This window comes from Thamnophis elegans, chromosome 11, assembly GCF_009769535.1.
Source record: "Thamnophis elegans isolate rThaEle1 chromosome 11, rThaEle1.pri, whole genome shotgun sequence".
Lineage (NCBI taxonomy): Eukaryota > Metazoa > Chordata > Lepidosauria > Squamata > Colubridae > Thamnophis > Thamnophis elegans.
The window spans coordinates 13,374,681-13,518,859 of record NC_045551.1 but is presented as its reverse complement, the minus strand read 5'-3'; the positions used below and the strand labels follow the sequence as shown (position 1 = coordinate 13,518,859).

General features: G+C 38.6%; 5 protein-coding genes across 9 annotated transcripts; 2 read left to right on the top strand and 3 right to left on the bottom strand.

Annotated features, from left to right (window-relative positions):
- Window positions 1-31,792: 31,792 nt before the first annotated feature.
- On the bottom strand, window positions 31,793-38,383 carry SELE (selectin E). The gene is made up of 8 exons (XM_032226821.1): window positions 38,007-38,383; window positions 37,231-37,338; window positions 36,933-37,118; window positions 35,861-36,046; window positions 35,575-35,760; window positions 34,473-34,658; window positions 32,510-32,695; window positions 31,793-31,932 (listed from the first exon to the last, which is right to left on the bottom strand). The coding sequence occupies exons 1-8, from the start codon at window positions 38,335-38,337 to the stop codon at window positions 31,793-31,795; spliced, it is 1,509 nt and encodes a 502-aa protein (XP_032082712.1). The 5' UTR covers window positions 38,338-38,383.
- Window positions 38,384-61,430: 23,047 nt separating this feature from the next.
- Window positions 61,431-63,510, top strand: LOC116514534 (14 kDa phosphohistidine phosphatase-like). Its single transcript, XM_032226113.1, has 3 exons — window positions 61,431-61,679; window positions 62,596-62,720; window positions 63,116-63,510. Exons 1-3 carry the CDS (start codon window positions 61,475-61,477, stop codon window positions 63,206-63,208), a joined length of 423 nt encoding a protein of 140 aa, XP_032082004.1. The 5' UTR covers window positions 61,431-61,474; the 3' UTR covers window positions 63,209-63,510.
- A 1,915-nt stretch (window positions 63,511-65,425) lies between these two features.
- On the bottom strand, window positions 65,426-67,813 carry METTL18 (methyltransferase like 18). The gene is made up of 2 exons (XM_032227027.1): window positions 67,626-67,813; window positions 65,426-66,582 (listed from the first exon to the last, which is right to left on the bottom strand). The coding sequence occupies exon 2, from the start codon at window positions 66,577-66,579 to the stop codon at window positions 65,524-65,526; it is 1,056 nt and encodes a 351-aa protein (XP_032082918.1). The 5' UTR covers window positions 66,580-66,582; window positions 67,626-67,813; the 3' UTR covers window positions 65,426-65,523.
- An 80-nt stretch (window positions 67,814-67,893) lies between these two features.
- On the top strand, window positions 67,894-105,141 carry C11H1orf112 (chromosome 11 C1orf112 homolog). 3 transcript variants are annotated; one of them, XM_032226122.1, is made up of 22 exons: window positions 67,894-68,022; window positions 70,695-70,734; window positions 72,585-72,673; window positions 74,127-74,231; window positions 77,726-77,866; window positions 78,591-78,753; window positions 78,963-79,047; window positions 80,517-80,655; window positions 81,223-81,303; window positions 84,661-84,725; window positions 87,047-87,195; window positions 88,165-88,294; window positions 89,751-89,937; window positions 90,508-90,590; window positions 90,843-90,894; window positions 91,818-91,907; window positions 92,795-92,980; window positions 94,001-94,123; window positions 94,690-94,785; window positions 96,264-96,376; window positions 103,498-103,602; window positions 105,061-105,141. In XM_032226122.1, exons 1-21 carry the CDS (start codon window positions 67,909-67,911, stop codon window positions 103,559-103,561), a joined length of 2,295 nt encoding a protein of 764 aa, XP_032082013.1. In that variant the 5' UTR covers window positions 67,894-67,908; the 3' UTR covers window positions 103,562-103,602; window positions 105,061-105,141. The 3 variants fall into 3 exon arrangements, with proteins under 3 accessions (XP_032082013.1, XP_032082014.1, XP_032082015.1); XM_032226123.1 differs by lacking the exons at window positions 94,001-94,123; window positions 94,690-94,785; window positions 96,264-96,376; window positions 103,498-103,602; window positions 105,061-105,141 and having other exon boundaries at window positions 91,818-91,927; window positions 92,795-92,872; XM_032226124.1 differs by lacking the exons at window positions 87,047-87,195; window positions 88,165-88,294; window positions 89,751-89,937; ... (7 more) ...; window positions 103,498-103,602; window positions 105,061-105,141 and having other exon boundaries at window positions 84,661-84,729.
- Window positions 105,142-108,926: 3,785 nt separating this feature from the next.
- On the bottom strand, window positions 108,927-138,123 carry SCYL3 (SCY1 like pseudokinase 3). 3 transcript variants are annotated; one of them, XM_032226127.1, is made up of 14 exons: window positions 137,997-138,122; window positions 130,560-130,766; window positions 128,056-128,241; window positions 126,923-127,036; window positions 125,323-125,379; window positions 122,877-122,979; window positions 121,139-121,244; window positions 120,249-120,326; window positions 116,452-116,591; window positions 115,664-115,851; window positions 113,378-113,549; window positions 111,820-111,978; window positions 110,357-111,039; window positions 108,927-109,274 (listed from the first exon to the last, which is right to left on the bottom strand). In XM_032226127.1, exons 2-14 carry the CDS (start codon window positions 130,722-130,724, stop codon window positions 109,215-109,217), a joined length of 2,211 nt encoding a protein of 736 aa, XP_032082018.1. In that variant the 5' UTR covers window positions 130,725-130,766; window positions 137,997-138,122; the 3' UTR covers window positions 108,927-109,214. The 3 variants fall into 3 exon arrangements, with proteins under 3 accessions (XP_032082018.1, XP_032082017.1, XP_032082019.1); XM_032226126.1 differs by having other exon boundaries at window positions 121,139-121,250; window positions 137,997-138,120; XM_032226128.1 differs by lacking the exon at window positions 111,820-111,978 and having other exon boundaries at window positions 121,139-121,250; window positions 137,997-138,123.
- Window positions 138,124-144,179: the final 6,056 nt, after the last annotated feature.

The window sequence follows — 144,179 nt, the reverse complement described above, 5'->3', positions numbered from 1 at the left end:
GATAGAACCAGGGGTGGGTTTCTCGCCCCGTTCCAACCGGTTCGGTTGGAACGGGACCGACAGCGTCCTCGTGCACGCGCGCAGTGCACGCATGCGTACTAGCGTCTGTGCGATGCTCCAGCTGCTCCTGGAGGATTGCGCAGGCGCTGTATGCGTCCTGCGCATGCGTGGAAGCGCAGAACTCATCAAAACCGGGTAAGAAACGCGGGCGGGTGGGTGGACCCTTCGGCGTTCCCGGAAGTTACTTACTTCTGGGTTCACCGACCAACCGGTTCGCGGGGACTGCCGTGAACCGCCTGAAACCCACCCCTGGATAGAACATAGTCTTTCCATGAGCAGAATTAAACCTGCCCAGACTCTGACAAATATTTTTAATGTGATTTAGCAAACTGAGCTTTTCTTATCTTTTCTTATACATATTCTCTTTAAATCAGATTTGACTCTTATCTCAGGTAAGAACATGATCAAGGGAACAATTCCTACAGTAAATTAATAGGTGGATAGGGCAGAAAGAGAGATGAATGTGCCCAATTTGACTTGTGTCTATTTACCAGGAAAAGAAGCAGGCCAACTGTAACCTTTCGGTAAGCAACCTTTGGGGGATAAATTTGATGAAACAATTGTGCACTGTTTCATGTTAAGATACAGTGAATTAATCCTTTCTATGTTCTTTAGGATATCAATAAAAAAAACCCTCCAAATAATTTCTTAGTTGATGTAGTGTGGTTTTTACTAAAGAAGAGAGTGTACCCTAATATTAACACATTTCAACAGTCATGCTTGACCTCTACATAAAACTGTTCCATGTAAGCAACAACAACTAAGAATTATGGGAGGAGGAGCCAACCTCGTGAAGATATGGCCATACAGTCTCGAAGCTCCGAGACCGCAGCCGACACTTTTGCCACTGGGTGGTCCAATCGGACCTAAACCGTCCTGCAGAGATGGTGAACAGGAAGAATATGTCTTGCTGATCTCAGGGACATCGCAAAGTCCCTGATAGATTCAAGAGAAGTTCTTCAAGCCGGCAACAAAAAATCCAGCCATTAGGGTGATGAAATCAGGGCGGCTCCAAAATGGAAGGATACGGAAAGAGAAAGTGTTTCCAGCTGGTGAGGATTTTTTACCGTTTTAAAAGGGACTGCCTATAAAAAACTTAAAGTTAATTTAAATTTGAGAACAGAAGAAATAAGTGGCGGAATTAAGCTTTGAATGGTTTTGGACAGTGGGTTATCTTACTTTTTAAATGCTATGTCTATGGACGGAATTTATGCAAGCCTTTTAAAATGAATGGATTAAGTTTTCTTCTTTTATTTTTTTTCTTTTATTATTATTCTTTGCAACCTATGGACTAAAATTCTCCTTCTTCATTACTGTGGGTGTTTTTCCCCTCTTCTCTAACTCACTCAAGAATTTGACTTTTTTTAACTTGGAATATAAAAAAGATACAAAAGGAAACAAAGAAAATTGTAACAACAGAGGGAAAGAAAAACACTGCTATTCGGAGGCTGGAAGTTTGTGTATTGGAAACAAAACACTTTTACTTTCCTAACTGATTATTCTGGCTTGACACTTCAAGGCTTCACTGTTTGTTTATAGAGAGTGATAAGAAGAAAAGCATACAGATGTTCCTTTGAAGTATATCTTTAATAAAACAAAATTGAAAATAAGACCTTATTGTGAATTTATGCTTAATCTTGTAAAAACCTTCCAAGCCAGTGCAGCAGTGTTTGTCAGCTGGAGATAATGGTACAATTTCAACAGCAGAAAGAAACTCTAAGCCTGCAAAAGATATTGTTAGAAATTCAGAAATTATCAAATACATTTGAGAGAACGGAGAAGAAGTTGGAAAACCTAGAGCAACTAACAGTTAAATATGATGAAGAAATTGGAGATGTTGATCAAGTGGAAAAAGTGGAGGTTAGAGTCCTAAAAACTGAAGAGGAAAATGACAATAAAGAATCTAAATCTGCTGATATCTATGGTGATTGGTTTGTGTCTGGAAATGGAAAGAGTGGAATATGGAAAGAGGAATTAAATGGAGGGGAACTCTACCCCAGATGGCAAGATAAAGAAGAAGAAAAAACAAAAGAGTTTATGGATTTAAAGAGAGAAATTTTATTAGCAACATCATTGATAACATTACTGACAATTAAAGATAAGCTGATTAAGAAAACAGAAGAACGGCATCGAAATTACATGAGAGACTCAATAAGCAATGAGTTGCTAAGAGGAGTCCATACAAATTTGATCAAGGAGATGATTAGAGGACTGATACCACAAATGGCAGAAGACATGGGACTGTTTTGCTACTGGAAAGATACAGTTTGATAGATGGAAGTGTACAATTTAAAACTAGTTAAACTTAGGGAAATTTAGTGACAATAGATATAATCAAATAAATAATTGATAATGATAATAATGTATACATATGTATTGTTATGATAAGTAATAATTGGATATGACTACCGAATGGTACCCATGAAAGGAAGATTAGAAATCTTTTTGGTTATATATAAAGGCTAATAAAAAAGAACTAAGTTAAATTTAGTTAAGTTTTGATTATTAGGGGGGGGGGAATGTTATGATACAGGATACAGTCAAATAAATGAGGGATAATGATAACAACGTATATATGTGTATGGGTACAACATAAGGAAACTGGATGTAAATTGTAAACAGTGATTTGGAAAGGAGGATTAGAATTTTTTGTTACTAAATATTATGGATGTTTAGCTAGAATAGGCCATAAGGATTCAGTGTTATTGGAGGATTTTAGAAATAGCAAATGAAATGTCAGTATGTGGTTTTGTTTTAAATCTTGGTATATTTTATGATGAAGGACGTTTAAACAATTATAGTCAAATGAAAATGGAAGTGTGATGATGGTAATATGTATAAATATCTGAGGTAAAATACTTGAGTTAATATGAATTATGGTTGATGACTATGGAAAAGATGCACGAAAGTCTTTTGTAACCAACTGATACCCTTTCTACAGTATGTAAAGAAGGAGGATTCTTTGTGTTGTGTTTGTTTTGAAAATTAAAAATAAATAAAAAATTATTAAAAAAAACAACAACTAAGAATTATGTAAAGGAGACTTGCACACATGCACAAATGCACAAACATACAAACATATCCACATGCACAGACTTGCACCCATGTATGCCTACTTCTCACAAGCACTGATATACAAACACTGAAGGCATGGTCAGCCACTGTCCCTATGTTTCTTTTGTTATATTTCATGTAAATATCTTCCGAAACATGCTGTATCTAAGACTTCGAATTATGGGAATTGCAAATTGATTTTTATTCTTTGAAGTTGATCAAACTTTGTACGGCCCTTGTACAGTTTTCAAATGTCTAAGGGCGAAGATTACCATTCTGATTAACTCTATAAGGAAGAAGAGAGACTTCACAGCTGTCTGCCATTGCCAGAATGTGGCGTTTAGCACAAGTGGTTTATACTGTGGCTCAGGGATAGTAGCACCTCTTCAGCCTTTCCCTTTCCCCATAAAGATGCCGATGGGGCAGCAATGCTTGCTTGGTTTTGGCAGCTGTCAGGACACTCTGCAGAGGTGGCCCAAACCAAGGAAGCAAGCTGAGAACCTACTCAGTTTGGCACTGCAATATTCCTTCCTTCCTTCCTTCCTTCCTTCCTTCCTTCCTTCCTTCCTCACTCAACTTACTTACTTACTTAATTTCTATAACCACCCAGCACATCCAAGCTTACAATTATACAATTAAACTGCAGCCATGATGACAGCAAACTGTTTTCAGGGAAGGTGCCAGATGATGAAGTTGGTTTTGGAAAAAGCCAAGGAACAGAGGGGCATCATTGCTGATGCAAGCAGAATAATTGAAAAAGCCAAAATTTGCCCCAAATAAATCAATATATATACTTCATTGATTTCAGAAAGGTTTAGCTGTGTAAAGCTGTGGAATATCCATAGTAAAATAAGAACCCCATAACCTCTCACTCTCCTTATGTGACACCTAAGCACAAAAGTCACGGGGAAGAATGTTCACAAAACAGACTAACTCCAGGTGGGCATATGAGTGACATAAAGCTTTGTAATCTGTCCCTGGTTATTAAATATATATGGTATGCTGAATAGTTACTGAAAAAAGCTGATTTGGAAGAAGATAATATGGTTTTAAAACTGGAGGGAAAAATATCAATAAGCTGCACTATGCTGATGACATTGCTCTCTTAACTAAAAATAGAAAAATGAACTCCAAATTCTAACAATGAAGGTCAATGGAAAAATTGGAACTATGTCTAAATATTTAGACCAAAACTAATTGCGACAACTGAAGTAACCAACATTAGAAAGATTGAGGAAGACCCTGAAACGGTAGATAGTTTCTGCCTTTTAGGCTCGTACATCAACAGTAATCCTTTTTAAATACACCACTATCTAATTAGATTATCTATTGTGATTAGCATCATATCCATCCGAGTCAATTTCTTTCAGAAGTTATCAGGTGAAACTGTTTCTCCTAGCTGCTCATTACAATATTTAGTACAACCGTTTCAAAAACCATGCTTTGTTTCACAAAGCTCCCAATGTTCACCACTGAAAAATACCCCAGTACTGGTATAATTTTATGTAACTTTTGTAATGCGGAAAATAGTCATTTGGAATGGCAATTAGCAGTCCCTTGTAACATTTCAAGTTGATAGTCTGAAGATGAATAAGACAAAGTCAAGATAGCTACTTAAGAATCAGTTATACGTTGTGAAATATGCAGATCTGCCACCGATCTAGCTATCTCCATACTTGACCCTCATAAAACTAAGAAATGACAATGTCATTTTATTTTTGTTGTCCCTGTTAACTGCATGTTGTCAATGCGTCTTCCATTTTTGAGGAAGAAGGGAAGAGTGACGTAGTGGAGAACACAGTCCAAGCCCCACAATAATTAAGCTAACATTTTAGATTCAACTTTGGATTTAAATATAAAGATATATAAATGCAGATCTTTGATATCTCAGTCCAATAGTACATGTGTTAATTCCCATCTCTCACAACTATAAAATGGTTAAACTTGTTTTTTGAGGCAAGCAAGTTGCATACTTATACAGCCTATTATCCTATCTTGTTAAGTTTACTGAGGAGTTATACCACTATGTGGCTACCCTACTTCAAGCTCATAAGATTGTGTTCTGATCTATAAAAATGAATGAAACCCTTGCAGATGTAATTAAGATCTTTTCTTCTGGTGTGTGTGCATCTGAGATAGAGAAACAGAGAAGGGTGCATCCTATAAAATATGAGGCACCAATTTATCAGTGATCAACTATATATACACTAAAAATGCTGAAAAGAGTCTTACAAGCGTTTGGATGAGATAAAATATAATCAAGCAATGACTTTTATTTTTATTTCTGGCAACTATTTGACAGACTGCATGTGAGATTTTAAACTCATGAATCATAATTCAACTGAAATTTGAAAAACTAAGCACACAATGAGCTACGTAAAAGAAGGGTTATGCATTAACTTTTTTTTTAAAGGCCATCTCCTGAGTTTCAGTAATATCGTGATGAAGAAGCATCTTCCCAATGAGAAAGTAGCTTGCTAGATGTAGGAACATCATTTTCTTTTCCTTAACATGAACACAAATCCAGTGCCTGTTCCATCCTCCCACCTAGTGTTCATCTGCACACAAGCACCTAACTTACTATCTGTGTTGAAAACCTGAAATCCAGAAATGTGCATGAAGTACTTACTCACAAAGTCTGTGTGAAACTTCAAGAAATGTGGATGATCCCCGTACATCTTTAATCTTCAATCCATCACCTCACTGGAACAGTAACAGTACTTTCAGCTTCAAAAATCCTTAAAAATGTTTTCTTCTCATGAGCAAACGTGACCCAAAGACAGCCGTTTCCAGCAATTCCAGGGTAGAGCAACCTCCTTAAGTGGAGAAGAAATTATGTGCAAGCAAATCCTGCTTAACCACAAGACAGCGACAGCAGCTGCTGGCTAGAAACAGTTGAAGCTGCTTTTCCCTCCCTCCCTCCTTTTCTTTGCTTGCAGCAGACTTAAAATCTCCATCAAAGGGAGCTGGATTCTTGCTTTATGGTACCCTGGAAGCTGAATTCATTAGTGAGAAGACCAATCAGTTTATCACTTTACTGGTACAGCTCTCAAGTCAAAAGCTGGGGGGAATAAGAGTAGGTTGGATATTATTCAGTGTGTTCGTTTTCGGAAATGTCCAGTGCTTTGTGGAATAAGCAATAATGACATATAGCTAAAGTTATAAATAGCTATTTCTGTGCTGATCTCTATGAGATACAAATTAGATAATATTATCAATTATCCAATAAGGAGATTTTTGGATATAAGATTGAGACTTCATTTTGACATTGCCATAATTTGATGGATGGACTTCTCTGCCTAATAACAAAACAGAACTGCAATTAACAAGTACAGTAACCCCTTTCCATTGCAATTTGCATCTCCATGCTTAGAAGTGGTAGACCTGTTGATTTTTTTTGATTAATTAGGTACGCTCAAGTTGGTGTTGATTCTTAGCAATCACTTAGACCTTCTTCAGATTGATTTGTCCCCAACCTTGTCTCTCCACAGTGCACACATTGCCACTAAAATCAGGTTAGGACTTCCAAGTGATTCCTGGTGTTTTCCTTGAAAATGGTGAATATATGTTCAAGACCAAACTGGTTAATCTCTTCTTCCACTTTACCTTAACCTAGAACAGTGTTTCTCAACCTTGGCAACTTGAAGATGTCTGGAATTCTGGGAGTTGAAGTCCAGTCATCTTCAAGTTGCCAAGGTTGAGAAACACTGACCTAGAACTTGCAAAACATGTTGAGTGCCATCCAACCTGAGAAACCTAGCATATGTCATTTATCATCAATCACTTTACCTTGTTTATCCATGCGGTTTCTTTGGTGAAATACAAGAGTTTACAATTTGCTCCTACCACACAATATGAATTGATGCCTTTGCTATTGTCATATTTCTGTTGCCCAATATAGGTGTCTTCTTGCTTTAGTTGAGTAGCTGGGGTCAGATATTTATTTATTTATTTTATTAGTTTATAATATAAAATACAAAAATACAAAAGCAAATAATAGGATAAGTAGGAAAGGGAAAGGGGAAGAAAAAAGTGTAGAAAAGAAGTGGGGAAGAAAAGACATTGACTTCTGACTCCCTTTGGTGCAGTAGAATAAGATAATAATATCAAACCTCATTTTTTCCTATTACATAATAGTATAAACTAGCCATTTCTATAACAACAAGCCTATCTAATCAGTAAAACCTAAAATCAAAGTTTCAATTTTTTCCACCTCAAGCACAAAGTTCGGAAGCAGTTTACAAGTAGAAAAAAAAAGTAGTTGTGTTTTTTTCTTTAATCCTAGCAGTCAATTTAGCCATCTTTGCTAACTTCATCAATGTTTGCAGCCATTCGTCCATCACCTTTATATTCACTTTAAGAATCTTCTATATTAGGATATGAATCCTACTTCAAAATTTCTTTGCTTTGGGGGGCGGTTTTTGATGTCGCAAGAACACGACATGCAATCTTGGGGCTCCAGGATTGCTGCCGATATCTCTGTTCCTGGATGATCCTTTTGGACCTAAACTGTTCTGAAGGAACAGTGATAGAGAAGAGCATGTCCTACTGATCTCAGGGGCATCGCAAAGCCCCTGATTGATCCAGGAGAAAGCTCTTTTTGCCAGCTACAAGAGAAGCAGCCAAAATGGCTGCAGAAGGTTGGGACAAGCCTCTGAAACAGAAGCTGTACAGGAGTGTGCCAAAATGATAAGAAAAAATTTTATTATTAGAGAAGGGAAAACCCCAAAGAATTTGAATTTAAAATAAAATTGAAGATAGAAGAAAATAAGTGGCGAATTAACCCTGGTTTAAGACTATCGTGTTATCTTTTCTACCTTAACTTTGTTTGTTTTTTATGGATGGACTTTTTAAAAATGCCTCTTACTTTTAAACTGGACTGGTCTCTTTTTATCCTTCTTCCTCTATACTTTTTCCATTTTTTTGTACTCATGGATTAAAAGCTTCTCTCGTAAGGCTTGGACGGAGTGTAATCTTTAAACATTTTTTTACCTCTCTTGGAACTTGGTGTTTACAGAGAGGCAAAAACAAATGGAAAAGAGGTAACACTGCCATCTAGTGGCTAGAGGCTTGGCAATATCTGATAAAGCTATAAGCTTTGTTTACTGAAAGGCTCAGTGGAAAACCTTTTATTGATACAGATGTTCCTTTGAAGGAAAGAGTAAGCAACCCCACTGAATTTGTTTGAAATCGAAAAAGCCTCGGATGTTTTGGCAGTGTTTATAACCTGGAAAATGGCACAACATGAAGAAGAAAAGGCACTAACTTTACAAAGAATTTTCTTATAAATTCAAAAAGTTTTAATAATTACAGAGAGAATTGAAAAGATACTTGAAATTACACCGGTCTGCAAAAAAAATTTTTTTTCGAGAGCTGTTTTGGTCATTCCACGTAATCTTTATGTTTTTTGGTGCGCTGAACCCGAAAATGACCTCCCTTTTGTCATAGGACATCACGTTTCCTGACAATTTAGGTAACTATGTTAAATAAGGCAATACCTCAAAATAAATGGAAATAGACTTATAAAATTAAAGTTTTATTACAATATTTTCATGAAAATCCTTTTTTGAACTGAAATGAGCTTACCTAGGTAATCTAGGCAGAAGCACTAATGATAACAAAATTTAGGTTGATAAAAGGAGCAGATAGAGGGTTTCGAATTCTTATAAGACAGGCAATGAACAACAAGTTCATACGAGAGGTCCATGTAAGACTTATCAAGAAAACACTTAGAATACAGACTTTACAAATGGCAAGAGATATTGGACTACACTATGTCTGGAAGGATACAGGATGATGAAATGAAATGTCACAATAAAGTTTAGTTAAATGTGGCTAAATTTTGAGTGTTATGTACAACGTAATAATAGCTATCATCAAATAAATGATTAATAATGATAACAAAGCATTTATATATACTAGATTGATAATATGAAATTTTATACAATACTGTAAGTATGTTGAATGTTGTTGAATGTTTATTTTATTTATATGCCGCCCTTTTCCCCCGAAGGGGACTCAGGGTGGCTCACAACTCAACCAAGGGAGGGGGATGCAGACAAAAATTAAAACGACACGCAACAATACATAATTTAAAACACACAACAGTCATACCATTCGAGAAGGGGGTAGAAGCTTTTTAGCCCCAGGCCTGTCGGAATAGCCAGGTTTTAAGGGCTTTGCAGAAGGTCTGGAGGGTGGTGAGGGTTCGAATCTCCACGGGGAGTTCGTTCCAGAGGGTCGGAGCGGCCACAGAGAAGGCTCTCCTCCGGGTAGTCGCCAGTCGACACTGGCCGGCGGATGGAATTCAGAGGAGGCCTAATCTGTGGGATCTAATCGGTCTAGAGGAGGTAATTGGCAGCAGGCGGTCTCTCAAGTACCCAGGTCCAATACCATGAAGGGCTTTATAAGTGACGACTAGCGCCTTGAAGCGTATCCGGAGACCAATAGGCAGCCAGTGCAGCTCGCGGAGGATAGGTGTTACGTGGGTGAACCGAGGTGCACCCACGATCGCTCGCGCAGCTGCATTCTGGACAAGCTGGAGTCGCCGAATGCTCTTCAAGGGCTGCCCCATGTAGAGCACGTTGCAGTAGTCCAAGTAAGGATTATGGAGATGAGGTTGAAAAGCCTTTTTTTATAAAAGATAAACAATTTTATATAGAATAGAATATAAAGATGTAATAATTATTGGATGATTTCAGGATGATGTAATAAAATGTCATAATATAAATTTACTTTAAATTTAATATGCCTTATGTTGAAAGGATGTAATAATAGCTAGGCTTAATGGATTTAAAAATTATAACAATTTGTATACATGTATATTAGATTGATGATACTAATAATGGGAAAAAACATGGAATTGAAAATGATTAGAGAATGTTATCAATGCTAAAATAATAGAATGACTTAGAATAGGAGGAAGCATAACAACAATGTATACAAAGATATCTTGATTGTCAATATGTGAATTTTGATAAAATTCAAGTGATACTATGGAAAGGACACAGAAAGACCTTGTAACCAATCAACACACCGTGTGTAGTTGAAGAGGCTTTCATGTTATATGTGTTGTGTATTTGTGTTTGTCTGAAAATAAAAATTTTATTTAAAAAAATTCTTTGCTTTATCACTTCCATCATAAATGATAAAAAGTCTCTTCTTTACATTTGCATTTCCAAGATTCATTTGAAATACCTTTATACATTCTTGACAACTTGTCTGGTGTTAAATACTTGACAACTTGTCAGGTTTTCTATGGAGATGCCTCTTTGGGTCTCGCCCGAGGAAGCTTTTTGTAGCAAATAAATGGTGTCGAAGTCAGACTGGTAGACTTATGGTCAAATAATATCTTTTAATTTTAGTGATCCTATCCTCAAGTCTAAGGAGGAGTTAGAATCAAAAGGATGGCTGATGTTGGTTTACATATTTACAAAAAGTTTTAAATTAGATTTAAAAGAGTCACGGGTTTGACTCTGTTAAAAAAAAGAATTGGAAATCCTACTGTGTGGTAGTAATGAACATATTATTTATATAAATTGTTATTGAATTTGAATTTGGAAAATGAATATGTAAAGCACTGCATGATTCAGTGGATAAGGAACTTTGGATATAAGTTATAACACAATGCCTTGAACAAGGAGTTGGACTGGAAAACTTCCAAAATCCCTTTTAACCCTATGATTCAAATAGCATTACTTTTGAAGAAATAGATAACCAAGTCAAGCAAGGAATGTCTGTTCTATCTAGGTTAGGTGCTAGGTTAAATCTGATTCTGTCTATTGGTATATACAAATAGAAAATTGGGTTTTAAGTCAGCCTTGTAGCAAATCTCAGCTATGTTAAAGAAGATTTACTATCTTCTCCACAAAGCTCTTAAGATCTGTAATTATGTTTTGAAGCTTCTCCAACTCTCTTTTGTAGAAAGACTCTGTCTGGAATTTAGATATTTGTAGCAAACCAGCACCGTCTTGTGATTTCCCTGAAGTACTGCATTTTATTTTATGATTTTTTGAAAAGCTGCTGACCCTGATTGGAACATCTTTATCATTATAAAATTAAATATTAAACCTGAAATAACAAAAGTTAAAAAGGAGTTAAATATTTTTATCATGTCTTTCTTCCCACATCCTTCTTTTCTATAAGTGACTCTTTAAGATTTTGCTTTTAAGTACTCTAAACTACTCTTTAAGATTTTGTAAGATTTCTTTCAGGATATTTTTGATTTCCCTGTCAGCCCTGCCAGCCCACTATTTCCTGATAGTCCTTCCCCCCCATTCAATTGCCCACAGGCCCGTAGCTGACACTTTCTGGTAAAAGGATATATTAAATACTTATTTTGAAATAATATGTCCTTGATTATTTAGAAGAGCAACACTTAAAGGGAAGTGCTGGTGTGCTACTTGCTTGTGCCACTGAATTTGTTGCAAAAGCAGAGAAACACAATATAAGTAGGATAGTAGATGCAGCCTAGGATTTATATGTCTGCTTTCACACAGTTTGATTTCAGAGGAGACTACTTTTTCCTTCCACTTAACACACTTAGAATGTGGGTATTAAAGATGTACCTGCTGGGAACATTAATGAAATTAACCCCAGAAACCTAAGCAACTAATTCAATTACCAAGAATGATATGTTAAACCATGGCATCCTAAGAACACATGCAGAATACACTTCTCTCTGAGTACTCATCTGATAAAACACATCTTTACTAATAGAGCTCTTCCTATTTTACTCATCCTACTTTAGAATAAAACTCTCAGGTATAAGTTCGTGAATAAAATAACATGCTAGAGATATGTTAAACATTTCCTACCTTAGAAAATGCACTTCCAGAGCAATCTGTCTCCAGAAAGCAAGCCAATTTACAGGGTATTTAAACCTCAAGAGATCTTTAGTTATAATGCTAAGACCTTAATGAGACTGAACATTAATGAGTAGCGTCATTGAGTCATCTTAGACCTACTTAAGAGTCTTCAACAGATGTACTTTATTGTAGGTACAGCTGCCTTTTATCCTTGAAAATTATCAGTCACTTCTGACACAGAGCGGGCAAAAAAGAGGCAGCTTAATTGTTTTGTTTACTTGTGTTAGCAAAGTTTTCACTGCCTAGGACTGCTGAAGCTCTACAGTGAGTCATAACAACGTTAGGATTCATTTTAGGGCTCATTATTATCTTAATATATTGCAAGCACATAAAGATGAGGGTGAAAGAATGCAAAAGTTGGCTTGAAATTTAACATTAAAAAACTTAAGATTATGGCATCCGTTCCTGTCACTTCCTGGTGAATAGAAGGGTGGGTGGGAAATAGAAGCAGCGACAGATTTTATTTTACAGAATACAGAATAACAGAGTTGGAGGTCTTCCAGTGGTGGCTTTCAAAAATTGTTCGAACCTACTCTGTGGGTGTGGCCTCCTTTGTGGGAGTGGCTTGCCACCCCATGTGACCAGATGGGAGTGGCTTGCCACCCATGTGACCGGATATGAAGATACCGACGACACTTGTCAGAGCCACCTTAAATTACCTCACACACAGCACCGGCATGCATAAGAATATGATGTAAACTTCTTTTTTAAAAGGCATCTTTGGTTTGCGTTAAAACAACTTCAACACACACAATGTTCTGATTGCACCACAAATGCAGTAGTCATCCTTACCTTTCACAGAGGCACTGAGTTTTATAAATAGGAGCATGATGGTGTAGAATAATCATATCCAAGGACCAGTGGTGGGTTTCAAAAAATTTTGGAACCTCTTCTGTAGGTGTGGCTTGCTTTCCGGGTCCACTGGTGGAACCTCTTCTAACCGGTTCGGTAGATTTGACGAACCAGTTCATACCGAATAGGTGTGAACTGGTAGGAACCCACCTCTGAGGTCTTCTATCTAGTCCAGCCTGCTGTTCAAGCAAGAGAAACTATATAATCTCTGACAAATGTATATCCAATCTCTTCTTAAAGATCTCCAGTGATGTAACATACACAACTTCTGAAGGCAAGCCATTTCACTCGTTAATTGTTCTCACCATTAGGCAATTTCTCCTTAGGCTGGTTCTCTCCTTGATTAGTTTCCATCCATTGCTCCTTGTCCTGCCTTTAGGTGCTTTGGAGAATTGGCTGACCCCCTCTTCTTTGTGGTAGCCCCTCAAATATTGGAACACTGCTATCCTGTCACCCCTAGTACTTATTTTCACTACATTAGATATACCCAATTCCTATCACCGTTTTTCATATGTTTTAGTCTTCAATCCCCTAATCATCTTTGTTGCTTTCCCTACACTCTTTCTAGAGGCTTTTCTTGGGCTCCGAGATCACTCTAGATAGTGACTGCAGCCATGAAATAAAAGACACTTGCTCCTTGGGAGGAAAGCCATGGCAGATCTAGACACATATTAAAAATATCCACATCATAAAAGGAACCAAATTATGCATGGAAATTTATTTCATTTCTTCTCATCATGTACACAGAACAATCCTCCAGACACAAGGGTTATTCCACAGAATCATCCTCAATGTTGGCACAAGCCAGGGGTGGGTTTCAACCAGTTCACGGCGGTCCCTGCGAACCGGTTAGTCGGCGAACCCGGAAGTAAGTAACTTCTGGGAACGGCAAAGGGCCCACCCCTGTGCCCGCGCGCCCGCGCGCGCTCCTTACCCGGTTTTGATGAGTTCTGCGCTTCCACGCATGCGCAGGATGCATACAGCGCCTGCGTGATCCTCCAGGAGCAGCTGGAGCATCGCACAGACGCTAGTACGCACACGCGCACCGCACGCGTGCGCAAGGACGCCGCCGGCCCCGTTCCAACCGAATCGGTTGGAACGGGGCGAGAAACCCACCCCTGGCACAAACAATGTGAGTCCAGCAAGTGATAGATTGGACAGAGGTCGACATATCATATTCACCACTTTCTCTGCTGATTACTCAGGAAGTGACAAACTGAGCATCAACATAATTTAATCGCCTTTTATGCAAGAAATATGCAAAATGAAAAGGATAGCAACCTCAGAGTAAAAAACCTTTCCTTGAGTTGTTTTCAGTTGGAGCTTTTGGAAACTTTGAAATTTTGGATGCAAAACATAGGCACCAACGTTTCAACTATAATATACTATAATGCTGCTTCCTTTTTTTGATTTTTTTTTATTGTTTTAATTAAACAAAAACACAAAAAAAGAATCATCTTTCGTTTCACCTTGTAGAAAGCGTATTGGTTGGTTACAAATAAATTCCGTGCGTTTCTTCCACAATCCTTACATATACTTCATTCAAATCGAATTGTACATTTTAAGTCAAGAAAGATAAAATAATGTATTTTACTATCCCTGTACCACAATTCTCATTTAATTACCATTATTTAAACATATTTTTTTATCTAGAATCATTTATATTTAAAGACACAACCACCTACTGGCATTCATTTGCAGTTTCAATACATCTCCAGTAACAATACACCTTTATGAAATATTCTGAAACAGATTCAGTTAAGTAAGATATCTAAGCATTCCCCCGCCCCCGCCCATAACACCCCTGTATGTATCATTAAATATTATCCATTAACATTTCTTTATGCTGGCTCCATTTTTATCACTCATTTGCAAGCAATGATAGGAGAGTATTTTTGTAATTTCTTTGTGTGTGGCAATATCAAAGAACATGACTTATCTCATGTACTGCTAATATTGGTAATGCCCTCAGGCTCCAAAAGATCTGAATGATGACACTATTTCATTTAATTAATTTATTGAAAAATATTTGAATGCCTTATTATAGTTGATTATTATGCTTCTAAGGGAAAGAATGAAGGTTGCCCAGCTGCTGCTGCTGAAAAACAGCTAAGTGAGATTCAAGGAATCGATCCGGCCTAAGCGTAGTACATAAAATTATCTACTACAATGTCCTACCTGTCAATGAATACTTCAGCTTCAACAACAACAATACACAAACACACAATAGATACAAACTTATGGTAAACTACTCCAAACTTGATTGCTGAAAATACAACTTCAGTAACAGAGTTGTCAATGCCTGGAATGCACTACCCGACACCGTGGTTTCTTCCCCAAACCCCCAAAATTTTAACCTTAGACTGCCTACTGTCAACCTCACCCGATTCCTAAGAGGTCTTTAAGGGGTGTACATAAGCAGACCAGTGTGCCTACCGTCCAGGGGTGGGTTGCTAATCCCGTTCCAACCGGTTTGGTTGGAACGGGGCCGGCGGCGTCCTCATGTACGCGTGCAGTTCACGCATACGTCTTAGCGCCTGCGTGATGCTCCAGCTGCTCGCGGAGACTCGCGCAGGCACTGTATGTGCCATCCAGCTGCTCACGGAGAATCGTGCAGGCGCTGTATGTGCCATGCGCCTGCGTGGAAGCGCAGAAGCCTTCAAAGACCGGTAAGGAGCGCGGGCGGGTGGGTGGGCCCTTCGCCGTTCCCGGAAGTTACTTACTTCCGGGTTCGTCAACCAACCTGTTCGCGGGGACCGCTGCGAACCGGTTGAAACCCACCCCTGCTACCATCCCTGTCCTAATATTCCCTTGTATTCGTATTAATTTCATGTATTCATAATCATGTTTATACTTTTATCTATCTAATTCCTGCTTGACGAAATAAAATAAAATAAAATAAAGGAATCATTTAAGACCATCTACCTGTTCCCCATCATCCCACTTTGATTTTTGCCTCAAAAAAATATTTGTACTGTTTTGTTTGTAGCTGCATTCTGTGCCAACTTCTTGACATTCATACAGTGGAGCAGAAGGAAAAATAACGGACTTTGTGGGACTCTCTATTTCATCCATATTCTTCATTCAGTGTTTTTGGCTCAGAATCCTTTGCTTTCCAGCATGACTGTGTGAGAGATTTGTTCCGAATATGATCGGAGTTATTCAAGAGGCTGCCGGCACATTCATTTGGACTCAGCCTCTGGTTGAACAATACACTTTCTCCCCTAAATAGAGTGAAAGTGGGGGGAGGTGGGAAAAAGAGAACCACTGTAATGCTGAGATGTATCCTGAGGATGAAAACACATTCAGAGTTCAAGCAAGGAAAGTTGAGTCAATTCGATGCTCTCGGAGCCACAGACTGCCAACAATTCCATCTTTTGTGTGAGCAGAAGAATCAGAGTCTATGTGCTCTGCCCTCTTTTCCTTGCCAGAGAGGGAAGGTCATGAAGAGGCACGTAATGGAAAAGCATGAGGCAAACTTTCCTGAGAAAGAGGAGAAGTAGCCCAGTGAGATCTCTGAAAAGGAGCCTCCACTTCTTGATTTGATTTGATTTGATTTATTGCATTTCTATGCCGACCTATTCCCAGAGGGACTCAGGGCGGCTCACAAACCAAAGTAAGGGGAGGGGGGATACAAACAGGAGGAAAACAACGGACAAACAACTACAACAATTTAAAAACAATCAACAACCACACAATTCGAGTGGGGACGGGGAACTCGTCAGCCCCAGGCCTGTCGGAACAGCCAGGTTTTAAGGGCTTTGCGGAAAGCCTGAAGGGTGGTGAGGGTCCGAATCTCCACGGGGAGCTCATTCCAGAGCAGCCACAGAGAAGGCCCTCCTCCGGGTGGTAGCCAATCGGCATTGGCCGGTAGATGGAATTCGGAGGAGGCCTAGTCTGTGGGATCTAATAGGTCTGTTGGAGGTAATTGGCAGCAGGCGGTCTCTCAAGTACCCAGGTCCAATACCATGAAGGGCTTTATAAGTGACGGCTAGCACTTCTTGGTTTTCAGAACAGGACACAGGCTGGGTGAGACTCCTCTGGGCATGAGAAAGAGAAATTGCACAGTCCAGGCCACCAAGAGATATTAGGGCACAGCAAGACTGAGAGGAAGTCACAGACAGCACCCTACAGTAACATCTTCTAGTCAACAAGCACATTTTAATTAGTCATTTAATTTCTGCTGTTGGGAGAATATGCTAGTCTTTTTCAGTGATAATTTGGAGAGCCATATGGTCAACATTTCATAAATAAATTGCATAGTTGTTCACATTTAATAGCAATAGCAATAGCAGTAGACTTATATACCGCTTCATAGGGCTTTCAGGCCTCTCTAAGCGGTTTACAGAGAGTCAGCATATTGCCCCCAACAATCTGGGTCCTCATTTTACCCACCTCGGAAGGATGGAAGGCTGAGTCAACCCTGAGCCGGTGAGATTTGAACCGCTGACCTGCTGATCTAGCAGTAGCCTGCAGTGCTGCATTTAACCACTGCGCCACCTTGGCTCTTATATTTATATTAATAATATTGTATGATGTTATTATTCATAATTAGAGACCACCTACTGCCACATACCTCCCAGCGGCCAGTAAGAGCCCACAGATTGGGCCTCCTTCAGATGCCGTCAGCCAGACAGTGTCGGCTGGCAGGCCCCCGGAGAAGAGCCTTCTCTGTGGCTGCTCTGACTCTCTGGAATCAGCTACTCCCAGAGATCCGGACCATACCCACTCTCATGGCCTTCAGGAAAGCTGTAAAAACCTGGCTGTTCCAGCAGGCCTGGGGCTGTTGACCTCATTGTTGAGGTCCAGCCCCAGTTAGAATGAATGCATGTGGCTTTGTGTTTTTAAACTGTCTTGTTTCTTTTCTTTTTTTTTCCTTTCTCTTTTTCTTCTTTTGTAAGCCGCCCGGAGTCCTTCGGGATTGAGCGGCATATAAATTGTAATAATAAATAAATAAGTAAATAAATAGGAGAGGAAGGAATATTAGGTATGTTTGTGGCCTTGAAATATTTATAAAAATAATAAAGGTGCCTCAAGAGGCACTTTTGGCAGCGTACAAATAAAAATGGTGAATATACATTCATCTCTTTAATTGTTTTCTAAATTTTTAATTAATTTCTTAAAAAATTAATTTCATTTTAGATTTGGAGAATGTTAAAAAGACCTGGTGAATAGATGGGGAAGAAATGGAGGTAGTGACAGATTTTATTTTCCTGGCCTCCAAGCAGTGGTGGGTTTCAAAACTTGTTCGAACCTACTCTGTGGGTGTGGCCTCCTTTGTGGGAGTGGCTTGCCACCCATGTGATCTGATGGGAGTGGCTTGCCGCCCATGTGACCGGATATGAAGATGCCGACGACACTTGTCAGAACCACCTTAAATTACCTCACACACAGCACTGGCATTCATAAGAATATGATGTAAACTTGTTTTTTAAAAGGCATCTTTGGTTTGCGTTAAAACAACTTCAACACACGCAATGTTCTGATTGCACCACAAACGCAGTAGTCATCCTTACCTTTCACAGAGGCACTGAGTTTGATAAATATGAGCATGATAGTGTAGAATAATCATATCCAAGGACCAGTGGTGGGTTTCAAACATTTTTGGAACCTCTTCTGTAGGTGTGGCCTGCTTTCCGGGTCCACTGGTGGAACCTCTTCTAACCGGTTCGGTAGATTTGACGAACCGGTTCTACCGAATAGATGCGAACTGGTAGGAACCCACCTCTGCCTCCAAGATAACCACAGGTGGGGACTGCAGCCAAGAAGTTAAAGATGCTTGTTCCTAGGGAGGAAAGCTATGGCAAACTAAAAAGCAGAGACATCACCCTGCCAACAAAAGTGTGTATAGTCAAGGCTATGGTTTTCCCAGTTGCAATGTATGGCTGTGAAAGTTGGACCATAAGAAAGGCTGAGCGCCAAAGAATTGAGGCCTTTGAACTATGGCGCTGTAAGAGACTCCTGCGAGTCCCCTGGATTGCAAGACAATCAAACCACTCAGTCCTAGAGGAGAAGTTAACTTCTTGCAGGATTCTTGCCTGGACTTTCTGTTGGTGAATGCAGTTAATTCCCAGTGTGTAAATAAAAAAAAGTTTTTTCTTCGCAGGGAATCTGTGAATCTTGCTTCTGTGAAGGCCGGATCAGAACAAGACTGTAGAAAGAATGTAGAAAAGAGCAACAAAGTTTATTAGGGGGCTAGAAGCTAAAGCAAATGAAGAACAGCTGCAGGAATTGGATATGTCTAGTTAGTGAAACGAAGGACCAGGGGTGGTTATCTCTGTTTCCTGTTTGTGTTGATCTCCTACCCTTTCCCCCCTTTACAACAAGCACTCTTACCCCCCATCCCAGGATTGTGGCAGGTGCAGCACAAGTGATGGGGAGGATAGCCTGACAGTATCTTCATGAGGAGGACGAAGAAAAAAAAAGCACAAAAACAAACCTAAGATTGATGACTTCATTTCAGCTATGGACCATTCTCCTTATTTGTGGCTCGTCTATCTTAAATAATCAACCGACACCTCTAAATTTTACAGCAACTGAAGAAAGAAGTAGAGCTTTAACTGCCCTGCCAATTTCCCCTGTCACAAGAACAAGAGGGGAAAATAGATGACATCAACCGTCTTACACATTTCCCTCTCGTCACAAATTTATCCTTCAGGCACGTTTTTGGCTGTGGTTTGAAACTAGTCTTGTCTTTTCAAGTTGCTTCCAGTGGTCTTGTCCATTATAGCTTATTACTTGCAACAGTTCACTGACTACTTTGCAGAAGAAGAAAAGAGGAAGCAATGATGGTCCTAAAGATGATCTTCTTCTTCTTCTTCTTCTTCTTCTTCTTCTTCTTCTTCTTCTTCTTCTTCTTCTTCTTCTTCTTCTTCTTCTTCTTCTCCCTCTCCCTCTCCCTCTCCCTCTCCCTCTCCCTCTCCCTCTTCTCCTTCTCCCTCTCCCTCTCCTTCTCCTTCTCCTTCTCCTTCTCCTTCTCCTTCTTCTTCTTCTTCTTCTTCTTCTTCTTCTTCTGCTTCTTCTTCTTCTTCTTCTTTTTCCTCCTCCTCCTCCCCCCCTCCCCCTCCTCCCTAATAGAGGTCATGTGTTCAAAACTTAGCAGAAGTATGAAACTTTTTACTTCAAGTGATTGAAAAGATAATGAAACGTTGGAAGCCTGTACTTACCGTATTTTTTTCGGAGTATAAGACGCACCTTTTTTCCTCAAAAAAGAGGCTGAAAATCTGGGTGCATCTTATACACTGAATACAGCATTTTTTGCCTCCCGAAGCCCCGCCCCTTTCACCAAAATGGCCGTGCATACCCTTATGGAGGCTTTCAGAGAGCTCCTGGGGGCTGGGGAGGGCAGAAATGAGCAAAAAATGGGTCATTTTATGCCACCAGCCACCAGCAGCACTCTGTAAGCCTCCATAAGGGTATGCATGCAATTTTTTTTGACAAAAAAGGGCCTGTTTTAGCAAAAAAAATGGGCCTTTTTTGCTCATTTTTGGCACCCCCCAAGCCCCCAGGAGCACTCTGCAACCCCCCCCCCCAGGCTATTCATGCCTTTTTTTAAAAATGGGCCCATTTTTGCGAAAAATGATCCCTTTTGGGGAGGTTTGCAGAGTGCAAACACTTTTTTTTCTTTTGGAAAGCTCTTTAACTAATTGACAAGAATTACATTGATCAAGTGCTGTGCCAGCAAAAACAAACTACCTACTCTCTCTCTCTCCCCCCCCACCTATCTACAGTATTTCTCTCTCTCTCTCTCTCTCTCTCTCTCTCACCCTCTACCGACCTACCTACCAGTGGTGGGTTGCAGGCACTACACCTCAGTACGGGCGTACCGGATCCTGCCCGGAGCACTGGGTACTGTTCTGGTACAGTGCTCCAGAGGGCCCACCCACCCGCCTGCGCTCCTTACCTGTGCTTTATGCTTTTTACATTTCTGTGCATGCACATAGTGCTTATTGTGCCTACGTGACGCTCTCTGGAGCAGCTGGAGCATCGTGGAGGCTTGCAGAAGCATCATTTGACGCTAGAATGCATGCGCACAATGTCCATGTGTGCACACGCCCCATGCGCTTGCATGTGGGTAACTCCAGGGCCGTTCCAACTGTACCGGTTGGAATGGAATCCAGAACCTACCACTGCTACCTACCTACACACTCTCTCTCTCTACCTACCTACCTACTGTATTTCTCTATCTCTCTATCTCTCTCTTTTTCTCTCTCCCCCCTCTCTCCATTTAGCTAACTAACTAACTAACTAACTAACTAACTAACTAACTACTCTCTCTTTCTCCCTACCTACCTACTGTATTTCTCTCTTTCTCTCCCTCTCTATCCCTCTATCTACCTACCTAATTTTTTAAAAAAATGTGCCTCTTCAAAACCTTAGTGCGTCTTATACTCCAGTGCATCTTATAGTCCGAAAAATATGGTAATCATTCAAAAAACAGGCCTCTGTCAGCTAGAGAAAGCTAGGTATATGAAAAAGAAAAAAAAATAGCAGTGCAAAAAACATTGAGGTGGGGGGGTTTGAACCAGCAATCTCTTATGTACTAAACAAAATTCTTTACTACTATATTGTTTTAACTTCTGAGTAAAGGTCTAGACATTCTTGAAGAGCAAATAAGCTATAAAAAGGATTTTTATATTAAAGTGATTGTTATGTATGTACATGCATATGCATTTGAAGGTTTATTTTGTGTGTTGCATGGTTTGCGTGTGTATATATATTTGTTCAGATGTATATCTATATTTATACATGTATACATGTATACATGTATACATGTATACATGTATATACATATATACATATATACATATATACATATATACATATATACATATATACATATATACATATATACATATATACATATATACATATATACATATATACATATATACATATATACATATATACATATATACATATATACATATACATACATACATACATACACATACATACATATATATGTTCGCGGGTGTTAGTATGTAGGTCTTTGGTTATTCGGGTTTTGTCCTGCGTAAAATTAGAAGTGTCTTGGCGACGTTTCGACGAAGTCTCATTCGTCATCTTCAGGCTTCGTGCTTCTAGGAGCAAGGAAGCACGAAGCACGAAGTTGACGAATGAGACTTCATCGAAACGTCGCCAAGACACTTCTAATTTTACGTGGGACAAAACCCGAATAACCAAAGACAGACAGACAGACAGACAGACAGACATATTTTCAGAAGATCCACCCTCAGGAATATTTCATGGAACAGAGAGGTGAAAGAGTACATCAGCAGATGAATTGTCCACTGAGAAGACATACTGGTAGTAACTGGCAGTTCAGAATGTTTTGCAGGTTATTGCCAGAGTGTCTAAATTCAGACAGGATTTTCTTAATCTATTTTAGAGTCAAGCTGGTATGAGCACAGAACAGGGGCAGCTTAAACTCTAAGCCCAAGGTTGCTGCCAACCCTCTCCCCCAAGGAACTGTAATAAACGTGAGGGAAATAAGAACTTTCCATGAGTGCACCCATTCATTTTGTTGGGAAATCTGGAGGCAGCACCCAGTTTTAATCCTGGAGTTCTGAGATTTATCATGCAGGTTAAGTGAATAAGTCAAAAGGCATTGTGAACTCGACTGTCATCAATTTATACATCATACACCAGTTAATATTGCATATTCTATATACCTATATTTCTTCAAATATCTTTCCTAATATAAAATATTGTTCTTTAATAAATAATCTACACACACACACACGATTAATACAGAATCAAAAATGTTTTCTAATATACATTTTGTGCATATTTCTTTGATTATGCACATTGATAATATATATATATTTGGTCAAATTTTTATCAGTGAATTGCCTTGCAAAACTTGGAAAAGTAAATCCTGAAATATAAAAATATTTTGATAGATTTTGTAATTTTTTTTTTATCTTCCATTCCTTCTGATCTTTGGAATAAAGATGAAGTATTCATATGTAGAAAATTTTGCAAATAATGTTGGATGGTGTACAACAAATTTTGGATTGCTTTCCCTTTTTAAGGAATAAAAATCCACTTTCTAGATTATTTATGTGGGCCATCATTTACCCCCTCCCCATCCAGTGCCTTAGAAAAATGCCAGGGAAGAAGGCGGGGCTTAGCAGTGAGAAGATGGAGTTTCAGGCTACTCCTGAAATTCCTCTATACCGAAGGATTTTTGGACGGGTTCTTTGAACTCTAGCTGTCCCGTAGACGACAGTGAAGGTGAGGAGAGACCCAGGACCTCAGAGACACCCGCAAGTCTCTGGGGGGGGGGGTATTAACTCCTCGTGCCAATTCCTTTTTGGATTAGCTGCGTGCTAACTGAAACTGCAGGTTGCCCCTAAGAATGGTAGAAGTGATGTCATCTGGTAAGCTGATTTTATTATCCAAGAGAGACTGTTCGCGTTAAAAACTTAAGATAACTGAAACCAAAGAACAGGAAAATTTAGCGGCGAATTGGCTTTTTTTAATGGATTTATGGCTGGTGGTTACTTTACTTCTTAAATGCTTCAAGAAACTCCTCGACATCCTCCCCCCTCTGAATCTCCCTAAGTGGATCGTAAAATTTATTTTCTACTAATTAGTCCGTCACGACTCGACACTTTTATTACTTTATTACTTCGCTCTGTTTACGATCAGATAAGATTGTACAGCCTGTAAGAAACTAAGAAGTCTGTGGGGAAAAAAAGAGCTTGCAATTTTTAACTGCGACACACATCATGGCGTCCCAAAATACCTCTAAGATTTCATTTCAGATACTTTTTTCCGCATGTAGAGGACTCTTTGATTCTTATCAAAGACTGGAAAGAAAATTGGATCATCTGATTTTAAAATATGAAGCAAAAACTGAGATTGTTGAATGTTTAAATGCTCCTGAAATACAAACGGAAAATGTGAGAAATGGTGTCTGGTCTATCTCAGAGGAAGAAAGGAGGGGGGGAGTTATAAAGAAGACTCATTTAAAAAGACAGAGTGCAGGAGGAATGGAAAATCCACCCTTGAGAATTAAAGTTAATTTGGAAAATTTTGCAAGCCTAGGACAACATTATTATTTCATCACTGACATTCAGAGTCCAAAGGTGCCAAAATATCTTTGTCTGGATTTGCTTATGAAAACATTTGGTAAATTTATCCAACGCGTGGCAATTGGCTGGAGAAGATCTTGCTATTGGAGAGACACTGGCTGATAGATGGAAGAACGTAATTTAAAATCTAGCTAAATCTGATTACCTTAATGTGTAATAGATATAGCTGAATAATGACTGATATGGATAGTAATATATATAATTTGGAACTGGCTGATAGATTGAAGAATACAATTGAAAACTAGTTAAACCTAATTGCTTTTTCTTGTAACAGATATAGTTGAATAATAATTGATATTGATAGTAATGTATATAATGTGGAGTTGATATGACAACTAACAATTGGAAGATTATACATAAAGAGTATTAACTACAATAATTATCACTATTAAAAAACTAAATAAAATACATACAATCAAATGTTAATCAACACTGGGAAAATGTTATGATATATGATATAATTAAATATTATGGATGTCCAGCTAAAATAGGATATGAGGATTTGATGATAATAGAGGATTTTACAAATAAGTAAATGAATTGTCAGCATGTGTTATGGATTAATTATGTAATGCATAGCTAAGGATGAAGGATGTTTAAATAACCATAGGTAATTAAAACTGGAGGTATAATGATGTTGATATGGTAAATATTCGAGTTAAGATATTTGAATTAATATGAGTTAATGGAAGAGAAACACCAAAGCATGTTGTAACCAGTTGATATACTTCTTTTTTTTTCTCATGATAGACACCTGTGTTTTGTTTTGTTTTCCTGCCTTGTCTCTTGTCGTTTTTGTCTTTTTTTGTATTATTTTTATTTTTTATTTTTTATTTTAATTTTTATTTTTTATCTGTCCTTTCTTTTTTTTTTTTTCCCTCTCCCACTGGTGTGGGCAGGGATTGTTCAAGATTATTTCTTTCATCAATATTTCTAAATAATAATTACAGTTAAATGAAAATGGATATATAATAATGTTTTAGTTAATATGAGTTATTGGTTGACTGTGGAGGAGATGTACTAAAACTTATCTGTAATTGATTGATACATTTTCTACAGATGTAAAGAAAGATGTGTACCTGTTTTAAACTAAAATTAAAAAACATTTATTTAAAAAAAATGCCAGGTTCAAAGCATTACTGAAAATGAAGAATATTGGCTAAGTTCTGGCATGGTAGTGAAAGAAACAAACAAGCAAAAATGAAACTTAATGGGGGAAAGTTGGTGTACATTTTCTTCTTCCCCAATTTTTCCACCCACCGACAGGATAGAAAAGTTCAAGAGGCAATTTACTCATAATTCAAATTCTTTTGAGACTGAAGAGATGCCACACTTGATGCCAGCATTATTTGTATTTTGCAAATGAATGGTCCGTACTTAAATAAGAAATAAGACGCTTGCTTGATTTGTAAGTTTGTTCAACAATCCCACCCCCACTCCCAATCCTGACTTGTTTCATAAAACTCATTTTCTAACTTGATTCAGAGACTCTACTTTTATTTCTTCAGCAACAGCCTCTGGTTTCCAATTATGGAAATGCAGTTGTTAAAAGCATTCATACGCCCAACAACATTGGTTTCAAAAATGACGCTTTTAATGGAGATAGGGAAGGTAGCACATTTCAAAGGTATATTCTACAATGCGAGAAAAAGTCTTTTATGAGAACTTCAACTGCTTCGAGACTTTACAAAGGTCTAATAGTTTCCCCTTAATCTACAATGGGGATGTAATGAGCAACAATTTAACATATAAGAAATTATAGTTCTTTCTTCTCTCCTTCCTTCCCTCCTTCCTTCCGTCCTTGCTTCCCTCCCTCTTTCGTTCCCTCCTTCCTTTCCCCCTTCCTTTCCTTCCTTTCTTCTGTCCTTCTAAGAAGAAAGGAGAGAAGGAAGGAGGGAATGAAGGAGAGAAGGAGAGAAGAAAGGAGGGAAGGAAGGAGGGAATGAAGGAGAGAAGAAAGGAGGGAAGGAAGGAGGAAAGGAAGGAGAGAAGGAGAGAAGAAAGTAGGGAAGGAAGGAGGGAAGGAAGGAGGGAAGGAAGGAAGGAAGGAAGGAGAGAAGGAAGGAGGGAAGGAAGGGGGAAGGAAGGAGGGAAGGAAGGAGAGAAGGAGGGAAGGAAGGAGGGAAGGAAGGAGGGAAGGAAGGAAGAAGAAGTAGGATTGTTGTAAAATAAGATGGGTGTATGGGATGGTAAGAAAGCAATCTCAATTATATTGTCAATTGTAGGGGAGAAAAATTGTTGTAAGTACATATTATTAACAACAGTTATGAGATTATATAATTGTGAATGTATATATGAGAAATTTAAAAAAAAGAAATTATAGTTATTCCATCCAAAAATAGGGTTGTCACTGCAGGGACCTTCTGCAGAGGTGGTATAGTTAAATATAAGTTAAATATAAGTAGGAATCAAGTTGCAAGACTACAGTCAGCCACTGCACTGCTCCTTCCACCGCTCCATCCAAGAATGTAGCAGAAGACTGTTATTAAAGCCATGGAGATCTATCAGATAAATGGTATCAAGTCAATTTGTTGAAAACTAAATTGTAATTTATGTTTCAGCTAAAGTGGTCCTCCCTGTTTTGTCCTGGTCCTGCCCATAAGCAGGAGTGTCTACCCCCACTGATCTCAATAAATAAATAAATAAATAAATAAATGCAGAGACAGAAGAAGTTGGTGGAGGACCTTCTAGGAAAACCCAGTACTACCTGTCAGGAGAGTTGAAAGAACTTCTCAGGAGAAAGTAGCAGTGAACCATGACCATGTTGTTTCTAAGAAAATAGCATGAGCATATCTATATAGTCCCTAGAACTATGCATTCTATTTGATGACATTGACTTTCCGTATTTCTGGCTAGCTGAGTGAGGATATTGACATTTTTTAAAACCTCAAATTCCCGTAGCAAGGATTATAGGATAATTTGTTTTCCATAGGCTGAATTCAGCTTGTGATCTGTCCTCCCTTTTGTATTCTTTTCAACTTGATGTCCAACTTCTGGTAAAGATTTGTGTCCCCCTTTATCCTTTCTTTTAGCTTTAGGAAAACATCTTAAAAGAAGCTCAGTTCACTAACAGCTATGTAGATATGGTTGCAAACAGAGATGTATGCATATATTCCCTCCCACGGATTTATTTTTGAATTGCAAGCTAAGCAGCCAATTTTAGCAAGTATGGTTACTTTATGAAGTACTGTATCATTTGAAGCTAGAAAATCAGAAAATAAAATAAGATTTTGTCTGATTTTTTTATGTCAAAGTATAAAGCAAAATTAGAAAACACTTCTAATTAAAAAGGAGCAGCATAAAAAGGAGTTTTAGTGAACAAACAAAGTAAAGTCGAATTTAGTAATCCTGATTTTTCTTCTGGAGAAAAATCCCCCAAATTAATAAGAGGGATGGGGGGGGGGGGGAGATCACTTCCTTCTTTTCACTTTGTCTTTCAGTGAAGGAAAAAAATGAGGCAACACATGGATTTTCAGTTGAGTTGCTGAGTGAGTGCAAAAACTACCTAAATACCTCATTAGAAGTTTCTTTAAAGAGCAACTTGAAAGACTGTCTACTCTATAGCCTGGCATCTTACTGATCTGTTTTCAAATCTTGAGATGTCCTATGCTTATGCCTCTCCTAAATACCATATCCTCAAAGTATAGTGTAATATGCTGTGCTTAACAATCAGTAGTTATGTCTAAATGGTGCCATCTACTGGTCACTGTCTTTTTTCTTAATAAATCAAGTACATAATCTACCAAAGAGCCTTCAATATCTCTTACCCCAATCAGAGGGAAGCACTCTTTTTGAGTTTATAGCATATTAGCAAAATGATATAAACTAAGTCTCTATTGGTTATAACAGTGTAATACATCCAGATTCAATGATGCAAAATTTTGTTCTTTAATGATTTTATTATCAAAACATTTACAATTTAAAATAAAACACCATTGGAATTAATTTTAAATAAATTAAATACATATATGTATACGTATACATACACACAAACATAATATTACATAAATTATTATGTTTCATATTTAATATCCTTTAAATAAACTTTTATTTAAAAAATAAGGAACTGTGGGCTTAGACATTTCATGTTAAGACAAAGAAAGCATATGATGATTTAAGAGCAATGTATGAATACATTCCTACAAATGAAACAATCAAATTATGGAACTGTAGAATGAACAGAAATTCTAGATTACAACTAGATTCTAGATTACAACTATAGATGTACAGGGTTTTTTCAGGAGTGTTGATCCCTCAGGAGTAATTCAAATTACTAAATAACTAAAAAATGTCTCTGTGTTACTTATTAAGCTATTCCATAATATAACATATAAATACTTTCAAACAAATTACCATTAAATATATAGTTCTGGGTTTATTTTGGAGGATGATTTTTAGAATTGATTCACTTATACTTTGCTTCCAAAACAGATTTAGCCATCTTTGATTCACACAAAATTGCATACAATTATCCAAGAAATAAATACTATTCATAATTTAGATAATACAGTACTAAATCCCATAGGGATGAAACATTTTAAAAATCTTGATTCATTTCAAGACACACTATTGACATTAGAGGAATGCATGTAGGTTCATTTAGGCTTTGGCAGATGTAATGAATTATCCCATTCTGAATTTTTTTAAAGTATTACTTTGATAACTTCAAAAACTATAGAAAATTACACCCTAAAAATTAACATCTCCCTTTTCTATGTCCAAACTGAGCTGTTCCCTAGAGGTATTGTAGATAAATGTACCACAATAGTTAAATATTCCCTGATGGCTAACAGTTGTGAGGTCTCTTCTTGAAACATGGCCACAAAAGACAATATGTATAATTCTACATGAAAACGTCTACATCCACCTTGAACCGTTTTCAATATGACAAAAGTATCATTTATAAAAAAAAGAATTAATTGCCAATACCTTTGTTCTAGATTTACAGAAATTGAAGGGAGTTATCTCAAAATATCAAGGACAGAAGATACCCTCAGGTGGATTGTGCACAAGGCTGGAACATATTCCATGCTGCTTGGATGCCTTCTATTCTTCATTGATACGTTGCCAGCACTGGAACAGGATTGTTGTGGTGGGACAGGATGCTTCTTCTCAAGTCTTTATCCTCAAGGAACCTCCACTTATCCATGTTGGAAAGGCTTCTCAAAGGCAACTTATTTCAGTCCATGAGTGGCTGGATATCATTTCACAGATGTCTACGTTTACTGGCTGAAAATAACAAAACGTAATAGTTTAGATGTGCCTCTTTTCTTAGGTTTCCAAATATTGGTGAGGATAGATCAAAATCCTATGGCTATAACAATATTTTATTTACTGCTTTTAAAAGTTGAACTCAGAGAAACTTTGTATGTTTTTTAATCCAAATATTTCTGTGGCTATATGACACAATATTATTTGACGTAATAATGTCAAGCTATTCTTAGCAGCAGACTATTTTTGACCTCACTTTAGCTCAATTTCCAACCTCATTATTTAAAGCAGCTGCTTCTGGACATTTCTTTCTAAAAATGTTTTTAAAAACCTTCTATATGATTAATAAGCACATATGCATTTATACCACGTTATTATGATGTTATTTTAACACTCAAGACAATTTTATTAATTGACAAGGGATTCTGGTAATATTATTATAGTATCTTTTCCTGCACTACATTAAAGTATTTTATTATTTTATCTCTTCCACTGCTTTTAATATTTTTGCTCAGTTTGAAATCTGTCTAAGAACTCTGTAATATTAGGCAGATTATTGGAATGATTAATAAATTAGCTATTATTTATCCTTTCCTCCAGAGCAGGAATTCCTAAGCTTTTTGCCATCACATCTCACTTTTGTGTAATTTTAATGTGTACACTTCCCCTAAAAATACAAACATCAAAAGGAACACAAAGGAACAATGAAAATATTATAATGAAACTTTGGAAAAATTGGATGTACTGCAAGGAAAATTTGGCAGTAAAATCAGAAGCCGTAGTCATGTGATATCTGCTTAATGACCTGTGGTGACTCACTTAACAACCAAATGGGAAGTGGTGTTGTAAGTCTATCATGTTCACTTGATGTTTTGCTTAGTGATTTCATCACTTAAGCAACAAAGTTGCTGTCCCAATTGTGCTCACTAAGAAAGGACCACCTGCCTTCCTGGAAAAGTTGGTGTAAGAATTAAATTGAATCTAAAATTGTACAAATCCATTTAAAAAAACATCTTATATGGAATAGATCAGCCAATTGTTTCCCACTTTAATATAGTCCTTCCTGGATGAAGATGGAAAAAAATATCCCATGGAACATTGAAAGCTGCAGATCATTTTCTAAGGATTCAAGATTTAAATCTTAAATGTGACTTAAATACTGTAATATTTTCTTAGTCAACTTTGTCACTTGATGGGAAAATATATATACATTTTCATAAATCAATGTCCAGCCATGAAGTAAAAAGTTCAAGCATTAAAAAAAAAAGATGTTTAGCTTTTTATGGAAACATGTGATTTAACATAAAATACATATGGTCTAATTTGGAAACCAGTATTTCTCCAGGCCCCAGGGAAAGTCCCTTTTTCACTCCTACTACCTAATATTCCTTATTAGAAATTTTAGCATGTGCTTGTGGCTATTTTCATATTATAGAGAAACACACTACTGTTGAGCTGTGCTCTTGGCCTCCACCCACTCACCATTCTATGTCCCATTAAAATCAATAAACAATAGCTTTCTTCATAACTTACTTGATTAAACAATTTGAGCTTGGGAACTACGTTCTGAGTCAAGGCTTGAGACACTGCTAAAAAGCACAGGTAAAATAATGTAAGTTACTGCATCCCAAAACAATATAGTAGCCAAAAATTGCATTGGATTCTTCAAGAATCTGGAAAAGGAACATACCTTGTAAGAGTGAATGATTTTTCTGCAAGAGAGAGAGGGCAACGGAGAGAAACAGAAGGAAAGAAAAAGAGAAAATTAGTAAAGTAAGTAAGATATCCCACTGTTTAGCAATTGCTAATATAAATATATCTGAATTATTTTCTTCATTCTGCAAAGAATCATCTTATATACATACGAAGAAAATCATTCTATGATTCTATGACTATATAAGTATCAAAAGCATTCTCATAAGTTGTTTTTTAAGTTAATCTTGCTCTCATCTATTATCAAAGTGAAAGTCCATTCCCATAACACTTGTTCATAAAGTTACATGTACTTCAGTTACTAATTTAATTTATATTTAATACAGAGATTTCTTTAAAAACAGATAATATCAGCCCGGGAAAAATTACTGTGACTACAACTGTCATGAAGGTGAATTCAAACCTTCTAATTTGAAGAAATCTCCCATTGGTTCCAGTAGAAATGTTGTCTGAATGTACCATTTCAATTTCAGAGGAATGCAGCAGGAGTGAAAAAAAGTTCATTTTTTTCTTTCATGCCTGCTGTAACAATTTATATTATTTAAATCTGTTTAAAACAGACACATTACATTTCAATATACTTTTTTGCTATTTAAGTGCATTCAGACAAATGTTTTGTCTCTTTTATTCACATATACATAAATACTTAAGATGATGAACCTAATAGCCCTGCTTCCTATTTTTTCTACAACTTTGTGAGGTAGATTAGACTAAGACAGTGTTTCTCAACCTTGTCAACTTGAAGATGTCTGGACTTCAACTCCCAGAATTCCCCAGCCAGCGAATTCGCTGGCTGGGGAATTCTGGGAGTTGAAGTCCAGACATCTTCAAGTTGACAAGGTTGAGAAACACTGGACTAAGAGATTTACCTTGTAAATTGGCTATTTCTATGCAGTATTGCCGTTACTGTATATAAACAATTGGGTATTACATTTAAACAATTGATTGTGAAAATGTCTTACTTTTCCTTTGAAGACGTTTTTGGAGCCAGATAATGAATGATACTATTGATAGGACAGAAAACCCGGAGACTGATGTACCAATTGCTACGAATTTCCCAAGTGTTGAAGAACCTAAAATTTGGAAATTGGAATAAATTAGAAGAGTATAAAACCTAATGTATTGTTCTAGACAGCAATGGTAACTTCTGAAAAACCTTGCCAAGAAAATTACTATTATTCTAGTAATTAGCTCCTATTTATTGTATGAGGATGATTTTTCAAAATTCATATATCTTCCCTTTGAGAATAAGTGGTCCATCAGCAACCCTGCTACATTCTTGGAAGCCAGACCAGAATAACTGTTACAAAAAACTTGAGCTTTGGAGTGTTATAAGCATTTTGGTTAGGATTTACAAAGCAACATGGCCACCTTAGAATTTTTAGAAGCTTAAGCCCCCAAATTCATGCATTTAAACTCCTGAATTCTCCCCCAACTATTCCTATGATTTTATGACTTTGAGGCAGCCCAGCCCTGCCTCAAAATATTAGAAATTACAAATATAATATTTCCACCTCATAACGATGCTCATTTCATAAAATTCTAGTAAAATCCCTGTCACTACAATAAGTATGAAAAATGAATCCTGGCATGCATGTAGCACCTAATAACCAAAATATATTACTGGATATTCTGATCTCTGTATCTTACCTTCACAAACAGGAATTGGCTGACTCCAGTGTCCATCTGATAAGCACTGAATCTGGGGTGATCCTCTTAAAGTGTAACCCTTTGCACAAGCAAAATCACAGGTTGACTTATACATCAGTTCTGTACCATGATGGGAACAATTCAGAAGGCTTCCTTCCGATTGACGAACTGCTGGACATTTCACCGCTGAAATAGAGGAAGATCATGCCATAAGTCATCTCACATACGGTCAAAGAGGAGAACACAGAAAAACAGCAACAGTAAGGTAATAAGATAAGACCTTCACCTTCACATGTGGGCTCCTGTCCATCCCATTCCCCTGATGCACCACACCAGAGCATATCAAAAAATATTTGCCACTTATCCACACAGAAAGTTCTCTGCTATTACATAAAAGCCCAGTGTTATACTTCTATAAGGTTTATGGAGTTGGCTCTATTCTGAATCTATATTTCTTCCTAGCCAGGATATACTGTAGCTGGGAAATCACAATTCTTTTCAATGTTTTCCACTAACTGTGTTATTTCTGTGTCTATATTTCTTCTCAACAAATCTGCTACTTTGAGAACAAGTTCTTTTTGTAGGTTTAAAGTATTCAATGTCTGTTTTTTTTTAAATGTTTTTTCCAGACTTTATAAATTCATCCAACCTTTTAGAAAAAAAATTAGTTAAAGACTGCATATTGCTTGGCTGTCTTCCCCCTTGTGGGTGTCAACCTCCTCCTTCTTTCTATAATCCAATATGTTGTTGCTCAAAGCAGGGAGGAAGGAAAGAAGACAGAGAAGATTTTTTCTGACTATTTTGATCTGTTGAAAGAAATGTCCTTCTGGGTTCAGCTCCAAGTGGGGAAGAAGACACTGGAGACATGGAGGCTGCTTGGAAAGATGGTTTATTGTTGGACAGGGCCACATGGCTTGAGCCCTGACCAGAAAAGGTGATCACATGCTTCAATGTTGGTGGAGAAGAAGAGAAGGGCTGAGGAAGGGGCTTGCTAGGCTTTTTATACCCTATTTAGTCCCACGTCTCTGTTTCCTATTCCTGTGTAAGAAATGTATTCTGATTGGTTGTCAGACTCCCATGGTGCCATGCAGGGGGCTATTCTCTAGGCTGTGATGAGTTCTCAGATACCTTGTGGTCAGTTGAGTATATTATCATGCCTTTCTGTAGCTGCTGGTGAAGTCTTTATTATGTAAAGTAGGCTAGCTTGGCCATCTCAATGGGCCTATTGACAAAGTGGGGGTGGGCAAGAAGCTACGGGCAACTATTCTGTCTTTTAAAACATGCTTCTTTTCACATCCAGAGAAATATTCTGCCTTTTCAATATTTCCTAGGATATTTCATTTTTCTGGGAGAGGGCTGGATGATAACTTCCCACCGATCCAAAAAGATATGCAGGTTAATTAAATACAAATATAAAGTCATGGAAAGAATTTTTTTAATAAAATCAATAAATTAAAGAAATTAAAGAAAAAGGAAACAAAAAAGAAAAGAAAAAAAATCCAGCCGGGTTTGATATAAAATCAGCATTCAGCCAACAAATTTACCTTAAAGATAATAACAAAAACAAAAGTTCAAAAAGTGAACTTAAAAATTATAGGGATGCTTATGATCATATTCTACTGATAGGAAGAGATGTAAGTGCCCATTGATTTTGCAGCTGCTCCCACAAGGAGCTGCAATCTTCAAGATTCCCCACCTTGGGTGGGTCCACAGCCATCCAAAAGCCACCTTGGGTCATTCCTAAATGCTCCCTTTCAAATCCAGGGGACAAGACTGCCAAAGAACCAGCTCTGGCAGCAAACACAGCAGATCATGAGTAAAAAAAGGCCCTTACTCCTCAGCAGCCATCTTGTTTTGCAGTCTCATACAGCAATTTACTTTGGTGATAAATGGACCAATTCACTACATTAAAAAATATGTCCCGTAGGAAAACAATATTGTAGGAACTAAGATAAGAAAGTACCTTCACATTCTGGCTGTGACGCATCCCAGTTTCCAGAAGCATCACATTGGAGTTCCCTGGATCCATTCAGTTTAAATCCTTCTTCACAAGCAAACTTGCAGGTTGAATTCCAGGCAGAGTTTCCATAAGGACCAGAGCAGCTCAAGGAGCCATTAGCTGGAGGCTGTAGTTCACTGCAATGCACAGCTGTAAATGGCAGAATTTAAATTTAATTTAATCACTTGGACTGAAAAAATATGGTGTGTTATATTTTCATATGGTATACATATTTTCATATAAAATAACTTTTTATTGTCATTTTTAATTATATTGCAATTATATATTAGTGGGTGTGCCGAGGTACACCCACGTTACACCTATCCTCCGTGAGCTGCACTGGCTGCCTATTGGTCTCCGGACTCAATTCAAGGTGTTGATTATCACCTTTAAAGCCCTACATGGTTTAGGGCCAGGATACCTTCGAGACCGCCTGCTGACACATACCTCCCAGCGACCAGTAAGATCCCATAGATTGGGCTTCCTTCGGGTGCCGTCGGCCATACAATGTCGGCTGGCGGGCCCTCGGAGGAGAGCCTTCTTGGTGGCTGCTCCGACTCTTTGGAACCAGCTCCCCCCGGAAATCCGGACCATACCCACTCTGATGGCCTTCAGGAAAGCCGTAAAAACTTGGCTGTTCCGGCAGGCCTGGGGCTGTTGACCTCACTATTGAGGTCCGGCCCCGACTAGAATGAATTTGATGGATGATTGTTGTTTTAAATTGTATTGTTTTTTATGTTTTTTATATTTTGTTTGTAAGCCTCCTGGAGTCCTTTGGGATTGGGCGGAATATACAAGTTTGAAATAAATAAATAAATAAATAGTATAATGAGTTTGGAGGTTAATATTATTTAAATGGGAAAGGAAGTTAATTGACTTTGATGCAATTATGCCTCAAAGTATTAGAAATTACAAATATAGTATTTCCACATCATAAAGATGCTCGTTTCATAAAATTCTAGTAAAATCCCTGTCACTACAATAAGTATGAAAAATGAATCCTGGCATGCATGTAGCACCTAATAACCAAAATATATTACTGGATATTCTGATCTCTGTCTCTTACCTTCACAAACAGGAATTGGCTGACTCCAGTGTCCATCTGATAAGCACTGAATCTGGGGTGATCCTCTTAAAGTGTAACCCTTTGCACAAGCAAAATCACAGGTTGACTTATACATCAGTTCTGTACCATGATGGGAACAATTCAGAAGGCTTCCTTCCGATTGACGAACTGCTGGACATTTCACTGCTGAAACAAAGGAAGATCATGCCGTAAGTCATCTCATATACGGTCAAAGAGCAGAACACAGAAAAACAGCAACAGTAAGGTAATAAGATAAGACCTTCACCTTCACATGTGGGCTCCTGTCCATCCCATTCCCCTGATGCACCACACCGGAGCATATCAGAGCCTTTCAAAACGAAACCTTCTTTGCAAGAAAAATTGCAAGATGAATTCCAGGCATAATTTCCAAAAGGGTTGGAGCAGTTGAACACACCGTGTGCAGGCTTCTGTAGTGCGTGGCATTCCACAACTAAAGAGAGAATTGCACTCTGTTAGAATAGGCATCTTCCTCAGTCAACCAGATGCCTATTAGCTGAAGACACACTAAAGCTATGAATTCTTCATCAGAATACTTACAAAATTTGTGTTCCGCAATAACTATACAGTCCTCGGCTTAAAATCATTTATTCATTGATTGTTCAAAGTTACAGCACTGAAAAAAAGTGACTTATGACTGCTTTTCACACTTACAATCTTTGCAGCTTCCCCATGGGTATATGATCAAAATTTGGATGCTTGGCAAATGGCATGCATTTATGATGATTGCAATGTCTTGGGGTATTGTGGTGACCTTTTTCCAGCTTCTGATAAGCAAAGCCAATAGGGAAGGCAGGTTCACTTAACAGCTGTGTTACTAACTTAATAACTGCAGTGATTCATTTAACAACTGTGGCCACAAATGTTGTAAAATGGGACAAAACTCACTTAACATCTGTCTTTCTCAGCCACAGAAATTTTAGGGTCAATTGTAGTCGTAGGCCGGGGACTGTAATAAGTGACATAATAGAATGTAGAATAGAATGTAATTTATATTATTCGATTCCTGTGACAATTTAATGTGATGATCTTTCCAATCTGACTAAAAGAAATAATTAACTGAAATAATTAACTAAAAAACAAAGTTTCAGTGTAGAATGCTTTTGTATGCATAAAACCTCAGTGTATTGGCAAAATAAAATCCACTTTTGGTGACTTAGAGAATTGTTCAGAGTGTCTTGAGAAATCACACTCATGATTTCAGCAGAAGGTAGTAAAAAATATTTTGACAACTGAATAAAATGTTTCTAATTCAATAACACAGACTTAGACAATTTCTCTTTGGTTTTCATTTGGTTTCAGCAGTCAAATGTACATACCTTTACAGGAGGGAGATGGTGCAGACCATTTTCCAGAATCTGTACATGTTATTGATTCCATCTCAGTCGGTTTGTAACCTTCCTTGCATTGAACATCACAAGAAGAATTAAAGCCAAAATCCTGTATTGGATGTTTGCATGTAAAGATACCATGATCTGGGTCTTCCAGTTGATTGCAAGTGATTACTACAAGAGAACATAAGAGTTTCGATAAGGCATTTGTTCCAAAGTGGAATAAATGGACAGAATGGAAAATCCACAATGAGTTTGAACTAACTAAATGACTAATTAATCATACCATGTTCACAGTCACGTCCATAGAACCCTTTGTTGCACTGGCAGGTGTAATTGTTAATTGTCTCTATACATTCTCCACAACCACTGCAGGAATTTGGGGTACAAGAGGCTGCAAGACAATTAATCAGATTATATTGTGAAACAGTAATGATATTATGGCTATTATAACACAATAGTAGAATAAGGCATTTCCCTTTAAGAAGGAAAGAGGGGGGAAATTATTTTTCTATCTTGAAGATTCATTTCCCCCTTTTTGGCTTTTTGGCTCATTCTTTTTTTCTTTTTAAAAGCCGTCTACCATATTGTACAAATTTCCATGGGAACATTTCCCACAATTAAAAAAAAAAATAGAACAGAAACAGCCATTTACATAAATTACAGAGATTTTTCCAATTTCTTGCTTTCATGCAAAACTGTTTCCAGTTTCTTTCATATGACTTCCCCATAGTAACCCCATATCTTTGCAGTTCACAAGATACAACCAAATGTTAATTTGATTGGACTTCCATTTATAGCCACCAACAATTATTACATCTGACATTTTAAAAAGAATTAACATAGCTCTTTGGAATATTAGAAGCAGAATCTATACAATGAAATAATTCCGAATGTATTCTTACAGAATTCCCATTGAGAATTATCATTGATTTACAATTTTACATCAAGAATGAATCTAACCCTTTATTTTTCAATATTTACAACAAGTCCTAAAAATAGATACATAGTTTTCCGACTATAAACAGTATAAACAGGAATTAGAGTGATATCAATCCATACCAGTATAGCACAAAGCTCTTTTAGTTTTATAACATGGTTCATCATTCCACTTTCCTGAATCTTTTGTTCGTTTTATATAGATCTCGACACAGTCCTCATTGTTTTTTCCATTGTTTGGTTCACCTTCAGCCCAGTTTTTAGCTTCTTCGGTCAGTTGCTTATTTGTTCCCACCCATCTCCATTCATTCTCAATTTTTCGGATACCAATCCAGTAATAATTTGAATTTCTAGGAAATGTTGCATTTAAGTAGTGAATTTCCTCTTTATTCTGAATAGCAACCAGATTTGTAAAATGGGTTTTACACCATTTCTCTGCTTCGATGTAATTCATATTTTTCTCTGAGGCATGGTATGTCCAGCCGCTGCTAAAGTTAAATAATAAAAGTCCTAAAACAAGAGATAACAACAAATTGTTGTATTAGAATTTAGCTATTTGAGCTAACATAAGCCCTAGAGACCAGAAATGTAGTTCATGATAAAATAAGACAGGAATAAAAGTAGAGAGGATAGCTATGGGAAGAGGAATGGTTCTGGCTTAAAAAACAGGTGAGAGTAACTATGCTTTCCTATGAATTGGATGGAAAAGGAACAGAGCACAAAACTACCAGCCATATGCCTAGAATGGGCTTCTAATATGGAAAGGAACCTAAAGCATATTTTTAGTGGAAACAAAGGACTTGGTTAAGAAAACAGAATAAAAAGAAAGTGGGTGGAATATAACAAGTGATCTAGAAAAGATAGAACGAGGAAACAGATGAGAATGATAATCTGAGTTTTGAGATTATTAAAAAAAGGAATAAAAAACAACTCTGGTGATAACTTTCTCCTTCGGACAGTTTGCAAACATTAAACAGATCCTGGTAGATTTTTGATACCATTCACCCTCACACAAACATGAAATACATAAAGTATCCTGTACTTCCGACATTAGTTTGCTGACTGTTTTTAGCCAAAATATTTCTTTCTAGTTTGTATTATTAGTGTAATTTTTTAAAAGTATAAAATAAGGTTCCTGCTTCAGTGAAAAGAAACCCACCATAAGAAATATTACTTCTACTCAGCCACGAGGGCTCCTAAGATTTGAAATACTCACTTACCGTAGCAAAGAGTGGAGAGAAAGTGAAAGGTATTCATCACAGCAGAAACAATCTTAAAACCGACTAGTTTTGTTCCTGTTGGCAGTGCTGCAGTGTCTGGATTTTTTTTTAAAAAAAAAATTAAAATAGTAGATTGTTGTAAATTGATAACAGAAGTAATGAGTTTTCTCAAGTGTTTGTGCATGTGTGTGTGTGTGTGTGTGTGTGTGTGTGTGTGTGTGTGTATATATATATATATATATATATATATATATATATATATATATATATATATATATATATATATGAAATCATACAATTCACATGCAGTTATATATTAAACTTGAAATCCAAACAAAAATAGCAGTTAAATCTCATCAGCCTTCTGACATACAAAGTTCTTTTTCCCTCTCATTTTACCCTTTCCCAGTTATCAGCAACAGATTGCTCAGGATTACAGGATCGTTTTCAAGAGAGCTAGACTGAATCTGTTTAAAACATTTGAATGCTGTAAATATAAACAGGAGCTAGAAAGATCTGGAGGGAACATTCTGCATCCATACTTTTTAAAATATAAAGTTAAAATAGCTTATTCCCTTGCCCTCCCTTAACCTGCCTTCCAAATGCATTGAAATGCATTTCCCCATGATTGGCATTTGGTTATATTGAATGGCAATTAGCCATGCTGGCTGGGAATTCTGAGAATTGCAATTCAATCATTAGGAGAAAATTACTTTCTGGACATGCCTAAGAATATAAAGTAAGAACTTCACAAAGTGAGACTTACAAACTGTACATTAGACTTAAATATTTTTAAGAAAATTCAGATTGGCATTAGTTCTCTGTTGAATTTATAGTTTAATTTTAAAGAGCAGATTAATGTGAAAAGTAATATATATTTAATAATATAAATAATACTTTTATTCTTTGATTCTGCATTATGAATGTATTTTCTAACAGAAATTTAGCAAATTGTAATTTTAAAAGCTGGAATGAACGTTGCAATTACTCGCGTTCTTTTTCTATTCCTTTTGTCATCTTTTAAAATAAAATTTAAAAAGTTTTTTTTTAACTTACCAATAACAACTGTGGGATGTGAAATCTTAGTTCTAGTTAGATGAACAGAAAAGTTGTCTTCTGCAAACTCAAGCTTTAAATTGAAAATCTACAGCTTTTACTTGTTGAGTGTCGGTCCATTGCTCAGCTCAGTGCCTTATATAGAACACTCCAGCCGCTTTGGAAATCCCATGACACATCCAACAGGATATTACCAGGAGAAAGTGAGAATTTCCTTAGGTAGGAAAAAAAAAATCCTTGGAATATTCATGATGTTAAAACACTGACCACCTCCCTGCCTTTCCCTTATGAATATCTGATTGCCATTCCTGGACACAGATGTTTGTTTTAATTAATCCTCATTTTAAAAAATGAGGTGCTCAAATTATTTTGTTGATGCAACTATTCTTGGAATTGGATTCATTTCAAGGATTTATTTTTCAACATTTTTTTTCCTCTTGAATTATGGAGGTGGATAAAAATCCTTTTATCTAGCAACTCATGGCAGTAAAAATAGCCTTCCTCCCTTTCATTTTAACTTCATAAAACCATGTAAGATAGGTTAGGTTTGAGAAATAGGGCCTGACCTATAATTGTTCCTTAAGTACTATATTGTAGCAGTAGCTGTATATATACCTGAACCTGTTTGTCACTGATCCTAGTTCTTTACCTTGGCTCCAGTGGTGGGTTTCAAAAAATTTTGGAACCTCTTCTGTAGGTGTGGCCTGCTTTTCAGATCCACTGGTGGAACCTCTTCTAACCGGTTCGGTAGATTTGACAAACCGGTTCTACCGAATAGGTGCGAACTGGTAGGAACCCACCTTTGCTTGGCTCCTGCCCTCATCAGGATTGTCTTGTGACTCTAGGCCCAGTTGGGATCTATTGGCCTCCACATGTGCAGAATCAAGGACTTCCTGTTCTAAGGCTAGCTATGGCTCAACAGAAGATTATTTTTACGATTTGAATGAAAGATTCAATTCTACTTGTCTCCCCACAAATGCATTAAGCTTAATAACTATTGCAAATGATATTGCAAAACCTATAGTTGATCACATTTGAAATGAGGTTTGTAAGGATTTTCAGGTTGTTCACAGGAGAATTTTACTGTCAGGTCTGCCATCTTCATCTTGGCACCTCACTGGCATCCTGCCATCAAAGGTTAGGAGGGAGGGGGCATGGAGGGACCAAATGGGCAATAAACATGTTTTGGTATGTGATGGGAATTAGGAAGGGGTGGGGGTGGGGAGAATGACAACTTAACAAAGAGCAACTTGGAACCAGTTTGTGCCAGCGCTCAAGGCCGTGCCCCCTAAGAAAGGAATGTGGATTACCCCAAACATCTCAGCATTCTCAAAACATCTAGGCGGATCTACATTGGCTGAAGATGGAGTGGTCATGGGGAGGGGGGAGGGCTGGGTTAAGGAGAAATGTTTTGTATTTTTTCCTGCGGGAAGCTTAGTTCTAGTCTGACTTTGTTGCAAACAGTGTCCTTTAGTAAAAAGAACCTATCACTTTATCCAAATGGAGTTGAGGGTCTTCCTTTCCTAAGGGATCGGATTGGGTCTGACATTTACAATAATTTGAGGATATGTGTTGTGTGTGCTATTAGTAGGCTTTTGGCCTTTTTCTTGGTATGATATGTGTTCTGACACCCACTCCCTCTCTTCATACACTAAAGCACGCCGAGAAAAAGATACTTCAAGGATTTATTAACACACAGACTAGACCTTGGCAGCAATCCAGCACAGACTGACCTTGGCAGCAATCCAGCCTGCCAAAACAGCCATGATAGCTTCTCCAGCTCTAGTAAATAAGTTGATTCCTGCGACGAGCATGTGAAAAGTCATTCCTTTTATAGTCTTGAGAGGAGCCTAATTACCACCAGCTGAGTGCAATTATCTCCTGTAACTGCGTAATTGTTGTTTATGTCTGTTAGCCCTCCGTTGCCGGGCATCCAGGACCAACTCCCTTGTCTCCTCCCCACTGCTCCAATGCATGACATCAGGATCACACTCCCTTGTCTCCTCCCACTGCTCCAAGGCTTGACTTTGGGAGCACGCTCCCTTTGGCTCTCACTGCTGCTCCAGGCCTCAGGCGCCTCCTGGTGGCCAACCATCCTCTCTACGCCCTGCTCGGAGTCGGAACCCTGTCCAGGGTCCTCCATATCTTCCAGAGCCGACTCATAGAGCCCCTTGCTGTTGGAGTCTGGTGGCAGCTCCAACGGCTCCTGCTGGGCCACAACAGATATGTAATAAAACAGAATCTCTCTAAATCTTCCTCCCTTGCTTCTAGGTTTTACTACTTTTAAGATACACTTTTGTCTTCAAAGGTTGTATTTCAGACTTAACCGTGCCTGGTTTTTTCCAATTTTCTTCTAAAATTTCCTCGTCAGTTAACAAACGTAAATTCTTTATGGAAGAAATTCTCATTTGGTACTCAGAAACAGAGGTGGGAAACTGTTAGCCTCTGTTCGCTAATAGTCATGTAGCTCACCACTCTTTGAAGTCCCACCCCAGACACAGAGAAAACTAGTTTTTGTAATACATTTTGTTGCAATATTTCGAGCATACACTAAAAAAGTTATTAGTTCAAAACTTTTTAAAAATTTCATCTTCACTTCATATGCGGGAAAATATTTCTGCCTTGCTATCCCTTTTCAAGTGTAAAGATCTATTACTTAATGATTTAATACTGCAAAAACTACCATCTCTGGATAGTTTTGAACCAGTTCTAATTTCTGCTTAAATCATTTGAGGCTATTCCTACAACCATTGTATTGCAGAAGCAGATTGCGTCATTTATATAAATTTATTGCTATTCTGAGGATGTCCTCTTTTAACAAAAATGGCTGATCTGAATCATTAAACTGCAGCCCTCACAGATTCAGTTTAAATACTTCAATTGAATTGTTATTAAGATAATAGCAATAGCAATAGCAATAGCAGTTAGACTTATATACCGCTTCATAGGGCTTTCAGCCCTCTCTAAGCGGTTTACAGAGTCAGCATATCGCCCCCACAGTCTGGGTCCTCATTTCACCCACCTCGGAAGGATGGAAGGCTGAGTCAACCTTGAGCCAGTGAGATTAGAACCGCTGAACTGCAGATAACAGTCAGCTGAAGTGGCCTGCAGTACTGCACCCTAACCATAAGTGTCCTAAATTTTGTAAAAGATAACAGCAATCCATACAGAACAGTAGGAAGAGCTTTTTAGCAAGAGATGCTTCTAGAATGAGCCAATCAATGCAGAAGTTCTGTTCAGACATTGTCACAGAACCAGTTTGGTCTCGAGCACAAGTGTCAAACTCACGGCATCACACCATTGCATGGCATATTGCAACGGTTTTTCCCTTTGCAGAGCTGGGCATGGCCTGCACATAACACATCCAGCCCATGGGCCAAGGGTTTGATACCCCTGGTCTAGAGGTTAAGGAACCAGTTTGGTCTCAGGTTAGAAACCAGGAGATTGTGTCTTCTAGGCTCACTTTTGGCATGAAATCTGCTTGGATGACTTCGGGCCAGTCACTTTCTATCTAACTCAACCCCCAAGGTTGTTATAAGGAAAATAGAAGAAGAAATGAATACTGTGTGTTCACTGCCTTCAGTTATTTATAAAAATAACAGAGGCGGGATATATTGTAAATATATATAAAAATAAAATTCACCACACAAACCATGCTAGGAAGCTCCTCCCTTCTGAGCAGGGTTTAGCGTGGATGTCCTCTAAGGTCCCTGTCAATTGTATGATTCCATGATTCACTGTCCACAGAGAGCCCAAATAAATTTGGTCTGTCTCTTTATACAAGCATCAATATAGGAATATGGACGTGAGGACACATGTGCCATCTTGTTCAACTTGATTTCTTCTACAGGCACTGCTGCTGCAAGTGATGCACACTTTGAACAGAACAATCGACACAGCTGCAAACTCAGTATGATTTTCTATTATTGTATTCCTCTACTGTACATACCATACTTTGTCTTGTGTGTGGGGGGGGGAGGGGTGCTTGAGAAGTCTACCCCAATACCCTGGTTTTAGGAAAAAAGAAAATGACTTTTCAGTGGATGAAAAACACATCAAGGGCATGAATGTCTTTTCGGTTTTTGCCATTTTTCTTCTGGAATTCATTATAAACTCATTTTTTAAAAGCTGATTTTAGGAGCTTATTTATTATTTACTAGATTTATACTCCTCTGGGTGTTTAAGGTGGCATACACATAGCATTGTCTCCTCCAATTTTTCGTAACAATGGCAACCCTATGAAGCAGGCTAAGGAGAAAAACGTTTGACTGGCCCAAAATCAGCCCAAGAACTTCTATGGCTTACGTTTGCCCTGCTCTAACCAAAAACCTTAATCAAACCTCAACATAGGTTTCCAAATGACATTTATGTTGTCTCTAAAGAAAGATGATATATAAATACTAAGCAAGCATTGACAAGTGTTCTTTAAGTCTTTTAGGACACATTCACAAGTATAATCTCCATAATTTTTACTAGGATTTTTTTTCTAATGAAGGGCTGCATTAAACATCAGAAACCTCCCTTGTGCCATTTGTACATTTTAATGAATATATTAATTTTACTTTAGCGACTTTACATGTTGGGCATTGCTCAGTTTACAACTTTGTTCTGTTAACTGGAATTCTCAGAGTGACTTGCAGTAATTTCACTGGAAGAATTCATCAGTGAAGTTCCAAGAAGGAAGGAAACTCCACCAGACAGTTTGTTGTGGGCTCAGAAATATCTTTCCTGTGCAATGGCTAAGCAAGACTTTGACTGTTGATAAGCCAGAAAAAAATATTATTGTACTAATTGTAGTATTTTAAAAACTTCCAATGAATTTTACTTTTCCTTGCAATCTTATCAAAACTACATTTCTTAATGTTAAAAACTATACAAAGGCATATATGCACATAAATATTTATATCATTTCCAGACTCCTACTTGTAATTGCATTTTTCTTCTCTGTACTATATTTATAGCTAGATTTCATTTATATTAAATTCCGTGAATCAGCTTGACTCCAGGTGATGTCATGGATATATCCATGAATTTATCTTGGCAAAATGTAGTGGTTCGCCATTGCCTTCTAAGAATTTTTTTTTAACTTCAGTCTAGTCTGCAGCCTTAAGATTTCCTTGTGGGTCTTTCATACAAGTAACAAGCATGTGCAAGCTTGGTTAGCTTTTTGAGATCAGCCAAAATTGGCTAGAACACATTTTCAGCAGCAGGAAAACATGAATGCATTCTTCTGATAAGATGGTCCAAATACGTTACTAGAATATCGAATATTTATTTAATCTTGTCAAATTCTAATTCAGTTTTACTTCTTAAAACTTGTCCATTTGGACAAATGGATGTATAGTGACAACTTGAGTCAGCTTCTACCATTTATCTTACTATCTGGATTCCTTTCGGATCTTTCCCAACCAAATTTTAAAGATCTGAGAAGCAAACCTGTATTAGCATCCTATGACTCTTCATAGGTTGTCAAGAGCAGCATTTGTAGAAAAGATACAGTTAAGACCTGGCCCATATCTTATTGAGATTGTTTTTGAGTATACAAGCAGAACTCTCTCCAGGATGAATTAATCCAAGCATGTTTTCCTAACTTGACAGAAGAGATGGAAGTCAAGATCTTTGGGGCCTTAATATCTACAAAGGAGTAAGTTTCTTTACTTTGATGCTACAAAACGTGAAGTACAATGTAGCTAATTTGCTTCCTAACAGCTTCACAGCAATGACTCCAGTACATCTAGGAAAGCAGCTATCACAAGGACTTCATAGATACCCCCACCAAGAACAATCCATCCTTCTCTGAACCAGCATTTATCTTCTTTCTCTTGCCCACCCTGGAGGAAGATCCTTCCATTGTTATTGTTCTTGAGCATTTTGTTGTTAGTTGCGAAGTCGTGTCTGACCCATCACAACCCCATGGACAACGTTCCTCCAGGCCTTCCTGTCCTCTACCATCCCTCAGAGTCCATTTAAGCGCACGCCTATTGCTTCAGTGACTTCATCCAGCCACCTCATTCTCTGTCATACCGTTCTTCTTTTGCTCTCAATCTTTCCCAGGATTAGGCTCTTCTCCAGTGAGTCCTTCCTTCTCATTAGGTGGCCAAAGTACTTGAGTTTCATCTTCAGGATCTGGTCTTCTAAAGAGCAGTCAGGGTTGATCTCCTCTAGGTCTGACCGGTTTGATCGCCTTGTAGTCCAAGGGACTCGCAGGAGTCTCCTCCAGCACCAGAGTTCAAAGGCCTCAATTCTTTGGCGCTCAGCCTTTCTTGTGGTCCAACTTTCACAGCCATCCATTGCAATTTGGAAAACCATAGCCTTGACTATACACACTTTTGTTGGGAGGGTGATATTTCTGCTTTTTAGTGGTATTTAGATTTACCATAGCTTTCCTCCCCAGGAATAAGGGTCTTTTAATTTTTTGGCTACAGTCCCCATCTGCAGTGATCTTTGAGCCCAGGAATTGAGCATTAGGAGAGCTAATTCCCAAATTTTCAAACTTGATAGAAATAGTTACAGGTTATTCTGATGTCAGGATAGGGACCAATGATGAAGCTCTTTTCCAGCACTACAATCTACTTCCACATTACCAGCTGGGATGAACTCATGGAAATTCAGAGTCTCATTGCTATTAATGGAGGAAGTTGGAGACTGTTCTTACTCTCATTGAAACTTAAAGATACTTAATGGTTTTGTCAGATGACCCTGAAGATGAACCGTGGCACGACAAAACCGCGCTCGACTAAAGCGTGCCCGATTAAAGCGTGTCGCTGACGTCATCAACAGGGCGACAACAGCGAGCGCGGAGAAAGAAGGGCGCTTTAAATAGCTCTTTGAAAGCAAGCCGATTCAACTTAAGGTAAGGGTTAGGTTTAGGGTTAGCTTTAGGGTTAAGTTAAGGGTTAGGGTTAGGGTTAGGTTAAGGGTTAGGATTAGGGTTAGGGTTAGGTTTAGGGTTAGGTTAAGGGTTAGGTTTAGGGGGGTTAGGTTTAGGTTTAGGGGTTAATTTTAGGTTTAGCGTTTACAGCGTGCTTCTGTCTCCGCACTGTTGTCGCCCTGTGATGACATCAGCTACGCTGTTTCGTTGAGCGCGCTTTAGTCGAACGCGGTTTTGTGGTGGAACCAAGATGAACTGGGGCTGAAGAGGAGCATTTACTGTCAATTATTAGATGATGATAGCTAATACATAGTGATTTTGCATCTTGTTGCAGATATTTAATGTGACTTTTGGTCTAGAGCAGGGCTCTCAAACTCCCAGCCCATAGTTTAGTAGGCCACGCCCCCACCCAGTTTAGCAAAGGGGAAAAAAACCCAATATGTCATGTGACACTGCCGTGACACCATGTGTTTAACACCCCTAGTCTAGAATGTAAACCTCTATCACTAGAGGGTATGTCAGTTCTTGATACAATAAAGCAAAATTGACACCCCACAAGTTTATATTCCCCCTGCTACTGACAGACCTTAGACCTTTATGGTCTTATAAGTTGTCTACATCTCACTTCAATTTTTTGATGATTCATCTGCTAATTTTTTGAGTCAGTCTACTCTATAACTAAAGCCAATGATGCTCATGAGACACTATTCATTTTTCAGCAGATCAACGGCTTTTCCCAAGACCATTTATAGTCCAGATGACCTTCTTCTTTATATCTGTCTAACAAACACTTCAAATCTTGATTTAATAGGGAGTACATTTCAGCCACTACATAGATCATCAAAGCTTACAAGAATGCTGACATAAATAATAACTCCCTTTCGTATGAAATCTTTATTCTGTTTAAAAGGGTATTAAAGGGGAAGAAACAAAGTTATGCACTACAGAACAGGATCAGGTCACACCAGGTTGTGATATTTGAAGGCAGTGTTCTGACACCAATATATTGATTTCTAGTAGAATTCAACCCTATAAATAACTATAACTTAATTCTCGATGGGACAATAAAACTCCAAATAAAAATCTAATCTTAGCAGAATTTCTAAAAATAAATCCCACTTAATCTTATTTTTCCTAATCCTAATCCCCCAAAATTGGCTTAATTCTATCACCTCCCAATGTACCAAAAAGATGAAAAGTCTGATCCCACGAATTATTGAGAAACACTCTCTCATTTGTAATTAGAAAATTATACACCAGATTCCTATATTATAAACAATTGGATTGGATGCAACCAGAGAAAATTCTGGCCCCTGAAGAGCTGAATTCAGGTCTGAACATTGAACAATTGACTAACGTATCATGATTTGGCTGAGAAATACTCTATCCTAGGGGTCACCAACCCTTGCTCCATGTACCGGCACCAGTCCGCAGCATGCCAGAAACCATGCAAACAAGCCATGCTTGGGTTTGGCTTGGGATCGAGCTGGCGGTCTGCCGCGAGGCAAGCTACCGCCTGTCCCAGCCCCTGCCTCTCGGCGCTCCCCCAATGTTCTTAATTGAGTGTCCCAGGGGCTAAAGAATTTACTTTGAAAAAATTAGAGTGTTCAAAGCAGGCCGGTCGCCAGAATACTCCAGCTAGGAATAATGGAACAGGACTCTGGTTCTATTTTGTTGGTTTTTGGAACCGGGGCCATGATTAAGAGGGACGGCCGGGGGCATTCGTATTGTGCCGCTAGAGGTGAAATTCTTGGACCGGCACAAGATGACCCAGAGCAAAAGCATTTGCCAAGAATGTTTTCATTAATCAAGAACGAAAGTCGGAGGTTCGAAGACGATCAGATACCGTCGTAGTTCCGACCATAAACAATGCCGACTAGCGATCCGGCGGCGTTATTCCCATGACCCGCCAGGCAGCTTCCGGGAAACCAAAGTCTTTGGGTTCCGGGGGGAGTATGGTTGCAAAGCTGAAACTTTTGATCCAAAACCATGCAAACAAGCAAAGCTGCATCCATGGGATGCAGAAAGCACACAAAACTACACACCCCTCCAATCCTTGGAAAAATGTCTCTCCACGGAACTGGTCCCTGGTGAAAAAAAAGGTTGGCAACCGCTGCTGTATGCCACCAAAAGGTGCCTCGGTGTTCCTGTCTATGACTTAAGTCCAGTCTTTGATTCAAAACCACACAGTGGACTTTGGGGGGGAAAGTAACTGCCACATTGATTGGTCAATGACCCCTTAAACTGATAATAGCAATGCATCATGGCACACCGCTCAAAGTAAGGGCAATTGCAATGGCAATTTAGCAATAGCAATAGCAATAGCAGTAGACTTATATACCGCTTCATAGGGCTTTCAGCCCTCTCTAAGCGGTTTACAGAGAGTCAGCATATTGCCCCCAACAATCCAGGTCCTCATTTTACCCACCTCGGAAGGATGGAAGGCTGAGTCAACCCTGAGCCGGTGAGATTTGAACCGCTGAACTGCTGATCTAGCAGTAGCCTGCAGTGCTGCATTTAACCGCTGCGCCACCTCGGCTCATGACGAAACCTGGCCCTATTCAAAAGTGCCTTCTTCTCTTACCATTGATTAATTTACAAATTAGCAATGTTGTTGATGTCTTTGCTAAGCCAGAACATCATCTTCCATGTCTTGCTCACTGCCTCGTCATTGATTACATATATGCTGATAATGTAACCATCCTATCTGCAATTCACATGGGTATTGATTAAAAAGACAAATGATGATTTTGCACACTGCAGCTTTTCAGGAATATCCACTCTTGGCCTTTATAAAACTTTGGGCAAAATAAGGCAGAGAATTCCTTGAGGTCAAGATTTCCAGTTGGATAGAGCCAGTGTTTCCAATACATTCCTACCTTTATTATGCAATCTTCATCTCCTCTGGATTATCCGTAAATATTTTTTAAACATATACAAGGCCCATTAAAGAGATTTTTTCTCCGTAGCCTGAATTAATGCATTGCATTCTGATGACAGTAGGCAGCTGTAGCAGCTTCTCTTGTAAAAATTGCAGGTGTGTATCAGGGGTGGGTTTCTCGCCCCGTTCCAACCGGTTCGGTTGGAACGGGGCCGGCGGCGTCCTCGTGCACGCGCGCGGTGCACACATGCGTATTAGCGTCTGTGCGATGCTCCAGCTGCTCCTGGAGGATCACGCAGGCGCTGTATGCGTCCTGCGCATGCGTGGAAGCGCAGAACTCGTCAAAACCAGGTAAGGAGCGCGGGCGGGCGGGTGGGCCCTTCGCCGTTCCCGGAAGTTACTTACTTCCGGGTTCGCCGACCAACCAGTTCGCAGGGACCGCCGCGAACCGGTTGAAACCCACCCCTGGTGTGTATGCTGAGATACAGAGAATGAAACTTTATCACATGTATTATTAAAGTGCCCACTTTATACACAATGGGGACAAGATCTTTTGCTTTTTATTATTAGAAAACTTGTTTCCTTTGTGACCATACATTTTAATGACTGGTCTAGAAGTGTAAATAAATTTCAAATGAACAATTATCTTAATCGTAGGAGTTGGAAGGTACCTTATACAGTATATAATTTAGTTTATCCATTGCACAGAAGCAAATCAGTATCATGATTAAGGCATCAGGCTAGAAACCAGGAGACTGAGTCTCACCTTAGGCACGAAATCAGCTAGGTGACCTTGGGCCAGATGCTCTCGCTACACTAGAAAGGAGGCCATGGCAACCTTTGCCAGGAAAACCACAAGATCTTGTCCAGGCAGCCTCCAAGAACGGAACATAATTGAACAGAAGAAAGAAAAATTCCTTGCTAACTACTAGATCTACTTGAACAACTTTGACAAACGAAATCACTTAGTCTTTAGTGATCTCTAGTGGCATAACTTTCATTTGGAAAAGTACTGAGCCCGAATTAACATCAGATTGTTTTCTAGAAAAAAGAGGGACTTCCTTTTTGAAATTAGGAATGACTTTTTAATTTCCTTGGAGTCCCAGAAAATTGCTTTTCTTCCTCTGAACAAAATTTAGATACATGAAAAAGTAAATTTCTTTTTATTATTTCCAGAAAGCACAAGAAAACAAAAGAAAAGCAAAGAGAAATAGCAGTGCTTCCTGTTTTGTGTTTCTTAAACTGTTTTTGGTGTTATATTAAATTATTCCTTGGTGTATAATAATAATGAATGTTAACGCACACAGTTACTTGTTTTTCTCAAAATAATTGATGGATGCAAAGATGAGGAGGAAATACTTGCTTTCCTTTTTCTGAGCTTGGGAGATGTTCTTGCCTTGTGTGATATTTAACAAAAAGGAATAATTCAGTGATTCCCATCAGTAAGTCCTCTGAGAGTTTTAGTATAGCTGGTATTGTGTAAAACAGTCTCCACTCTGTCTGGCTCTGCATCATCATAAACTGGAATTCTCCGCTTTAGTCATTCTGTCTGTCTTCAATTCAGGAGGAAGGGTTGGTGACAATGGTTTATAGAAGGCTAAAAGTAATTTGTACCCTTGGTGGGGAATTTTCCTTTTTTCCTGGCCTGTGATCAGTGGGGAAAGTGGGCTAATTCTCGTACACCTTTCAAACTTTATTCAATTTATTGATTTGGTTTCCATATTCCACATATTTCAATTAATTATGGGTATAATTTGTTAACCAGCTATATTATGCTCATATAGATACTGGCAAATAAAATTACAATCTTTAGGCAAAGTTCCTTCATGCAAGTTCACCTATATGAACTGGTTTTTGTCTCCCAACATCAGCTATGTTATAATCACCAAATCCTCTAACAGTTTAATTACCTCAGATGACAATGCACCAATCTCAAAAGTCTCGTGCAGGATTTGACATTCTCTTTTCCAAACAGTTGTCATGAGAAACTCAGGATAAGTGGACAAGCGATAAAGATTACATTGTTTTACTAAATTCTATGTACATTTGAATCACTTCGTCTTTGTGGAAGCTTGTGGTTGTGGCTATTTCTTTGGCCTGCCTTATGTGTGACTTCTTGTTATTAGTAACCTATTTGTAAATCAAGTTGGTATGCATATAACCCAGTCTGAAACAAAAGAAGATGTAAGCTGACTGGGAGGTATTGTTCTAAGTATTCTGTAAGTGCGAGTTGGTGTATTACCACTGCAATTGCTGCTCAAATCAAGTCTCCCTTTGACTTGATTAGATGGCAGGCTCAGCTCTGCTGGAATAATATTTGTAATGCCATTGAGAAGCAGGTTAGCTAGATCTTGCCTTAAACTTTATAATCTACGAAGAACAAAATCTTGTTCTTGAAAATTAAGGCAAAGGAGTTCCTGGCTTCCATCCCTTTGGTCAGAGCATGAGAGGAAGAGGGGGTTAATTAATCCTGGCATAGTTTATGTTTTATCTTCCTGAGGTCAGCTTTTCTGGAATAGGGGTCAGAGTCTTATCTGTATCTTTTCCACCAGTTCTGCTCTTGGCAATGAGCCCAGAAACAGAAAGTTTAGCATAGGCTTAGTTGTCATGTCTCTTTATTAAGAGATCTGAAAAGCAATCAGATAGTTTCTTATTATGATTAACCTATAAAGAATTTTAGAAGTATCAAATGCTAGTATAACTCAGCTAGCATCCTTGAAGCTTGGAAGCCACTCTGCTACTGCTAAATCCTCTTGAAACACTGGGGTACAAGGAAATAACTGCTTTTTCAGAGTCCCGTTTATAGATGTTCACTGGCTATTTTGGATAGCAAGCAGAAATTAAGCTCATTATTCATAACAGAGATGGATTTATCTCAGGGAAATAAATTGGGCTGATTTCGCTGCCTACTACAATGTCTCTTGGGGAAGGTCTTAAAAGATGTAGGGGACAGTCCAATTTTTTCACTAGTGGCATTTAGATTCAAATTTAGATGGGAGATTCTCTCAGCAATAAGGGGACATTGATTTGCGGTGAGATTATCCCGAGAAGAACTCAGTGCATTTGATATTCTGTTAGCAGAGTACCAAATGAACTGTTATGGTGTGGGGAGTGGGGGAGAGCTGTTCATCAATTGATTCAGCAGATTTTCTTCCAGAAAGGAGAGGGTCTCATCCACTCATATTTTTTGCTTCTACTTCTATCTTTGCTGACGAACAACCCCATTTATTAATAATTATCAACGAGTTCCGTTGTTTAAAGAGAATAGATCTTCCACACTTAATGGCCTGCAGTCCAGTTCTGGAATCAAGTTATCTACTGTTAATTGTTTCAGGAGTTTTTCCTTGGGGTTATTTGTTCCAATCATCTTCTTTTTGCATATTAGATTTCTGGATATTTCAGATAAAATAAACCAATCAAGCCTAGTAAGAAATCAATCAGCAAGTTTAGTTTATTAAATTTATATGCCATCCATCTCACCAATAAAAGTTTTTCTGAGTGACTTAGAAAAGTAAAAATGTAAATATAAAGACAATTAAAATTAAAAGATGGTCTATAAAAAACTAGAACCATGGAGCTGGATGGCATGGGGATACGTTCTTCTTATTCTTTTCAAAACAAAACAAAATGAAGAACAAAATGAAATAAAAGCGAAATACAAGTTTCAAAACAACATTGAGAGGGAAGGAAATAAGATGGCCCATTATGGTGTCTTGCCAGCATGGGCAAAAAAAAGGCACTAAGGCAATGTTAGGTTTCATGTGTTTAGGTGACTTTGTTTAGTGGCATTTTTGATACATATTATGTCGGGGTTGTTAGTTAAGGTAAGTAGTAAGTTAAAATAATGTATCAGTAACAGAGTGAAGTTACTAACTTCATTCTACTGCTAATAATTTTTTTAACCTGAAAAATTATTTCCATAATATAAAAGTAAGACTTCAAGGAAGCTAAACTCTAATTTGACAGTAGTCAGCCTTTGGAAGATTCTTTGAACTCAGTGGTAGTCATAGAATCATAGGATTGGAAGGGACCTTGGAGGCCTTCTAGTCCAACCTCTTGCTAAAACCATCCTGGACAAATGGTTGGCCAGTCTACTCTTGAAAATCTTGTGATGGAGCACCCACAACTCATATCCCTGTTTGATTGTTCTTAATGTCAGGCAATTTCTCCTTTATTCTAGATTCTGTAGCAAGTTATTACCCAGCCCTCTCCCAGAAAAAAGAAATATCCTAGGAAATATTGAAAAGGCAGAATATTTCTCTGGATGTGAAAAGAAAGAAACATGTTTTAAAAGACAGAATAGCTTCCTGCAGCTTTCTGCCCATCCCCACTTTGTCAATGGGCCATTAAGAAGGCTAAGCTAGTCCACTTTACATAATAAAGACTTCTCCACTTCAGCTCCAGGGGGGATGGGATTAAGGAACTTTACCCAACTCACCACATGACATCTGAGAAATCAACCAAACCTGGATTCAAAACACAGCCTAGAGAGTTGCCCCTGCATCGCACCATGGGAGTCTGACAACCAATCAGAATACATTTGTTACACAGGATCAGGAAACAGAGAGGTGGAACTGAACAGGTTATAAAAAGCCTAGCAAGCCCCTCCCTCAGCCCTTCACTTCTCCACCAACATTGAAGCATGTGATCACCTTTTCTGTTCAGGACTCAAGCCATGTGGTCCTGTCCACCAATAAACCATCTTTCCAAGCAGCCTCCATGTCTCCAGTGTCTTTTTTCCCACTTGGAGCTGAACCCAGAAGGACATTTTTTTCGTCAGTTCGATTTCTCTTTAATGATCTTCCACCTGTTGCTTCTTGTCTTGCCCTCCCCAGGTGCTATGGAGAATAAAGCAATCTCCTCTTCTCTGTGACAACCCCTCAAATACTGGAAGACAGCTATCATGTCTCTTTGTTAAGTTAGACATTCCTAGTTCCCTTAACCATTCCTCATATGATTTACCCTGCAGACTCCTTACCATCTTAGATGCTCTTCTCTGAGCACTTTCTAGGATCTTTCCATCGTTTTTGTATTGTGGTGACCAGAACTGGATTCAGTATTCTAAGTGTGGCTGACAAGTGGTAGTAGAAAGCGGTTCTATCCCTTTTTGTGAACTTGAGACATCCCTCTGTTGATGTAGCCAAGGACTGCATTGGCTTTCCTGGCAGTGTATGGAATGGATTAAACACTGGAGTAACATTTTGGGATGAAATGCTTATTGAGAATATGGTAATGTTAGTGTAGTGGGGGAAGAGAAAGGCATAAGAGGAGGAGGCTTTGGTGGGAAGAGGAGAAGAGGAGTGCAAGAGGAGAAAGGAGGGTTTTTTTCTGGGGGGAAAAAAACAGAGGTTAAGGATAGGAAGGGATGCCTTGGGAAAAGAAGGCCTGAGAGGATAGGAAAAGAGGCTTAAGGGAGAAATGGAGAAAGAGGCTGGGGATAGGGAGTGAAGGCAATAAGGAGGACAGGAGACGCGTCTGTGGGGCAAGCCTGAGGGAGAGAAGGGGGAGAGGAGAGGAAAGGTTTCTGTGGGGCAAGCAGAGGAATCTCTGGTCTCATTCTAGATGTCAGAGTATGATATGCCGAATACCCTCATACCAACAAAATACTCTGCATATTTAGTTAATCCTATTATACTTACGGTCATATAGACTTATATATAGAAGTATATAACATGTCTATTATTCAATATCTGGCCTCAAATTTGAATTTGTAAAGGCTGGTCAAAGACTGTAATAAAGATATCTGAAATTTTAACTTCACCCCCTGTAAGGTTAAACTCATATCTCTTCCTTCATCCCATATCCCTTCCGTCATCTATAAACAAATCTATAAAACATTGCAAAAAAAGGGTCTTATTTTAACCTTGATCAAGCACCTTCAACTACAGTATATCAGATTACCTGTGACTGCTGATAAAGTTTAGTCTTAGATATACGGGAATGTGTTTTAACAGAGCTACAGTGGAATGGCAACCTTTATGAGTCTCACAAATAACATTCTCTATTAAATAATAAGACCAGAATAAGACTAACTCTTCCCTTTTTACTTCAAAATGCCAGCTATCATTCTCTTATTTGTTAAGGCCTATTTTTAGGTTTCCATTATTCAACCCTTTCTCTAAAATGAGACTTTATAATCTCGACAGATAATTAAGAGTAAATTTTCACCATTTTTTTGTCATAAAATTATCATATTGCTTTGTATCTCTTGAAATAAAATATAATTATTTCAAAAAGCCCAACAATACTTTGTTTCACCACGATTTTGAAGTGAGCTGAATCATAGCTGGGGAAATTGCAGCTGTAGCAACTTTATCTCCAAGGAGCCCTCAGTGAATAAGCAATCAAGTGAATCGTGTTCCAGCTTATGATCCATTAGTATTTCCTTTTCTTTGAATGAAAGTTCTTTTAAATATCCTGTTGAACAAAGAACAGATCTCTTGGGTCTAATCAACAAAGATAGCAATTCAGAACAGTAAATTAAAAAAGATTTATCTATAAATGGATGGTTTGCCCAGTCCTTTCTGCCAGGAATATTGAAACCCTATTCACATAAACTTGGGCGTATTAGTGCAATAAAACAGAGACATAAAAGGATTGTCCAAAACTTTTTATACAAATAGGAATTCTGAACTGGTACAAATCCAGCTCCTTGTTCAAAAGCTTCTAGTGGCCACAACTACATATTATGTGACTAGCTTTTAATGCAGAATGTCCAGAAGTAGCTTAATCAGTGGTGGGATTCAAATAATTTAACAACCGGTTCTCTGCCTTAATGACCAGCTGGGTAGTTGTGGCTCGGTGGTCATGTAACCATGTGGGCGTGGCCAACTCAATGTCACTCAGGTCGATGGGCGCTTCACCTTAGCTGTTACAATGTAATAAGGGTTAACCAGAGAGGCAGTTTCTGTAAGCAGGGCAATAAAGATTAGGCTACAAACAACACCAGAATGCTTCCTTCCTGCCTTCCTTACAGGATTAGCCCTGTAAAGTGGGGAAAAACAAAACAAAATAAGATTTCTTCCAACAACTGGTTCTCCGAACTGCTTAGAAAGTTAACAACTGGTTCTCCCGAATAGGTGCGAACTGGTTGAATCCCACCACTGAGCTTAATAAAAAAAAGTTAACTCCAAGTAGTAGGTTTAGGTTTAGGTTTCATTTTATTTATATGCCGCCCTATTCCCAGCGGGACTCAGGGCAGCACACAAACCCAAGGGGGGAAAGGGAAACACAAAAACTACAAATACAAGCATTTAAAAATAACCAACAGCCACACAAATCGAGAGGGGAAGGGAACTCATCAACCCCAGGCCTGCCGACACAGCCAGGTTTTAATGGCTTTTCAGAAGGCCTGGAGAGAGGTGAGGGTCCGAATCTCTGCGGGGAGTTCGTTCCTAGTAGTAGTAGTAGTTTGGGCTACTTCAAATCTTATGTACACGGCGCTTGAAGACTTAATTTTTGTTCAAAGTTTCATTTCTGTATATTTTCAAACATCACCTGTCAGTCATTGCAAATGTATTGTAATGGTACCTTGGGACATGGGGAAAAGAGATGAAGCTTAGTGAATGGTCAGATAATAGACAACATTAAGAGCTATCCAAACCCTGAGGTTTAGCAAAGTTACAGGAAGCAATATATAAAGTCTGCCTTAGAATAGGGTACACCAGTGCTTCCCAAACGTTTTCTTTCATTATCAAAAACCCCTCATCAGAAAGTCTTTTATACTAATCAGGTATAAAATTAGAAAGTCATTATTTACATTTCCCTGTTGTGATCGGGAAATTACTTTGTGTAGGGCTGTTGGGCTGAGCTCCGAGCTTGGCAATTTGGTTGCAAAGGTTTCATCACCATTCAACGAGACATTTTCAGTCTGCTTGAATTTTGCTCATCTGACAGAGCACTGGCCTTTAAATGCCTTTTTATGTGATACAAATTTGTATGGATGTTGTTTGTTCGGCTACTTCTTTTAAAAAAAATTATTTGTTTTTGAACAAGGACAAACAAACATAAAAATAAAAGTAAAAAAAAAACCCATCTTCCATTACAAATTGTAGAAAGTGTGTCAGTTGGTTACAGTATTTCCATGCATCTCTTCCATAGTCACCACCGACTTTTCATATCAAATTGCATATTTTAAATTCACCTATATTCATGTATGTCACAATTATTATATCTGAACCTTAATTTGGCTATAATTGTTTTTACGTCCTTTTATATATAATATTCAAAATCTAGAATAGGATTATATGATAACATTCCATTAAATCATCCTAAAATCATCAAATCACAATACATCTTTATAACATATTCTAGATAAAGCTTTTAAACCTTCTCTCATAATCTCCATATATTCTTTATATAAAATGTCATATTATCAAACTAATATATCTATATGTATTGTTATCATTATTAATCATTATTTAACTATAGATATTGTTGCCTCATTTTTTACATACTACTGGTAAACTAAATTTAGCTTAATTTTTATTATACATTTTCATTGCATCAACCTGTATCCCTCCAGCAATATATGGTCTTATATCTCTTGCCATTTGTAGCATTAATGTTCTAGTTACTTTCTTAATAAATCTTGTATAAACCTCCCTTGGCAACATGCTGTTCCTTTCATATGTCACAAAAGCTTGAAATGCAACATCTGTTCTTTCCATCAGTTTATCTTTGGTTATCGCTAGTGCTTCTATCAAGATTTCTCTCCTTATCTCCATCATTTTTTCTCTCTTTTCTTCTTTTGTGCTTTGAAGTCTGGGGTAGTGTTCCAATCCCTCTATCTCCCCTTTCCATATTCCGCTCTTGCCATTACCAACTACACTCACTTTGTTGTCAGTATCCACAGTTTTCTTATCTCTTTGCTCATTTTTTCTCCCATCTTTTGAACTCTGTCATCCACTTTCTTCATTTGGTAAACATCCTCAGTTTCTCCATCAGATTTTTCTGTTTTGTATTCCATATTCTCCAGTCTCTTTTCAATTCTCTCTGTCACAACCAATAGATTTTGAATTTCAAACATAATCATTTGCAATGTTACAGTTTCTTTTTCCTGCTGGGCCATTTTTTTCAATTTTGCAGATACTGCCACTACAGGGTTCAAGGCTATTTTAATAAACTTCAAACAGGTTTATTTATTATCTTTCAAGTCAAAATGTTGTCTTCCCTCCAATAGCTAGTGATAGAACTTCCAAAAGGCACCTGTATAAACAACTTGCGCTCTTCCTACTATCACTGTCAGTAAACAAGCTGAAAGAACCTTGAATCTCAAGTGATCAAAGAGAAAGAAGAAAAAACAATGTATCCAGCCTCCAGCCTCTAAGAGGCAGTGTAACTGCTTTTCCTCCTGTTGTTACAACCCTCTTTATAATCCTTCTTATTTTCTTCTTTTTATTCCAAGCTTAAGAAAGAAAAAACCCTTAAATGGAGATTGAAAACAATCCATTCAATCAAATCAAGCATTATAAAAAAAGGAGAATTTTAATCCATAGGTATAAGCAAAAGTAAAAAAAGAAGAATTAATCCATTCAGTTAAAATAGGGAGCCCCTGCAAAAGTTCCATCTGTGAAAAAAAAAGAAATTAGAAACTGGATAACACACTAAATTCAATGCAGATCAATCTCGCCACCTACAGTCTTTTGTCTTCAATCTTTACTTAATTTTTTTTCTTGGGTAGTCTCTTTCTCTAATAATAAAATTTCCTCACCAATTCAACACACTTTCTCCTTCCGCTTTCTTCCCGTTTCAGAGCTGTCCCAACTTCAGCAGCTTCATTAGCTGCGTTTCTGTCGCCGGAAAAAAAGGCTATTCCTGGATCTTTCAGGGACTTTGCGGTGTCCCTAAGATCAGCAGGAGGTGCCCTTCTCAATCACCATCTCTGCGGGATGGTTTTGGCCCAAATGGACTATCCAGCGGCAGAAATTCAACTGCGATCTCGGAGCACGTCAGCTCTCTTCTTCGCCTACTTCTGAATCATTGTCTGACTTCGGACTGTTTGAATGGCTGGCTGTTGTTCGATGTGATATTGATCTAGTTTATCAATTTGCTGAAATCGAAAGAACTGCGTCAACCACGATCCCGAAGATAGTATTTAAAGCAAACAAACAGGCACCTCACTATGCAACAACAATAATCACAACCCATCAGCTCAGAAGAAATCATACGACATTGGAAGAAATGTCCTTCTGGGTTCGGCTCCAAGTGGGGAAAAAGACACTGGAGACATGGAGGCTGCTTGGAAAGATGGTTTTAATGGTGGACAGGATCACAGGGCTTGAGTCCTGAACAGAAAAGATGATCACATGCTTCAATGTTGGTGAAGAAGAGAAGGGAAGGGGAGGGAAGAGAAGCAGAGTCTCTGGTTTTATGCCCTCTCTGGCCTTTGATCTTGAGCTTGCATTCTGATTGGTTGTCAGACTCCCATGGGTCCATGCAGGGGCAACTCTCTAGACTGCGTTTTGAATCCAGGTTTGGTTGAGTTCTCAGATGCCATGTGGCGAGTTGGGTAAAGGGCCAATATTATGCCTTAATTCCATCCCCGGGAGCTGAAGGGGAGAACTCTTTATTATGTAAAGTGGACTAACTTGGTCTTCTTAATGGCCCATTGACAAAGTGGGGATGGGCAGGAAGCTACAGGCAGCTGTTCTGTCTTTTAAAACATGTTTCTTCCTTTTCACATCCAGAGAAATATTCTGCCTTTTCAATATTTCCTAGGATATTTCATTTTTTTCTGGGAGTGGGCTGTGATAACGTCCTACATAACTAAGCTCCATTTCATGCTGAATAAACTAAATTATTAATGTATCTTAAATAGAAAACTAGCTTTCGATAGATTTTTACTCCAAAAGCATTTTATTAAAATAAATTTGATTTTTAAAAATCTGATTTAAATAAGACAAATCGATTTAAAATTTTAAAATCCGATATTTTTATTTTTTTTAAATAATATCCACCCTGGTTAATCCAAAACAATTTAGATTTGGGCTGCAAATTGGAATAATTAATGTTGAGCAAACATGCCATCCTGTTCTGCTCCTTAAGCTCAGCCAGAAATCTTGGTCCGAACTACATGAAGCCGAACACAGTTTAAAATAGATCGTAGTTCGTATCCATATTAAGCACCTTTTGTTCCACTGGTCGAGATGGAAGAATATCCGCTCTTTACCCTAAAATTGTTGTCTTCGTGGGAGTGGGGCGGAGGGGGGGGACAGGGGAAAGATATGCTTGTACGTGGGTGATTCCAGCAAAGAGGCTCGCCGCAGCTTTCTCCCCTTTTGGAAGAGTCCCGTTCCACTCGCGCATTCCTGCGGCCAATCCGCAGCTCGACCACAACCAGTGCGAGCCAATGAGCGCTCGCGGCTGGGGAACCACGCCCCTTTTTTTGCATTGGAGAGTCCCGTTTTTTGCATTTTGGAAGAGTCCCGTTCCACTCGCGCATTCCTGCGGCCAATCCGCAGCTCGACCACAACCAGTGCGAGCCAATGAGCGCTCGCGGCTGGGGAACCACGCCCCCTTTTTTGCATTGGAGAGGCTCCACGCGACGCCAAAAATACGTCCGATGCGTTCTCTTTCTGCGCTTCGGCGCGCGCTCTGCTCCACCAGTCCGCGAGGCAGGAAAATGGCGGCTGGAGGGCAGCTGAGCTCGGTGCCCGAAGTGGCGATGGACCCCGATGGCACTTTCAAATATATCCTGGTGCGAGTGCAGCGGGGGGCTGATGAGCACCGCGACATCGTGAGGGGCACTGCGGACGCCGAGTTCCACAGTGAGTGGAGCTGGCAGCTGGACCGGACCCAGACATTGGCTTAACAATGAAAAATATATATATGTGTGTGAAGTCAGCACCGTTCATCATGAAATTTAAGAAGCTGGAATAGCACTAGAGAAAATAAAATTGAAAACTTAACATGTATGGTTAATAAGTGATCTCATTAGAGAATAGTAGTTCAGTGGATTTAACCTGGGTTAGATCAGCTGTCAGATTTCGCTGGGACACCCAAGCCTACTTCCACCATAATGTTCTGTTTGCTTTCCTTTTAAATATGGTTTGTGGGCTCCCCACCCACCCCCCATTATGATTTTGTAACAAGTAACAATTGAATAAGCCATTATTGAAACTTGAGTTTGCATACTGTGTGAATCCAGCATGTTGAAATAACTTGTTTCAGCTGTGCTATTCAATTTTTGCATTTGAAATCTGGATGAGAAAAGCACATTGTTCTATCTCTTATTTGGATTACAGTATAATAAATTGAAATGATTATGATGCTTTAGACTCACTGTCATGCTTTCCTTTTCCACAAAACTTTTAAATAGAAAGGTTGCTATTTTCATTTTACAAAGAAGCCACTTAGATTCTTAACTATTCTATCGTTCTATTTTGTTTGTGGACATAGAAAGCCAAAATAAATAAATAAATAAATAAACTTGTCAGATTGTTTTTTGGCATTCAGTTTTGGCATTTCTTCATTTGGCATCTACAAGATGATGAATCTATATTTGTTTAATGAATCTTTTCCAGACATAAAATAAATATGTTCAAAATGGGTTAAATGATATGAATACTATAGTTCAGACAAGGTTTGAGTTTTTATAGTTCCTACAATGATTACATTTAATAGATCCTTGTGTTTTGTCTTCATAGTATAAATATTCTGAATAGTTTCTATTTTTTATTACAGATCACATATTTGAAAAAGTAAACCCTGAAATGGAAAAGTTAGGTTTTGTATGCAAGTGTCTTGGAGGGGGGAAAATTGATCATAACAGCAAAGACAAGAAAATCCGTGTATTTGGCCTTTCTACAGTAAGTGCTGCTTACATATGTTGCCCAAATATTGGTGATTTAATTTTCATATTAAGATTAAGGTAGTGTTAATAAATGTATTAATTCATGAGAAGGAACAGTAATAGATTTTGGGGATGAGGTTTCTGTAATTCTTAGCTATCCCTAATATCTATCATATTTCATGTTAAATCATTGCTTGTGGAACTTTTATTGTGTTCACACATTTCTAATGCTGATTGCAAGTTGTTATTTTATCATAATTTGTCTATTTAGAGCAGGTACTGTAGGAATAAGTCTATTTGAAAATAGTCATGCTCAATAGCTGTAGCAGAGTGGATTAAAATATTATGAGTGTCTTTTCCCATCCTTTTATTCTACGATTCCATGACACTAGACATTTTTTCTTCTTACAGGGATATGGCAAAGCTGATCATTCTGTGACTGTTGAAATACTGAAGAGAATTTATAAAGATTATGAAATTAGCTGGTCAGATGACAAGAAATAAATTGTATAATTTAATATAAATATCTTTTCAAGATAGTATAGTTAATTCTAAACTCCCATGAGGAAATACAATCAGTGCATTTAGCCTATACTGAATAAAAAATAGGATATAAATGGCTTGGTTCATGCTTTAAATAACTTGGAGTTTTATCACGTCTTCACATCTTGTTGACAACATTGGTATTTTTTAAATCCATACTTTACTTCCAGTTTACATCACCATAATGATAATTTTGGACCCTGCATTAATGCAAACCCTCTTTAAACATTTTTAAGAAATAAAGTTTCATTCAAGTCAAGCTTTATTTTGAGGACTTCCTGAACATTGGTAAACATTTTCATTTTTGTTGATAAAACTGCCAAGTCAAAGCAAGAATGAACACATGATCTTTGATAATTCACCCAGTTTTAATATTAAAACTCATGAAAAATATCTGGAATAATATCATGGCCACTACTTGTATTTCCAGGCTCCAAATTAGGGTTCTACATCTTTTTCAGGTACTCCTTTCTAAAATAATGCAACTTGAGAGCCTTATTTGGGAAAACCAAAATCATATATGACAATTTATTAATATTTTAATTTAGAAGGGGGACTGAGCTATTTAGGTGCCATTGACACGCTGGCAACTGCAGATGCTGGATAAAAAATTCTCCTGTGGGCAATTACATGACATAATTCTCTTTGTCATCCAATCCCAGAACAATTTAAAAATATTTAAATAGTTAAAAATATTAAGATAGCAATAGCAGTTAGCAGTTAGACTTATATACCGCTTCATAGGGCTTTCAGCCCTCTCTAAGCGGTTTACAGAGTCAGCATATCACCCCCACAGTCTGGGTCCTCATTTCACCCACCTCGGAAGGATGGAGTCAACCTTGAGCCGGTGAGATTAGAACCGCTGAACTGCAGATAACAGTCAGCTGAAGTGGCCTGCAGTACTGCACCCTAACCACTGCGCCACCTCGGCTCTTAGGTTGTGCTTTGATGACATGTTTAATTAGAATTTACTCAATGATTTAGTTTTGTGGGTTTGTACTTGTACCATAAAGATAACCACATGGATTGGATTCACAATACATGCTAGACTGAAAAGTCATTAATTTGAGGTTCAGTGCACACATACCTGTAATCACAGTAGAACTTTACAACTAAGGTTTCATAAAACATCACATTTGGGAATGTATGGTAATATCCAATTTCTACTATGTATAAACCCACTTGGTTTTACTGCTGTGAATTGTTAGAAAAGTGAAATATAAGCTACTGCTTATGAATTTGGACTAAAAAGCAAGAGACAACAATTGAAGATCAGAAGAAAGTATCAGAGATGAGCTTCAAAAAAATTTAAAGTGGCTAAGGAAAATATCTGGAAAGAAAATATAATGGAAATATGGTTGCAGGTTTCTAGCGGTAAGGAAAAACTTATAAGCAAGAGAGCTTATAATTTGATAACTAAAAATAGGGTCACTTGAATTCTAATTCTGAGTTAGGTGTAGGCAACTGGGTGACTTTGAGCCAATCAGTCTCTGCCCTTCCTGGGATGAAGCAACAGCAAAGCATGGACATGGACATATCCATATTGTTTCCAAAAATCAATCAACCAAAAATGATACCAAGAGAGGTCAAGAAAACTCCAAAGAAAAAGAGGATAGCATGAAGAGGGAGGCTGCTTATCCCACGGTCCCGTAAAGAAAATAAAGTTAAATTTCTCTCAATTTACTCATGGTTAATGAAGCTATGATTTATTGAAGCCAATTTTCTCAGTAATTAAATACAAGGGCTGAAATGACTGGTTTGTAATTCTGATATCTACCAAATTAATTGGAAAATAAACACATATTTCACCATACATATGTTCATCTCAGAGATGGCATGAATGAGTTTAGAATTTTTAAAGTATAAACACTGCTGTTCCTATTTTGCTTTTGAAGCAGCTGCCTTAGTTTCTTAGACTAGATGGATCTTTATGCCAGTAAAAATTGAGATAATTTTCATAAGTGATTGATGTATTAGAGGGAAGATATTGTACATGTAGTATCACTCTTAGATAAATTAGATGAGGAAATAATTGAGAATCAAACTAGGTCCATAAAATAATGCAGTCTTAGACATTCATGAGGAATGACTGCTAGACAAAATCAAGTTAAAATTATGTTTATGTGGTACATACCCTGCACAAATAATTATAAATAATCCAGACAAGGAGAGAACATAGTAAATGAAAGAAGTTTTTATGTAAGTAGTCAAATGTAGTAATAATTTATTACAACACCTCTGATAACAGAAAATACATATTTAATAATGTTAGCATTTTAACAGGAATTCTTAAATGTCAGTTCAATAATGAAACGACTGAGCCCCTTCTCAATAACTTTAACCACTTGAGATTTAAATACATTCTTCTTTTCTATGAAACTTGTAAAAAGGTGGACCCCTCCTCCACACCCAAAATAATGGGCTTTGCTAGCTAAAAATATGGTGCCCTTCCTTGCCAATAAACTTGAAAGTGCATCATGGAAAACTTCATAGTAATTAGGATTATAAATAGTTTCTGATGTAAGTATGAGATCGTATTTTACTAAAGGTTTGGTGTTATTTAAAATAAATGTACTAAATTCTGACCATTCTCCAGAAAAAAACTTGCATTTAGACAGAAAATCTTGGGTGAAGTCTTTTTTCCTAGATTGATTTAGGTGAAGCTGGGTATCTTCCTCACCATCATCATTTTGAGAATAATTAGCCAGTACGTTCGGTATGGTGATTCCTTCAATTACTGAACTGTTATAATCTTGAAAATGAACTTCTTTGGCATTTCCTTTTAGTGCAACTATTCCTAGCAGTCCAGCTCCACACCCAAGGTCCAAAACAGACTTCTGTGCAAACTGAATATCAGTTTCAGATAAATAATCCAGGAGATCAAAAGTGCATTCCCAAATCTTTAAACCTCCTTCATAGACACCTGTAATTAGGTCAGATTGAGAAGACATAATGCTTTCTTTAACAGAGTTTCCTTGGAGTGCAGTCTCCACTACATAAATATTTGCATAGTGAATGCCCGGTAAAGTTCCAATAGTTTTGTTTTCAAGGACTTTACTGACATCTTTAGGAATATCATGCATCTTGGCAGATTTGGGACAGGACTGTTTCCTCAACAAACTTGTATCAGGGCTTGCATTCAAAGTACTGTGGTTTGATATATTAGCAATGGTTCCAGATAAAAAGTCATTTAATTTATTTTCTTCTGAGGTAATATTGCTGTTGTCTTGATTATTCAATAGGACCATTTCCTGCTGTAGCTTTTCATTCTCAGGAGTATCTGTTCTGTTTTCTGCTATTTTGTCCACAGAGAAGTTGAACTGAAATTCCATTGTCTTGAGAAATAAACAGAAAATAAGTAAGTTTACATCTGCAGTATTAATATGCAAACACATACTGATTTTGTTTGTACTTAAAAAGAAATGTACAAAGCCTACTTTTAAAGTGGCATTAACTTCTACAGAGTTATAGTTTCCACTATTTTAATATCCTTACAAATGTATACATACATTTGTAGGAAGTTATCACCCAGCCCTCTCCCAGAAAAATGAAATATCCTAGGAAATATTGAAAAGGAAGAAACATGTTTTAAAAGACAGAATAGCTGCTTGCCCATCCCCCTTTTTCAATGAGCCATTAAAGCATGAGCTAGTCCACTTTAAATAATAAAGAGTTCTCCCCTTCAGCTCCAGTGATGGGATTAAGGCATGATAATATTGGCTCTTTATCCAACTGGCCATATGGCATCTGAGAACTACCAAACCTGGATTCAAAACACAGCTATAGAGTTGCCCCTGCATGGCCCCATGGGAGTCTGACAACCAATCAGAATACAAGGTCAAGATCAAAGGCCAGAGAGGGCATAAAACCAGGGACTCAGCATCTCAGCCTTCCTTCTCTTTTTCTCTACCAACATTGAAGCATGTGATCACCTTTTCTGTTCAGGGCTCAAGCCATGTGGTCCTGTCCACCATTAAACCATCTTTCCAAGCAGCCTCCATGTCTCCAGTGTCTTTTTCCCCACTTGGAGCTGAACCCAGGAGGACATTTCTTTCAACACATGCATATCAACAATACTCATAAATGCTACACCATCCTGTGCTTATTTGATTATGCCTTCGAGTGTGGAAAGGAATCCCAGAGAGACTTCCAGGAAAACAGATATGCCAGTTTTGAAGCAAGATTAATTTGACCCCAAATCGAATTCAGTTTCACAGCGTTTCCAAGAGAAAAAGAAACACAGCACGACCAAATCTGACATACCAAGTACTTCCCTGCCAAGTACTACCTTCATTATGCAACACCCCCACACACACTTTTTTTCCTGGAGCAGCCTAATTCCCCCCCCCCCCCAATACAGGATCCTTTCCCCCACAACCTCGTGAACGAGGGCGTTGGGAGACTCGGAAGCCTAAACCTCGCACGGGAGAAAGCCTGTCGCACACGGCAGGGAAGCCCATCGACGGAGCGGAGAGGCAGGCCGGCGCCCGAACAAGCGAAAGCCCACGTGGCCAAGATGGGGAATCTCGTTTTCCCAGAGCGGCTCCGTCGCCGGACTACCCCGCCCTCGAGCTGGCTCTATGATCCCCGCGGTGCTTGATGGGAATCGCGCTGAGCGGAGGAGGAGGAGGCGGGCCTTCGCTTCTGGCGGCAGATACGGAATGGGCGCCATGTCTCAGGGCGATCCTGAGGGGATGTCGCTGTTGTCGGAGGTGGAGGGCTGGGATCCCGAGGCGTGCCGCCGCCAGCTCTCCGCCGCCCTGCCGCGCCTTTTCATATCCTTCTCAATTGCAATAGCCGAGTCGCGGGGGCAATTGGGAAGGGGGAAAGGAGAGGTGCCCCCTTCCCCTTCCTTTAACTTGTCTGCCGGTGTTTGTGACGGCCAGTGGTTTCCTCGGCCCTTTCCGCGTGTTTTCTTGCAAGCCAGTCAGTTGCTCGCAACGGGCTAAGGAGGTAGCTAGAAAGGGAGCCCTCTTAAGTGTGGGGAATGAAAACGGACCATAGGAACCGTAGGTAAAGCCTTGCGCTCCGCAGCTTCCCCAACGCAGCATCCTGAGCGTTAAATATTTATATTTCTTGACTTTATTTTTCGTTCCCTTTCCAAAGGCAGCGGCTTACAATTAACCAACCTAAAATTAAAACATTGGCTAGCAGCAGCATAATAACCATAATAACAAACCAATGGAAACTCCCTTTCGAGGGTCTGATTTTTCTGAGCCCTCCTTTGCTTGAAGAGCCTCCATGGATGGAGGATTTTGATTTGATTTGATTTGATTTGAAGTTTATTTATATGCCGCCCTTTTCCCTGGGGGGACTCAGGGCGGCTCACAACCAAAAGGGGAGGGGGGAGACAAACTTTTAACATATAAGACAATACATAATTAAAAAACACAACATTCATACCATTCGGGCGGGTTACAATCTTAGCCCCAGGCCTGACGGGATAGCCAGATTCTGAGGGCTGTGCGGAAGGTCTGGAGGGTGGTGAGGGTACGAATCTCCACGGGGAGATCGTTCCATAGGGTCGGAGCTACCACCGAGAAGGCTCTCCTCCGCGTAGTTGCCAGTCGGCATTGACCGGCAGATGGAACTCGGAGGAGGCCTAATCGATGAGATCTAATAGGTCGCGTGGAGGTAATTGGCAGTAGGCGGTCTGTCATAGCTTGCTTCTACCTGGAGGGAATTAAAAAAAAGATTGAAACATGCACCGGACACCTCATTGAACAGGAATGAAAGAATGAAGCAGTGCAGTAACTGAAGTGATACTATACTGTATACATGGAGGGGAACAAGAGGAGCAGGAGACTGGTGTCTGCTTCTCCCCATCTCTCTTGTACTGTTGGCACTAGTTTCTTATCTCCTGCTTCATTCTTATTGGCTTGCTTATTTGCACCTCCTGTTCATTTGCCCACTTTCAACAATGCATTCTATTAATATATTTTTAGGGAATGCAAGATGTCTCCCTAGTTTATACATACTATGATATAGAAAAGATGTCTTTTTTTAGGTACATGCAGCGCAGTAGAAAAACATACGGTTTTATTTACAACGTCACTTGGAATTTCTTTTGGATTTTACAGTGATCTTGTTTATATTTATAAATTTAAATTCCTGTTTTTGTTTTTATTTGTTTTCTGCCTTGAGTAGAAGGGTGTATAAATCAAATAGGTAAACATTTTAATCCTCCAAAGTCTTTCATAAAGCTAGTTGTAAATGCGCACATCTTAAATATACAAAAAGCTTTAACATTTAACTATATTTTACATTCTCACTATATTAATATAGAAACAAAAGAAATGCAACAATATTATCTTTCATGACCAGTAAATACCGTTTATTGTGATCAATTTGTTTAGCCACAGAATAGAATTTGGAAAGAATATTTTATTAGAGCATAGTTCTTATTTCAGTGCATTAATGTTGGAGTTACTACTGAAGTCTATTTGTCTGTTTTGGCCCTGACATTTTTGTTTGGTTGTTACTATCATTGTTAAATGCAAAGATGTAAAATGTTGTACTTGGGAATGGTTCAGAAACAGCAGCTTAAGTAGAAAATATACCCCCATGCTTATCAACTGAGATCAAATCTCATCCATTTCATATAGTTGTAATCATGCTAATCTCTCACCTGCTTTCAAATGTAATTCACAATGCAGATTTTGATTTGTAAAAACTGTAAAACAATGTAAAAAGTATCCTAAATATCACCTTCTGATTCAAGGATCTGCTTGGATATCAAGATTGGTTGTTCTCTAAGATGTACAGTATTCTTATACTTCCTAAGCCCCTTGATAGGAAGTAAAGAAGCTAATGATATATTGTCCTTAAAATAATTATCCAGGGAAGTTTGCCCATCATCATCGTTATTACCCAAAATTAAAAAGAAAATATAAAACAAGTCAAAACAAACAATTGAAAATCAAAAAGAAATCCTATAGATTATTTTAAGATGAACTGCCAAAATGCAAATATTCTAGAATATTTTTACAGATAAGCATAATCAGAAAAACATTGATAATAGTTATTAAGATAATAAAATTAAGTATTGCCAAATTTATTTAATTATCCATAACGGTAGAGTTAATAGTTTTGTGTTAATTTGGAGGAACCAAATACTTTTACCATTGTTTAAACTACCAACAAAACATATGGTTTCATTTTTCAATTGGTTGCAATGACAAATTCTGCCTGATTTTAAATCAAAACTGATTCCTCCTCTCTAGGCCTGGAGGATCCTGGAGTTTCAGTTCTTTGTGTTGAGATACATCCTATGCTCTCCAAGCAACAGACATTTTTATTTGGAAGTAGTAATCTCAATTGGTGTAGCCAGTGCAGCTTAAACTATACTGTTGTTTAGTTGAAAGCAGAACCATTAGCATATATTGTGATTTAAAAAGTTCAACTTTATTTTAAGATACGAATATGCTATTTTTCTTAATATTTATACTCTTTATATCAGGCAACTGACAGTGGGATTCAGCATATAAGTAAGTAGTTGCTGTACAGAATTTTAAAGTATGTTTAATTCCTTTATTGTTTGTATTGATTAAACTCTGAATATGCACAAAACAGGTTTATTTTGAACCCGGATCAAATCATTGTGTTCTGGAGATTCTGCAAAATTGTCTCAGGTCAATCACAATTCACAATAATATTTTGGTGGCTCCAAGCTATAGATGACACAAAATCTGGGCAAGGCAAGCAGACCAAAGCTGTTGCTTTTCTATCTTTGTATCTCGCAGGACGTATATCTCACCAGCCATCTGTGGGCATTGTTATATTTATGTCAGCCAGACCTTTTCTGGAATCACCCTGTTTGTAGAAATTCAGAATTTCTCAAATGAGCATCTAAATACGAGCGCTTAGAGCCACCAACCAAACCAAATTATTCTGTCAACAGTCTCTTGCTTCCTTCAGTCAGTGAAATGGAAGAAACTGTAAATATATTTATTCTAGCTTGTTAGATCTTCATAGTAAAATGTTTCAGAGAAAATGGAGGATTTTTCAGTAAACATGCCATTTGGGAATTCAAAATGAAGGCAGCAAAGTACTCAATAAAGGAGTATTTTTGTAGCTCAGGGTTGAAATGAGCGGTCCTTGGTGTTCTCTGAGCTTGATTGTTTCCTTGCAGATGTTTCATTACCCAAACTAGGTAACATCAGTACTAGTCATGGTTAATGTTGCTTTGTTTGAGTAATGTAGCGTCTGCAGGAAAACAAGTTCAGAACACCAAGGGCTCCTCAGAAAAGTATTCTCTGGCAATACATTAGCTATATTTCCCCATGCAGGAAAGGACAAATTCTAAATATAACTTCAAATTCTAAGTATAAAATGGTTGTCTTGAACTCTGCTTAATACATGAAGAATGTTACTTCTTAGACAATTGCAGCTCCATGCTACAGTTTCTGGTTTCTGAAAAGATAATTGCTTTTTTGCAGGATTGGGATGCTTAGAATTGCAGACTTTTATCATTCTCATTATTTTGGCTTCTTCACCTATAAATTATTTTCTTTTTCTAGAAACTTACCTTAGGCAGCAATAAACTTCACAAAGTTTCTCTCAGTTGAATTTTCAAATGGAGGAGCTTTTACATCTATACCATGTTATCATATTTCCTGCTGAGCCTGTTCATTTTTCTTATGGGGGAATCTATGGAATCATAACTACAGCTTTCATCACTTGGACTAAGAAGGGAACCTCTCTTGCAACATTCATACAAATTCTGATCCGATATCTGACTACTGAGCACATTCTGGGTTAGTGTAGGGGAAGGGCTGGCATGAGAAAAAAGGGGAAGAAAATACGCCACTGTGTAACAGAGGTGTAGACAGGCAACAATAGATTTTTGCCCCAAGTATGAAACATACTCCTCCTTTTTTGTTAAAGAAAAACACTCTTAATAGGAAAAAAAGAGACCAAGCAGAAACATACTTATAATCAAATATATACAAAACTATACATGAAAAGTGCTTAAAAATGAAAAGAATGCAACAGAAAAAAGAAAGTATATATCGCTATAGTGATTAATAATAAAACATAACTTAAAAGATAACAGCAACAATAAAGCAGATATGTCCTAAAATGCAATAATTTTTACAGTATTTACAGTAAAGAATGATACTGATTTATTAGGAAATATGTAGGTTATTTTCTCTTCCAGCCTGTCGTGCCATCGAATTAAACACAAACTTAAATGGGAAATATTGGTAATAATATTGGTTAAAAATCTGTTTAGTATTTCCGTATTGTGGTTAAAAGCTGTAAAATGTCACATTGAGACTGTTCACTGGGATCTAAGCCTTGGATTTATGATTTTATTAAATGTACTTATTTACAGGTATCTTAAGAATGCTGACAGAGAGATTTCTACCTCACATAAAACTTTCAGAATTGGAAGAAGTTTTTTTCTCCAAAATATTCCCAAAGGTATGATATTGTACATTATGAGCTGAAAAGTGTGAATTAGTAACGTGTGTGTGTGTGTGTATGCGCGCGCAAGCGGACACTTTTCAATCCATCTTGCCTTCCTGGACAAGTTATTGAAGTTTACTTGGCAAGGTTTTTCAGAAGTGGTTTGCCATGGCCTCCTTCGTAGGGCTGAGAGAAAGTGACTACCTCAAGGTCACCCATCTGGCTTCGTGCTTAAGGCAGGGTTCACAGTCTCCTTGTTTCTAGCCTGGTGCATTAACTACTACAAACTGGCTCTAATAACTACTGGCTATGTTGATAGCCACTATCCACTTACAATCTTTCATTTAGATCAATGAGTCTGTCCTCCCTACTTTTTTCTCTCTTTTCTTTATTGAAGAAATCTGGGTTTCTGTTGTACCGGTAGGGAGGGGCTTAAGCAAGAGAAAGGTTTTGGGAAGCTCTTGCCTTGTATGCAGGTAGCTGGCTTCTTCAAAACCTAGCAAGATCCAGGAAAGGTTTGCAGTCTTTTCATGGCCAGCTAATCAGGGCAGAGGCCCAGCTGACAAGTGTGGCTTCATGCCTCACATGGAAGCTTGTTTAGAAGCCTCTTGGGCATTGGAATGCAGTGCTAGGCACTAATGTAGCTGGGTTCCTCCTCCTGCTGGACTGTTTTTGGCTTTGCAAATTTTTTGTTGCTTGTCTTCCTCCTTTAGGGACCCAGCTGGGTGTAGGCCTCCCAGGGCTGCCTCCACTCATGAGGTTACCCATGCGTGATTAAAGACCCATGTATTCATTTAACTTCAGCCTCAGAGAGAGCAAGAGGTGAGGGCCGTTAAGTGGGGCTGTCACCACTTGCGACAGTAATTGGCAGGCTCCATTTATGGTCATAGATGGATGACTACCAGTATGCTTCTTTAATAAAGAAGACTGTGTAAATATCTATAACACAACATAAAAAGTTATTGCGGGATGAACAAAATTTAATTTAGCTAAGTATTGGCTGGAATCTAAAAAGACTACAATAATTCATATGCAATTGGAGTGTTGTTTTGTTTTTGTTAGTCGCCTTATGGCCTCTTGACCTCCTTCTCTGCCCAGCTGTGTGTGGAATTTGGAGTTTCTATTATAGTGCTGTGCTACTGCATTGCAAGAAAAGAAAGGATGGGACTCCTGTGCCTTAATACTCATGCTCTTTAGATCTTAGTTTCTTTCTAGAGATCTCTGGAAGAACTTAAATAGGATATCTTAATTCAGTGCCTGCTAATATGAAGGGGTTTTGTTTTTGTTTTTTGTTTTTTTGAGTGTCCTGGCTGATAACCACTGCATACCTTGAATTTATCTTGTATTTATTAAAGGCTATCAAGGATAATAAATGTCATCCCATTTTATAACAAATCAAAGTGTTTTTGTTTGCATTTAATGTATTCATTTAATAGTGTTTCAATTGTGATTGCTTTTGTTCAAGCAGACCATAGAATTATTTGACCTTTTATTATATGAAATATCTGCTGAAGCCAAAAGTTTAACAAACAAGAATGTACAGTTAAACGTGACATTGAGAAACCATCTTCAGGTAAATCTAGCTCAAAGAATTGTCCATGTCTTGTTTTTCTATACTTTTAAGATTTGGGGGGCTAATTCATACGTACAAAAAGTAAATCCACTGAAAATATATGAACAGTTGCTGTTTTTCTCCTGTTGCGTATAATGTGTCTGTGGCTGTTTAAAAAGCATCTGTATTCCCAAGAGTCAATTGAGAATTGTTTTGATTTTTAGCAAAATAAAAACTGAAATGTGCTGAATATTTTCTGCAGATTTTTATTTATATTTATATACTTCTGCCTATTCTCATCCAGGCTGAAAATATAAGGAGAACCATTAATGCTGTATATTTTGAAATAAAACATAGAATCATAAGGTTGGAAGGAACCTTGTCGGTCTTGTGGTCCAATTCCCTCCCTATGGCAGGAGATCCTATGCCATTGCAGACAAATGGACACAATTCAGTTCCTAGTGTGATCCCAAACTTCCACAGTCTAGATTTTGCTGTCATGTTGTGAAGACAAGAACCAGTTGTAACTATCTTTATAGATTGAAATAAATATACCATATTTTTCGGAGTATAAGAAGCATCTTTTACCCACCCACCCCCAAAAAAGAGGGAGAAAATCTGGGTGCGTCTTCTACACTGAATACAGCATTTTTGGCTTCCCGAAACCCCACCCTCTTCACAAAAATGGAAGTTCAGAGGGTTTGGGAGGCTTGCAAAGTACTCCTGGGCGTGACCCAACAAATGCGCGCCGACATAATCGCCACGACAAAACGGTGAAGTCAAAAACAGGCCCACTAAAGCGCGCCCACAAAACCGCACCCACAAAAGCACGATTAGGGTTTTTGGGTTAGGGTAAGGGTTAGGGCTGTTAACGTTGTTACCGTTTTCGCGTTGTTTTCAATGGCACGCTTTTGTCGGCATGCATTTGTCGAGGCGCTTTAGTGGGCATGCTTTTGATTTCGCCGTTTTGTCAGCACGCATTTGTCGGGCGCGCATTTGTCGGTGAACACTCCTGGGGGCTCGGGAGGGCAAAAACGAGTGAAAAATGGGCTATTTTTTGCTCATCCCCCTCACCAGCCCCCAAGAGCACTCTACAAGGCTCTTAAAGGCTATGCATGGCCTGTTTTTGACAAAAATCAGGCCCATTTTTGCGAAATAGCCCATTTTTTGTTCATTTTTGCTCCTTCCCAGCACCCAGGAGCACTCTACAAGCCTCCTAAAGGCTATGCATGCATCGTTTTTGCCCCCCCTCCCAGCCCACAGGAGCACTTTGCAGGCCTCTCAAACTTTGCAAGCCTCATTTTTCACAAAAAATGAGGCGTGCAGAGGGTTGGGGAGGCCTGCAGAGTGCAATTTTTTTTTTAAAATTTACCTCTTCAAAATATTGGTGCGTCTTATACTCCGGTGCCTCTTATACTCTGAAAAATACGGTAAACGATGAAATCTTCCAATTTCTCAGTAAACACCCCCCCAATACATAACTACTAAATATAATCTATATAACCACTAAAAATTTCATGTCTATAACTTTTAACTGAATGAAATTGTGCATCATAGGACAATAGTTTTTCAATCAAGGTACCCCAAAAGGGCTTAGATTACAGAATGCATCCAAAATCCAGAACCCATGACTCCTGTGGGATTGAAATTTGATAAATTTGTGGCTCCTTCAGTGCTGCCATACTGCCATCCAGAGGTTCAGCAGACCAGTCTTCAGAGGTGGGGTAGACCAGTCCTACCATTGGCTGCTGGAAGGCAATCAGCTGTGGTCAAGCCAGCAGGAAGTTAGAAGTTGTTCCTATTCCTACCATTATTGATTATTGAATATTCTGTTTAAGGAGATATCTTTTAAATGACAACTCAACAGATCTTAGGTTGTCTAATAATTCACTAATAATGTAGACATGTAATTTCAGAAAGAGCAATTAATTGCAACTGGCACTTATTCTGGGGGTTTGCTGGATTTTTCAGATGAATGTTTTTCTGCCCAAGGCAGCTATATTGTTAAGATAGACTTATTAATGCAGATTGAACCTGCCACCGAGCTAATAAAAAATATTTTTTTTCATACATATTCTCAAGTTTAAACGTTCTATTTTCAAAGAAAGAAGCAAAACTAATTTGATATTTGTTTAGTATATGGCTAATGCTAGATGATCTTTATAGAATGGATAAATATAGAGAGATATATTTTAAAACTGATTAAAACATTTATGTTCAAAGTATTTAGTTTGTTTTTCTCTTTTTTGAAATCAAAATTTTAACAGTTAAGCTGATAATTTTTAAGACATCAGATTTCTGCTGCAGTATTCTTTTTACTTTACTTTATTGTCATTGTATGTATATACACAGTTACACATACAACGAAATTCACATAACACCCAGAGACCAGGCCCAACACACATAACAATCTCCAAACACACCCCCGCTCACCAAAAAATTACCTGCCCCTAAACCACCCCAAACATCTACACAACAGACCAAGTACTGCTATCCAATAGCTCACTGATGGTGGCCCTTTAGTTCATTGTTGAGTGCAATTATAGCTCTGGGATAAAAGATAAAAGACGTGCAGTCCTAGTTTTAATTGTTCTGTATCTTCTGCCAGAAGGCAACAGTCTAAAAAGATTGTAAGCAGGATGGGAAAACTCTCTGAGAATGTTATGCAATTTCCTCAAACAGCGAGATGTGAAGATGTCATCCAGGACTGGTAGCTGGAGCCCAGTGATATTCTGGGCAGTTTTAATGATTCTCTGTATAGCGTTTTTGTCCGCTGCAGAGCTTCTCTTAGTAGTAGGACAGAAGTAGATGTTGAGATAGATTTATCTTCCTTAGCATTCTCAGGAAGTCCAGCCTCTTCTGTACCTTCTTCACAAGCATGTTAGCATTCATGGTCCATGAGAGGTCCTCCGAGATATAATTGCCCAGAAATTTAAAACTACCAACCCTCTCCACCTCCTTGCCATTTATGTACAATGGCAAATGTACATCTCTCTTCCTCCTGAAGTCAATTATAAGTTCTTTAGGTTTTTTGGTGTTAAGTGTAAGATTATTTTCTTTACACCACAATGTCAGCCCTTGTATTTCCTTCCTATAAGTAGACTCATTGTTCTTACTAATGAACTCCACCACTGTTGTGTCATCCACAAATTTAATAATTGTGTTGGTGTTATACAATGGGGTACAGTCATGTGTGTACAAAGAATAAAGGAAGGGGCTTAGCACACAACCCTGGGGGGCTCCTGTGTTTAATATCAGAGTAGAAGAGTAATGAGATTCCATCCTTACTGACTGTGGCTTATCTGTCAGAAAATCCTTTATTCACAAACAAATCCTCTGATTTATACCCAAATTGGACATTTTAAGAAACATCCTATTGGGTAGAATGGTGTTAAAGGGAGAGCTATAATCCACAAATAGCAACCTTATATATGGTCCCTGTTGTTCCAAATGATTTAATATAGTTTTGCAACATTTATTGATTTTTTTTATTAATAGTACTTTTTTTCTTACAGGCCCTGATACATATGTTGCAAGTATTAACAGATTGTGTGCAACACATTTGTAGTAGGCAGGAAATGGTACCCTTAGAACATGTCTATAGCCTTCCCTCTTCTGTTCTTCATGTAATCAAGAACACATTTCTACACTGCAAGGTTAGTGAGGCTATGTTTTGAAAATGAACTGACAGATACAAAACTGGTGAAGCAAATTAATACTAAAGTCATCTTTAGTTCTTAGGAAATGAAGTTGCAAAGTTAATAGGAATTTTAATAGTTATATGATAGAATCAATTTTATTATTGTAATCATACACGGTAAAAAATAAAAAAATCCTATCTAACGCACAAAAGTGAAATTAAGATTACTGCAGACCGGCAACTTCATTTTATTCATTACATTTTAAGTGTAAATTATCATGAAACTTCGATGCAATATAAATTAAGATAAGATACAATAACATTAGTGTATAGAAGGTGCAAACCATTTTAAATTTAAGTGTAAACCATTTTTAATTTGAAATTTTTTTTTCTGACCTTGCCGAATATATTCTAATCTTAAATGTTTCAATTCAAAGTGTTTTTATATTGCTAAGAAAGTATTTGATTTTACTATAAAATAACTTATAATCCCCAATATTTGCTTTGTAATCAGTACAGCTTTGAGAAATTTGGTTTGTAATTTAATTCCATATTGTGCACATTGATACCTTCTTAAAAATTCTCCCAAACACTAATGTTTTAACAGTTGTAGATAATATGAAAGATGAAATTATCTGTAATATTAATTATTGAATAGATACTTCCAAGTTTCTTGGACCATATCAACTGCTGATTTAGTAATCTAATAATTTTATCTTTGAATTTCTGTTTTGCTACAGAGCAGTGAAACTTTATACGCAGAGTGTCTCCACATGGTTTCTGATTTACTACAGTCTTTGTTTAAGGGGACCTATAGTTTGCAAAAACAGCTTATGGTGTTACTGGATATTTTGACTATAAATTCCTGTGCTACTGAAGACAGCATAAGAATTATGGCATCAGGTTTGTATTTTTAAATAGATCTCACTTTATTGATATATGGCACTAAATGTCCAAGTGCTCTTCTTTTTGATGAACGTTGTTGTTAAAGAAATGGAATTTCATGAAACTAATAGAAAGTCTTCATTGACTATATATTCAACATATCCATTTATTGTATTCAATACTGATTTTTTGCTTGCATTTAATTTTTATATTTGTTTCCTCTATAGTGATTCACACTATGCTGGAGATCTGTTCTGCTATTTCTAGCATAGATCATGCACTTCACGCAAACACATGGAAGTTTATAATCAGGTAATTTTCAGCTATCAATTTAATTATGCAATCAAAAGTTTAGAAGGGAATTGGATAGGGTTTCCATCCTGCATTCTGTATCTTGCAGTAGCACACCGGGAATGTTGGGCGTATTCAACAGCAGAAGATGCAAATCTAACTTCTCTCTTCACTGTTTCACTGCAACTAGTGTACTGAGGCTTGATTTTCCCAAGCAGGAGGGCTATTAAGTCTTCAAGACTTTGATAAACCTCCATGAATTTATCTAATACCCCTTTAAAACCATCTAAGTTCATGGGTATCTCCATATTCTGGGGTAATTAATTCCACAGATAACTTATGAGTTTACAGGTAGAAATACATTCTTTTGTTTGTTCTAAAACTCTTCCCTACCTAGCAAACTAATTTGACTTTCAGGACCAGCTGACTAATTATAAGGTTCTTCAGTGTTCTTACGATTGATGTAGAACATAATAACATGGTTGCAAGGGACCTTGGAGGTCTTCTAGTCCAATCCTTTGTTTGAACAGGGGACCTTATACCATACTTGACAAGGAGCAGTACCCATTTTGTAGTAAATATTATGTACAGATACATCCTCTTCCACTTCTGACTTCTGATAAGATAGCAATAGCAATAGCAGTTAGACTTATATACCGCTTCATAGGGCTTTCAGCCCTCTCTAAGCGGTTTACAGAGTCAGCATATTGCCCCCACAGTCTGGTCCTCATTTCACCCACTTCGGAAGGATGGAAGGCTGAGTCAACCTTGAGCCGGTGAGATTTGAACCACCGAACTGCAGATAGCAGTCAGCTGAAGTGGCTTGCAGTACTGCACTCTAACCACTGCGCCACCTTGGCTCTTAAGATCATAGCTTGTTTTTTTAGGGTAATTATTCAGGATTCTCTGAATATCTGGTATCTGATTATCTCATTTGAGTAATCTTCAGAGCCTATAGGGATGCTTTTTGAAAACAGCAAAATTGTGACAATACGTTCTTGACCTTTAGTCAGCATTTGTTCAGATTTATAATCCCAAGAGAAAACTATGTGCTACATTTGTTTTGTCAAACTTGCCCCAAGCAGGTTGTTGTAACTCCATGACTCCAAACATCTCTGAGAGCAGCTGCAATCAACTTTAGGTACAAATCTCACTATGAGCCCTCCCAGTTTGTAGAATGTGAGTCCCATTTCTGGATGCCATAGTTTCATCTACTCAGGACCATTGTTGCTTCAACATCTGGTAAATCACTCAATATGAATCGATGAACCTGGGTCATTTGGTCACAAATGTAAACCAGAAATACAGGAAGAAGAAAAAAGACATCTAAGAACTTTTTTCAACTTCTCTAATATTGTCCGCATCAATAGAGACAGATGCTGATCTTCCCCATAGATACTAGTTGCCATACCCACACTTGTTCATTGTTAGAAAGAACAATGCCAAATCTGATGATCATTTAAGAACTGTTGAATATTTTTCTTTGCCAGGCAGATTCTCAAGCACAAATCCTTAATAAAGGACAGTTTGAAACATTCAGATATCTTTAGTGGACTTTGTGAGGACATCTTGTTTTCTTTCGAATCTTGCTTGAAGCTGGCTGAACACATGAAACTGTCTGGAACACAGGTGACTAGATTATAACACAACTTCCTTAAACTGATGCTCCCAGATATGTTGGGACAAAAAGTTCCAGGCCCTAACTAGTGTGGCTCTAAGCCTTAATCTGGTGCTGTAATGCAGTGGTTTAGCAGGAACTTCATGGAAAAAAATGCTGTAGTTTTCTTAAATCAAGCATGTTATATCCTGGCATACAAATTATAATTTTTTCAGACTAGCCATAAAATGCTTGACATACAATGGAAGCAAAGATCTTGCTAAAAATCAGCCTGTTTTCAAAATTCTTAAGCACTTGTATCAGATTATTAAATTTACACAACTAAAAGGGGCACATTAGCAGCTGAACCACAAATTTTATAGTATAACCAAGTGTTTTCCCCCTCACTTGTTCTGATCATGTTAAAATTGTTAATATCATGCACATCATGCATTAGAAGACCTCTGTTCTATATTGCTGCAGTGCCTATCCAGAATTGACTTGTCCAGAGGAGTGGGAATGAGATAACTTGAATTTAGATAATTTTTCTAGGACGTTGTTACTGCTGTACATTTCAGGTATTCTATTTTTTTTAATAGGAGATTATTGATTACAAGATATTCCAGAGAACGATAAAACTGTGTAGATTCTTTACCAATTCTCTAATGCACTATATCAAGGTAAGAGTTGTAATTGGATTCAATTTTATTAAATTAATTTAGCATTCTTACTAATGGTGGTGCCATGCACTTTTTACCCAAAGCCACAAATGGACATGGCCAAACTTTGTTCTATTCTTTTTCTGTAAATCTTCCATTTGAATACTAATGGTAGTATTCTGTGTAATACTTCTAAATCAACAAACACTTCTTGATGGAAATATTCTCAACTACATTACAAATTAAGTAACATTAAATTATATTGGCAAATGTAGTACCGTATTTTTCGGAGTATAAGACGTACCTTTTTCCCTCAAAAAAGAGGCTGAAAATCTGGGTGCATCTTATACCCTGAATACAGCATTTTTTGCATCCCGAAACGCCGCCCCCTTCACCAAAATGGCCATGGATAGCTTGTAGGAGGCTTTCAGAGAGCTCCTGGTGGCTGGGGAGGGCAGAAATGAGAAAAAAACAGGCCGTTTTTGGCTCAATTTTGCCCAGCCCCCAGGAGCACTCTGTAGGCTTCCTAATGCCCTTTTTTTGACAAAAAGGTCCTGTTTTTGTGAAAAACGGGCCATTTTTTGCTCATTTTTGCCCCCCTCCACCCCGGAACACACTACAAGCCTCCTAAGGGCTATTCATGCCCTTTTTTTTTCTTTTTGAAGAAAAAAAACAGGCCCGTTTTCGTGACAAATGGGCCGTTTTTGGGAGGTTTGCAGAGTGCAAAAAAATTATTATTTTTTATTTGCCTCTTCAAAATCTTGGCGCATCTTGTCAACATTCCAAATATCATGCAGAATTAAATCAGAGTCCAAGGCAGAGCTATCCTTAAAGTTCCAATTTAATAAGACAGACATGTTGGCAACGAACTGTGGAATCCCAAATCTGAAAACTTCCTGGGATTCCACCCAGTTGAAAGTTCATGATCTTATCCCCACACCCATAAATCCATCACATGGTCCAATCTTCTTTGGCCACGCTGGCATCTCCACCCAGCTGGTTCCGGTGAGGTGCAAAGGTGCGGAGACAAAAGATGACCTTGAGCTTCTAGAAAAGAATGACAACAACACATTCCACAATTCTACTCCTTTCTAGTCCCCCTCCCAATTACTACACTAATGAAACAGCATAGGAAAATAATAGAGAGTGTGGCAGGCCAAAAATCCCAAAAGGAATATAACTGCAGGCCTGACGCGTCTTATACTCTGGTGCGTCTTATAGTCCGAAAAATATGGTATTAACCCCATTTCTAAACTTTAAAATGCTTCCAGGAGATCTTGCACATCATTTGGCCCCAACAGTGAGTGCAATCCTGTCATTTATCAGAGATGATATCAAACTACAGTGACAGTGACGCTGCTCAATTACAGAAAAGAAAACTTCATTTGATTTCTGAATCTTTAATTTAATGTGCAAGTCTCTTTGTTGCCTTGCCCGAACTGTGTGTAACCCTCAAGATTGGGCAGGATAACAAATTTTAAAATTCATAGTTTTAAATCAATGTATGTTTATAATTATTCATGTGACTTATATCCTGTCTTCTGCAATTAAAGCAGCTAACTAATTATTAAAATTAAAAATACAAAATTAAATTAAAAGTACAAAAAATATTTTTTATTAATTCATCAATTAATTAAATAAATCCCTGGCAAAAGAGAATGGGAGGGCAAAATAACTTCTATGGTAATGTAGCCCACAACCTGGGAGCAATGCCAGGAGCAAGGCTCTCTCCTCTGCCCCAGAGAAATGGACTCTGACAGAAAGAATGGATAGTTCAGTGTTCTGACCCCCCTCGTCCTACACCAAAGCATGCCATACTGCAAGGATTTATTAACACAGAGACAGGACCTTGGCAGCAATCCAGCACAGTCCAGACGTTGGCAGCAATCCAGCACAGACAAGACGTTGGCAGCAATCCAGCACAGACTAACCTTGGCAGCAATCCAGCCTGCCAAGCTAGCCACGAGAGTTCTCCCAACTTTAGTGAATACATTAACTCCTGCAAAGGGTGTGTGCACAATCATTCCTTTTATAGTCTTGAGAGGAGCCTAATTACCACCAACTGAGTGCAATTATCTCCTGTAACTGCGTAACTGCTCCTTACGCCTATTAGCTCTTCATTGCCGGGCATCCAGGAACAACTCCCTTGGCTCCTCCCCACTGCTCCAATGCAGGATGTCGGGATCACACTCCCTTGTCTCCTCCCCACTGGTCCAAGGCTCAGGCGCCTCCTGGTGGCCAACCAGCCTCTCTGCGCCCTGCTCGGAGTCGGCATCCTGTCCAGGGTCCTCCACATCCTCCAGAACCAACACATAGGGCCCCTTGCTGTCGGAGTCTGGTGGCAGCTCCAACGGCTCCTGCTGGGCCACAATAGTTCAGTATCCAGTTAGATACATGAGAAAAATGGTTCCCTGTAAACCAGTCAGGTTTTTAAAAGTTAACACGAATATTCTAAACAATACTTGGAAAGCAATGAGTCATCTGGGCAGATAAGTATAGGCACTTTTGACTCTTCTATCTTGTGCTAGTTTATATCTAGCTGTACCATGTTTTGAGCCTGCTGAACTTTGCAGTACTTTTCAAGGCTGGCTCTTAGTAGAACTACATTACAACAGCTGAGAAGGAGTGTGATCGGGTTGTGGGTAAAATTTGCTTTATTTGAAGTAGCATATTACCGTATTTTCACCCATATAACCCGCGGGTTATATGCGGTTTTTACATGCACAGCGCCCCCCTGCGGGTTATATGCGTGGGCGGGGTATACAGAAAATATTTTACACGATCGGAGGCTTACACGATCGGAGGCTTGCTTCTTTCTCCGTTTCTTCCCCCACCCCGATCTCAGCTGTTTCCTTCTCCTTCGTTCCTTTCCTCTTCCCCAGCGTGCGCAGGCTTCTTTCTCCGTTTCTTCCCCCACCCCGATCTCAGCTGTTTCCTTCTCCTTCGTTCCTTTCCTCTTCCCCAGCGTGCGCAGGCTTCTTTCTTTCTCCGTTTCTTCCCCCCCCCATCTCAGCTGTTTCCCTTCTCTTTTACTCGCCGCGGGTTATATGCGTGGGCGGGTTATATGCGTGGGCGGGGTATACGGGAAACATTTTACACGATCCAGAAAACCCGCGGGTTATGTGCGTGTGCGGGTTATCTGCGTGGGCGGGTTATATGGGTGAAAATACGGTAGTTATAATTGCACAAATAGGTTTCTCATCACAAGTGCCAGCATAGCTAAGGATTAAAGAGCATTTCCAGTCCATAAATACTAGAGAGCACAACTCTATCTGGATTCTTGGCCTCTGATTCTAGTTTACTGTTGCTCAGTATCCCCTCTGATTGGTTTTGGAGTTTTTGGCATTTGTATTTAACACTGTTTAATGCTGTTTACAGGAGTTCACTTCATTCCTAGTAGATTCTTGCTATCAGCTTCACCAGACATATCTTCAAATATACAGGTAAATGAAACATAGCTAATATCTATTTGATTTTACTGTAGAATGCTCCCTCTATCCCTGTTTCCTGAGCTTAAATATGGAACTAATTTGAAAGCCATTTTCCAGATATGATTTTCAAATTTGGAATTACAAAGCTGGAATTTTTGGTATTCAAGAAATGAGCCACATAAACTAAAGCCTAGTGCTGAGTATGCGGAATGAGTCTGTGATGCTATTGCTATATTATGGATTATAATAAGCAAAAGCATAATTTCCTGTCTTCCCAAATCATATGCATTACATGTAACAAGGCTCCATAACCACAGAACTTAAAAATATTAAATTGTTTTCCTGTAAGCAAGATACTGTTTCAAGGGATCTCTGGTTCAGATAGCAACAATAACATCCCCAAACAAAAACCATTATTCAATGGTTAAATGAATGGGGGTATTAACAACCAGGGAAAAAAATCTTTGAATTTGGAGTCTTTGGGAAGCATAGTATCCTATTAGATAACAGGTAGTTGAAAAACATACAGCAAACACATTGATCACTAGAAGAGAGAATGCTAGCTATCATGGGCGGGAAAGGGCCAAAATTTTGTATTATTCAGAACTGGAACAGAAATTCATATTTATTAAATTCATATGCCCAGTATTTATTAAATGCATAAACCCAATGTTTATGTAGTGCATGATAATGTCCTCCTGCATATTACTATTTCATATATACAGATACTTTTTATCATATTTTTGTCTACCATCAGTTCTTGCTCAGCCAAGTTTAAGTCAGTTTGTAGGCAAATACACTGACTGTATTTTACCCGATTGCAAGAAGAATGGGTGGTCAGTCATGATGTCCCTGTATTGAAATGAAAGCTGTGAGAAAATCCCAACATGCAACACAAAATAAATCCTTAGTAAGACCACACCTGGAATACTGGATCCAGTTTTGGTCAACACATTATAAAAAAAGATGTTGAGACTTGGGAATTAGTGCAGAGAAGAGCAAATAAAGGCATGAGATTAAAACATAGGAACGGTTGCAGAAATTGAGTATGGCTAGTTTGGAGAGGAGAGTGAGAAGTAGTGATATGATAGGAGTGTTCCAGTATTTGAGGGGCTGCCACAAAGAAGAAGTCAACTTATTTTCCAAAGCACCAGAAGCTGTGTCCAAATCCTGTTCAGAAAGGCCAGGACACACTACAGCACCACAGTATTAAGAAAAGCAGAAGAGAAACGGCAGCTCGACGTCTTTCTCCCTAATGGCTATCCCAAAAACTTCATATTCTGACACACAGCATCCAAATCACAACACACCACACAGCCAACCACCATGCAAAAACTAACCCTACTATACACAAAAGAAGTGTCTGAAACAACAGCCAGAATCCCCAGGAATAACAATATCTCACAAACCCACAGCCACACTCCACTAGGAATTATCCAGAACCAAAGGCAAAATACAGAAGAAGGATGAATGAAACAATGTAATCTACAAAATCAACTGTAACCATTGCAACCAATTCTACGTAGGATAATCATCACAACAGTTAAAAACCAGGAACTACAAACACTAGCTGGCAAATCCTTAATCTCTACCAACACCAAACAGCACCAGTTTGATTGGAGAAGCACAAAAATCATTGGCCACGTTACCACCGAAAAGTGATTTATAACCGTTTTTCACACTTATGATTGTTGTGGCATGCCCAGGGTCGTGATTAAAATTCACACATGTGGCAACTGACTCATATTTATTATGGTTGCAGTGTCTCAGGGTTATGTGATCCCCTTTTGCAATGTGAAAATCAAAGTCAATGGGGAAGCTAGATTCACTTAACTGGGTTACTAATTTAACAATTCCTCAACAACTGTGTGGCAAGAAAGATTGTAAAATGGGGCAAAATTCAAAATTTGGGCTCAATTGTGGTTGTAGGTTGAGGACTACCTGTACTTTTTAAGACTAATATTTTTGTAAATAAGATTTTGTAAAGTAACTCAGTTTTTCTCCCTGCCTCATCTCAGCATGTTTAAATCTTATATCAATTAGGCCCTCCCATATGTATTGACTAAACTGTAGCTCACAATAGCTTATTCCTGATAGTACATTGGTTATCTTATAAGGTCTTTCTGAAATGCTAAATGAACTTCTAATCAGTTGGGAATAAGATATTTGAAAATCTATAAATGGCTGTGCTTTGTACTGTTTTGAGTCCTAAAGGTTCATTTTTAATATTTAATATTATACCTCAATAGTTAAGGGCATGTTAAACACTGTATAAGAAATGAGACTTGCATAATGCATACAGCAATGAGACATTCTGCATTCTTTTTCAACAGTAAATTTCCACCAAGTCTTCATGCTCTGGTGATTTCCGAGGCTCATCAGGATGAAATAGCCAAGGGATTCCTAATGTCACTGGATTCTCTCCTCCCCCCGTTACTTTCCTTTAGGCCTTTCGTAGAAGTCGTGTTAAGTAAAACTTTAGGTAGGTTTATGAATACGCTCCAGTACTTTAACTTGTCACAAAGAAATATTATTGTATATACAAAGGCACTTTTCCTTATTCATCTCTTGTAAAATATAGACTCACTGCAATAGTATTGCGTGCATTTTCAAATCTAATGTTGACATAACCTGCTTAATTCAAGTTCTTTTATTTTCTTATTATAGCTAATGGGATTTTTAGACAAAAACAAAGTAATAAATATGTTAGCTGCATCTGATTTCTTTATATTTTTAGATACAGCGTAGCTCAAGCATGAGTAATCATGATTGTTTCTAACTCTTCAAACTGCTAATGAGAACTGAGATGAACTACCAAAGCAGGAAAGAAATAAAAATACAGTTTAAACATTTGCAAAATGAACAGCAAATATTTTAAAAATATAGTTTTTCTAGTTAGATAGTTTGGGTTGTCATTACAAATTTCAGTTCCATGCACTATCAAGATATAAATTTTAATATTTCTAGAGTTGCTCATTTTTGTGGATTAGTTAAACTTGTCAAACTTGAGAAGTCTTTTATTTTCTTATTATAGCTAATGGGATTTTTAGACAAAAACAAAGTAATATGTTAGCTGCATCTGATTTCTTTATATTTTTAGATACAGCGTAGCTCAAGCATGAGTAATCATGATTGTTTCTAACTCTTCAAACTGCTAATGAGAACTGAGATGAACTACCAAAGCAGGAAAGAAATTAAAATACAGTTTAAACATTTGCAAAATGAACAGCAAATATTTTAAAAATATAGTTTTTCTAGTTAGATAGTTTGGGTTGTCATTACAAATTTCAGTTCCATGCACTATCAAGATATAAATTTTAATATTTCTAGAGTTGCTCATTTTTGTGGATTAGTTAAACTTGTCAAACTTGAGAAGTCAATAAAAATTATGTATTTATTTTGTTATTTATTTAACCAAAATGCATTTGCTGTCTATTTTTCCAAACTTCAGCTCTCTCTCCTGAGCTGCACTTTCCACAGTGTCAGCTTCTTCTTTCTCTAATGGAGATGTTACCATCCCAGCCCCAGGATGTGCAGGCTCTGTGGAACAGTGGAAGTCAGCTCCCAGAAGAGATTCCCAGGTGCTTTCTACTGCCATGAATCTGTGTTGGCATATGTGGGTGTATTTGAGCCTGATTATTCTCTGCTGATAAGCCAAGACCTTGACAAGGCCTGAACTTACTTTATGAAAACAGATTACATTGTTCTAGTGAAGGAAATGTAGTATTTGTTTTTAATGAAGCAAGTGAAATTCAACATTGAGTTTTAAATTAATCTGTTTACAATACTAATGATGACATACTAACTTATATTTGATTTATATAATTGGTGTCATTCTTCAGTCTGTTTTTTCTAGTAATCTAGTGATTAATAATATGCTTCAGTTTCTATTTGTTTTAGTGATGTACCATATTTCCCCGAAAATACGTCAGGGTCTTATTTTCTTTTTACTTACAAAATATGGCCTTGGGCTTATTATAGAAAATGGATTATTGTTTTGGGGTTGCCAGGCGACTGCTCCCTTGCGAACTGGCTCCCAAAGAGCCAGGCACAGCCTCAAGGGCGAAATGAACCATGAGGTGACCAAGTTCATGAGCAACCTCCCTCTCCAGCCGGGGAGAGCGCCATTCACTGACCTAGAGAGTATCCCTAAGGCGCCAAGCCATGTGGCACTCTGCCCGCTCCCCAGCTCCCGCAGATTGGCACATTAGGGATACCCGCTAGATCAGTGCATGGAGCTCTGCCCGGCTAGAGAAGGGGGTTGCGCGAGCGCCTGTTTCGCCTCCAGCAGGCATGCCTCCTAGCCTCAACATGTGCGGCCCCAGCTCTTCCTGCAGCAGCAGCCACCGCCGCACTCCGAGCATAATGTCTTCTCCGGTTCCAAACTCCCAAACTTGGCTGCTGAGTCTTCCAGCAGCGGCTGCTCTAGGAATGCTCTCTATGGTTGTGGGCTGGCTGCTGGAAGACTCTCTGTCCAGAAGACTCTCTTACAGACGGCAGCCAAGCTGCGGGAGCTGGGGAGCAGGCAGAGCGCCACGTGGCTTGGCGCTTTAGGGATACTCCCTAGGTCAGTGAATGGCGCTCTGTCCAGGTGGAGAGGGGGGGTGCCGGGCGGTTGCTCATGAGCTTGGTCACCTCATGGCTGCTTTGCCCCTGAGGCTGTGCCCGGCTCTTCGGGAGCCCGCTTGCAAGGGAGCAGCTGCCCGGCAACTCCCCCCTCCAGCCAGGCAGAACACCACTCCTCACTCTAGTGGTATCCCAAAGGCACCAAGCAATGTTAGCGCCTTTCTCCCCCCCGGCTCCTGTGGCTTGGCGCCTTCAGGATACCGCTATGTCGGTGAGCGGTGCTCTACCTGGCCAGAGGGGGGGTTGTCCAGGGGGTTTATTTTCGGGGGTGGGCTTATATTTTTGCCCACGCGAATAAATGTGGCAAGGCTTTAGTTTCAGGACAGGTTGTATTTTCAGGGAAACACGGTATGAGGACGAGTACCAAGGATCTTTGTAGAGCATGAATTCTTCTGTTCTGTTTCCTCACAGGTTGCCCTTGTTTGCAGCCTTACTGCTTAGTCTCCAGCAGTGCCCTAGTGAGCTCTCTCTTCCTGTCTTCTTGCAAAGAGCAACAGAGACAGAACAAGCTGAGGGTCCTCTCACCTTTTACCACTATGTTTGCATTCACCTGTGTAGCTTTATACCATCCCTCTCAGGTTCACATTTCCATTTACTGGTAAGAAATATTGCAACTCTTAACTTGGAACAGTGTTTGAACTTTAAAACCAGGCATTTATTTTGGGAGATTTGGATAGATTATGCTTCACTAATGTGGATTACACTAGCACATCAATAATTGTGATTTAAAAATAAAAGAAATGCACACATTATATTATCATTATTAAAATCGAGCTCTTATTAGCTTCAGCTTTTCATTACGTTGTTGCTCTTTCCTCCAACCATTTCCCCATTATTATTTATCTTACTAATACTTTACTCAGAATATATTTTCTCTAAAGATGTACATTTCATATTGTAGCCTTGTGTTATTTGTTGGTGATAATGTGATATATCCAGTAAGAAGTGTACACTTTCTCCCAAATAGAATCATGATTTCTTAATGCAACAATTATAATGTATAATTTAAAATGCGCTGAAAGCTGCTAGTTAAATCCTAAAGTATTTTTCTGTAGTTCTATTCAACTGGGAGTCTGCCTTTTCTCTTTACTGCCTATGGAATGACAATTAAAAAACCAACTTTTAATTTCTCTGTCTCTGGTTTTTTTTTAATCTATTTAATGTTTAGGAATCTTTCCTGCTGGAAACTGTATTAGGTCCAAATATGATCATGGCTCTTCTAGCTATGGATGTCTGGTGCTTCCTTGCCCGGTAAGATCAAAAGCGTGCTGAAGGATGAGGGGCTACAGCCAAGGGTGACACAAGCTGCTTATCTACTTACCCTTTACATTTGAAAATCAAGAAGGTTATTCCATTTTTTTCCATTCAGGGTAAAAATGAGCTTGCTTAGAACTAAATGAAAATTTGAAATCAGATGTTCCCATTGAAAGATCATTCCAGAGTAATCGTGATTGGCTGGTCATGGATTTATATACTAATCTCGCTGTCTTCCTCATCTTCTAGGTATGGAACAGAAGACCTGTGTGCACACCACGCATTTATAATAGCACACCTGGTAAGCAGCATTTGGTTTTCTTAAAAAAAATCTAATTTGAACTAAGCAGAAATAGTAACGTCAGGCAAAGAACAATGTGGTTTAAATCAGTGGTCTCCAACCTTGGCAACTTTAAGACTTGTGGACTTCAACTCTCAGAGTTCCTCAAAGCAAAGCTGGCTGAAGAACTCTGGGAGTTGAAGTCCACAGGTCTTAAAATTGCCAAGGTTGGAGACCACTGATTTAAATGGATCTAATTCCAGATTTTTTCATACCTTGGAAAGTGTTCTTTTATAATATAGGAAAATGCTAATTTCTCCCCTCCTTTGCCTGACTTGCTTATACCCAAAATGGCAAATGCTGGTTTTGTTATTTAGGAAAATAGAAGTAAAGAAAAAAGAGTCAAATTGATTACTGCATTGGTGATGATGGGCACATGTCTAAATTGAGTGCTTTCAAATTACTTAGCACTGTATTCCTGGCTAAGCCAGTGTTTTCTCTTAGGGCTCTTTCCCTGAAATGTTGCTACTTGGGTGAAATTCTTTTGGAGTGCTCAGTTGTGATTAATTTTGGTAGGCATTTTTTAGAAATCTGTTTTCTATTTTTACTTAAGTTGTCGGGACTTTTACTAAACCGTTTCTTGTTTTTTGTGTGCTCTGATATTTCTGAATAAGAAAAATTCCTAAAAATAAGAATAAGTGCATTTGAAGAGATTGATATGAAAGGGATATTGGCCAGTTAGGCTAGATAGTATTTATGGCAGAAAATTTGCATTTCTGATGATGAACTTATAAATGTTAAGGAAGATGACTTATGTTATGAGGATGGCTTAATTGCTGCCTAAATTAGGCTAATCTGTGCATAGGTGCAGATTCTGGGCATTCAGTTGAAGTTGATTAAATATAGTTTCATTTAAAAACCATCTATTTTGTGTTCAAATTTAGGTAAAAGCTTGTCCTGCTGAATGTTATCAAGTCTCTTTCCTAGGGGTGTTATTACGACGTTTGCTCTTTCTGATGGCCCCAGATCACCAGGCAAGTCTCACCTGATACGGGTCAGCTTATAAATATTGAGCTTTCCTTCTTCAATGTGAATATTAACTCACTAGCTAATATGAATCAGTTTTTTGTTTGCTTGCAATAAATGGTAGAATATACTTGCTCATTATTGCAGGACCCTTTATTTCTGATGATTGATTATAACATGGAATGAAAAAGGAAGATTTTCTTTTCCTTTAATCTGATTATCAATTATTTTTCCACCTGGTATGAAATATTTAAGATGGCTAGAAATGCCTTTCAATGCTCTTCATTGTGGCCTCTGTGTTTCTATCATGTGCCTTTTGTGGCTGCTCATGATATCATTTAGAATATTTTAGAGCAGGGTAGATAGCAGCCAATAGGCTTCTGTGCATTCCCAGAGCTCCTGTCATGAATATTATTTAAATTAGTGTCACAATTCCCATCATTTGGAGACAACCAACATATGTAAATTATTGTATGTCCCCTAATAGGTATTGCATAACTTAAAATCAGAGCTCTTCCCACAAAACAAGACAAAAACACTCTTCTAAAAACTAGGCAGAATCCCCTTTGGGTTTCTGTATTTCATAAACAGATAGCCTAAAAGTGACACTCGTGGCTTGTGATGGAGTCTTGCTTGTATTTGTATGAGAAGAGGAATAGTTGGTGATTCCAGAAAATGACTGTGGAAAGGTTGTGAAAGTTGCATTTCTCAGAGCATCTAACTGACTGAAGCTTTACAGCCTTTTCTTTTAGTGTTAAAAGTATAAATAAACATTTTAGAGTTATTGCTGTGGGTGGAAAACAGAGTTATATCCTAGATAGAAGAGTAAATTGTTGAATTTTTTCCACTTTCATGCAGTGCTTACCCCATGCTTTTGTTTTTTATTTCTTTGTAGTTAAAATTCACCCAAAAGTTTCTTCCAAAAGATTCTGAGAACTTACTACTATGGCAACACCTTTCTCTCCAGGCTCTGTTACCATTACACAGACAGCAGGTTGCTCATGAACTTTTTGTGGCAGGACTTGTGCAATGTCAGGAGTGGCTGAATAGTGAAAAGTCTTTGAATGAACTTCCACAAGTGGTAAGAAAAAGTGTGACTCGAAGGATTCTTTTTATAAATTAAAAACTCATGGGGATTATTTTATCTTCCTTAATTCCCATCTTTTCTGAGAAGTTTGTCCATATAGACAGATAGACCAAAATCCTGTGTTTTTTCATAATATGGGGTTTAATGATTCCTGGCTTTACAAAGAGGAGTGGCCCGACTGTACCCAGCACCATCTACTGCAGTGAATCTGCATGAAGCATGGAGAGTTCTGAATTACAAAGCTATTACTTGAAAAGAGAGTGTAGTTAGCTGTTTTCCTCCTCCTCGTGGTTGCAGAGAAAACCAGAGAATATACAGGAATTTGAATTTGAATTTCCTTTATTTGTATGCCGCCCTTTTCCCTGGGGGGACTCAGGGCGGCTCACAATTCAAAAAGGGACGGGGGGAAAGACAAACAGTATTCCAATATGGAAACAATACAACATATTAAAAGAGAGCACAACAGTCACACAATTCGGGTGGGGTTGGAATCTTAACCCCAGGCCAGCCGGGACAGCCAGATCTTCAAAGCGGCGCGGAAGGATTGGAGGGTGGTGAGGGTCCGAATCTCCACGGGGAGTTCATTCCAGAGGGTCGGAGCAGCCACCGAGAAGGCTCTCCTCCGGGTAGTTGCCAGTTTGCACTGGCTAGTAGATGGAATTCGGAGGAGGCCTAATCGATGCGATCGTATCGCATCGTAGCTTCGGCTGCTTTTAGAGAACAGAATATTCCAACAAAAACCCAACATAATTGATTTACCTTAATTTTGGTTTTATAGCCCCTGAACCTCTTGTACTAGGCCAGTGCTTAGCAACATTAGGAAGCGTGGCTTTCAACTCTAGAATTCCCCAGGCAGTTTGAAATCCAGACATCTTAAAAGTTGCTGAGATTGAAAAGCACTCCAGTAGGCATTCAATCTTGGAAGATAATTTTGTTAGACTGGAGGAGTTGTTCTGTTGCAAGGTGACTCTTACATTATTTCTATCTTCTTACAATTCTTCCCTTGGTTCCTAGAACATGGCTCTCTCGGCCTTGCTGTCTATGTGCCAGAGTGCTAGGGAGACCCTGGAGGAGGAGGAGCAAGCAGCACTGATGGGAGCTCTTGGCCAGATTGCAGTCCATCTGTCAGCTACGCAGGTGAAGAATGTTAATTTCAGCTACATTTGCTTGATTTATTTAGATATAATGAGGGAAATAAAAATATTTTTTGGTAGGGAAATGGAAATTGTATTCCATCTTATTCCTGATTGCAATGTCTGTTATGTGCCAGAAGAAAAATGTTCTGTGCAGCCCCCATTTGTCAAAGACAAAATGACTGTTTGAAATGGCATGATTTTTTTCCTCCATTTTCTAAGAAATACTCTTAAATAAGTGTATTAAGCCTCTCTCCTTATATCACTACCACATTCCCTGAAATCTCAGAAGCCAATGGAGAATATTTTTTTAAACTGTATCCTCTTATTTAAAAGGTAGTTTAATTCATAATTCAATATACAAGAAGGGTTACCTGCTCTGTAAGTTTTAAAATAAGGGTTTTAATAAGGCAAGTAGCTGATCAATAATAAAACTGACTACTGCAACAAAGAAATCATATACCTCTTTCTGACATTAATATTAACAACTGCATGTGTAGTTCCAGAATCTTGTTTAAAAAGTGAAATGGGAGCTTGGGGTGACATAAAATGTTACTTTTATCAATTAAGATATCCAGTCTAGCCTGCTTCCAGCAGATGTTTTGCTTGACACTTCAACTTCTCCAGCTGTTCATCGAAAGATTAGAACCACAGTTGCTAATTCAGGTAAGAAAAGATTTGATGGAACTTTGCAACTTTGCAACTTTAATAAGATTTGTATGCTGCCCACTCCCTAGGGACTCTGGGCGGCTCACAACAAAAGTAAAAACATAAAAATTAAAAATACAATTATTTAAAATAAGATATCATCCATTAAATCACGTGGGGCTGGATTTTAATCAACAGCCCCAGGCCTGCCGGAACAGCCAGGTCTTGGTCGCTTTACGGAAGGCCGGGAGAGTGGTAAGGGTCCGGATGGGTAGTAGGCTTGATTTAGATGCAGACTTGACTGATGTACTGCTTTTCAAAGCTAGTTTTAGTTAAATATACATCATGTATAAATAAATAATGTGGGGTTATATCAATTGTGGGGATATGAAAATGCCATTCTTTATCAAATTATAGAAATTCTGGCAACAAATAACTCAAACTACTTCATGCTTCCCAAATTTCCCTAATTTCCCTGTTGAGTGAATAACTGCAAATTAAAACATCTGAAGCAAATGAGCCCTCTATTTCTGGTAACTGGTTCTGCTATTGAAACACTCTCACTGCTAGAAAGGTCTTTCTAACCTGCCATCAGAATCTTCTGTCCTCTAATTTTTTTAAAAAAAAGTTTTTTCTATTAATCACTCTCTAGAATAAGAAAAAAACAGATCTTTACTTTCTTCTGTGTAACATCTTTTCTGGTATTTGAATTCTGCTATCTTCCTCCATGTTTTCTTAAGGCTAAAAATATAATTCCAATTTCACAATTACCATCACCATGAATAGTACTCACCATCCTATTTCTATGATTTGTTTATTAAATCTTAATTTTTCATGTGTCACAAATGCGGCCATGAGCTTTTCTTGCTTAATGAGAGTGCAGGATTTGCTTAATGATGGCAATGAGAAGTGCCAGAATTGCTGTTGGTAACTGGTGTAGCTCTACAAAATTGTGTTTTAGAACTGTGCTATTAATGATGGAAATCCAATAATGAAATTGCTGTCATTAAGAGAGGACCACCTGTAATTTTGTTCCACTTTAATTTAGGCTCACATTTTGGATGGGTATAGTGTTATTGATGTTATATTGTTATATTATATTATATTATTATATGTTATATTGATGACATTGAATTCCCTTTCTGTGTTAGCATAAAGTCAAGACAAATTAAACAATAATATATGTGTGAGAGTGTGATTTCACAAAACAAGATAGGACTATTGCAGTTCTGACAGAAAGTATAAACTCCGTCCAAAATGACCTGCTATTTACATAAATGAGTTTTTCAGAATGCTTCAACACTCATTTTTTTATTTTACTGAATATTATATGCAAATAGTGTCTTCATGAGCTAAAGGTAGGCAGTTTATCTTATAAAAAGAAAGAAAAGATAAATGAGCAAACTGAATCTTGATCATAGAAATCAGCATCAAAGATTATTCAGTATAATTTATTTTCTGCAATTTTTCTTGTTTGATACTTATTTTCTCCATAGATACTTTCACTGCAAACTTCCCTTTTGCAATTGAATCCCCCTGATCATGTTGTGATTGCAATGTTAGATTTTCTTTCTTCAGTGGGAAACCTATTATTCCTTCAGATTTCCAGGTAAATAAAGCAAAATATATATTTTCTTTGTTGTAATCTTTGGAACAGTTACATTAAACATAAGGAATAGCAGTTGAGATGTTACTTTTCAGCACTGGCTCCTAAATACTGTATTAATACAAAGAGGAATAATGATTGTAGTCTAAATTCCATGTAGTCTAAACCTGCAGATCTACATTTAGATAAAATGTCCTAAAGCTGAGAAATGTTGTTAATAGGAGGCAGAATTCTCTCCCAGTCTTCAATAACCAATGTAGAGACCAGTGGAGAGGGGAAGTATGCTACTATTTACAGATAACCAGTCTGTCCTTTGCATCATATTCATGTATTAAGATATGAAGTATTATAATTATAGAAGTTACAGAACTGTAGGTGACATTTAAATTAACTTTCTAGTTGGTAATGATAAGGTAATTGTTTCAAGTCAAGCCAAAGTTTGGGTAGATCTATACATAGAAAGCCATGGACAAACCAGTTGTTCTGATAGAACATGAAGATGAAGGGGCCAATTTAGTTTACTGGTAATACTTAACTAACAAGAAGTTTGAATGAAATGGGAGTGCTTGCCTTAGTCCATAATAGCAAGACAAATCTTAAAAGTGTGAAAAGGAAGCAATTTACTTGATGTTAATAGAAAATATTTCTGCAGATACTTATATCCCGGAACTATAAGAGAACTGCATAATCTTAAATATCTTATCTCAGATCAGTGTATCAAAATGCATATCTGCTCAACATCAAAAACATATGGCAGAGTGATCATGCAAGACATTTGTGATGAGGTGACATTATGGAGAGCAAAAAATAAATTGAGTCAAAATCAGGAATTCTTTCTCAGATAGATGTTTTGTTTCATTACGTACAGGGATTATTGCCTGCTTTTTTACAAGACATCTATTTTTTCCTATAGATGTCTGAAACTACCTTTGACACAATAATGAAAATCATAGTTTAAATTGATATATTCTGAGTTGTTGACACAGTTATCTCTTTAGAATAAGAGCTACAGGTTCATAGTAACCTATCTCCCTATTTCCCCCGAGCCCCCTTCCCCAAATTGCAATCAATCTTATAATTAAAGGTACATTTATTTTTGCAAAGCAGAAAATATAGACAAGTACTTTCAATCTTTCAGAAGTTACAACCATTTTTCCCACCAAAAGATTTAATAATATATCCTTTTGATGGAATTTGGGATTAGAATAAAAATCTGATTAGTAAATCACTTAGTAACTTGAAGTAAGTAACCTTCAGTTTCTTACAAATGTATCAAAATAACAAGATTGGATAAATATCAGATACAGATTTGGCAGTGAGGAATATGTTAGTTTAGTTTTTCTCTCTTCAATTACTGGAAAATTGGAAATTATAGCATCTGAGATCAATTTGACAGTGAGTGTTAGGACACAAAAACATACTATAATTTAGAGTGTTTCATTTAATGGGATGGAAATTAATTTTTGCAATTTTTTTCAGTGAGAGGTTCTAAAATACATCTTTTTACACCAAGATTTCAAATCTATTATTTTTGCAATTGCATAATGTTTAACTTGGTATGTTAATCCATGCCTGATCATATACCCCACAAAATACTATTGTAATCCAAATACTGTTAACTTTCATCTTCTCAAAATTAGACCTCGTGCTATTTTTTTCTGCATGAATCTTATTTAGCTAAGTAAAAAATAATACATGCAATCATAAACAAAGATACATAAGTAATTCTCTGAGTTACAAAACTGTTTAAGCGAGTTTCATCAAGGCTTGTTTTGATTTGTTCTTTGACATCCGCCACCGACTTGCTTCTTGGCCTCTGATATAACTCTCTGATATAACTCTCATGTTTCTCATGTGTATAGACTTTTCTTGCTGCCTCTGGGACCTGTTTCACACATCTCTCTATTGATTGGGCATGACAGGGGCCACTGTGGTACTTGCATTGGTTCATCAATGAACTTCTTTATTTCTGCTGCAGTCAGTTTGCACATCAAAGGTGGCTCATATACATCTTTAGACCAGACAATCAGCTCCATCAAAGTGGATGCTCTGACGTTGATTAAAGGTGTTATTCTGCACATACAGAAAAATTTCCCAGCACATCATTATCTGCAATAAAAGCCTAGTCTAGCACAATACCAATGAAGAAAAATAACAACTCTCAAAAGAAACCAGCATGGCTGCAAAAAGAACTGACAAATTGAAACACAAAAAGGCCAAGTATAAAAACTGGAAAGGGGCAGAATATCAGCAAATAGCCTGCGCCTGCAAAGATGAAGTGAGGAAAGCTAAGGCTCATAATGAACAAATGCTTGTGACAAAAGTCACAAGAAAAAAAGCTTCTTCCAACATGTTAAAAACAAGAAAAAAGTCAAGGAAACAATTGATCCATTGCTGGGAGAAAGTGGCAAGGAGGTGACAAACAACAGGGAGAGAGCAGAACTACTTAACTCATTTTATTTTATTTGCATTTGTTGTTACACAAGGGAAAAAAACAGTCCAACCTATCAAAAACAGCACCACAAAAAAACAGGTTTGGAGCACAAGTTAAATAGGGAAGAAATGGTAAGTGAACACCTGTCTACTCTAGACGAGTTCAAATCAACTCTTCAACATATTCATCAATGATTTGGACAAGGGGATAGATGTGGAACTCATCAAATTTGCAGATGACACCAAGCTAGCAGGAATAGGCAACACTCCAGAAGATAGCTTAAGATACAGAAGGATCTTGACAGACTTGAACATTGGGCTCTATCTAACATAATGAAATTCATGGTGAAAAAGTAAGGTTCTATATTTAAGCAAGAAAAACAAAATACACAGGTACAAGTATATGTGGTACCTTGCTCAATAGTAGTAACTGTGAGAGGGATCTTGGAGTCCTAGTGGACAACCATTTAAATGTGAGCCGGCAGTGTGCAGCAACTGCCAAAAAAGCCAACACAGTTCTAGGCTACATAAACAACTGGATAGAATCAAGATCACAGTGAAGTGTGAATACCACTTTATAATACCTTGGTAAAGCCACACTTGGAATACTGCATCTAGTTTTGGTCGCCACGATGTAAGAAGGATGTTGAGACTCTACAAAGAGTGCAGAGAAGAGCAACAAAAATGATTAGGAGACTGGAGGCTAAAACATATAAAGAACAGTTCCTGGAACTGGGTATGTCTAGTCTGATGAAAAGAAGGAATAGGGTTGACATGATAGCAGTGTTCCAATATCTCAGGTGTTGCCAGAAAGAAGAGGGAGTCAAGCTATTTTCCAAAGTACCTGAGGGTACGACATGAAGCAATGGGTGGAAATTAATCAAGGAGAGGAGCAACTTAGAACTAAGGAGAGATTTCCTGACAGTTCGAACAATTAATCAGTGGAATAACTTGCTTCCAGAAGTTGTAAATGCTCCAACACTGCAAGTTTTTAAGAAGAGATTGGATAACCATTTGTCTGAAGTGATATAGGATTTCCTAGCTAAGTCGGGTTGGACTAGAGGACTTCCAAGGTGTCTTCCAACTCTGTTATACTATTCTATACCCCTCAAGTCAATGATAATTTGCACACCAGCTCTCCTCTCTTGAATAGCATCTGAACACTAGAATGTCTGGATTATCATTTCACTGAAAAATTAACATGCTGAGTGTTGCATGGTTGGTAAAACAACATCTACTACAGCCTTCTTTTGCTGCAGCTGAAACACCACATGGTGGGGGCCTTCAAGCCCGGAGTGTTTATTTTGATGTTGAATCAGCAAGGGTAATACACACCAACGATGTATTCCATTATCATTCTTAACTTTTGGAGAGTTTGGCCTTTAAAGCCATGTGTTGAAACCCATATTCGACAAAGCTTATTTGCAGTTGTCAAACAGTGTGAATGGCTTATAGGGCCAATTTCCAGAAGAGCCAGATCTGTGGGGAAGTTCTCCTGTCCTTACTGCCTGTGTGATTCTATATTCATACACTTGATCAGTAGACAGATCCTTTACAACACTGTCACTCAATGAAATGAGAGGCTCACCAATTGAAACTCTGGTGCATGAAGGAACAATATTAGGTTCTGTTGCATTGTCTAGCATGTTGCCAATTTTTGTTTGACAAGGTCTTCCCATTCAATTTTGTGATCAAGTGTCAGGGATATGCACACACCTACCAGATACCTCCTGGTCAAGGTTGACTTCTATCCAATGCATAACGTCGCTTTCACAACCAGTATTAACATCTCCTCCAATGGCCTTCAAGCTTTTGTCAATGCCTTTTTTCTTCAGGAAATATACCAGGTTTTCCTGTTCTGAGCCTTTTTCTGGAGTGAAATAATAAAGATATCTTCCACCCGGCTCACTGCACCCAGAATAATGTTCTTCTTGGATGGTACTGGGGAATTGCTGGTCTGAATTGTTTGCTTTCAATATAATTTTAGTTGCATCAGTACGGCTGTCGAAGAAGATGTATTCTATTTTGCTCTTCATACAGATAATCAAATTCTTGATCTAGGGACTTCATAATTTTTCCTTGGGCTCTCTTGACTGTATTGTGGTCAACTACCAGTCTCTTGTCTTCTTCGATGATCAAGCAAGCATCTACGAAGGCAGCAGTGGCACGTAGATGAACACCATATCTTAATGCTCTGCATAGCGTCATTGGTTATTTCTAATCTATTGTATTTGTCTTTTCTTTTGAAGTAGAGGGCAGATGGGTTTAGTCTAAGGCTTCATAACTTCCATCACATTCGTCTTCCTCATCATGCATCTGTCTGTCCTTTATTTTCACCTTAAGAGATAATTATTTCATTTCTTAGTATCGAAATGTCTGGAATACTTCTCTGCTTATATTTAGTGAGCCTCTGTCTCATCATCTTGCTGCTTTTGCCTTTTGCCTAGTTGTTTCTACTCGGGCACCTCTGGCCAACTAATCTGGTGCAATCCAAAAGAACCAAACTTGCCTCTCTGACCTTTAACAAAAGCAAGTTCCTTCAAAGGTATCTTCATCTCCTTAGGGCAGGTACAGTTAATGTGAGCTTCTTTTTTTGCAGCCAGCAGGGCAGCCGAATTTGGCACACAGAACAATTTGACATTTACACTTGAGAATGTTAAAACAGTTTTTCAAGTTTCACAGTGAAAGTCTCTGATATCTAGCTTTCCTCTGCCAAGAGATACGTTTTCGGTTTGATCCCAGCTCTCTTGGATCTTGTTCAAGATTGTCACTCATGAATTTACAACAGGGGTCACAAAAGAATTGTTCACTTGTTCCCTCTTTTCAAGCACTTTTGGATATAGAATATGTCTCTTGCAAGACTGACTGCTGGGTAGTTTGTAGCATCATCACTACTTTGTTCTCTTAATAGCAGGCCATATCTGAGAATGTCTCACAATGTTGGGAGTTCAGACGGGCAACAAGTCTGTCCGTCCGAATTAGATTGCTTATATGAGTGAATGTTCCTAGTCTTAAGTCTTTTTTTAAAAGCCATTACAGATCAGTTATCACACTCAAGGGAAACGAGGCCAGCAGTATTAACATTCTAAGACAGAATAACATCTAACAAAAAGAGAAAGACAGTTAAACCTGTGAAATGAAACCAAAAAAAATGTTAAAAAGTTATATTTATGCAGTTATTTACCAAGCACATCTAAATTACTGTATATTAAAGTAACCTAAAATCTTTACAGTCCTCAAGGCATGTCATAACTTTTGAGCATCCCTAATGTTTGGAAATTGAAAGTTGAAAAATTTGACATGCCCTAATTATTGCCATAGTTTTTTCATTTGGTGAAGACACTTCATCTGGGCTTGATTCTAAATTTATTTTAAACTACCGTATTTTTCGGAGTATAAGACGCACCTTTTCCCTCCCTAAAAGAGGGTGAAAATTTGGGTGCATCTTATACACTGAATGTAGCCCCACCCACCCACCGGCCCCCACCCTTTGGCCTCTGCCAACCAGCAATTTACCTCTTTGCAGCAAACGGGGCTTGTGGAGGCTTCAATAAACTATAGCAATCCCTGCAGCCTCTAATAACTGATGATCAGGAGAAATTGAAAGTGAAACTAGTTGTTTGCTCCACATGGCAAATTGCTGGGAGGCAGATTTTTTTTTCTTGCGCTAATCAGGCTGTTTGCTGCAAGGAGGTAAGTCAACAACTACAAATGCCTATAGAATGTCCAAATTGCTAGGCTTATTTTTTAAAGACTGCTTTATTATTGTTCTAGAGAACTTAACAAAATGAAGAGGCCTTTTAAAATAAATGCTTGATCTGAAGAGGCCCAGTGCTATTGTTTTAAAAAGTGCTATTCTTTTAAATAGCAGAGAATAACTATACTTCCAGAAAGCACATTTTAACAGCGTCTGTATAAGTATAGTCTAAAATATAACACTACAAACAGTTCATATTGTCTGTACTGTTTGTTGCAAGGAGGCAAATTGCTGGGAGGCAGAGGCAGATATTTTTCCCTTGTTTTCCTCCCCAAAATCTAGGTGCGTCTTATACTTCAGAGCGTCTTATACTCTGAAAAATACAGTAACAGTCACTAATATGTAAGATATTTCCATTTCTTTACTGCCCTGATGAATATAATTTGTTGGTATATATCAGTGTTGTCAAACTCAAGGCCCGGGTGCCAGATCCGGCCCCTGGGGTACTTAGATCTGGCCTGCAGGGCTTTCCTAGAAACAATGAAGGACCAGCCCGTGGTGCCTCTCCCAGCAAAAACAGAGCTTCATGCGGCTCTCCCAAGCTCCGTTTTCGCTGGTAGAGGGTTGCAGAAGGCCGTCACAGCCGAAAAATCAGGAGCCCATTTTTGCTGGCAGAGCGCTTGGGCCATCACAGTCTCCCCCGACAAGTGACATCAATGCCCATCCTGGTCACACACACACCCCACGGTCAAACTTTTGCGGCCCTCAATGAAATTGAGTTTGAGACCCCTGGTATACATAAGTACATTTTAATAGCTGCACTATGTTATTGCAAGTTAGTTGGTTTGTTCTGGAGGGAGTGAAATGCCATTTGTTATTAGCAATCACTGCTGATTTAATTTTAGAGCTGTAGATGAATTATAGAAGTCTGTCTCTGTTGTTACTACTTTAATGTAGAGCTTAAACCAAACTTATTGTATTATTCACTTGTTAGGATCAATTTCTGTGCAGCTTGTCTTGCTTGTTTGGTTCTTTACTGGCTAACAATAGCTGGCTAAAACAACAGCATGCCATAGAGTCATTCACTCAATTTGCAGAGGTAAGTCCAATTGTTTTTCAAGTTTTAGATTGTCCAAGTTAAGTTGTTTCAGATTGTTGCAAGTAATTAACTCATGATGAAATCCATTTGTATAACAGAACCTGTCCTTTAGAGCAGGGATCTCCAACCTTGGCAACTTTAAGACTTGGGGACTTCAACTTCCAGAGTTGAAGAGTCCTCCAACTGGAAGTTGAAGTCCGCAAGTCTTAAAGTTGCCAAGGTTGGAAACCCCTGCTTTAGAGGACTGATCTGTAATGGAATTTGGAAACATTAAAAGCAGCAAAAACATTTGCCTTGCCCAAAGTACAAATTCAAAATCTCTGCATCTCTCACAGTTTTGGGGAAAGGTCGAATTATATTTCAGAACCAGAAGTTTGGAGAAAGTGAGGAAACTCTAGAGAAAAGCTTGATTTTTGCCTTTGCCTTGCAAATTTTACTTTAAAAAAAACACAAGTATTCTTCTTTTTTCTGCAATCCTTTTTTTGCATGACAGAATATAGGGATGGGAACAGCAGGCTGATTATTAGCAATATAATTGTAAAGGAAGATTTAATTTTAGCTAGACCAACATCCTTGAATCATACTCATGACTGAGTTTTATCTTAGCAGATCATATTTACTTAGTAACAAGAGCCGAGGTGGCGCAGTGGTTAAATGCAGCACTGCAGGCTACTTCAGCTGACTGTAGATCTGCAGTTCGGCTGTTCAAATCTCACCGGCTCAGGGTTGACTCAGCCTTCCATCCTTCCGAGGTGGGTAAAATGAGGATCCGGATTGTTGTTGGGGGCAATGTGTTGACTCTGTAAACCGCTTAGAGAGGGCTGAAAGCCCTATGAAGCGGTATATAAGTCTAACTGCTATTGCTATGTTTTTGGAGAAATGGAAATCTTAAAGTATGAGCTGTTGAGGACAAGAAAATATATGAAGAAGTTGTATAGTGTTTCTATTTTGAAGTGTATTTTGGTTTATTTTGTACATAAGACTATTAATTTCAATATGGAAAAATTAAGGGAAAATGAGCAGAGCAGAATCAGGAATACTTTCCATACTTTTAGTATTAAATTTACTGCAATCCAAGTTTCTCTAGTGCTGAATACATTCAGTGCTTAGTAGATATTCTTTGATACTGCTTGATTGTTACACCTAATAAAAGGAGCCGAGGTGGCGCAGTGGTTAGGGTGCAGTACTGCAGGCCACTTCAGCTGACTGTTATCTGCAGTTCAGCAGTTCAAATCTTACTGGCTCAAGGTTGACTCAGCCTTCCATCCTTCCGAGGTGGGTGAAATGTGGACCCAGACTGTGGGGGCAATTTGCTGACTCAATTTGCTAAAAATCTGTAAACCGCTTAGAGAGGGCTGAAAGCCCTATGAAGCGGTATATAAGTCAAATAAATAAATAATAAACCAACTAGGTATTGGTCTAAACTTTCCTTCTTTCCTGTTTTGTTTTTCTATCAAGGGAACAAGCCATGAACAGATACTTCAGAAATGTTTGAACTCTGTTGAAATCAAAAGCAAAGTTGTTGACTTTCTCTCCAAGGTATACAAGAAAATATAAAAGTGACAATGCAATCCTAGTGTCAAACCTACTTTTAAACTCATGTTTCATTAATAAGTGTGCATACTATCTTACCATTTTAAAAACTTTTATTTGCTTTATTTATATGCAAACTTCACATCTTTGCAACACATTACACTTCTTTGACATAGCTGTCGTGATTCTTTTATCTATACATATAAGTCTTGTATAGCTATAACTTTATATATATGTGCATTTCTATTATTTCATACATCTTTTTTCTTCATTCTATATATAACATTCTATATATTGGGAAGTTAAAAACCTGGAAGGGGGTACAGTCAAGCTTGATTCAACGGCTTTGGCTTCTGAGATCACTGCGCTGCCACCTAAAACGCTGGTACTGCGATCTCTGGGCGCCCGTTTTACCTGCCCCTTCTCGGGCAATTCCAGGCGGCAGAGATCGCGGTAATAGCATTTTCAGGTGGCAGCGCAGTGATCTCAGGAGCCAAAGCCTTTGAATCAAGCTTCCCATTCCAGGTTTTGATTTCCCATTCCAGGTTTTAATTTCCCAATCTAGCATCCTGGGAAAAGCCTTTGTGGAGAGGAGATCGTTCCTCTTCCCTTCCTATACACACACACACACACACACCTAATCCGCTCGGATCTGTCATGCAGCAAAGAGATAAGGTAGCTGGGCACAATAGGAGAAATAGCAATAAGCACTGCATGACAGATCCAGGGGAGTGGGGGGGGGGAGCAAGGAAAGAGGACCGATCTCCTCACCATGAAGGCTTTTCTCAGGATGCTAGATCTTCACTTTCTCTCCTGGAAAAGCTGTTGGCATCGTTGGGATCTTGGCTAGTGAAAGAAGTGCAGGATGGAAAGGAAACTTCGGAACGCAGGAGTGCCAGGTCAGGAGTCTCCCTGCACCCTGGCACCTGCTTTTGCCCCGAGACTAAGGAAGCGGGGTTGCCAAGAGGGCTGTGAACAAGCCCAATTGTTCAAGGAGGCAGCCTTGCCGGCTGGGTTGTTTCAGGTGCCACCATGAGGAACCATTAATCCAAATGGAAGGGATCCCCACCCCTTCTCGCCCAATGGCCGTTCCCAGTCGAGCGCAGCGGCGGCCGTTCAGCAGTCCCGGAGTGTCTTTCCCTCCTTGCTGAAGAGAAGAAGCGAGCCAACTGCTGCTCCTTGGACCAAGTGGCTCCGCGTCATCGCCGGTCAGAGGGAAGGTGGGGGGGAAGTGTGGAGATATATGTTTAGTCCTGCCCTGCCATGGGAGGGGTAGAGAAAAGTGGAATTGAGATCCATAAAAGCCTTACCTTTTAGGAAGATTGAGCCCCTGTGTCGCATAAGAACTTTGCAGGCCTCCCAAACTCTCTGCATTCCCCATTGTTCACAGAAAAAATGGAGTGCAGAGTGCTCCTGGGGGCCGGGGAGGGCAAAAACTTTTTTTTTTTTAAATTTAACCTCTTCAAAATCTTGGCGCGTTTTATACTTGTGCGTCTTATACTCCGAAAAATATGGTAATTCTTAAACTTAATGGTTTTAAGATCTTTATTCTTCTTCACTTGAGTGTCTGCTTAATATTATTTCTCTTTGCCCTTTCTAGGAGTAAACTAAGGTAACTGCTATGATAGGAACTATTAACAGTCATTAATTATAAATGCTGGTTATTTTTGTTATTCTCTCACAGAGCAATCATGTTGAGGAGACACCAAAAGCAAAAGCAGATCGAATGAAAGAAGAAAATGCTCTTTTTATGCGCTTCTTCCTGGAGGCCAGAGCTGATGGGCAAAGAGCTCTTATTGGAGAGGTATTTTGTTGTCTTTTTAATGAGAAAGGCTAACTTCAGAATGACAAGGGGTATCACAGTGTTATTTTTATATTGGAAAATTTAGGGTTAATTGAGGGTACTCACAGATGCTGTGACATTAACAACCATTTATATGATCTTAGGTTTTTCATTCATGGAAATTAACTCCAATTAAAATTTATATATCTAAGATGTATATACAGGGGGAATCACATTTACTAAAGTGATTGCTAGCAAGATGAAATCTTACTTGCAAGAAACAAGAAAATGCACCTTCCACTCCTCTATTTAACATTGTTCTTATTCAACTGTTGATGTCTAGTCTTGTATTAGGTGATCAGTGCCTTGAAATGTATTCTTACATTCCAGAAAATCTTCCAAAACTGCAAGTTACTTTAGATCATTTAAAGGTGGAAGTCTGTTCATCTCTTCCTAATATTCTCTCTGTAATGGAGGTAGTCCTTGATTTAGGACAATTGAGTCCAAAATTTATGTTGCTAAGCACGTCAATTAAGTGAGTTTTGCCCCATTTTATGACCTTGCCAGTTATTAAGTGAATCACTGCACTTGTTAAATTAGTAAGATAATTGTTAAATGTCTTCCCCATTGACTTTGCTCATCAGAAAGTTGCAACAAGTGATCACATGATCTTTGCACTCTGTAGCCATCATAAATATGAGTCAGTTGTCAAATATCCGGATTTTGATTACGTGATTGTGAGGATGCTGTGACTGTCAGAAGTGTGAAAAATGATCATGTTATTTTCTCAATACTGTTGTAACTTCGAACAGTCATCAAATCATTCTGCTTTAATGCTTGTATTTAGAGGAGTCATTTTAAGTAGGGAAGGTAGTCTGAAGTCTAGTGTATATTGTTTTATAAATATAAAACTTTCTATATTTATACAACAATCTTACCTCCAGAACTGAGTTTGTGACAATTGGACTATAACTGCTTCTATAGACCTCTACAATTATATGGTTTTACTATTTTTCGTGTCCAAACTGCTGCATAACTAGCCAGTAATATCAGAACAGCTTTAGAAGTATGTAACTAAAAAAAATCTATATATTTGCATGTGGAGAAGCTTTCCTCAGCATTACAATATATTCTTTTTGGTTGTCAAGGAGGATTAATTTCAGGCATAAATACCCATATATTTAAAACACTTTGAACCTTCTAATAAGAAACAAAGGAATATAGGGCTTGAAAATCAAAGAGTATCATGGGAAATTGTTGGATTTTATTGCATTGACTCGGTTCATTATACTCCCCTGCTTAAAATCCTTGTGTTACAGAACTGCTCTTCTGTTTTTTTAATTGTAGCCCTCCCCCAAGAGAATGTGCTACTCACCCACTGAGGTGCAGTACAAGTCAGCGGTTGATAAGGCTGAAAGAGCGCTGGAAACCATGAAGCAATTGTTACAGAAAGGCCCACCCCCCACTTGGCTTGCAAAGAAACTGGAAACATTACAGGCGACATTGCACAGCTTAAAGAATAGCATACATTGATATGACGAAGGTGTCATTTCTGGATGATTTTAGTATTGTACTGTAAACTGAAAATCCACATTTAGGGTTTGAACACAAAACAGGCAGAACTAGTAGTAATTCTGGATCTAGAAAGCTGCATATTTTATGTTTATAATTTATTATGGCTTTCTGGTTGAAAAGTATTGCAACTGAGTGAAAACAATGATTTTAAAAGTTGCATGTGTGTTAATCTATGCTCTTTCTTTAGTTTGTTTATATTATCTTTACTACCAAAACGTAAGAATTACAAATATATTTAACAATCCCCTTCAGGATATTTTTATCTGGGAAATAAACTGTCTAATATAAAAATGTAAGATTTGCTGCTATCCTGTGGTTTTTCCCTCCTGTCCTAATTTAATCTCATTTATTTATACAATTACGCTTGTAATTGTAGGATCAACAGAAATGTTTTGAAGCCAGTTTACTCATAAAAATAAGTTGCACAAAAAGCTAGTGATTTATCCATTTATTTTTCCTAGAATTCTTCAGAAATAAAACAGTTGTGGAAATATAAAGCCACATATCTGTAACATCCCGCTTTGTCCAATTGTTAGCAACCAAGGCAGGGAAATCCCTGCTGTAGTTTTGGCCTAAAGGGTTTAACTCAGAAAGGCAAGCACTGATATGCCAATACCAAGTTCTCATTGCTTGTGAAAGTGGAGAATGAGGAGAGGACTTAGAATATCCAGAGTACTGTGAAAGAAGCTAATGAACTGTAACCAACAGAAGATCTTCATCATCACCAGTTAGTATCTTCTTCCCAATTCAGGTCGTCTTCTTCCCAGCCAACACCATCCACCTGAAATAATGATCAAATCATGAAGATGGCCAGTGACATTATTGAACTCTGTGACCCACTGCTATTTAATAGCAGTCAGCGAGAAAGTGCATTTTTTCCCCACAGGTCATTTTTGTTTCCCAGGAATACCAGTAAGTGTATCAATCACAACTATCTTGGGGGTCCTGATTTTCCTGAATCTAAGACAAACTTAAACGGATCAAAACAATTTCTTCTTACAACACTACTAAGAACCTGTGTGGCCTTCCTAGATTATGAAATGAAACATGGATGCCAATTCAATTCTGACACAGACACCTTCATGTTGAAGTTAGTTCACAAAATAATTACATGATATTATAATAATATCGTGTCTTTTCTCTAACACTATTATAGAGCTATTTTAAATTTGAATTTTTCTTTCTGCATTATGAGACGGTAGCTAAGACGTGTTTTCTTTAAGCAATCACCTGTTCAAAAAAGACATGTTGTACTCTCTTTGCCAGTGCAACTACTGAAAACAGAACCCAATAATTAATATTGTACAAAACAGCAAATTCTGATGATGGGCCTCCTGACAATGTACAGATGTGGAACACAAATGTTTGGGTGCAGTGGGTGGTAAAGAAAATGGTGGTTGGCATAGCAATTAAAGCAATATAAGGAGAAGGAAAGTACGCTACAGTACTGGGAAGGTGGTCCTATAGATGTGCTGCACTTGAATTAAAAATATGTAGTTAAGGCAAGGAAAGTGCCTGAGAGAGGACGGTTGATGGCTTGGCACAAAAGCCACACAGGAGAAGATGGGAGGAAGGAAAAGAGCACCAGGCTTTCCCTATTCGTCCACCAAGCCCCCTCAGAAATAGTCTCATCTGAAAATGAAATCAAGTTATTCCAAGTCTCAATTCAATCAGACCGTGAACTGTCCTAACAGTTCAGTTGAATCAGTGTTATGTGAGCACATCTACTAAGAAGGTAGCTGACAAAATGTCTGCCATATCACTCATGTAATCAACCTGATATAATAACCTTAGTCGCCAACTAACACACAGCAGGAGTTTCATAAAGTACTGTACTAGAGCTTCTGTTCTTCAAATTCTTACCTCTGCAATTTCTGATGCTGCAAATTTAGAAGAAAACTGCATTTCTTGTCCATCGCTCATAGAGCTCAAAACTGTCTCTGAGTTACTCTGAGTAAATGACTGGGTCTCTAATTCTGGTAGAACTAAGAGCGAAGATTTTATATCTGGGACCATGTCTGCAAACCAGTCCAGCTCTGTGTCATGCAATTCTTTCCTCTTCACCTGGATCACAAACTCTTCTCCTAAACCACTTTTCAACTTCGGAGATTTCTCTAGAAATGATGTTTTGGTCAAATAAGACTTTTGATCCTGGTCTCTTGGGTCACAGCCATCATTGTTGCTGATAGACTCTGGCAAAGGATTATTTTGGAGAGTTCCGAGTTCTTTTTTGGGCGCAAATGTATTTGGAGGCAGCTGCAGCTCTGCGATGTCATTTATCCCTCTATCATAGTGGGTGTTTCCTGAAGAGAGCTTAAAAGGAGATTTCTCTTCTCCATCATGATTGGCAAGACATGGATGGCTGTTAACACAAAAGTCTTTCAGTTTGGTGTCAGCAATTCTATTTTTTTCTGGCTTGAGCTCTTCGCACTCATTCCAGTCTGGCCATTCCTCTGTCTTCTCAGTCACATGGTGGCAGTTGTTGCCATTATTTATGTTACTTATTCCGCTAGGAATATTATATAAGTTCAGAGTGTCTTGCGTCCCTAGAGAACATACATAAGCTTTGATCAGTGATTTAGTGAAACTAAATGAAGTCATACACACACACACTTTTGTACTTAAACATACTGGCATATTACTTCCATTTACAGACTTCACTATAATACAAGGTAAGATTTTTTTTTCTAAAGCTGAGTAACAGCTGCCTAGTCTAGAATTCTCTCAATTGCTATATTTCACTTTACATTCAAAAGAAATACAGTATCTTATTGTAGCTTTCCCAATATATTACCCAAATGGTATAGATCTGGATTTTGTCTTAGATTTATTAGGATTTATTAATTTATAATATTAATATTATAAATTAATATTTATTTATAAATAAAATTTATAGGCCGCCCAATCCCGAAGGACTCCGGGCGGCTTACAAAAAGAAGGAAGAAGGGATAATGAAAAGAAAAAAAAACAAATTTAAAGTTACTACACATGCATTTGTTCTAATCGGGGCTGGACCTCAACAATGTGGTCAACAGCCCCAGGCCTGCCGGAATAGCCAGGTTTTAACAGCTTTCCTGAAGGCCATGAGAGTGGGTAAGGTCCGGATCTCTGGGGGTAGCTCATTCCAAAGGGTCGGAGCAGCCACAGAGAAGGCTCTCCTCCGGGGAGCCGCCAGCCGACATTGTCCGGCTGACGGCGTCCGAAGGAGGCCTAATCTGTGGGATCTCACCGGCTGTAGGGAGGTATGTGGCAGTACGCGGTCTCGCAGATTGACAGATATAATACTTTTTAGAAAGAAAGCCAAAAATAAGCAAGACCAAGGCTACCTTTTCTTAGGGCAATATGAAAACCTTCCCCTGGTACATTGTTCTTGTTGCTGAAGGACAAACTTCCAGAACTGTGGCACTTGAGAAACATACTTGAATTATGCTGTAGTGGCAGATAGATTAGTTTACCCTCACAGCTCACTACATCATCAGAGGAGTCTGTTAAGATATTAAAACATAGAAGGATATACTAGAAAAAAGCAGCAACCCAGTAATATCAAAACATTTAAAATATATTTCATACTTTTCATACTGATACTAATCATGAATTATTTGCTCTTATAAGACGGATAAAGGGTTATAAAAACTGAAAGCAAAGCAATAAATCAGAGATGGGGAATCTGATCTGTATGCCCAATTTGGACTTCTAAGACAACCCATCTGAACAGGAATCCTCACCCCCAGCCGCACGAGCCTTTGCTTTCCCCTCATCACCCTACACCAGGGGTCAGTAACCTGCGGAGCTGCATGTGGTTCTTTCATCCCTGTGCTGCGGCTCCCTGTTGCTGGTCTGCTCCACAATTGATAGGGTTTTCGGTTAGGACAGGTAGAAGAAAAAGGATGCCGCGCTAGGAGGAGACTCTATGGTGGCAGAACTGGACTTCCAGTCGGCTCCAGAATTGAACAGGGGCTTCTGGTTTGGACCTTTGTGGCTCTTTGAGTGTTTATGGTTGCTGACCCCTGCCCTACACAGATAAACTGATAAAACAAATGGAGCCTTAAGCCCTACTGCTGACATTGCTCTTCCTGCAAATGAGACTTAGGTCCACAAGTCCATTGGTATAGTAGACAGATTTAAAAGCAGGAATTCTTTCTCTTGCAGAAGTTCAACCTGCCTTAACAGATCTAACGTAGGGATGAATGAAATGTATTGATTTGATATTTTTTAGAGCTTTTGGGACATGTGATCTGACACTTCATTTAGTAGATGATGAGTTTCTTTATCTCTTATGCTACTTTATATCTTCTGAAATTGCACTGTGAGTGAGAGGAAAAATAATAAGAAGCTATGTAAATTGAGTTGCACAGACAATGGTTTCCTAGGAAGTCTTTAATTCAAAAAATATTTTCTCTGTCCAGAAGCTATTTACCCACATATTTCCCATTTAAAAACCAATTCAGTGAAATCCAGAAGCATGTCTGAGATCAGAAGATGGTAATGCCAATTCTTTGATGATCCAGCATGTTCACCAAACACCCAGAATAAGATAACATCGTACTGCATCTTTATGAAAAACAATTTGCTGTATCGATTAATGATTCCTATCTACTAGCTACACAATTATTCCAAATTACATAACATCGTTACACTTTAGCTTTGTTTAGAACTTATTATGTAAACAGCCTTCCATATCAAGGAGAAAAATTACTGCAATTTAATGGTTCAGTAACTATCCCCAAATGAATCCTAAGCATGTAACTTTGTCCCTGGTGCTTTCCTTTTTAAAGTGTAGCACAGATTGTGATTAAGTATGTTGCTCCAATTACACTGTCTGTTCTAGTTTCATCAACAGAGCTTTTGTTTGTAGGAGAGCTAAAATTGACTATATTTATTTACCTTCAGAGGAAAGATCCATAATTTTAGTGAAACTTGGGGCTGAACGCTTGAAGATCTTTGTTCTGTCACCCCCTACAACCACATCAGGTCCAAGGAATGAGACTAGCACTCCTAAGCTTTGCAGTGTCACAGCCACTAGAGAATCACAAGTATCTCGCAAGCCAAGTAAAACCTAGAATAAAGATATTCTGTTAAATGGAGTTGGCTTCCTAACCATCTTCAGTTAAAAAACAACAACGTAGGTCTGAAAAATCCCTTTCTTAATAATTGCAATACTTGGGATGGGCAAGGGGGGGAGGGGCAGACATTTAAAAATGTAGTTTATTGGAAGCATTTTCTACCACAATGATACTTTTAAGCTGTTTGGCTATAACTCATCCAGATTTATCTGCTTTGTGTAGATTTAGAATTGAATATTTATTCAAAAGAGTTTTGAAATGTCAAATACTTGTTCCCACTTGTAACTGTCCAGCACAGATAAAATTAATGGATGTAGCTATGTAAACCAGAAAATATGGATTAAGGGAAAAATCAATCCAGATGGAGAGGATGGCTAGAACTTCAGAATCATATTCCTGAAGAGAAATGAAAAAGACTAGTTGACTTTATCTTTGTAAATAATCTCACTGCAGAAATCAACAATCCTTAATATTTGTTATTTACTATAAAGAACATTCCCTCCCCGCCACATATACATAATTACTCATGCCTTGAGATGGTCACCTTACATTACCCAGCACAGGCATCCACAGCCATCCACAATGATAACATGACAAAACATGCATTGTGATATCATGGCACAAACTCTATACTTTCATACTCGTATCATACTAGCATACTTGTTGCATGTAAGTACTTCAGAGATAAGAGTTTGAGTTGTGAGGTTGCAATGTACATTTTGTCACTTGACCTGCTATGGTCAAAACGATGAACTGTTCTACTTGGTAATAATGGTAATCAAATGAATTGGTAGGTACTATAAACAGAACAAGTGCCTGAAATGGAGGGGGAAAAACAGCTGCTTTCACTTAAGAGGTGAATAGCAACTTTGTCATCCTCCATTTGTAAAGGAGGAAATGTAGAGTCTCCTCTGTCCATGAAGGCTCTCTGTGGGAATGAGAATGCTCAGCTTCCCTAATCCCTTGAAAGTTTCCTTTACTCACTGTCTTATATAACAGCCACTGAACTACAACATATTACAAAGTAATGCATAAGATGACTTGTACCTGCAGCCTAGCACAAAAGTCAATAATACATAAACCAATCATGTAATTTTGGAGTTTCTTTTTTTTGCAAACAAAGAAAAAGCTGCTTAAATATTCATCATAATTTAAGTAGTATCAACTCACTGAGATTTATTGCAGAGTAGGTACACAGAGGTTTATGCTTCCAGAACCATCACTTCATTTTTCCTATGTGTTTAGCTATATGTACGGATGATGTATCCTATCCCTGCCCTTTTGGGGTATATGCCCTCTAGCCAGTTTGCATATCCAGACACACAAATGTCTGAGGGTGGAAGGTTCGTTCTCCGAGCTTGTGGGTTGGTTTCCAAACGTTTCATTACCAGGCTAGGTAACATCTTCACCGGAGTTTAGGTGAAAACTCCCCTAAACTCAATTGAAGATATTACCTAGCCTGATAAAAAACATTCGACCTGGGTACCTGAGAGACCGCCTCCTGCCGATTACCTCTCTCAGACCAATTAGATCTCACAGGTTAGGTCTCCTCCGGATTCCACCTGCCAGCCAATGTCGGCTGGCGACTCCCCGGGGGAGAGCCTTCTCTGTTGCAGCTCCGGCCCTCTAGAACGAGCTCCCTGTTGAGATCCGGACCCTTACTACCCTCCCGGCCTTCCGCAAAGCCGCCAAGTCCTGGCTGTTCCAGCAGGCTGGGGGGTCTGAGAAACATCTACCTCCACGGAAATTGGGAATGTTGGCTTTGTTTTTAATATGTTGTCTTTGTCTAGTTTCCCCCTTTCCCTTGTCTTTTGTGAGCCGCCTGGAGTCCTCCGGGAGTGGGCGGCATACAAGACAAATAAATAATAATAATAATAATAATAATAATTCGGAAACCAACCCATACGCTCGGAGAACAAATCTTCACTTTCATCCTATACCTGCGCTACAGATATTGGCCACTATTGTAACACAAACATCTGTCTGTCTATCTGTATCATCTATCTCATATGCATAGCTGGGATAGGGGAAAAGCCTCCAGAATTGATCTCGGTCAGCCCTATCTGATAAAGCAAGGAAGCAGGGCAGTATGTACAATGTTATTCACCTGTGGCAATATGATGTTTTTTAGCTCTTTCTGTGTAAACAGTTCTGCATAGGCATCTAGGTGAGAGAGGAGTACCATCCGAACATGTTCTTCGTGCACCTCGAAGAGTTTCAGCAGCACTGGGCTGACATGTGCTTGGAACATAGCCGGAGACAGCAGACCATTGATCTGGCTTTCACTCAATTTATCTGGCATAAAGAAATTGGAAAGTTAACACGATGTCAGTTAAAACTGGCAATTCAAAGTTTTTGTCACAACTGTTACCACCAATATTTCATTTTACATTTAATTATTTAAAACTTAAAACTAGAAGTCTTTAAAGAGAACTGTTAACTTTTTCTAGCATTTGAGGCACGATGTGAAAAAACAGAAAGCTTCAGTCCTTGCTTACTGCAGCCAATGGGAAGGACGAAAGGAGTCAATATGGCAACTTTCATTCATCTCTAAGAACAAAAACTCCAGTAGTACATTTAAACCAGTGTTTCTCAACCTTGGCAACTTGAAGATGTCCGAACTTCAACTTCTAGAATTCCCCAGCCAGCGAATGCTGGCTGGGGAATTCTGGGAGTTGAAGTCCGGACATCTTCAAGTTGCCAAGGTTGAGAAACACTGATTTAAACCAACCATTATCTTGGTTAAAGAGTTAGAAAATTGGGATAGAAAACATGGCAGAAGAGGTGAAAACAGCCATGACAACTTTTGTCCCCTAACCCCATCCTGTGGCACTTCTAGAGCACTCCCAACTCTCAGATTGAACGCATGCTGGAGAGATAGTAGTCAGTGTTTACCCTTCTTGGGCCCCAAAAGATGAGGAAGAAAACTCTTTACAGCTACTGGTTCAGCAAACACAAGCTGATTGAGCAAGAGAGGAACCAAGCGCAAAGCAATCAACTTCTCTGACAAGCCAGCCACTCTATCTAGCAGGAATCTGTATTAAGAAAGAAATTGGTCAGTACCTCACAGCTTCTACATTTATATACATTTACCAATTACCTCCACTTGACCAATTAGATCCCATAGATTAGGCCTCCTCCGAGTCCCATCAGCCGGTCAATGTCGACTGGCAACCACGCGGAGGAGAGCCTTCTCGGTGGCAGCTCCGACCCTATGGAACGATCTCCCCGTGGAGATTCGTACCCTCACCACCCTCCAGACCTTCCGCATAGCCCTTAAAACCTGGCTGTCCCGACAGGCCTGGGGCTAAAGACCGCAACCCACCCGAATTGTATGAATGTTGTGCTTTTTAATGATGTACTGTCTTATGTGTTTAATCTGTTTGTCCTCCCTTCCTTCCGAACTGTGAGCTGCCCTGAGTCCCCCCAGGGAAAAGGGCGGCATATAAATAAACTACCTACCTACCTACCACTTCTCCCCTCAAACATTTTAAAAAAAACAGGTCAAACCCTTTGCATATTATTCTTATAAGAATAAGCTCCATAATGGGGCAGCCCTTGAAGAGCATTCGGAGACTTCAGCTCGTCCAGAATGCAGCCGCGCGAGCGATTGTGGGTGCACCTCGGTACACCCACGTTACACCTATCTTCCGCGAGCTGCACTGGTTACTGATTGGTCTCCGGATGCGCTTCAAGGTGCTAGTCGTCACTTATAAAGCCCTTCATGGTATTGGACCTGGGTACTTGAGAGACCGCCTGCTGCCAATTACCTCCCAAAGACCCATTAGATCACACAGATTAGGCCGCCTCCAGGTTCCGTCTACTAGCCAATGTCATCTGGCCACTACCCGGGGGAGGGCCTTCTCTGTGGCGGCTCCGGCCCTTTGGAACGAGCTCCCCGCGGAGATTCGGACCCTCACCTCTCTCCAGGCCTTTCGAAAAGCCGTTAAAACCTGGCTGTGTTGGCAGGCCTGGGGTTGATGAGTTCCCTTCCCCTCTCGAATCGTGTGGCTGTTGGTTGTTTTAAATGCCCTGTACTTTTTGTTGTAGTTTTTGTGTTTCCCTTCCCCTTCTTGGGTTTGTGCGCCGCCCTGAGTCCCGCTGGGAATAGGGCGGCATATAAATAAAATGAACCTCGAACCTCAAATTTCTTCTACTGTTCTCTATCTTCAAATGTAGAAATATAGTTTTGCAGATATTAAGCTATTAATACCTTGAAAATCGAATCTGTGAAGCTTACACTTTTTTTAAAATAACAGCATTTATAATAGTCCATTAAATCATACCAAAAAGACAATCAAATGTCATATAATTACCACATTTTTCAGAGTATAAGACGCACTTTAGTTTCTGGGGAGGAAAATCAGTAAAACAAAATCCGCCTGCCTACCAGCATCCATGGTATTCATCTGGCTAGTGTCCTGTCAGTGTGTGAGAGAGTTGAGGGCTGTTTGGAAACAAACAGTATTTGCTGTGTGAGCAACAAGGAAGGAGACAGCAAGGAGCCAGGGCATGGCTAGTTCTGTACTGAAGCTGCATGCTTTGCTGAAACTAAAACTGAAAGTGAAACCTCTTTGCTGAACTACCATGTTGAAAAACCTGCTTTTGGTATTGTACATTTACTTAATGTGCTATATTATATATAAAGAGAAATTATTGAATCCTACTGAATCAGTTACTTGTGTGTGCTTTCTGAATGTGATTGCTGCTGAAAATTCTGACACATCTTTGCAGCAAATAGTGAACAGCCAAGTCATCTTCAGTACATTATTGCAGCCTGATTCAGCATGAGCAGCTGATTGATGGGTGGATTGGCCTTCCAGAACACCCTCAATCAGCTGTTCCTTGCTGCAGGAATTGCCACAGACCATCACCTCCTCTGTGCATCACGTTTTTGGCTACATTCAGTATACAAGATGCATCCAAGTCCAGACATCTTCAAGTTGCCAAGGTTGAGAAACACTGGTCTAGAATATTTGTAGATTACAACTCATCAATAATCAGGACATCCTCCTGGATATCTGAAGCAATTCCAGATATACTTTGAGTGAACAAACTTTGGTGAACAAATTGGGCGTATTAGGTTTTAATAGTCCTTTATGTAATTGGATGCTGGCTTTCCCTATTGATAGACCCGTTTGTGTGAGTTGGGAGAAAAGTCTCCAACTCCATCTCCTTGAGTACAGGTTCCCCACAGGGCTTTGTTTTGAGTCTGCTACTGTCCATCTTGATGACCCACGGCTGCTGTGCCAAATCTGCTACAAATCATATTGTGAAGTATGCAGATGACACACCAGTGGTGGGTCTTATCTGGATTGACAATGAAGATGCATACAGGGAAGAGGTGAAGGTTCTGGTGAACTGGTGCAATAAAAGTATTATTTATTTATTTGTCTTGTATGCCGCCCACTCCCGGAGGATTCCGGGCGGCTCACAAAAGACAAGGGAAAGGGGGAAAACGAGACAAAGACAACATATTAAAAACAAAACCAACATTCACAATTTCCGTGGAGGTAAATGCTTCTCAGCCCCCCCCCCCCGCCCTTCCAGCCTGCTGGAACAGCCAAGTAACCTGGTTCTAAATGTTAATAAAACAAAGGAGATCACTGTAGATTTTAGAAATACTATTTTACATTATTTCCAAATAGGCCTCAATGAATAATGGTGTCCCAAAATGGTTTCTACTACAGATGTACTAAACCACTAAACCACAGCAATCTTATAAAAAGCAACATCCCATGCTGTTTATTAATACGTTGAAAGGTTGAAACCAAGGACCTGGGAATTTGCAGATCTTTAATACTGGGCCAGTATGATCTTGAAAGAGCAATTTGGAGAAGTGATTAAGGCATCAGGCTAGAAACTGGGCGACCCAGAGTTGTAGTCCCACCATAGGCATGAAGCTAGCTGGGTGACCTTAGACCAATCACTCTCACTTAGCCCTGAGAAGTAAACAATGGCAAACCACTTCTGAAATTTTGCCAAGAAGACTGATTCAAAGGCACAAGAAAAAAAAAATCTTGACTCCAAGAATTGTTTAGCAGCCTAATTTAGCATGCCCATATAATGTTCTGGACACTCTTCATAATAAATAAAACAGTTTTTATATCATTCTTTTGCAAATTATTTTTATGTTTTGAAAAATGTCATTGCTTTCAAATAATTTTAATGAAATTTTAAAACATATTTTCATTCATGCAAAATCTTTATGAAAATGCCAATAAATAAATGCTAATTACTTTAACTATATCAAGCAATATCGTAGGTCAATAGCAAAATACATAATTCAAATATAAAAGGTTTCAAGTTATTCTTTTTCACTGGAAAGATAAAGTATTATAGAAAAGAATGACACATTATTAATTCAGACACAAGTTCCTGATCAATTGATCAGAAAATAGTAATGAATTACCGTTATAACTTGCTTTAGAACTGTCACTTTGAACCTTTCTTTTATTTTTTCCCCTAGATTTTAGAGGATGACTTAACCACTTGCACAAAGAATTAGTTCCTTGCAATTTGATGGTGCTATCCAATTTTTAGGAGGTTGTCCCTGGTAGCATCTTTCCCAGTTATTTTTATTTTCAATTTATCAAGTTACTATAGTCAAACAAACAACCAAAAAACATCATAAAACTCCATGGAAAGTAATATATAAAAGTAAAAAACAAACAATCAACATTTATTCTTACTTGAAAAATTCTGTTTTTTCCTCCTCGGATTTCAGTGTTAAACTATTCAGAAAGCTTACCACTTCTAAGAAATCATTTCTGAAAAAGTTTAAATGACCATTATTGAGCAAAGACATACAAACAGAACAGAATACTTCAACAGATTCATTTGCAAATAGAAAGATGCAGTCATACTTCACAGTGAAGTGATATCAAAACAAAAAACTTAAAAGAGATTTCTTCAAGAACAATTCATGTTGAATTTTCAGCCTCAGGCTCTGCACAAGCTAGTTGTTAAAAAATAGAAACAAAAAACTAACTACATCACATCAGAAACTATGCTATAAGAACTGGGTGAGTGCAGTAGAAAAACATGTAGACAACAGTATTGATCATTCTTTTAACCAAAGCTTATTTTTTCAATTAGTGTTGCTTATGCATTGATCACAGATTATGAAAAATACTGCTTATATCTTACATATCATCATTGCTTATATCTTACATATCATCAAGATTGATGTAATTGAACTGCAATTGCACTGCAGTATTATTTAGCTCCTAATACAAAGAACAATATAGCAATAGCAATAGCAGTTAGACTTATATACCGCTTCATAGGGCTTTCAGCCCTCTCTTAGCGGTTTACAGAGTCAGCATATCGCCCCCACAGTCTGGGTCCTCATTTCACCCACCTCAGAAGGATGGAAGGCTGAGTCAACCTTGAGCCGGTGAGATTAGAACCGCTGAACTGCAGATAACAGTCAGCTGAAGTGGCCTGCAGTGCTGCACCCTAACCACTGTGCCACCTCGGCTCTTTAGCTAACAATACATAGTTACTTTTACCAATGTAAATTAGAAAACAAAACATTAAAGCTTTGACAAGTTAGTTTATATTTCAGTAACATACTTACTTAAAAAAATCATGAAACAGTAGATTGGACAACGGGGAGCGGCATGTTAGATCTGGATTTAGCAAAGTGGAGCGTAATGTATGCTGAAAGCTGGAAAATACATCCTCTGAAACTAGAACACAAAGTTTAATCAGTTCTCTTTAAAACAAAGACAAAAAGGTTCTGTCAAATCAAGAGAGCATAGTGAATAATGAAAATGATTTATTCTTTTGCACTTTAAACAAACATTAACTGTCCAAAACAGCTTCTTTTTTCGTTATAGTGGCTATGGAAAAAAATAAAATGAGCTAAATGGAGATGCAAGTACAGAAATGGCAACTAAATATAACAGGAAATTATTTCAAAGGAATGGAAGTGAAGAACAGGTTTTTCTACTTGAAAATTCTGAGAAAACAAACTTTCATAGCAGAGTTTATGAGTTTATTTGCTCCACATGTCAAAAGCACAGAATTATTCTGTTTGGAATCAAGATTCCAAATTTTAAAATTAAAGACAAAAAATAATTACACTAAAAATTGTCAACTTTTAAATCAATTCTTGGTCCAATCTATACAGCAGGATATTCAAACCACTGCTGCTTTGATATGTAACACTATGTTTTGAAAAATCCCTTCTAAGGATTCTAATCCACAACCCTGAAGTTATTAACAGCTGGCTTTAAAAGGCAGTATTTTACAACATTATGTGAAGTACGTACAGGACCTTGTAAAGAAACCTACTCTATGCTGAAAAAAATATCGTGGCACAAATAATGGACATTTCAGTTTCTTTGGAGAGAAAATTATTCTATCATTTTACATTTTTAATTACTAAAACCAGAACTTTCTTATTTTGTATTCTTTAGAGCAGAACGGGATGACTCACAGTGGCCAGCTCAATGTGGATTGTGGGCATGGCCGGGGGGAGTGGAGAAGGCCCATGCTGGGTCTGAACAGATGACTCATTATGGCCAGGTGGGCTCCGACCAGTGGGTGGGGCTGGGTGGATGTGACCGGATGGATGCAGCTGGGTCAGTGCTGAACAGCTCACATTGGCCAACTGAGCGCATACAAGTGGGCACAATCAGGTTGGCACAGATGACTCGGTGCAGATGATTTGAAGCGCCCAACTGAGGACAGCTGGGTGGGCATGGCCGGGTGGATGCACTGGGTAGGTGCAGCATTGGGTAGGTGTGGAACAAGTTGCACTAGCAACAGCTCCTTGCCTCCCCTGACAGCAGCCTGGAGTTGGGTGCCATTTCATCCCACTCCAGTGCTGTAACCTCAAAGGGAAAGAAACTCATGAGGTCTCCTGGAGCCCAACGGTGGTTGATCCACTATCCTGAAAACAAGTTCCCCGTTGCCCTCCTCCTCCTCAATCCTAAGAAAAGGAAGGTTTCAGCTCACCTGGCTCTCAAGAGCTACAATGTTTTATATATTCCACCAAGGGAGACAAAGCCTCATCTTCTCCAGATCTTGCTTTATATAATTGTGGGACTGAAGAACTGAGCTTTCTCCATCATCCCACAGTGAAGAAGCACAGTTCTCCAAGGCCGGAAAAACTCATTCTGCCTCTGCCTCAGAGCTGTTGAGCTGAGGCCAAGTAGGTCCCAGACACCCTTACCCCCAAGCTGGATCCTCTGTTTATTTGGAAGTTGCAGGGGGATAGGCACTGTATATAAAGTATTTTCTTTTATCAATTCTGAATTGTGAGTATATTTACATTTAAGGCAATGCATTCTATTTCCAAGAATTCTTACCTTCTTCATTTAAAAAACTAAGCAGTTTTTCAACCATTACACCAAAGGAGTAGGCATCTCGGGAATGCCCATGGCCTTCAGGAAGAATCTGGAAATCTACAGACTGTGGAATAAAAATATTACATGGAAGACACTAACCATTTCCGAAACATTACTTTTAAATATACCATATTTCCTTAAGTATTTAAAAATATACAGTATATACATCTTTCTACTGAAATACAAAAAGTACCATGTCAGAGATAAGTTACCAAAAGGAGGAGACTAAAATTTAAATAAAAAAAGAAATGCAGAGAGTATAGAAGAAACAGCATATAATCTAGGAGGAACTGTTTGACATACAATAAGGCTACGGCCAGAGTCCCAGCATTTGGTAAGAGATACATTAAAGGACTTTTGGGGTCCTGAAATCAAGGACATAATCAGGGAAGGAACTCTTGCAGTGGATGAATTGATGAAGTAGGACAAGATGAAAAGCAAGAAAAGGCTCTACAAAATTTTTTTTTGAGAAAACGGAGCTACTTTTTTAAAATACAGACTTTTAGAACCACAGGAGTTACTTCCAGGATGATAGAAGAACCTACAGACATTATTTCACAAATAATAGACAGAGATGATACAAAATACTCATAACAAGTAATTTCTATCATGTTCAATTAGGGAAATAAACTGAAATTACAAATGAGTGTCTGATAATAAAACAAAATTTCAGGAAAATAATTAAGTGATCACATTTGTGAACATATAGAAAATATTGCATTATTTTCTAGGAGTAACATATTTTTGTCAATATTCTTAAATTCAACATTTCTACTACCACAGATAGGTGAATTAGTTGATATTTGATGCTTGTTCAATTAGCTGCTTATCCACCTGGCTGTAGCAGTAGAAATTTTGAAATATAATACTGAATACTTGATGTATTCATTAATGGTTCATCATTAATTTAAAATGACATCTTAAATAGTGTTTCACACAGGATTTTTGTCTTATATATACTACCTAAAATATTTAGAAATTATCTAGATGTGTGATAAAGGGATTTCTTATCAAACTGAGAGATGACATAAAAAGTAGAAAGCAAAATCTAGCAAAAAGAATCAGCTAAAAGTAACAACATGAAATTTTACAGAAACGATATTGTATAACTGCAAATTGTTTTTAATGTTTCATAAAAAGTCATGCTTCTAACCCAACATATTGTCTTTAATTTGATAAGAGTTTTTTTTTAATGTTATAGTATAAAATACAAAAGAAAATAGTAGGAAAGATAGGAGAGGGAGAAAGGGAGGGAAAAGTATAGGAAAAAAGAAAAAGAAAGAAAAGGCATTGACTTCCAACTCCCCTTGGTGCATTGGAATAAGATAATAACATCAAACCTCAACATTTTACATTTACATAATACTATAAACCAGCCATTTCTATAGCAATAAACCTATCCACTTAGTAAAATCTACCGAAAATCAAAGTTGTTTTTTTTTCCACCTCGGGCACAAAGGCCATTTGTGGTTTCCAAGTAGCACATTTTATGAAAGACTTTGGTAAAGTGACTGCATTCAAAGAACAGAAGCCAGGAAACTTGAGGGGATTGGAAATTAAGTACTATGAGGTTCTACAGAAAGAGCTGGATATATTTATCATGGAGAAGAAAACTTAAAAGGGGTAAGAACAAATATGATATAACTAAAACTCAGGGCAGAATTGATTTTTTTCAAAGACTAACAGTAGACCCTTTGCTATAGATATGCAAATAAATATCAGAAAAAACTTCCAAAGAATTATTGATCTAGAAATCATAGTAAATAATGAGGTTTGGGAAAATTTTCACCTAATATTTACGTGTTGTTTTTACTCAATTTGGCAGACATCAATGTAACAGACTTCAACAATACAACAAAAATCCTACTTGAACTTATGAAATCTAATATCATTTATATAATGGTTATAACTGATGTAAAATGACAAAAATTATATATTTTGTATCATGCTTAAATGATGTAACATTTTATAAATACATTATATAATTTGCATAATAACATTCCTATGATGATGTATTTTACGATTTAATAGGTAACAGGAAGGAAATGACAAAGTCATCTTCTCCTGAACTCACCATTAAATCAAAGTTTCAGTGTACCTGCATAATTCAGAAAGGCATCGATTTTGAATAAAAAATTATTCTGATTCACACAAATTTTAAGAATGTAACTCTTACGTAAGTTTTATCAATTTTCCTTACAGATGGGTCCAACACTGAATGATACCATACCATCTTAATATCTTTAAAAGATATAAAATGTCTTTTATAATATACATGCAGTAGATGCTGTAGAGTTACCTTTTGGTTACTACACATGTACAGTTAAACGCACATTAACAGAAACTATTTTCTGAAGTTATCTTTTAGACTGGTCTCAGCAGAGGTGTTAACAATGAAAACACCTACCTGTTCTTCAGGTGGAATCCCCGTCTTCTCTCGTATTGGCTGGATACTATTCAGAAACTATAATGGATGAAACAATGGAAAGCTATATTAATGCAGAGGAACAAGAAGCTACAGAAACCTATATTTATTATCTTTGTCCTTTCTTTACCACACATCTGTATATATTGAGAGACCGCCTCCTGCCAATTACCTCCTTGCGACCAATAAGAGCGCATAGATTAGGCCTCCTCCGAGTTCCATCTGCCAGTCAGTGTCGACTGGCAACCACACGGAGGAGAGCCTTTTCAGTAGTAGCTCCGACCCTTTGGAACGATCTCCCCGTGGAGATTCGTACCCTCACCACCGTCCAGACCTTCCGCACAGCCCTTAAGACCTGGCTATCCCGTCAGGCCTGGGGATAAAGACCACAATCTGTCCCCACCCGGATGATGAATGAATGTTGTGTACTATTTTACTCTCATGTATTGTTTTATGTTTATTGTTTTGTACCCCCCCTCCCTATTTTATGTAAGCCGCCCTGAGTCCCCTCAGGGAAAAGGGCGGCCTATAAATGTTAATAAAATCTAAAATCTAAATCTATTTATTCAAATATCAATAGCATTTCTCTACCCCTCTACTCTTGATGCATTATCTGACATTCCAAAATCCCAATGAATCATTTCAAGCTATGTTGCACATAGACCAAAACTTCTGTAATAAGATTGTGAAATTTTTTTTTTAAATGGCTTTATTACAAAGCAAAATCACTGTCTCTAAAAGACGATGTGTAATTTGTCTGAAAGGAACAGGAAGTGCAATTGATGTATACTGGACAATATGAAATATTGATAACTCCTGAAAGTTAATAGTAGCTTCAGTCCCATCTCGGTTGACCGTACACTTTGCAAATACAAAAGTCGGATTATCATTCTTACAACCTTAGTAATAATTTCACTTTTCTCCTATGGTCAAAGCTGGGAAACTAAATCCTCACATGCCACAGCAAGAGCCGAGGTGGCGCAGTGGTTAAATGCAGCACTGCAGGCTACTTCAGCTGACTGCAGTTCTGCAGTTCGGCTGTTCAAATCTCACCGGCTCAGGGTTGACTCATCCTTCCATCCTTCTGAGGTGGGTAAAATGAGGACCCGGATTGTTGTTGGGGGCAATATGCTGACTCTGTAAACCGCTTAGAGAGGGCAGAAAGCCCTATGAAGCGGTATATAAGTCTAACTGCTATTGCTATTGCTATTAGAACACAGCAATGAATCCTAATTTACAATTATTTTACATCAAGGGCTCACAGGAGATCATATTCTTTCATCTTTAGCAAAGTCTAAATATACGTATGTCATTGCAAGATTGCAACAATATCCCTAAGTAATTGTTCACTGAACCTTTATCAATTAGCTCTGTGTCTTCTTGTTCAGCGCTTTAAGTTTGGAGACTCTGCCTACAGCTTTGATAAAAGAAATAAGGCAATATGACTGACTTATAATCTCACGCATGCTGGAATCTAAAACTATCCAAATTATTCAAGAGTGGAATGCAATGGTGAAGACCATTCAAGGAACAGGAAGTAGTCCCCTTATGTGTGACAACAGAAGAGGGTGCTTGATTCTACCTCTGCTGTTGCTTCATTCTGCTTGCAGACAGTTTCCATGCCTCCTAATTTCCAGTGTCCATCCTCACTCACAAATACAGACGATAAGCAGATATTGTTGTGGGTTAGGTTTCCCTAATAGGTGTTTTTAAAAAGATAAAAAATACATAGTAAGACTGGGAATAGTTAAATATAAAACTCTTGTTAGTGCTAATTAGGTATCCTGAGACAATAAACCACAGAGGAACTTTTTATCCCACAGGAGAACTATAAAGGTGTGTTATGTCAGGCCAAGTTTATATTAATCAGTTTATTACTGACAGACATCTGGACAAATAAAAAACAAAGGGCTAGAAAAAGAATGCAACCACCTCCATCAGGAAGCCTTTAGGTTAATTTCATCATCCCTATTTAAAATACTGGTACCCTAAATTCTTGTTCACCTGTCTCCCAACCTCTAGCTTAGGTGAACATTATCCTGCCCTGCCCTAAAACCTGTAACAATTGTCAAAGCAATAGAGAAAATGTTTGATTGTAATAAAGCTGACTTCCAGCAACCCAATTAAAAATGGGTTTTTAATTGAAATAGAATACTTGACAATAAGATGGCTCCCTCCCCTGCAATACTATAACTGCTTATTCTTTCAAAGATCAAATATAATGAAAATATGACAGTGGCAATTAAATTCTATTATTTAGATAAGATTGAAAAAAATTTCTTATTCTGGAAATTATGACAGCTTAGAGAATAGAATGGTATTTTGAATATCATTTTTGAACTCTCCTATTGGTTAGCTTGGGAGATAAATGATTGGCTTATGAGTTTTCTCAGCATTCCGAGGCTAACAAAAATGATGATCAAAGGATGGATCCAGAACACAGACTGGAAACAAAATGATAACTGTGCTTCGGGCACATGCCCTAAATCAGGTCTATGAAAAATGCACATATATAAAAAGATGGCACAATGTGATTTATTTTTCATTAGGTGACACAAAATTACGTTAAAAAACAAGAAAACTAAAGCAGTAAAAAGAAACATGTGACATTTGATACAGTAAATACAGTGCAATTAAAGTAAAAAACTAATAAAGCCTATCTCCATATGTCTCTCTCTTTATTTTGATTGGAAAGTGCTTAACTGCCACACTCACCCTATCATGAAGAAATACAAGAGCCTGTAAAACATCATAGATTCCAGCACATATCTCTGAAGTAGAGAGAGCCTCCACGACCTTTTCCAGTGGTTGCACATGCTCTGTAACCAGGTGAATTCCATCTAATTCCACAGTACATGAAAGGAAGCGCAGAAGGCATGGGTGGCGTAAAGTTTTCAGGTGCTTTCAAAATGCAAACAAAACAATCAACTCAGTATGACATACATATATGCACACACTTCATATCCAGTAGTGAAAAGGGAAAGACGACAAATAGTATACACTTCCTTGTCTATAGCATGATTTCCATATTGTTATTAAGCAAATTGAGTATTTCATTAGAATATTTGGACAAAATTGATTCTAGTTTGCTCTCTAGTAGTCAGAATTTCCAGCTATATATTTGTTTCAAAGTCTAGCTCCATACATAAAATGAGACAGAAAATCCCGGCACTCCAAAAGCCTAATTTTAAATAACATCAAATAGGTGATGTACATGCAGGCTATCTACATTTTTCAATAAATCTGTAATGTTTTTGAAGGCCAACTCACAAACAATTCTATGGACGTTTCAGTGTCTAGTGGCAAATACTCTATACCAGTGTTTCTCAACCTTGGCAACTTGAAGATGCCAGCATTCGCTGGCTGGGGAATTCTGGGAGTTGAAGTCCGGACATCTTCAAGTTGCCAAGGTTGAGAAACATTGCTCTATACAATATGGAAAATGTCTGCTATGATCCAAATAATATAAATGCAGACACAAAATCAAAACCTTTAGGATTCCCCAAAGAACAGTTTTGACATTTACTTTTTGCAATTTGTCATAGCCTCTATTTGATATGTATAATAATTTTAGCTCACTTTTCTTAAAATAAATTCATATGCTTATTCCATATACTTCTTTACTATAGCTATGTAAACTTGATGATGTCACCTAGTCATGAGGTAACAAGTTACCTAATAAAACATACTGAAGCAAACAACCAATACAATATAATACAATAACAGAGTTGGAAGAGACCTTGGAGGTCTTCTAGTCCAACCCCCTGCCTAGGCAGGAAGCCCTATACTATATTTCAGACAAATGGCTATAAGAGAGTTCAGAAAGCACCAAGGACTGCACATATGCAAAATATTTTGAGATTGAAATGCCCAAATACTGAAACATCCCATTCAAATCCATTTTATCCCATGGACATTTTTTTTGCTGGAAGATGAAAATAAATGCCAGAAACTGGCAAAAAAAATATCAACAATTGCAGTAACATCACTGTAGAATGATGCAAGTAGCCATAAATACGAGCCATTAGCGAAATGCCCAAAATGTAATCCCATGACCGGAGTGGGGTATGTGTGTTAAAATTTTAACATTGATTGATGGATAACTGATGGGGGGGAGGTGTCTGTTGTAACTTTGAACAGTCGCTAAGTGACTAATCATTAAGCAAGTACTACCTGCATGTAAGAAAGTATATAATTTATTCTGCAATGCCTATAATTTTATTTATCAATTTACTAAATAATAGCCAACCAATCTAGAACAGTTATGAATTAGCAATATTTTATCAGCCATAGTGATACATAAACAAAGGTCAAATCCTCAAATACCAACTCTGCCCCTATTTTAAGCACATTAAGCTCTGCCCCTATATGGCATAACAATAGCACAACATAATGAACTTGCCTCTCACTGTAGTGTAAGCTTTCATTTCAGACAATGTTTTATTGTGCAAATGACAAACCAATCAATCTTGGTGCAAAATATATGGATAATTATCTGATACAGAAAATGGCAGTAGCAAAAAAGCAGCTATTAGTGATTTCAACAAAGCAATTCTCAGCCAAATAATTAGAAATACCTTTTTTTTTGTAAAACAACTAGCCTGAATGTATTCACAAATTTCTCATGCAGTTATAAAACTTTCTAATTATACCTCACACAATTAAGTCATCAGTGCAAGATCTGTGTCAGTCAGCAACTATTATGTAAAATGGCCAGTTTCTACGAATATTTATTAGTGTCTGAGGCACTTAAATTTATATGTCTAACCATTATCAATATTTTGTTCTTCCATGACTTGGCTTGAATGCAAATAGAATGTAAAATACTAAGCATAATATAATTGCTAATTTCTTGTGAAAATATAGTCAGTTTTTTGTAAAACATTGTTTATATTTTAATGTTAATACAAACACAACAAATATATTCAATAAATTATAACAGAGCAATAAATTATAACAGAGCAACAAATTATAACAGAGCAACAATGATCAAGTAAGTTATATGAAGTCAACCATATTACTGTCATAATACTGTCTATGGGGCTATACATACCATGGTATATCAGTAATCACTAAGAATTAAGCTCAATTTTACCTTTTATACTGCCATCTCAAAGGCAATGTTACTTTCCCCCATAAATTGCCCTTGAAATTTCTACTAAAAGGAAATTTCAGAAATGTCTATGCAAATAGTGATAATATAATAAATATTTAAATACCTTGGCAGCTCTGTTAACATTGTCTTCATTCTCTCTGTTGTAAACAAACACTGAAGCAAGTTTGTCATGCTGCAATATTGCTGAATAAATATTAACTCCAGAAGGTAGTGTAAATGAAGGTTCATCCACTGCATCACGCTTTAAAGCACTGTTCTCTGATCCCATTACCTAACTCAAGGTGTCTCGGAATATATTTTATAGTAGAAGCTTTAAAGAGAAATGATTTCAGACAAATTGGTCCCAATTAGTGAAAAATTCATTACATTCATCAGCATTTATAACAAATTGTGATTATGCCATAATACAAATCTTACAATTACACACTTAGTATGAATCATTTGTACAATCCAGAAACCTATGTGTTGGTATTTACATAGTACACTCCCCATTCTCCACCATTTCCTTCTTTGTACAAAGCAGGGGGAACACAAGAAAAAATAACTTTTCAAAACTCCTTTATGACAGATGTGAGATTAAAACTGAAAATATAAACCAATTAGCTACAGAGTAACTTATATTAATCAGAGTAGGTCTTCCAAGTTGATATACCTATGACTATACTGAAGTAACCTTAAGAAAAATGTTTAAATGTCTAGCAATATCTTGAACATAAACATTTCAAGTTTTTAAGTATATGTGCATATCTTAAAGTAAACATAACACTGTTACTGAGAACAATTTAACCAAAAACACTGATCTTGTACAGAATATGAAAAACGTTAAGTCAGTTTGTATGTACTACTGAACCTCTAAATGAACAGAAGCTGACACAGCCTCTAAATGGTACAAATTTAAATACAACAGTTCTAAAACACACTTTCACATTAACTATGAAGTATACAAGAAAGAAAGATCAAGGTTTGGAAATGGTCTTCACAGTAACCAGATTTGAATATTGTTGAAAATCTATGGAGAACTTATATATATACAGGTAGTCCTCAACTTACAACCACAATTGAGTCCAGAATTTATGTTGCTAAGTGAGAAATTTGAGTTTTGCCCTATTTTGTGACCTTGCTTGCCACATTTGATGTTGATGAATTAGTCACACAGTTGCTGTGAATCTGGCTTCCCCGCTGACTTTGCTGAGCCCAGGACACTGTGACCGTCATAAACATGAACCAGTTGTCAAACATCTAAATGTAAATCATGTGACCATGGGGATGCTGCAATTGTCGTGTGAAAAATGGTCATATGTCACTTTTTTCAGTGCCATTGTAACTTTGAACAGTTACTAAATGAACTTTGGAAGCTGAGGGCTACTGTACAGTATAAGCAAAAAGACCAAATAATATTTTTGAGGTCTGCAAAGAAGGCAGAGGCAAACATAAACACTTTTAAGTCTCTTTAAGAAATGTGTAAAAACTCTTATTTCAGCTAGAGGAAGTTTACAAAGTAGTATTGAGTTTCCAAGATTTTGCATCTGTCCTATAAATTATTTTCTTATTTTGAATTGGTAAGCAACTGCACATAAATAGTAGGTATATTCAAATTTGCAAAAAGATCTATTTAAATTTGTACCATGAAGGGGTAGAAACAGTGGAAAATAAAAAACTGAGAAAAAACTTCATTGGGTCTGACAGTGGTATAGGGAAAATTGAAAAGGGGGGGGGGATGTGTCCCAACAAAAGGAAATAAAAAGCAGACAAAATATCTCACTGAGTTTGACAGTGGCATAAAGAAAACTGAAGAGGGGGGTTATGCCCCAAACACGGGAAATACAAAATATTTCACTGGGTTTGACAGTGGCTTGGGGAAAATTGAAGAGGGTGGACATGTCAAAACAAAGAAAAGGGAGAAGACAGGAATAGAGAAGTGAGACAAAAGATTTACTAGAAAAAAAATCAGACAATTAGAAATTGTTATATGGGAAATATAAAGTTGTGATATGTGGTTTACTCCTATATATGATAATTAAACTGAGTTGCTAACTGATTGAATATGATAATGGAAAGATAATTAAATAAAGGTTAAAATATATGGTATATGGACAAATATGAAACTGTTATATGGAGAATGCAAAGTAGAGGTATGTGATTCACTTTTATACATGATAATTAAACTGAGTTGCTAATTGAGTGAATATGACAATGGAAAGATAATTAAATATAGGTTAAATATATGAAATATGGACACATATAGAACTCTTAAGATAATGAGCAAAGTGAGGTGTGGACTGCTTGTTATTCTACATAGTAGATTAATGGAATTGTAATGAACACTGAACAGTAAGGATTGTTATTTAAAGACAATTAAGGGTAAGCTAAGTCAAGATATGGAAAAATGGAGGGGGAACATGAAATATACTTATAATGGAAAATAATTGAGATTATAAAGACAGAACTACAAATTTGGGGTGTGTAAGGATGCATAACCATCTAAATATAATGATGAGAATAGCTGGGAATCGTAACCAGGTCTACATCTCGGCCAAAAATAGGCTGGGTTTTTAAATATATATATAATTATTATATATGTATACTTTTCTTTCCTTTTTAAAAAAGGAGGAGGAAGATATATGTTAAAATTAAATATGTATATTGAAATGGAATTATAAATACCATCAACATAAAATGGAGCTCGCTCAGAGGCTGAAATACACCAAGTAAATGAGATGAAGAGTGCGAAGTAGAGGAGAGAGATAAGGGAAGAAGAGAGGGATAGGAGGGCAGAGGGAGGGAAGAGGAGGAGAGAAAGAAGGAGTGGAAAGGAGAGAGAAGAGAAGGAGAGAGGAGGGGAAAGTAGAGAAGAGAAGGATGACAGAGGGAAGAAAGGAGGTAGGTAAGAGGAGGAGAGAGGGAGAAGAAAGTGATAGATAGGTACAAATACGGTGTATGGAGAGCAGAAGAGTCAATAATCGTTTTTGGGAGTTGATGGTAAGACGAATTGATATAAACATTTAACAATATAATATAATGTTGGTTATGTAATAGTATACATGCGGTTATTTGTTATGAAAATGAAAAAATAAAAACTTTATAAACAAATTGTAGACTATCATCTTTTCACCCAGGGAATCATGAAATGTATCATTTGCCTTAACTGATTAAGGTGAAGGCAGAAAATCAGCAGAAACAGAAGCTTTTAACTATTCATTTTTCCCCATACATACAATTTGGAGCAGAATCCCTTCAATGCAAATGGAAGGGAAGGATTGCAAAATTAATTGTAGAGGCAAGTAAACATATATTGAATAAGTTTATACATATAAACTGAAATAATCCCTGTTACCACTACTGGATTTGCTTTTCAGTTTAACATCAAAATCTCTATTCTACAGGCTTCCCAAATTTCTCTTTGACTGAAAAGAATGAAAAAGTGTTCCACTATAGTAACTGAAATTCATTTCAACATCAGTAACTGACCATATGAACTAAGGCCCTCTGGTGGTTGCTTATTTTTTTTATATTTACATTTTGGCAAAATTGTTTGGCTTTTCTTTCCTCCCTAGTCGTAGGCTTATACAATGAAAAAGGCACATTCATAGTATTCCAGAAATTGTTAAAGAACATTTTCTGTACTTAAATTAATCAATAAGAATTTGTTGCCAAAAAAACTACAAGTTTCCCTCGCGCTTACATTCCTCTTTGGCCATAGATTTTTATTTTATTTTTAATTTATATCTCCTATTATTTTTAGAAATAACTCAAGGTGGTGAACATATCCAACACACCATCCTCCTGCTATTGTCCCCGCAACAACCACTCAGTGAGGTGGTTTAGGCTGATAGAGTGACTGGCCCAAAGTTACCCAGCAGGCTTTTCATAGCTAAAGTGTCACCTGAACTCATGATCTCTGGCTTTTTTGGCTGGTGCCTTAACCATTAAAATCAAACTGGGTCTCAATTTTAATGGGATTTGTTTGACTATTTGTTTAACTGTCTTCCTGTATCCCTTTAGAGCAGTGTTTCTCAACCTTGGCAACTTGAAGATGTCCGGACTTCAACTCCCAGAATTCCCCAGCCAGCTGGCTGGGGAATTCTGGGAGTTGAAGTCCGGACATCTTCAAGTTGCCAAGGTTGAGAAACACTGCTTTAGAGCTAACGATGGAAAACACAAAGCACACATTGAAGTGATAAATAGTAAATGCAATGCACATAAATCACAGAAAATTGAAAGTTTGGAGACTCAGAACAAAATTATTTTGACCACCACTGACTCCCTTTTTTTTAAAAAAAGTGAAGCAACACGTTTAACCAGAAATACCAAAGCAGATTCATCATTCTTATTTTTTAATGTACGTGGCCCTCATTTCCATTGTGTGGCTCTAGATGGCTTACAACAGGCCATTTGAGCCAAGGTGGCGCAGTGGTTAGGGTGCAATACTGCAGGCCACTTCAGCTGACTGTTATCTGCAGTTCAGCGGTTCTAATCTCACCGGCTCAAGGTTGACTCAGCCTTCCATCCTTCCGAGGTGGGTGAAATGAGGACCCAGACTGTGAGGGCGATATGCTGACTCTGTAAACCACTTAGAGAGGGCTGAAAGCCCTATGAAGCGGTATATAAGTCTAACTGCTATTGCTATTGCTATTGCTATTGCTATTTATGTGTTCCCTGTTAACTCTCAGTATTTCATTCTGCTTCCTGGCTCAGCTATGTCACTCAGCAATTATTCAATGGATCATTCACTCACAGGGAAATATACAACCTATCTAAAAAGTTGCACAATGTGGCGTGCCCCACTGTGAGAAGTTAAGGAACAGATGTTCTAGGCCAGTGTTTCTCAACTGGGAATTGGGAGTTGAAGTCCGGACATCTTCAAGTTGCCAAGGTTGAGAAACACTGGTTTAAATGTAACTACTGGAGTTTTTGTTCTTAGAGATGAATGAAAGTTGCCATATGTTTTACTTTATATTGTTATGTATGATTTGTCTTGCTTATGTCGTTGTATTTATGTCGCTGTATTTTTCTTCCTGTTTTTTAAAGGTAATGATGTTTAATAAAAAATATATTTAAAAAAAAAAAAAGAAAGTTGCCATATTGACTGCTTTCGTCCTTCCCATTGGCTGCAGTAAGCAAGGACTGAAGCTTTCTGCTTTTTCACATCGTGCCTCAAATGCTAGAAAAAGTTAACAGTTCTCTTTAAAGACTTCTAGTTTTAAGTTTTAAATAATTAATTGTAAAATGAAATATTGGTGGTAACAGTTGTGACTAGGCCAGTGTTTCTCAACCTTGGCAACTTGAAGATGTCTGGACTTCAACTCCCAGAATTCCCCAGCCATGTTCTAGGCAGGGAAAGAAAATGTTTCCAACACAAACACACAGAAGCGAGCCAGAAGACCATGAAATAAAGCAATATTAAGTCTGGGGAATTCTGGGAGTTGAAGTCCAGACATCTTCAAGTTGTCAAGGTTGAGAAACACTGTTCTAGGCAGAAAAAGAAAATGTTTCCAACACAAACACACAGAAGCGGGCCAGAAGACCATGAAATAAAGCAATATTAAGTCTGGGGAATTCTGGGAGTTGAAGTCCAGACATCTTCAAGTTGTCAAGGTTGAGAAACACTGTTCTAGGCAGGGAAAGAAAATGTTTCCAACACAAACACACAGAAGCGAGCCAGAAGACCATGAAATAAAGCAATATTAAGTCTGGGGAATTCTGGGAGTTGAAGTCCAGACATCTTCAAGTTGTCAAGGTTGAGAAACACTGTTCTAGGCAGAAAAAGAAAATGTTTCCAACACAAACACACAGAAGCGGGCCAGAAGACCATGAAATAAAGCAATATTAAGTCTGGGGAATTCTGGGAGTTGAAGTCCAGACATCTTCAAGTTGCCAAGGTTGAGAAACACTGTTCTAGGCAGAAAAAGAAAATGTTTCCAACACAAACACACAGAAGCGGGCCAGAAGACCATGAAATAAAGCAATATTAAGTCTGGGGAATTCTGGGAGTTGAAGTCCAGACATCTTCAAGTTGCCAAGGTTGAGAAACACTGTTCTAGGCAGAAAAAGAAAATGTTTCCAACACAAACACACAGAAGCGAGCCAGAAGACCATGAAATAAAGCAATATTAAGTCTGGGGAATTCTGGGAGTTGAAGTCCAGACATCTTCAAGTTGCCAAGGTTGAGAAACACTGTTCTAGGCAGAAAAAGAAAATGTTTCCAACACAAACACACAGAAGCGAGCCAGAAGACCATGAAATAAAGCAATATTAAGTCTGGGGAATTCTGGGAGTTGAAGTCCAGACATCTTCAAGTTGCCAAGGTTGAGAAACACTTCTAGGCAGGGAAAGAAAATGTTTCCAACACAAACACACAGAAGTGGGCCAGAAGACCATGAAATAAAGCAATATTAAGTCTGGGGAATTCTGGGAGTTGAAGTCCAGACATCTTCAAGTTGCCAAGGTTGAGAAACACTGTTCTAGGCAGAAAAAGAAAATGTTTCCAACACAAACACACAGAAGCGAGCCAGAAGACCATGAAATAAAGCAATATTAAGTCTGGGGAATTCTGGGAGTTGAAGTCCAGACATCTTCAAGTTGCCAAGGTTGAGAAACACTGTTCTAGGCAGAAAAAGAAAATGTTTCCAACACAAACACACAGAAGCGAGCCAGAAGACCATGAAATAAAGCAATATTAAGTCTGGGGAATTCTGGGAGTTGAAGTCCAGACATCTTCAAGTTGCCAAGGTTGAGAAACACTTCTAGGCAGGGAAAGAAAATGTTTCCAACACAAACACACAGAAGTGGGCCAGAAGACCATGAAATAAAGCAATATTAAGTCTGGGGAATTCTGGGAGTTGAAGTCCAGACATCTTCAAGTTGCCAAGGTTGAGAAACACTGTTCTAGGCAGAAAAAGAAAATGTTTCCAACACAAACACACAGAAGCGAGCCAGAAGACCATGAAATAAAGCAATATTAAGTCTGGGGAATTCTGGGAGTTGAAGTCCAGACATCTTCAAGTTGCCAAGGTTGAGAAACACTTCTAGGCAGGGAAAGAAAATGTTTCCAACACAAACACACAGAAGCGGGCCAGAAGACCATGAAATAAAGCAATATTAAGCCTGTAACTCAATGTCAGATCATCAGACCTACTCTTAACATTTCAGAGACGGACGAGCAGAAAGAGAAACTGACTGATTTGGTCCAATTGAACTCCACAGTCTATAAATGTGCGGCTTAATATTTAAAAGGTCACAGGACTCTCCGCCTTCACTGGAATAAAATTCTAGGACGATAAAAACTAGGCACTAATAACGTTGGGCTGCTGTCTTCCTTCGCTGAACGGCGCCTCAGCGCTGATGGCAGGCAGTCTGCTTACTGCATGGTAAGCAAATCGCCCGGACGGGGACCAGAACTCCCCTGAAAAGACAACCGAGCCCCAATAGTTAATCCTTTCTCGGCAGCGTCGAGTGGAGCAATTAATCCCGGGACTGGGAAATCAAGCGTCCTTCTCCCGCCCCAGAATTGCCCGCCGCCGTTTGGCTGCCGCCCTCTCACCTGCCACCCCGCCGAGGGGGAAAGGAAAGAACCGAGCTGCCCTCACCGCCCCGCTTCCTCCACAGCCACTTCCACAACAAGCGCTGAGGGAAGGGGAAGGTAAATTTCCGGCTTACGCAGACCATAGAATCACAGCGGAGGAGCCATTGACGCCCACAAGATCGTCCTTCGCTCCGCGCTGTGGTCGCTGGCGCCATATTGGATGAGGGCAGGAGAGACTGGCAAGGGACGCTTAGTCCAGTGTTTCTCAACCTTGGCAACTTGAAGATGTCCGCACTTCAACTCCCAGAATTCCCCAGCCAGCATTCGCTGGCTGGGGAATTCTGGGAGTTGAAGTCCGGACATCTTCAAGTTGCCAAGGTTGAGAAAACACTGGCTTAGTCGACGGGAGCGGGGCGGCGGGAGCTTGTGAACCGTGGAAATGTCTGTCGATGAATCAAAAATGCCGATTGGGAAGCTGTTGAAGACGCCGGTATGTCCATATAGGGGGACCGTCGTCTTATGATGGAAGAAGCTTCCTGGGATGAAATGGCGTTGTCCCCGAGGGCGCTTTTCACGCGGCTGCACTAGAGCGCTGTTCGTCGGTGTAAAAGCAGAAAAGTCGCGCCAGCGGGAAGAACTGTGTGTCCGTGGGGTGTTTGTGAGGTGTGGGGGGTGGGTGTGTGGGTGTGTGTACACACACCATCACCCATATATGTATACCATTACCCCACCCAGCTCCACCCACAACTCCACCCAGATGACACCCACCCACCATCACCAATCACCATGACCCACAGCCACACACCCCACTCAGTGTCATGCAAAGTTGCTTCCAATTCAGATGAGATTATCTGTTTATATTACATACTGTTAGACATATAATTCACACAATAAATAAACCACCTGGGGTGTGTGTGTGTGAGAGTGAGTGAGTGAGTGAGTTTGTGTGTGAGTGTGAGTGAGAGAGAGAGAGCGAGAGAGAGAGCGAGAGAGAGAGAGAGAGAGAGAGAGAGAGAGAGAGAGCCAGTGGTGGGATTCAAATAATTTAACAACCGGTTCTCTGCCCTAATGACCAGCAGGGTAGGTGGGGCTTGGTGGACATGTGACTGGGTGGGCATGGCGAACTCAATGTCACTCATGTCAATGGGCGCTTTGCCTTAGCTGCTATAATGTAATAAAGGTTAACCAGAGAGGCAGTTTCTGTAAGCAGGACAATAAAGATTAGGCTAGAAACAACACCAGGATGTTTCCTTCCTGCCTTCCTTACAGGATTAGCCCTGTAAAGTGGGAAAAAAACAAAAGGAGATTTCTTCCAACAACCGGTTCTCCCAACTGCTTAAAAAGTTACCAACGGGTTCTCCTGAATAGGTGAGAACTGGATGAATCCCACAACTGGTGTGTACCGTTAACGTTACATATCTTCAAACCAGAGGAGTAGCTCTTCTTGGCGGTAGGGAGTGCCTCATTTGAACCCCTGGCCCTTGGGACTGCTGCTGTTGGTTCTGTGATCCCCATGGGTTGCAGCAAATGAGCCCTTCCCTCTGCTTCTCCTGTCATCCATGGCAACAGAATAAGCAGGGAATACAGCCCCTCCTTCCCCCCCCCTTCTGCTTTGCTTGCAAAGCGTGGCTACGTGAAGGAGGGCGAAAGTAGGAGGGAGGGAGAGAGGGATGCTGTAGATAATGATGTAATTTCAGGGAAGCTTTTCTCCCCCATCTTTGCCACAAGGGGAAGAAAGTGGGGAAGGATACTGTTCTGACACCCTCCTCCGTCCAGTAACGAATGCCAAGACAAGCTTAACTGGAATGTACTTTAATTGCAAGACACCAAGACTTGGTGGCTGAAAGCAAAGCAGAACAAACAGATAAGGACCTTGGCAGCATTTCAGACAAACTCAGGCAGCAATAAACACAGATAATCCAGCCTGCCAACCCCCCAGTAATGTCCTCCGACATTCAATCCTGCATTGACTTCTGCAAAGAGGGGCATGTGCACCAGTAGCTTTTTATAGTCTGGAGAGGAGCCTAATGACCACCAGCTGAGCACAATCACCTCCTGTAATTGCGTAATTGTTCCTGACGCCTAGTGGCTCTTCGGCGTGCATCCAGGAACAATTCACTACTGGCTCCGGCTCATCTCCCTTGTCTCCTCCCCCTGGTCCAAGGCTCAGGTGCCTCCTGGTGGCCAACCAGCCTCTCTGCGCCCTGCTCGGAGTCGGAACCCTGTCCAGGGTCCTCCACATCCTCCAGAGCCGACTCATAGGGCCCCTCGCTGTCGGAGTCTGGTGGCAGCTCCAATGGCTCCTGCTGGACCACAACAGATACCAGATATGTATTGTGACACCTTTGGATCTACTGGTGAAAGTCCTTTGGCAGGGGTGGGATGGGAGTAGTGCACCCATCCAAGCTCTGCTTCACCAGTCAGCTATCTTGTTTGCTCTTCTTCAGTAACTTAAAGAGGGTTGCAAGTGAAGAACATTGGTTTGCAGTGGTTCTCCTTCTTCCAGGGCCAGTTCCAATTGTGTTTGTGGGCAAGATAATGGGCACTTTAAGTATAAGTCTTAGAAATTAGTTTGGAGCAACTCGGAGGAATTATTCCTGCCTTAAAAAAACAACCACCTGAACTTTGTGCAATTTTGGGGCTAAGATTTTACTTCAAAACAATTTTAAAGCAGCCCATATTAATTTACCTCCTTTAATAAAATAGAACCCACCTGCAATGTGTTAGAGGTTGATTTTTAGGAAGAAAATATTTTTTTAAAAAAAATATAGCATAGTTTTTAGTTCATGATTTAAATTTTTTACTTTGGGAACTGTTATGGCCTGGCAGAAGCTGTTGGAGCTGCCACGAGACTCCAACAGCGAGGGGCCCTATGAGTCGGCTCTGGAGGATGTGGAGGACCCTGGACAGGGTTCCGACTCCGAACAGGGCGCAGAGAGACTGGTTGGCCACCAGGTGGCACCTGAGCCTTGGATCAGTGGGGAGGAGACGAGAGAGTGATCCAGAAAACCACCTGTGAGTTGTTCCAGGATGCACGCCATCGAAGGGCTACCCTGCGTCAAGAACAACTATGTAATTACAGGAGGTAATTATGCTCAGCTGATGGTCATTAAGCTCCTCTCCTAGACTATAAAAGAGACTGCCCTTCTTGCAGAAGTCAACATTTGACTAAAGAGAAACAAACTTGGCAGGCTGGATTGCTGCCAGAGTTTGTTTGCCTTGCTGCCAAGGTTTGTCGGACTTGCTGCCAAAGTCCTTATCTGTTTATTTGGCTTTCAGCCACCGAGAGTCTGATCTTGTTATTAAAAGACATTCCATTTTACGCTTGTCTCGGCTTCCGTTACTGGACGGAGGAGAGGGTCAGAACAGGGAACTACCTGGAAAACTTCAGCTATGTCATATACAAATGAAGTATCTATGTAATTTATAATTTTGGGATTACATTAGCATCATTTTTTGTTTTAACTATTTAAATATTAAAGTAATCCAACATTTAAAATTTAAGCCTGGACTTTCTTTTTTTCAAGAGTGAACTTCCCCAAACGGATGTTATTGCTATTTGAACTGTGTCAAGAACTGCAGCACAGATCCTATGTAATAGTTGCTTTGAAATAAGTTTCCGTTGAGAATGTCTACTCCGGATGTCAGCAATCCGTGGCTCCAGAGCCACATACGGCTCTTTGGGCCCTTTGCTATGGCTCCGTAAGGTGATCGCACTGGCCCGTCCCTCGTCCTCCCATCTCAGTCACTCTTTGCGTTGCCTGACGAAGTAAGGATGACGGTGGAGAACAGTGGAGAACGGACCAGTGGCCGGGGCTGGTTCTCCAGCGCCTCACTCTTGCTGGAGCTTCTTTCAGCCCTTGTTGGTGATGGGTGTGCCTCAGTCGCTTGGGGAGATGCACAACCTGCTTTGCTCTCCTCCCTGAGACATTGGCCCAACTTGGGTGTGACCAACACTGGTCTTGCTAACACGAGGGCTGGCAGGGTGGGAATGGGATCCCAGAGGATGGGACAAAGGAAAGGGGGATGGCCCTTCAGTGCCCAGCTGCAGCTTTAAAACTTGCACGGGGGACTTTTGCTGCCTAGAGTGGCCAGGCTCAGCCAAAGCGCAGCAGAGGCGCACATGGGGTAGGCAGCCGCTCACTTGAGAGTTTTCCTGCTCCTGCGCACTCTCCTGGCCCAGTCACATCCAGCCAGGAGGGGGAGGAAGAGGGTCGCCCAAAGGGAAGCCTCTGCTGCAGCTCATGCTCATTCGTCAGCCAGCCTGGATTTCCAAAAAGTTCCTAAGAAGACAGAAAAGGAGTAGCGAAGAGCCTAAGGAGAAATCGCCAGGTTGGCCCAGCCTCGGCTTTCTGAGAGAGGGGAGACACAGAGAGAGAAATACACACAGAAAGGTGGGGGGAGATAGGGAGGGGAGAGACATAGAGAGGAGGGGGAAGATAGGGAGGGGGGGAGAGATAGAGATAGAGGGAGTAAATACAGGGAAAGGGAGAGAAAGGTACAGAGGGGAGGAGAGGGGGAGATATTGAGAGGGGGAGATACAGAGAAGGGAGAGACGTAGCGAGATACAAAGAAGGAGAGAGGGGGGTGTCAAAAGGGTTTTATGGTTCCTGGTGTTTAACAACCAGCTCTCTGCCCTAATGACTGGCTGGGTAGGCGTGGCTAGGGAATCATGTGACTGGGTGGGAGTGACGTCGAGTTGGCCACGCCAACCCAGGTTTTGTGGCTCCCGATGTTTTCTGTGGGAAACGGGTCCAAATGGCTTTTGAGTGTTTAAGAGTAGACCCCTGGTCTACTCTGTCACAATGCATTTATCTACAGTTCAGGCAGGCATAACGTCCTTGAAATCAAGTCCAAAAACTGTAATACAACGTATGCTACGGCCAATATTCTTTTCAGATTGAAAAATAAAGGGCTATCAAGACATTAGCAGTCCCTTAGAAAATGACTATTAAATGAAGAAGGAAAAAGATTTTGAAGACAAAAAGGGACAGCACCTTTTCCCCCCCAATGAAATTTAACTAAGTATCCTATACCTCAGGAAAATAAATTTGGCTGAGTCTGTCTCAACTGTGACCCCAGTAACAAATAAGCTTAGAAAAAATATTTTGATGCCAATTTAATTCTCTTTGTTAAGATTGAATCGCTTTTGAAATGTTCCAGCCTTATCACTATTCAACCTGCCAAAGAACTGGGGGGGGGAGGAAAAGGTGAGAAAGATTGCAAAAGCTCCAGGGAGAGCCTCTGGGAGCCAAGAACTCACCAAGGCCACTGATGCAGGTATCCGACAAAGAAGTTAACTGTTCTCCAAAGGACAATTCATAATTGGACAATGTGAACATCCCTGGGTGGGGAAAGGGTGAAGCCACTGTTTAATCATGAAAGCATTGTGCAGGAAAAACCAGAGCTGGTTTTGATTCTTCGGTGCCGAAATGGTGTATTCAATAAAGATATACTTTTGGGATTACAAAATTCCTGAGAATGCTTACTTCTTTTGGGTTCGCTAGGCAGATCATTGACCTCCTTCCGCAACAACAAATCCAAAGTGCTGTAAAAGGTCAATGTAGAATGTTATTATTTTCTTAATTTCTTTTTTTCTCTTTAGACTGTGTTTGTTAGAATTGGAATTGGAATTAGTTTATTTGTATGCCGCCCTTCTCCCTGAGGGGACTCAGGGCGGCTCACAATTCAGGGGGGAGGGGATGACAAACAAGTTATAGACATAAGACAATACATTATTAAAAGAAAGCACAACAGTCATACCATTCGGGCGGGGTTAGGGTCTTTAGCCCCAGGCCTGCTGGGACAGCCAGATTTTAAGGGCGGTACGGAAGGCCTGAAGGGTGGTGAGGGTACCAATCTCCACGGGGAGTTCGTTCCAGAGGGTCGGAGCAGCCACCGAGAAGGCTCTCCTCCGGGTAGTTGCCAGCTGACATTGGCTGGCTGATGGAATTCGGAGGAGGCCTAATCTATGCGATCTTATCGGTCTAGTGGAGGTAATTGGCAGTAGGCGTGTACGGGTTCTGGGAAGTCGAGGGGGGGAAGGAGGAGGGGGGTTGGGGTGGAGGGTGGAGGGAGGGAGGGGTATATATTAGGCTAGACAAGAAAAAAAAAAGAAATTCCGTTTTTCTTTTTGTTCATGTTTATGAGATGTTAAATTGAGAGACTTTGGCCTGCACAAAAGATACATGAGTTTTCCTT

What these genes read in the sequence shown, in the direction of transcription:
- SELE (XM_032226821.1), bottom strand. Translation starts at nt 38,337, where the DNA reads ATGAATTACATCGAAGCAGAGAAATGGTGTAAAACCCATTTTACAAAT. An exon ending in GCCAATTCCTGTTTGTGAAG is followed by an intron (nt 34,659 to 35,574) that starts GTAAGAGACAGA and finishes TGCCATTTACAG; the next exon opens with CTGTGCATTGCAGTGAACTA. An exon ending in GTCACAGCCAGAATGTGAAG is followed by an intron (nt 32,696 to 34,472) that starts GTACTTTCTTAT and finishes CCTCTATTTCAG; the next exon opens with CGGTGAAATGTCCAGCAGTT.
- LOC116514534 (XM_032226113.1), top strand. Translation starts at nt 61,475, where the DNA reads ATGCGTTCTCTTTCTGCGCTTCGGCGCGCGCTCTGCTCCACCAGTCCG. An exon ending in TGCGGACGCCGAGTTCCACA is followed by an intron (nt 61,680 to 62,595) that starts GTGAGTGGAGCT and finishes TTTTTATTACAG; the next exon opens with ATCACATATTTGAAAAAGTA. An exon ending in GTGTATTTGGCCTTTCTACA is followed by an intron (nt 62,721 to 63,115) that starts GTAAGTGCTGCT and finishes TTCTTCTTACAG; the next exon opens with GGATATGGCAAAGCTGATCA.
- METTL18 (XM_032227027.1), bottom strand. Translation starts at nt 66,579, where the DNA reads ATGGAATTTCAGTTCAACTTCTCTGTGGACAAAATAGCAGAAAACAGA.
- C11H1orf112 (XM_032226122.1), top strand. Translation starts at nt 67,909, where the DNA reads ATGGGCGCCATGTCTCAGGGCGATCCTGAGGGGATGTCGCTGTTGTCG. An exon ending in CATTGAGAAACCATCTTCAG is followed by an intron (nt 74,232 to 77,725) that starts GTAAATCTAGCT and finishes TTTTTCTTACAG; the next exon opens with GCCCTGATACATATGTTGCA. An exon ending in CTCTAATGCACTATATCAAG is followed by an intron (nt 81,304 to 84,660) that starts GTAAGAGTTGTA and finishes TGCTGTTTACAG; the next exon opens with GAGTTCACTTCATTCCTAGT.
- SCYL3 (XM_032226126.1), bottom strand. Translation starts at nt 130,724, where the DNA reads ATGGGATCAGAGAACAGTGCTTTAAAGCGTGATGCAGTGGATGAACCT. An exon ending in CTGTTTCATGATTTTTTTAA is followed by an intron (nt 120,327 to 121,138) that starts GTAAGTATGTTA and finishes AAACTTTTTCAG; the next exon opens with AAATGATTTCTTAGAAGTGG. An exon ending in TATGGATCTTTCCTCTGAAG is followed by an intron (nt 111,979 to 113,377) that starts GTAAATAAATAT and finishes ATATCTTAACAG; the next exon opens with ACTCCTCTGATGATGTAGTG.